The sequence below is a fragment of the Motacilla alba genome, chromosome Z (assembly GCF_015832195.1).
Source record: "Motacilla alba alba isolate MOTALB_02 chromosome Z, Motacilla_alba_V1.0_pri, whole genome shotgun sequence".
In the NCBI taxonomy this organism is placed as follows: Eukaryota; Metazoa; Chordata; class Aves; order Passeriformes; family Motacillidae; genus Motacilla; species Motacilla alba.
This window is the reverse complement of record NC_052046.1, coordinates 37,111,699-37,255,877: the sequence shown is the minus strand read 5'-3', so window position 1 is coordinate 37,255,877 and position 144,179 is coordinate 37,111,699. Positions and strand designations below refer to the sequence as shown.

Sequence of the window (144,179 nt, the reverse complement as noted above, 5' to 3'; positions counted from 1 at the left end):
TAAAGAAGCTACCATCCTCTGCAGGAGCTGGGAAGGGCTGCAGGGACCCCACTTGTTCCAAGGAGGAGCACTACTTGCATGTGATCACTGGAGCACTGTTGTCTCTGTTTTGCAAAAGGAAATGCAGGAGGAAGGGATGTCAATGCCACAGGGTGTGGTGGAGCAGTGGTCAGGGTGCTCAGACAGTTTGTTGGCCAGCATGCAGCGAGGAGGAATCTGCTGACCCTCATGCACCAGGAAAGCAGATGGTGGGATCCAGGCCAGGGCTTGGGTCTAGCTTTATTTTGTGCAGAACCTTGTGGCAGGCAGCTGGGGGCTAAGCCGGGGTGAAATGACTGGCTATGTAAATATGCGTGGTTGCAGAAAAGGCTGTATGAGGACAACTTCAAATGGAACTAAGTTCCAAACCTTTCTACTCCTTCGCCTGCTCCTACAAAGAGGCTGTTCTTTCTCTGCCTGGCCCATGTCAATGTTTTAACATGTAACAAATATCACTTAATGCTTGAAGAAACCTTTGAAGATGAAAAGTGTTTTCTGAAGTGCTTAAGTGCCATAATTAGTAAGGAAAGTACAGAATTGCTCTGTCAAGAAAAGGACAATTGTCAAAAAATTAATTGTATGAGGGGCTTTTGCATGAGCTGTACATTGATAGTATTGTGGTAAAATTCTTTGTCACAAGTGAAAGAGACCTCATATTATTGCACTGATTAAAACTCAGGAGGATTTCATGGCCAGGTGCTCAGTGCAAGATATAAAACTTTTGGCTAAAAGGTTTTATTCTCTAAAACTCTAAAGAGATAGAAAACAGCTAAAAATGCTGTTAAAACAAAACTTTAAAGAAAGACTCTCGGTAGAGTATACTCACATGTGGGCTATTACTCCTCTTTTCTAAATTAATCCTTGGAGAGCCACAGTGGCACAGTAAGAAACTTGTAGTTTCACATAATTTTGGTGTGAAGCCCAGCAAAACTTGGCAGACATAAAAATGGGTTTGTAGTATCTAAATGCAAGTGGTTTGGCATTTTTCCTTGGCTTTTTCAGAGTAGCCTAGTTTGATAGCAAAACTGTTTGATAAATACTTTGCTTTGCTCAAAATAACCAAGGAAAAAGGTGAAATTATCCCTGAATTTTAATTATACATTTTATTTCAAATTTTTTAAAAAGTGTATTCCATGCATCATTTCTCAGAGAGGGCAATGAGCTCTTCTGGAGGCAGCAGTGTCTTTTTGCTCTGTCTTTTTACAGAACCTCATGAAGTTTCTAAATATACAAATAAATTTCTTCAACTTGTAAGTAATAAATAAAAATGTGGAGCCTCTTAAGCAGAGAAAGATAGATCTTGGAAAAACTCATACATAAGTCAAACTAAAATTCTGAAAGTACCTGAAGGAGAGAGAAAACTTTTTACTTCAGCTGCAAACTGAAATTCAGACAGAACTGTTGAATCCACTGTAATATGAACTTCAATCTTTTTTCCTCCTTCTTTAGTTTGCACTATTTGTAAAACTTCTAATTTAGAAAGTAATGGCAAAGTACTGATATCTCTATTCCTTGTTTGTGTTCAGAGAGCTGCTTGTAGCATTATGTAAACAAAATACTTTTATTCTTTTCCAATTAGTAGATGAAAAGAGCTGGAAGAATGGATCAGATCTTTTTCTGACCTATTATCAACAGAATAGTTGAAAAACCGATGATCTCAGAATCCTTGTTTCTGGTGAAATGTAAAGGGCAAAGTTTGTTTCCAGTTCCAAGGTCTTTTTGTAGCCAGATATCATGAAATATTTTATTGGTACATGTAAATGGCCCAAACTAAGAGATGCTGAGATGAATCAAATGCATAAGAAATCATGTATTTAATTTCATTTTCAAAAGAGAAAGCTGCCTTAAATTAATGTGTTTATTTTCTTTACAATAGGAACCTGACTTACATTCTAGATTCAGCCTTCCTCTTTCCAAAATCAAGTGATATACAAACATGAATTATTGACACTTTCGCTTTTTTGGGATTTTACAGAGTAATATATACAAGACAATATTATTCTCCAATGTCTAAAAACATAGAAAGCTAAGCAATATCTGTCTTGTTTGTGCATGCGAGAATTTAAAAAGTAACAATTTGTTATATCATCCATTTAAAACCCATTCTCTTCAATTTGTAATCCAGCTTTCTCACCAGGAATTTGAAAGAAGAAGATGCCAATTCCATTTGTTCTATTGTGCTTAACTACATGCCCCCACATGCTTGTGAGACTGTGCAAACAACCTGAAACTTGATATGTGAGCTACACTTTCTTTTCACAGTTAGAAAAATTAAAAAGCACAAAAGTCATTCCTATTCCTACATCCTTTGATTGTACTTTCCAGAAGTGGTAATGGTATCAAGTTTGTCAGGAATACAGATTTTTTTTTTAAATGAGTTTCCAAATGAAACATTATGGTGACTTTTTTATGAGCATATATTCCTTCTGGGGCAATGCAGTCAAAAGAGTTTAAACCAACTCACAACAGAGGTAAAACTTTCAAACTCTTCAGGGCATCCTAGAGAACACTTGCAAAAGGTAAGAATATGACTTATTTATCGTTGAGCACTAGTGGTTTCCATTTGGAATCCTGTATTTGGATAAGATTAATCCAAAAAATGGTACCATGGCAGAAGCAAACTGAAAACACATTTTAGACAAATTCTTTTTAATTTCAATTTCTCTGGTTGTTCTTGAAGACAGTTGATTTCAGAATCCAAGTTGAATTTTACTTCTGTGAAACTGATTTGTACAAACTACGGTGGTTTTATGGGAATCAGACTCTTCCCATTCTTTGAGATGTCCAAACAGCAGTGGCAACCTGAAACTGTAATAAGTCAAAAAACACATCTATAAAGCTTTCCATTGAGCAAACAACATCATCTCAGTCTATGTTGTAACAAAGTATTTTGAAAACTTAAAAATACCTGACAGTCACTTTTGTTCAGTAGCGTTAAAACTAAAGGATACCAAGACGCCAGAATAAAGCCTGCACCTTATTTGCATTTGCCAGTGTAATACTTACATGATGCACCAATTACCTTTAAAGCATTCATAACTTTATTTAACTTTCATTCATGAGAACAGTGTAGCCCTTGGTGATTTCAGCAGAGGAGATAACAAAAATTTTCATAAAGCAGAAAAGACATAAAATATAATGAAGAAAAATAAAGCTACTGTAGCCAAGATAAAGAAACTACAGGAAATAAAAATCAGCTTTCAAAGCCTTCAACTGGCATAGCAATTGCAAATCAGATTAGAATTTGGTCAAAGGCAAAAAAAAAAATCCAAACCAAATTCCAAATTATGAACACAAATTATAATTGTTAAGGAAAGCTATGCTAAAGATTAGCAAAAGTTCTCAAACACCTAAGGTGGAAATTTTTTTGGGTGGCTTGTGGAACATCCTTCCCGCTGGAATTTCTTTTCCAAGGCCTTAGGGAAGACACATTCATATCTGTTCAACAATAGAGAGATGACTTACACAGTCATTTTGACATCAAAACATGCATTTCTGTGAATGCATACTCAAAGACCCAACAGAGTAACAGCAGTTAGACTCAGTGCAAGCCTCAGTGCAAGATCTTCCTGTCCCCTGCAGCCTAGCATGCTTCTTTTTGTTCCCCCTACAGCAGTTGAGAGGGTCAGTCCATCCCTCCTGTCTGCTGCACTTCTAGCTTTGAGGCTGTGGCAGCTCTCCTTGCTTGTCAAAGACAAGGTGATATCACCTTGCTGAGAGCCCATCTGAAAGCTGCAAAGTGGGAACTTGACCTGGCTCGACAATGTCAGCAGAAAAGACCAAGAGTCCATCTCAGCCAGAGTTCCCTGCTACATTGTGGAGCAGACACCCTCAGCTGCCCCTCTCATGTTTTGGAAAGAGACAGGTATCCAAGTGTGACTTTTATCAGCAAGTGCATGTGCTGGATGGGGCCAAGCCATGCTTTCTGAATCGCCATTCTTAACCTCAGCTGGCATCCCTTTGGATGAAACATTTCCTCATGCAAATCTCACAGGAAGATTTTATGTTACCTTGAGTAAATCTACCATCCCTCATAGAAAGCTGCAGGAAGGACATGTGGGCGGCTCCTGAGCTGCTGCAAGCTGGCCTTGTCTCCTGTGTTTGCACCACTGATGGTTTCCACCACATCTTCACTCATTCTGAACCAACATCTTTGGAAATGGTCATTCTTTGCACTATCATGATAAAGTAGTGCTCATAATTAGCAGTATAGGTGTTTTTTCCCAACATCCTTTTAGGAAATAGAAGTGGAAAAGCTTGAATTAGGCAAGGGGGCTGGGGGAGGTGTGCACACACACATTCATGCATAGAGAGACAGACACACAGTCCAGCTGCTTCATACAAAACAGGGAAAAAACACCAGCTTTTACTTAGGTTTGGAATTTGTTGTTTTGGCTTTCCTACTCCACTCACTTTCTTGCCAAGCTCAAATTAGATCAGAATAAAAAGAATTGCAGGACTTTTATGAAGGTAGTGTGAAAAACATGTTTCTGTTTCTCAGTTAGGAACCGGGAACATCACTGTATGCCCACTGATGATGGATGGTTCCTCTCATTATTGAGCAAGGACTTTATTTATATTTATGGCAACTCTGCTATGCAGTATTTCATTACTTTTGGGGGTTTTAATGTCAATTTGAATGAGATTTAGAACAAGATCTGTCATAATAAAATATTAATATTATTAATAAAATACAATTTTAAAAATGTGTATTTATCCCTACACATGTAATGAAACTTTTAAATTGTGTATTTAAATATATTTTCTTCTTTTTTATTTTTTTAAATAATTTGTGGGTTCTAACTACACAGTTAACAGCATACAATAAATGACACTTTTCAGCCATATTAATATAAAAATATGTATTTGAGAGTGAAATCTGTACCTGAAAACATTTCATTTAAAAGAAAAATAAGATTTTAGATAACTTTATTAAGAACTTGTAGTCAATGTTGGCTTGCTGTCAGAAAGCCATGGTATATGATCTTACAATAAAATACATGCTACTCTGTTTGGTCACAAAAAAGTGAATTAAGCCTGGAGTTTTCCCTCTGACTTCATAATATCCTCATTCTTGTTGGTTTATTGAGCTTGTATCTTCTATTTTCAGATTTTCACATGTCTCCATACATCTTTGCCCATAAATTTCACAACTCGCCTCTGCCATCTTGTGGGAAAATTTGTGTTGCTACTTCTTCACAAAAAGGTAAAGAAAACTCATTAAACACAATTTGTGTTCTGAAGACATTCCTAGCGGTTAGCAGGAATATATTACTTCATATCCAAGTTAAAAGTCACAAAAATCCTATATTTACCATGAAATAAAAAATTTACAATGAAATTAAAACCCAAAAGTACTAATTTCAATAATATCTATGTATTTGCCAACATCATTAAAACATTTTATTTTCTTTTTATTATGAAACTCAAAGGGTGTTACATTAAACATAATTTCTATACTCAAACAGCACATTATTGTACTCTATAAGTTGAAGAAAAGCTGTTTTGGCATTTATGAAATGCCTTGACATAAGAAAACAGAAAATGTGCTCTAAGACTTTAATTTTTTTTAAGGGGAAAATTTCTATAAAACACTTCAATTTTTAACAAACTGCATTTTATCATGTTTGTTGTTGTTGTTTTCAAAAAAGCACCAGCATATGCTGAAAATTGATAAAGGTATTAACACTAACAGAACAAACTTTACAGGTATCATTAGAAAATTTACAAGTTTTCGTTTCAATGTATGACATCTTAAAAAGCAGTAGAATTGCCGAAATATGTCATCATCTTACAAAAATTATCTTCCTTTTTGACTCCTCTTCCAACATTTGCATGATCACAAATATTTTCTGGACCATGCATCTAGGGGAAAGAGAACATCCTTATGGTTTTAACAAGGTCAGCCGTGGGACTATAAAAGGCTGTCTGCTCCCTCAATTGGTGGAAGAGTTATCACAGCAGTCTATGGCACAGCACCACTCTGTTTTGTGTGAACACGAGAGATGTCAGTGCAGGACTGAGCTCCCACAGCAGCTGCAAAAGAGGAGGCAGGTCTCTGCAGCAGGGGATAGGCAGACAGAGCAAGAAAAGTAACCTGTGCCTCCCCTCTGACAACAGCAAGGCTTGAACAGCTCTGCCATCTCCGGTGATTTCACTCTTTCTTTTCAGCTGTAGGCAGGTCTAGGAGTTGGGAGGGATATGGAGACACTTGAAAGGTTGCATGCTGCATTGTGAAGGGACCAGATTTTTTGTAGTTCCACCCAAGTTTTTAAACACATTTTTTCATTTAGGTAGACATCAAAATGCGCTTTCTGGTAGGTTGAATACTCTTGCAGCTGCCGCTCCAGGCTGATTAGGTACTGCAGAAATGTTGACAACAGTCTAAGGAGTTGCCATGTGAATTACTCCCCATTAAAGGACCAGACTCAACAATGTTGTCTGTCTGGTTGACTCACTTCAAATACCTTAAATCCAGGTGATCTGGTCTGAAAAATCTAGGTTTGCTGTTGACTGGCTTTGTCAAGATACCAGGACCTATTGCTTTAATCTTGCGTACAGCAGATTCTCCACTCATGCAACTTACTCATCCTCAATGTCGAACAAATACAGACATGTTTATACTTGATGCACAAACAGAGCAAAAGGAAATTGCCCTGTTACCCAGGTCACTGTCCTTTAGGCATAAAGCTCAGCTTTCAGCTGTCTTGAAAGCTTGTCCACTTTGCAGAGAGATGCCTCTCTCTTCTTTCACTCAGAAGCATATTTAAGTAAAAAAATAGCCAAATCCATATGACTTTGGTGCCTGATACCCTTTAGATGTGAACTGCACAGAGAGGAAGATTAGTCAATGTAAGATTTCTGTGTTTTCTGTCATGAAAACATAGGCAGCAGCACCCAGGAAAATGGTGGAAAGACTGTGATTTGAGGAAGGTCAGATGTAAGGAGGCAACTGGACTAAGCAACAGTAAATTTGGGATCCCTCCCATGCCTTTTGTCTTGAATTACATCCTATAGTATATAATTCCTTTGTTCATGAATGGAGATGGATAGGAACCAGTAGCTCTCAGTTGCAAAACATATAAATATAATTTATTTAATTATAAAACCCACCTTTTCTAGTTTTGCATTGAGATCAAGTAAAAACTTTTCTGTGTACACTTAACAGGAGGACAAGAAAAAGGAGGGAATTAATGTGAAATAAAAGTGCAATTTGGTCATCTCTCTTTTTGCACAAGTTTCATAAATTGCCCTTATAGTAATTTCCTTTCTTTCTGGACCACTGATTATGTATTGATACAATCTGGAAAGTCTTCAGGAATGTAGTTATATAGAGCAAGAAGGGGTTTTTTGTCACTTCCTGGGAAAAGAAAAAAAAAAAATTAAATCATCATTTATTTGGAAAATTGCCAAGCTCTTTTGACTTTGTCTCAAAAACAAACAATGAAAGAATAGATAGTGTCTTTGCTTTATTCCCTCCAAATTTTTCTCTGAACTTGAATGAAAATCATAAAAAAAGAGACAACATTGCCTTCTGCTTATCCAAGAGCCAAATGGAGCAGTTTATTTCGACAGGTGTCTGCAGGTTTATCATTCACTCACCAGCAGCTGTCATTGTTATGGCACAGCATGTTGGAAGAGACTTCCTAAAAGCCAAATGAGTCAAACAAACAGCATACAAGAGAGTCATCTTACAAAGAGCTACCCGAAGACAAAATTCAGGCAAATGATTTATTCATGGGTGTTCATGAAAGCACATTTCTCAGCTGCTGCTGAATGAGTGTTCACCAGTTTCTGACAGCTCCTTGTTGGGTTGGCTGTACGGTGTCAGAGCGGGTTACTGCTGCACCAGTAAACCACCATCACTGGTGTAGCAACATGGGTGCAGCAGTTTGCTGCACTCCTGCATGTACGTGTTCCTGGATGTGTCCCATAACTAACCCTGCAAGTCAAGATTTTGACATTGGGAAAAAAGTTGAAAGGAACTGTGTGAAAGATTAGACTTGCAAATCTCAAAGTACAAGGTGTCAGTCTAGTCATGTCAAAACATCTGCTTAGAGCAACTCACACAGTAACTGTAACATATTATAGAGAGGAATCATGAATATGCAATCAGAACAAAACAGTTTCAGAGCCTGATTGTCACCTCTGTCAATTCCAGCAGTCAATTTCTGTGATGTTGTCTCTTCATTTTGACAGTGATTATACTTTTGTGTGGTATATTCCAGATACTACACTTCAGCTGTTTACAAATAAAATGGTATCTTACACTTTCACTGTTAGAGTAGAACATTTAAAATAAGAAAAATACTCCTCCTAATAATACTTTCACCAAACCCATCATACATGAGATGCACTCAAGAAAATTATCCTTTGTCACAGCTGCATGATGTGACCAACTCTAACAAAATCAAGTCACGCGGGCAGTTTGCAGACAATATCTAAAACCAGTGTGAATAATTTCTCAGCTAAGAATGCTCATAACAGCACATTTTTCTCCAAGTAAGCAAGCAATTTTTAAAGAAATCATTGACAATTTAAGCTTTTAAAAGCAATTTATTTTAAATACAGCAAGTTATAAACACCTGTTACCTGGCCAAACAGTTTATAGAGCTCCTGTGTGCAATGCTCATATTTATAAAGAGTTGTTCATGATGCTATACACTGATTGTTCACTACTTCACAGTGATATAGAACAAGACAATATATTTTAAAGACAATTTAAGAAAACTGTAGAATCATCATAACAAAAGAGGTATGTAGAAATCTTTATTCAATGACTACTCACAGGACATTCTATTTTTAATAATAAATATGTCAGTATATCCTCATTATTCAGTTTGTTTGACATGGAGTTTAGCTCAGTTGTCAATAATTATTACACCATAAATATGCTCCCAAGTTCTAATTATAAAGGACTTTTAGAGATCACAATGTAGACTGTATCAGATAAATTAAAGTAAATACAGTGAAAGACTGGAAACTCCTTTTTTATTTTTTTTTGCATTTGTTGTCTCTGTGATATCAAATCAGGAATCTTTTACTGGTGATGACTTTAGACAGACTTCCACGTAGATACAGTATCAGATTTATTCCAGGTATTAAATTTTTAATCAGGGGGTGTAGATATTGTTCTAGTAATGATGTATTGGAGATGGTATGAGTAACTGTGCGATAAACACTGCCATGAGAAATGCACATAATTCTGGACCAGTTACATTTTTTTTTAGTGACCAAATATGACATCAGAACTCTGAGCAATTAGAGCTTTCATACAAGAATTCCGAATTTAACTATTTGATAATTAGGTGATAAAAAACATTTCAGAGCATTTGACCTTAGAATTTTTACATACTCTTCATCGTTACCCATCAGCACAGCTGAGCAACAGCTGTGAAAATAGGCAGGGAGGACAATATAACCTGACTGAAATGCAAATTTTTTGAACCTACTGAGAATCTACATGGCCAGTAAAAGAAATCTGTCCATTCAGTACCAACACTGAATGAATCACTTCTATATTTGTTATCCCTACCTGTTTTTTCCATGTGGTGCAATTTGAATCACACCCTTTAATTAATGACAGTCAGAACAAAGCACAAAACAGTACCTACTTCTAGACTTCTGAACACTAATAGTTCACTCAACTCCTCTACACCCATTATGAGTAAAATACTTGTACCTCAAGGAACCTTCCGAATTGCCAGAAAGTTTAATGCTGATGGTCTTTTTCAGGTTTAGTCTTAGCACTTTTCTGCACATGGTAAAGGCAAAAACCACAAAAGTTGTCATCAGCAGCAGTACGTTGCTATCAAAAGTACTTCCAAATATCTGTGACAAATAGAAGGGGTGAAAGAGCTTAAAGTTTTACCTCCCTCTTCTGAGTAAATTGAATAATTCAGAGATACTTTGCAAGCAAAATACAGCCAACTTAAAAGCACGGTTATTTAGTAGCTAGCTGTAGTTACAATACACCAAAGGCACACATGCTGTTACTTCTAGCTCCTCTAATTAAAAACAAAAAAGTGTAGAATTACAGAATCACATTGAAGAGAGTCAAAGTTCAGCAACAATAGTATGGTTGTCATGGATGGCACAGGTTTAACAGGAAATGTCAAGAGGAATTTGCTTACAAAGGCACTCTAATTTCTTGAATACTGGTTGTGAAGTACTTCATATTCTTTCAGTGGAAAATACCTCTTAAGTTACTTCAGATTTTGAAGTGTTTGTTTACCAAATGTCATTTCAGGTACCTTTGCATTTTATTTCAACAGACACAGTAGTGACAAATTGTTTCAGATAAATATTTTCTTACAGTATTTTTTCCTGTCTGAGGGCTTATTACCACCATCTCCTGGGTCAGCTTTTATAGCTGCTTTTTGCTCCACATGCAGACTCTGCATATAAGACAATGCATATAAGATATAAAGAATTTCTAGAGTAAACAAATTCTATAATGACTCAATACACATAAAAGACAGCTAAGATTCAACAGGCTAATAATGCCCATTTACTCACTACTCCCAGAAGACCCCTAAAGGCTACTTGGTGGGCTGGGCAGGCAGCAGACAGAGAAAAGAATTTGAACCACCAACCAACATCTTCACCAGTAATATCAAAAAAGAAAAGGGAAGGAAATAGCCTATACAACTGACAGACAACACATCTCATACCAATGGAAGGAAATGCATTTTTTAAGTGCACAATTACCTTGTGAAACTCATTGCCAAGAAATGTTCCTGAGCTCAAAAGCTTTGCAGCACTCAAAAGCATAAATCTCTTTATGCTGTAGGAGCACTCAGGATCATTGTGAATATGACAACAGAAGCAAACTGACATCCTTTTGTCCATAATTGAATCAGGTTTGATGAAAATGAACATTTTCTCTGAAGTTTAATGTTTGTTTTTACACTCTTCTGGTGCAGCTGACAATGCCCAGTGTTAAGGAAACTTCCCTGCCCAACCATCGGGGAGCCATTCTGGCAGTCACTCTTGCACCACTTGAGCTGGAACTGAGGCTCTTCCCAGTTACAGCCCCCACATTCCCACAGTCAGAACAGGTTTCCTTACTGGGCTGACCCCAGGTTTCCCATAGCAGTCTCAGGCATCCCAGCCATTAAAATAATTTCATCACAGCACAATAACAAACTAGCAGCTCAGGCTGGCGTCTCTGAGGAGGGACTCAGAACAAAGGAAGCCCTGGGCTTTTATCCCCTCACCGGTCTAAGCCTGGGAAGGTCTGGGATCGTCGGCTCCTGCCGTGTCCCAGTGTCCGGTCCCTGGCTGGGCCACAGGTCCCCGGGCCCTTGTGTGCCCAGGGTCAGCTCTTCAAGGCCTCTTTGCCTGGGCTCCCCCAGCCTGAGCTCAACCTGCAGCTCCCACTGCAGCTGCACCCCGACATACCTCAGTGACCGTGTTCCTCAACATCAGGTATGGAAACATGTTACTGAGCTGGATGGATCACCACCACTGCCATCTACACTCCATGTTCTGCAGCACATAAGATGTTTTGCACAGAAAACCTTGATCTAAGACAAGAGAAATGTATCTAGACCAAATCTGAACTGATTCCCAACATATATCCAAACAGCTTTTCTTGTGCAGTTTTAAATTTTTAATCTCAAAAAGGATTATAGCCTACTGATAATGACTAGATATTTGTTAAATGCTTTTCTAATGGACAAAATATATTAGGCTTTTTCTAAAATTATTAAATGCAGTAATCAGAATATGAATTATTGAATATTAACTGAGCATACAACATCCATTACTGCATGAAAAAACCAAGGTATTGTTACTTCTGTTATTTTGAAAAATAGTCCCACTTTTTTCCTCAATTTGCCTCAGACTTGTCTTAGGGATAATCATTCCTTAAGAAGATGCTTCACTGTGTTCGCATCAAATACCTACTCAAAAACACACTACACAAAACAAAGCATCTAGGGCCCATAATCATCTTGGGTAAATTTTTTAGGTCCAAGTAATTTTTTTCGCTCCAGAGAAGTTAGTGGAAACATGCCAGATGACATACAGCATCCTCTGAATTCCTCTCCCACCCCATGCCTTCTTGACATGTCTTCAGGCAAGGAAAGACCATTAGCTCACCTCGTTTAACCTCTATTGTAATAGAAAGTTACAGCAGGCTTACAGCACCTGCTCCAGCTCCCACCCCCTTCCATAAATGCTACAATCTCATAGGCCGAAGTAGTTAAAAAATCCAACTGAACAAAAAAATAGGGAAAGACGTAAATGGTGGGAGTGGTTATTATGAATATGCATTATCTGTAAGAAAAGGGCAGTTACTGGTAAAGAATACAAAGCAGAAGGTAAAAACTAGAGCAAGTTCAAGGCAAAATAAACCCAAAGAAGCAGAAGACAGAAGGAGAGATCTACTGCCAGCAGATAAAGGGTTTCACATTTTTGTAGCAGTATTAATAGAATGTGTAAAAGTGCCAGATGACTCATACCAAAGTATTTGTGCAGTCAAAGCAAAATGGTTCAAGCTGATCATCAACAAATACAAAGCATAAAGAAACACACCAAAGAGAGTTTCAGTGGGCTGAAATAGATGATAGATCAACAGGTGGTGCAGGCCCAAGTAGGCAAGTGAAGAGGTCAGCTTTAAGCATTTGTAAAGACTGATGCTTGAACCTGCTGTCAGCCAGGCTCAGTTCTTTCACACAGACTTGCAGGTAATCCTGTGGTCCTCACTGAGGTCATAAGCACTGCAGATGAGGGAAATAGCACAACAGTTCATCACCACTGGGAGCCAAATGGTCACAGAAAATGCTTCTTAGTGGGGCATAGTTTGAAAAAGCTAAACTTGATGGAAACTGAATTTTTCACAAAACAAAATGCACAGAAATTCCTGGAGTCGACAGAAGTATTTTCCCTAAGGTTTGAGAGAGGTGAAGGCAATCTGGAAAGCAGCAGGATGGAAGCTTCTGCCAGGACACAAGGGTCTGAGCTCTTTAGAGATAAGAGTAACAACATTAGCTCTGGTGAAACCAGAACAAACTCTTCTGGTTCAGCCTCAACTAGAGCTGCTTTAAAAGTGAGCGGCAGATGCATTTTAGGCCCTGGTATACATCTCCAGCAGTGAAATAAGAAATGATGTTGCAGTTGTTAATTCACGAAAATTTATCTTGTTTACCCTCCAACAAAATAATTGGTTGATTATAACAACAAAAAGGTTTTGCTATCCAGTCATACAGCAGAGGTGATCTTTTCCCCAGGACACTCTCAGAGGACTGATGCTGCCCATGTCCCAAACCAAATCATAGTACACTAAGATGAAGTTCACATCCCTCTGATCACAGGCTTTTAGCTGTTGCAAGCCTATCATATACCTCTAGCTTCCAAGGATTACACAGTTTTATTCTCACTCATACAGAGCAGGCTCATCACCAGGCAGATTGATCTAGATATTATGAACACACCAGCTCCTCAGCTGAAATCCATGGAACTCCACAAATGTATTGTTAGTTGAAAGGCTGTATTTTTTTATTTGCCTTCCTCACACAAAACAAACAGAGCAAAGTGTTCCCCACACCTAATACATACAGAGAAGGTCAAAGGCATGTGTATGCATGCATTGAAACAACATTACATGAATCTAAGGCACCAAATAATACCCAAGGCTGACAGAATTTGAAGTTATTGTCCTTTGTAATGGCAATACATTTGGAAAATAAAAATAATACTTGTTTACCAAAAAAAAAAAAAAAAAAAAAAAAAAAAAAAAAAAAAATAGAGGTCCTTCCACTGAAACCTTTTCACAATAGACCACTTTCTGTTAACTGTTTAAACTCTGAAAAACTTACATGGATGGAAAAAATTGATGGGGATCTATATGATATTGGTATCACAGCAATTTGTTCACACATTCAGTAAAGAAAGAAAAATAAGAGCAGACATTTTTAAAACAGAATAAGCCAGAATATAAAATTACCTGGTTAATTACAAAACAAATTCAAGTAATTAAATAACATTATAGGAACTGCAATTGGGAACAATGGCCCTGGAGATGTTTAATTTTCCATTAAATACAGACTTCTGGCTGAGACAATGGTGTCTGCATGCCAAAGCTGGGACAGTGACAGTTTGGTGCTGCTGGCATCTCCAATCAGTTGTTCCCTTCTACCACGTTTCAGAAAAGCCTGCACTACTTGACTTAGCTGAAGGGGAGTGAGCAGGCAAAGAAGTGTCATGCACAGACAAACATAAATGACAGCTCAGGGATATAAGCATAGCCTACACACCACATCATTACTTTTGAGTGACAGAATCACAGCATATATACTGAGTTGGAAAGGGCCCACAAGGATCACTGAGACCAGCTCCTAAGTGAATGGCCCATACAGGGATCAAATCCTCAGCATTATTAGCAACATGCTTAATCAGCTAAGCCCAACTTAGCCAAAGCAGCCATCTGAAAATCCTATTGGAGACAGCAGCTACCAAAGCAAAGTCTTGCAGGAGAGCACTTCAGCTAGTAAAAGAACATAGAGGAAAGATGCCAGCTTCATTAGTTCCTTTCTACACCAAAACCAGTGATATTTCCTAAGGTCTACATGTACAGATTTAGCAAACTCAATATCTGGGGGCTGGAGGACACATTGTATAAATCCATTACAAAATGTTTCAAAAATTTTCTGTTGGACAAATAAAAAACTCTTGTCTATCCAAGTGAATCACACAAAAGATAATATTAATGTTGATTTTCAAGTAAGGAAATGTAAAGAAGCATAAAACTCCTGCTAGTAATGGTCCTTCGTCATTGCTTGCCAGCAAAATATGTTCAAAATAATAGTACAGGAAAAAAAAGGTAGTAATTTTATAAAAACTAAACCCACAATTACTAACACACACTTTTGCTCCTAACTTTAAAAACCTTAAAAATCTCACTAGTCCTCATACTTTAGGGAAGTTTGTCAAAATTCTTTACATTTTGCAGAAACAATTCAGCAATTTTTCCAAACTCACATATGGATTTCAAGGGGAATTTAGAGAGGAAACCAATACTAATAAGAGACCATCAGTCAGAGTTGTTAAGAAGTGATTAGGGCCCTGGTTGTCTTATAGACCCCTGTGCAGCTGGAGTTGTCCATAAGAGTCTCCTTAAGTCATTGATTATTCTGATTAAGGAATTCCCCTTGCCATCTCTGAACTGAGGACAGATTTCACAGAATAGGTTTGCCAACTTTTCCTAAAATTTTGAGCCTCTAGAGTGAACATTTTCAATGTTTCCAGATTTCTTAATGTGCAGTCTAACACACTTCAAAAATGCCTGGCTTTCAGTAAGCTAATAATTCACTTTTCATAAGTTTACCACTGCCAGTTATGAAAGGATGTAAATAGACTTGTTAATTTCCTCTAGAAGTCTTGCTCTGCTCCACTGCTTATATAATGGGCATTTGGTACGTGGTATCTCCCTTTAAAACAAACAGAGAGATCCTCTATCTCTCAATGTAACACAGGCTATGAAGTAAAATTTGAAGCACCCAACAGCAGAAATGAAAGATTTCATAAACAATTAAGCTTCTTCTGTGGGTCACTAGCTGTGGTCTAAGCTTTCAAGAGCAATGCAGGGTTTAACTGAAAAACACAAGAGTGCTGGTAATGGCATTTTTTTGGTCTTGCCTTTATAAACTTGTATTGTTCAAACTGCCAAATTTTCCTTTCTCTCCTTTTCTCTGCCTCACAACACCAGCAGGAGAACATTTATGGTAGTACAGGGCTTCTTTTTCCACTCACCATGTGATGACATGAAATGTCCTTTGAAATTATTTTCTTGAAACTCTGGGGGATCAGTGCTGAAGTGTGCTAAATACCACAACTGCCTCCCACTCCCTACAAACCAACGTGGCAGATTCTCTTTGAGGAAACTATTCCTCCTTGCTAAGAGGCAGAACTGCAGACTTTGCTGCTTAAGGAGCTTTTGCACTCAATTCATGAAATACTTCATTACACTGGAAAGCTGATGATCAGCCTGCCAGGTCAAAAACACTATGACACATGGGCCAGTTCAGAGAAGATTAAAGAGCAGCTTTTCTTGTGATCAGCTCTTCCCTCTTACAAACAGAATGGAGAGTATTTAGGAATAAGAGTGCCTGTACTTTTAGATATTTAATTTTCATTTATGTACAAAACATTAGAGGTATAAGCTCTTAGCTATGGAGAGGCAATCTTAATCTATCAGGGATTTCTTGTATCTTTACAGTCAAAAAAGTAAGCTCTGGAATCACCAGAATCAACAAAAAAACTGGAACAAATTTACACAGCAGCTGCAGACTGGAGTGTGTATATGACCTTGAGTCTTTTTTTCATAACAATGCATAGAGAAAATGAGAAAAACACTTAATTTTATCTTCTTAAAAGATTGTCTGTTAATTTTCTTCTTCATAAAGTGAAACAAAAGTGATTCTCAGGGATGGCATTTTCTTTTCAATTATAAAAGTTATGCAAGAAGCATGTGAGGAACAAAGAAATGAAGCCCTCATCACTAGGTCTCTGAGAATGTCACAATGAAGCCATGATTAAAGTATTAAAATCATACAAATTGGGTTGTGGTAGACAAAAATAGATGCGAGGCAGCAAAATATAGAAAACCATTTTCCAAGAAAACTGAGACCAAATTGAAGTTTTAGAAATTGCACCAGTTTTATTTAAACAGTTGAAGGAACCTTAAAATAATCTGAGTTGACATTCATATAGGTTATCCCAGCACTCTTTTACCTGACTTTGGCTTATTCTGGTGTCCCTTTGCACCATTTATAATAAGAAAAATTTAATTAATATGCTTTGGGTTAATATAAATAATTATATATATTCTTGTGCAATAGCTGAGCTATCTTGTCTGTCAGGAGATACTCAGAGAGCTGCAGTTGTTCTGGACAATTCGAGGGAGGGTGAGTGTGAGGGGAGTGTATATAAATCAGCTGGGAGTACAGAAGGCAGAGGAAGATTTTTCTTAAGGGTATCCAGGGAACAGATAAATAGCGTAAATATAATCACAATGAATACCACTTAAATCTTTTAAAAATCCTACACTTGCTGGGAGGGTGGTCCAACAGTTGAGCAAGTTGCTCAGAGAGGTTCTGGAGACTTTATTCCTGAAGATATGCAAATCCTGACTGGTTAGGGTCCTGGGCAACCCACTCAAAGAGAGCCTGCTTTGATGGATCAGTTAGATGATCTCAGAGGTACCAGTCACAGAAATGTGGTAGCTCTGTAAATGAACAACCTTAGACAAAAACAACAGAGATTAGGAAAACAAAACAAAACAAAATAAATCACAGAAGGGAAATACGTATTCTAAGATTAATTTCATTTAAAGCAAAAAATGCTATTCTAAATTCCTATTCCTAATCTATATTCCTATTCTGACTTGTTTTATCTATATATGTGGTAGTGCTCATTGTAGGAAGCATATATGTGGTAGGAGAAAGACTACTTAAATGTGAGAAACCTAGTAGGGGAGAAAGAAACAGATTTCACAGAAGCTATTTAGTAAACGTGAAGCAACAGAAGCTCTCCTGAGCTCTGAACACTGCTTGATACAATGTAGGCCACAGAGCTCTGTGAACATTTGTGTCTTTCTATAAACAACGTCTTGCCTTGCAAGGGAAACCTTGCTGTTTATCTAAGGCTGTGTCATTTGAAAATCTAATATATAGAACTGTGAGGATGGTATCAATAGAATGTGGGTAAAAGACATGACATGGGATGCACTGTGTAGCAGTTCTATAAGCCTGTCTGACAAATGCTGTGGGAACTGTATAGAATTCAAGTGTCAAAAACAGTCCTTATGATATCCAAAGCCTGTAACTAATCACACAGGGAGCTAGTTAGATTTTCAATTTTGTAAAAAGGTTTTCTCTACTGATGTTAGGTAAACAGCTGGCCTGTTGAGGTCTAGTGCACCCTCTGGTCTTTGTCAGCTTGCAGATCACATTGCTTGCCCTGGTGTGAAGTTGAGGCAATAACAAAATAATTATACAGCATCATTTCCACTGATTTCAGAAATCTAAGAAACAGGCCTGAAGAGCCACTCCCTTTCTCCTGAACATTCAATTAAATGATTCAAATGTTTTTCAACCGAATACTTTAACATTAATTTCTTTAGAAACCCACCATCTAAAGATGGCATCTTCAGTTCTGAAGATGGGATGCCATTGCCTGTAGTTCATTATTTCCTAGGAACTTAGTTAAACACATATAAGTATTTAAATTAACAGACTTCCTTCTTTATCTGTTTCCTTGGATTGCTTTATTAATGAACTGTGTTTTTCTCTTGCTCTTCTAAGAAACTGACTGCACTATTGCTAGTGGAAATAATTTTACCATGTGTATTTATTTTACTAAACTGAATCTCAGTGTTTCTGCTGCCCATCATTTCCAAGCTGTTTCTCTTTGAGATAAATCATAAGGAAATGTCTTCTGGGTCTGTTCCTGGTGAAGGAAACAGAGTGATGTGTCTCAGTACTCCCTGACTTTGGCTAACTATCATGGTTCAGTAATCCTTCAGTTTCATCCTTCAATTCCACATCACCAAAAGGGGGGAACAATATGTCTTTTCTGCTGGCCTTGACTCTTGCCTGTGAGGAGGACAAGACCTCTGCAAAAAGCACCATCTCTCTTGGCAAGCACCACAATGTGGCCGGTAAGGTCTTGGACAAATTGACTGAGAGGTCATGCTGCAGCTGTTTGACGCAATATAGAGAGATGGCCAGTGTTCAACCAAGACAAAGAAGGTCCTTGGAAACCTTTGTCCTAAGTTTTGAATCTTACAGCAGTGCTGAACAGGGTGATTTGATCTGTACACTAACCTATGCATGCTGAACTGGTTCAGTGAGGAGATATTTTCACAAATTTTACCCAATGTCCACAGCATTGAAGCCCTGGGCATTTTAACGGTGCTGTGTGTGTATATTGGTTGCTTGGTCCAGTCCTTGTATTTGCTCTTTGCAAAAACACAAAATAACCGAGGGAATTCTAAATCTTTGTTTGTGATGCCATTATTTGGCTAGAAAATTTGTCTCTGTGTACATGAACAATGATCTTATTAATTAATTTGTGACAATTTTTTAAAATTGCATTGATTTTAAAAGATAACTACATTAAATGGTGTATCCAGTTCCTGTCTCTTCCTTACACAAAAAATAATTAATGATCTTTCTTCTTTAATATTGAAAAACACAAAAAATTTTGCTTGCTTTGGAGATGTTCTTCAATGTAATCATGTACAGAAGTCTAGTATAAACAACAGCAATTTTAATAAGAAATACTGTTATTTTATCATTTCTAGTAACTTCTTCAATATGCCAAACCCTAAAGGTAAAAGCTTTCCACACCCACACTGCATTGCAGTCTGGCTGGCACATGTGAAAGTCAAGCACTTCAGGAGAGGAGTTAGGTGACCGTGCACTCCAGGAACACTTCTCCAGTTATACCAGTTGAAGAATATTGGTAGGTCTTTTCTTTGTCCAGCCTGCAGGAATGAGCATTTGGATAACGTTTTGGCCCCATTAGAATCTAGTGATATTCTGATACTCTGTATTTTAGCCACCTTCTGACCTAGAAATCCTGTCCACATCTTTGAAAATTCAAATTTTCAGTGAAATGAAACAAAAGCTCTATTGCTTCAGGGACTTGTGTACTAACATGGAAAACTGAGTAATAACAAAAGGACAGAAGGAGGGGTGCTGAGTGCTAGTAGAGTACCACAGAGTGCTAGTAGCGTACCAGATAGGGCAGGGGGTGATTAGAAGTACTGTGGGAAGAAGAAACGACACAGTCATGAAGAAGTCAAATAAAAGTAATTAAAAGGGAACTAATGAGATTAGCCAAAACTCTAATGATACAGTCAGAAGGATGGGAAATCAGAGGGCATTCACCTCCTGTGAGAAAGAAACATGTGCATGTGCAGAAAGCCAAGACAGAGAATAACAAGGGCATGGAGGGGAAGTCCTCTGCGTACAGTAAGGTAAAGAATAGTACCTCTGAAAGCATTTGACTAGAACAAGAGGTAGAGCTATGATTCAAGATGAGGAGGAATCAAGGCTGAACAAGGTCATAGGTCTGAATGGCAAATGTCCCATGCTGCTAACAGTGATGACTTGAGATGGTGCATTCCCCCTTAACACCTTTTCAGGCTGCAGTGCTCTCTGAGAAAATGCTTGCTAGGCCTCATCCTTGAAAATGCCATCTGGGCTCAGGTCTTTCTGAGCTTATCAAAAAACAGTCTCCTCCCAGAAACTCCTCACGAGCTTCTGTTTTTCCCACGACCAGCCTTGGAAAATATTTATCTGGTCTGAATAGCATAACTTGCCTGTTCTCACACTTTCAAAGGAAGTGCCAACCTGTCTCCGTCTCTATCTGGGAGCCTTCTCAGCAAACCCCGGCTGGCCCCGGCCGGCACACAGCGCGGGGGGGCAACCCCCAAAGCAGACCAGCAGTGGGGGGACACACTCTTGCACCCGGGGGTGCTGGTGGCTGTTAGGCTATTTGCCTTTGCAGCAGAGAGACTTCTGGAGACAGCGGTAGAAGATAAAAGGCCGACTCTCAGCAGGAGGCCAAACCAAGGTTTATTCAGAGCCCCAGAGGGACCCTGGTTGCCTCAGGGGGGCCTCTAGCTCAGAGCCCTGAGGAAAATGCAGACGCTATATTTAAAGATGGGAGGAAACGGAAGGCATATACATTGCTTGACCAATAAAAATCCCCCAGGCATCAGGCCATGGGAATGGACATTTGAGATAATGTATGGGACAGTAGTTGAGGGGCTGACCTTTGGCCCCTAGCAAATCACCCGATGACTTTGTCCGGAAGTTCTGGATATAGGGGACGGGATACCAAGTGATTGACAGGGAAACTAGGGAGGGGGGTTTGGGGATGATCTCAGCAAAAGGAAATGCCTAGATAGGCAAAAGGGAAGGGGCACATTCTGGGATAAACGTTTGGGAACAATAAGGGAATATAAAATCATGCGATTACGAAGTATTACAAAATATAAATGCACAATACTACACCAACCCAAACTGTGGCCAGGATAAAACATTGTAATGACTAAAGTTCACTGTCATGCGACCCTACAAACAGAGGTCCAGAGTGGGACCCATTTGGAGATGCAAAAGCATGTGAAGTGAGTATATTTACTGACCTCTGAGGAGAATTTTTCCACAGGTACCTTATCTTGCACTATGTCTGCACATATACTCTTTGCACATATGTCTGGAAGTTAGGTTACGTGATAGTTATAATTTAGGATAAATGCTGTTAAGTGTTTTATTTCTCTGTTAGATTGTTAAGCTTAGGCTATAAATAAAGATATAATTTAGGTTAAAGTACTGTTAAGTTTAAGTGCTGTTAAGCTTTGAGATGCATTCTTTTTCATTCTTGTTTACACTGTCTTTACACACAGACACACACATACACTTCAGTAGTTTCAATTAATTTCTGTTTTAATAGCCTGGATTTTGTTTGGTTTTGCTGTTGCTTGCTTCCCTTCTTGTTGTGCCTCAGTTGTCCTTGTTAAGTAAAGTGAATCTTGCCAACTAATCTGTTGTGCTTTGTAGTTTAACATTACTGTAGTTTAAATCTGACTTTTGCTTATACTCTTGCTAGTGATTTATTGAGCGATCTCAAACACACTTGTTCAGGACAGATATGAAGGTGGTTTTAGAACAGAATGGTTTCAAAAATGTTTGGTTTTAACAAAATGCCAAATGAGTCAAAATTAGCAAGGGATAGCAGTAGAGTTGGTTGACAGATATGGTTGGATACATGGTAGCAGAATTTTTAAAGGGCCATTGATGCATCAGTGACTGTAAGAGGAGTGATAACTGACACCAAAATTACATTTCTGCCCACAGACTTCTCAAGGATGTAAAAAAAGAAGGAAAAGAAAAATATCAGATCTCTGTGGAAAATCAGACAGAACCGGAATACCTAATAAAAAATATTCCAATGGCAGGGCATTTTCATTTCTCGGAAGAGACTCCAGGTTTTCTTCCTCTTATGGGGTGAATATTTGGCAGGCTGCACTATCTGAACTTGCTTCAGAGTAGTAATTACCTATTAAGTAATTTGAGTAAATAAATGAAATATTCACATTCCTAGTTTGTTTTCAGGCAATAAGTTTCTTATCAATATTTACTTCCTCAGTATTCACAAACACTTGTGGTAATTTGCAGTTCCCCCAAGTAAACAAAAACTAATAGAAAATATTATTCTAACAATTTTTAACTACTGTCTAACTTATTCCCCTCTTTCAGAATTAATTTACTATACTGTAATTAAACTCCACTACTAAAATGTGCTTCAAAGCACTTCATATAAGGCTAAACAAAACAACATCCTAAACTTGTGCCATTTATTGTGACAATCTGTCGACTTGTTGTGACAGGCGTAACAGATTGGTAGCAAAAGATGAGCAGCAAAGGCTGGCTGACTGACTTTTGTTTTAATAGATGATACTCTTGCTTAGCCTCATTTTTAAGTGATCAGAAGTAGAAAGACCATTTTCAAAATAATTAAAAACTCCTTAAAGCTGAAATGTAAGTAGTGTTGCAGTCTTGGGGGAAGAGGCAAAACCATAGCTTCATCATCCACACAAGGCTGTAGAGGAGACATGAACTTACTTACTTGCATGAAGGAAATTTGGGATGCAGATTTCTTCCTGATTCAGTACAGGTTGATTGATAGTTTGAGTCAGGGCTGGGCTGAAGATGATGACACTGAGTCACTGTTTAAAATCAGTCTCCCAGCTTCTCCTCCTGAAGGCTGTCTGTCAGGGCTTGGCCAAGAAATCAGATCACTGTTCTCATTTCCTGTGCTGTGAGGTGTGGGTTTGGAGTCACAGAGCCATAGAATATCCTGAGTTAGAAGGGACACACCAGAATCATCAAGTCCAACTTCTGACCCTGCACAGGACACCCCAAGAGTCACAGCATGTGCTTGAAAACACAGTCCAACCACTCCCAGTGGAGGTGTAGATAGGCTGGAGGCAAAAAAACCAGTATTAGATATTGGCAAAGAAGAAGCACTTCAGGTATCACTGCACAGCTGAAGTGCTCAGACAGACATAGACCCTGCAAAAAATCACTGTTTTGCTCAAATGTATGGAAACCACAAACCTGGAAACTTCTTGCTGGGCAACAGAATTTGCTAGTAAGAAGTTTCTGGAAACAAAACTGACAAGCAGCCTCTGGCTGGCTCTGCTCATGTCTTCAGCACCATCAAAGGCCAAATCCACCAGAAATTAGTCCATAACCATAAAGACCTTAGTCAAAACTCAAAATACCTCTAAAAGGGTCTGGAAATGTGCAAACCAGTACAGTCAAAAGCAGACAGAGTGTATTTGAAAGACATCAACAATATCCCAGACAACCAATTTTCCAGAATTCACTAGCCACATAATTGACTGCACCAAAAATAACCGGAGACTGAAGCAAGGAGATCAAAACAGTGCTGGAGGTAAAATTCACAGATCTGTTTTTTGTTTTCCTGCAAAAAAAAGCAGCCAAATAGATTAAAGATTACTAGAGGTCATAACAAAAAAGCCATTATTATAATGTGAAAGTACACATTACCTCTTAAAATGCCATTGTCCAGTAAACACCGTATTTATACACTGTGACAATAATTTAATCAGATGACAGCCTGATGGAAATGGATCAATTAGTCATGCAGAGGCTGTACTGGAACCAGGAAATATGAGACGACTTAAGAAAAAGAGATAGAAATAAAAGCTGCATATAAAGATAGTTAAGAAATTATGTCTGTTTTCATCCAGTAGAAGGAAGTATGAGGACAGAGGAGACATTTTTATCTTGTGCTGTGCAAACATCACACAAGATACTTCAAGAGAAGAAAATTACTTCCAAAAATGCTGTGAAATTCTACAATTCAAGAAAATTTGCCTTTCAAGTATCCTATTCTAAGCTTAAATTTAAAATAAACACAACAGCAAGAAGTCATTCAATGCTATGAAAAGATGCAACCAAAGGGTTTCGGGTTTTGGTGGGGTTTTTTTTGTTGCTGTTTTTTCTGGACTCCAAAGCCAGGCAAAAGCCCAGCCCAGGCAGACTAAGAGAAAGGGAAAATAATTGTCTTACTAATGTACTTTCCACATTCAGTAGAGAACACCAAAAAATGTTGGGTGCTCTTCTGTAGATGAAGACATGTGTTGGTACTTTTAATGGTGCACAGGGTACCACTGGTCTTATACCCATGCTCCAGGAAGGCTGACAGCACCCTCAGTACTTCCACCTTGCACAAAGCCCTTCTTAGGTTCACAGCAACAGCTGACATTAAACTCTTGAGTTTTTCTCACTAACATGACAGGCAGTCTGGAGTCAAGTGTCCAGAAGAGGAAAATTAGAAATATAAGACATTTTTGAGATCTCTAAAATGTGCTAAAATGAAACAAATATTCCTAACATTTCTATAAGATGTTTTTATTTAGAAGGTGTGGCTTATCTAGAATTCCCTCTAACTCATGTCTTTGGAAAACTCTGACTTTAAAAGAAATTAATGACCTGAATGACCTTTAGAATGTTTTTCATTTCTATTCCCATGTATTAAGCCACTCACAAACTCTAGATCAACAAAAATGCCGTTCTACAAGATAGTTCACAAAGTTTGTAAAATAAAATAATTCACTAGTAAATCTGACAGACTTCATCAGAAAATCTGTAAGTCTTTTTCACTATGTCTGATATAACTTTGTATATGCAAATGCTCACTTACATGCCATTCACTGAAAATTCACAGAAGCAGTTGTTTCACAAAAAAATTAAGAGGTTCATCTCAAAAGTTACACTTCTGTTCAAATGTCCTGTTACCATTATGAAGTTTTCTGACTATGCTCTATATGCTACATTTTCCACAGGAGACTTACCCTGGAGCCATAAAAGCTGCAAGGCTGCCAAAGGGGTTTCCACTTCAGCAGGTCTTCAGAGGAAACCTAGATGTTGTTTATACCCATAGTAACGTATAGAATCAGAATCAGACAGAACACATTGCCAAATACCGCTACCCATTTTGTCCAAGCTTTCTTATTTTCATCTCTAGTAGGTATGATGCTGTGGGGTTCAACTTAAGGCATGAATGCTGGTAGTGTGTTTTCAGAAGACAGATGGCTGAAAAATTACTTACCCTATCCTTATTTGTCTCTCTTCTCCTGAAAAAAAAAGGTAATTTCTTCAGCTCTACAATATTTCCTGTGTGTACAGATGTATGAAAATAGCATACTTCTTGAGAAATTCTATTAATCAGAGATGCAATTTGGATTATAAATAAAGTTGTCTTTAGAAAAAAGACTGGAAATTAGTTTTTTTCAGTCCCCTACAACATCAGCTTTTGCAAAGCAAATGCCTGCAGATATTAACAAACTTTAATTTTGGGAGGTATCACTTTGGATTCTATTATGAAAAAGAAAATATAACCAGTTGGGTTATTATTACTCTGCTTATTCTCAACTTCACTTTGCATCTTCAGTTTCATAGAATGGTTTGTGCTTGAAGATCATCTACTTCCAATGCCCCTGTCACGGGCAGGGATGGCATTCACTAGATCAGGTTGTTCAGGGCCCCATCCAACCTGGCCTTAACCACTTGCAGGGATGTCATATCCACAGATTCTTTAGGCAACCTGTTACAGTGCCTCACTATCCTCAGAGTAAAGATTTTCTTCTTAATATCTAAATTAAACAGCCCTCTCTCAGTTAAAACCATTGCTCCTTGTCTTGTTACTATCTGCCCATATAAAAAGTCCCTCTCCCTCCTTTTATGCACATAAAGAATTTGACAGTTGCAGAACAATTAAGCTGTACTTCTGGTACATCTGTGTACTTCAATATAAATAAAAGGAAAACAAACTGCCTGAGTAGATGGAGCAAAAGTACATTCAGAAGTAAATGAGCCATAGCACGGACAAATTTAAGTTAAAGTAAGAAAGACCATGGAAAAACAGGGAAGATAAACTGTGCAGGAATGTTCACCATTGCAGAGATATTTATTTCCCTATCCTTTTTAAGCAACCTGAAAGCATGACAGGGCTGACACAAAGCTGTTCTTCTGACAGTTTTCTAGATTCTCCTGTTAGATTATTAAGTGGTACTGGCAATGTAATGCTTCAGGACCTGGAAGCAGAGCAGCACACGAGGCATGCAGCACAAAGCTAAGGTAACTGGAAGCTGAACCAGTTTGCACCCCCACCAAATACTGGCAAGTTCCAATAGCTGGTTGCTTGGCTGAGGAGCTGGGATTCTGGGCACAAGGACAAACCAGTGGGGCTGAGCTGATGCACGGCCCCCAAGTGATGGGAAGCTCCTGGCACCCCAACACCACAATCTCAGGCTAATGGCTGCACCACGCCAGAGCTGGACATCAGGATAGGCAGACAAGATTTGGGGAGAAGGCTGGATTGAAATGCCCTAAGGGCCCTGACGTTAACTTCACAAGATTCATACTCTGTCCGTATTGCCCCATCTGATCAAATATCTGAGATACCTGGACACAGAAATATGCTTCATCTTTGCAGTTTCACTTCAATGTGATGAACCTTACAATCTCATTTGAAGCACAGCAGGGGGGGTACTGAAGGAGGAGGCTCATGCAGAGCACCCTGGGTTATGATGTATTTCTGACAGGATGAACAGCAAACAATACCTCAGGCCTACATGAGTAAGCTCTGCATGCATGCACAGCAAAATAACTCTGGTAGGTTTATCCACTCTCATTGTTTCTCCTGAGATTTCAAGTTACCCCAGTGTGAGAGACTGGAGAAAATCAGTACTTGCTCAAAACAACCAAAGTGCGTGTGTGCGCGGCAGGTTGGCAAGCTCTGCAAAAAGTGGGATGATGAACTTCTCCATATCCCACCTCCCTGGAGCCTCTAGTCCAGCTCCAGAATGGTTATCAGCCACTGGCACACCAGAAGCCCCAGATGGAGGGGTGGGTTCCAGGAAGCCTAAGCAGATAAAAGCAGTTGCACAAACACCCTCCCCCTAACTTCTTCTTCTAGAAATCTGGGTAACTTAAAGTTGGATGGGTTAAAGTTTGCTAAGTCAATGCCTTGTGAAATGCTTTATGTCAACTGAATGTTTTAAAATTTGCCAGGTACCCTTATTTTCTAAAGTTTGCCTGTAAAACTTTGTTTAACCTCCTGAGAACATTCTGTTTCTCCCATGCGCCTGTCTCAGGGAATAAAAATCTTAACCTTAAAGAAGCATATCAACAGAGTCCAGGGCTTTACACCCCAGGTCTGGTAGATAAGACACCTTCTTCTCAAAAGGCACTTGGAAAACTGGCAAAATATCCAGGGAAAGTCAAATAGCCCCGGATAACGTTATGTGAGTTGCTAAATCCAACACAACTGCTGGCTGAAGTCTTGTCTAAACCTACAAGATTATGCCAGGGGAACTCTAGAAGAGGACTAATAAATCTCATTTCCTACCTTGAGCTGATTAATACAGTTCAGTCCATGTCCTACTTTTGGCTGGAATTTGAGATCTTTTTTAGAAGCAGGTACAGCACTGTGTTTCAGATTCAGTATGAGAATGATGCTGATAGCATACTGATGGTTTGGTTGTTGCTAAGTGTGCTTACTCTGAGCCAAGTTATGAGCATGAGCGGCTCATGCTCTGCCAGTGAGGAAGCGCACAAAAAGGTGGAGAGAAGCAAGGCCAAAACAGGGGACCTGAACTGGTCAAATGGATGTTCCACAAAACAGAATGTCACACCCAGTATATAAACTGGGGGAGTTACCCAGAAGAGGGCCTACCTGGGTTTGGCACTGGCCAGCAGGTGATGAGCAATTGTATCGTACATTACTTACTTTTCTTTGGTTCTCTCTCTCTCTCTCCTTTTTTATTACTATTACTAATACTACTGTTATATTTTACTCCAGTTAAATTCAACTGTACTGCAATATTTTACTCCAGTTCATTATTAAACTCTTAACCAAAAAGTTTCATTTATCTTTTTCCCCCCAGTTCTCCTCCCCATCCCACTGGGGTAAGGTGTTGTTGAGTAAGCAGCTGCATAGTAGTTAGTAGCCAGCTGGGGCTAAGCCACAATGCTTTCTCTACAACACAATAACCCTTACTAGCAGCTGATGCCACGTCACGCTGCTTACTCACACTATGCAGGTAGGTGCAGTAGGAGTGATGAGCTGGTTTACACAAAGCAGCACTGGAAAGTAATGGCTGCCTGTAGCACATTTGTTTTTCTCAGCTGTGCTCACTGCCCTAGACACCCTTCACATTTAATGACAATTTCCTAGTAATGAGTGTCATGAAAAACAACCAAATGAGGTTTTGCCACACTGTGAATGTCTTTGAAGTATTGAGAATGTTTCCAGACAGCTTGCTCTTTTCCAGTGTTTGCAGCAGATCCCATGCAGCATGCAGCTCCTCAAACCTCAAGAGCAGATTCCCAAGGGACTCCTGGGTGTTGCAATGTTTGCTCTCTCAAAATAGAGAAGCAACCCTGCAGTTCTTTTTTTCCTCATTGCACTGACATTTTTAACTGAACCATTTCCTGATCACTGTGGCCCAAGACCATGCCATCTCCCAACAGGCCTTCTCATTCCAAACCAACAAGTCTAGGACATCTTTCCTAGTTGCCTCTCTGAGTACTTATAATACAAAGTCCTCTCCCACAAGCTGTAGGAAATTTTCAAATCTACTCACTACAGCAGGAGGCATTTCCAGCTGGTCTCTAGAAAGTTGAAATCTGCCATAAGGACAAAGACTGCTGATCCACAGATTTCTCCTAACTGCCTGTTAAATTAACTTCTCAGCACTGGTGTCCTGGCTGGACAACTGATAGAAGACACCAACCACATCCGCTTTGTCTTCCACCACTTCACCCTCACCCAGAGACTCCCAACCACATCATCACCAACTGTAAGGGCTGTATCAAACCTCTCCCTTCCATTTAGTGCAACAGCTCCACCTTGTCGTGCCCTCTCCTCAGTAGCCTGTACCTTCCAGCCCAGCACTCTGGGTGTAGAAGTCCCACTTATGCCAATGATATCCCAGCTTTGTGAATGAACCAAGGCTTCAGTCAAAGGCACTTGCAGCAGCAATCCCTGAGCCATCTGCCAGGGATACCCCAGGCCCTGAGTCCCTGCCCCCCAGGAGAATTTGGAGAGGCTGTCAGAGCTAAACAGAACAAAGGGAACCACCACATTCATTCCCAGGAGATGCCAGAGAGCTCTTAGCAGCCAATAGCCAAAACGGACCACAGCAAGCCCACCACTCTAGTTCACACCACATGGCCTCCGAGCCTCCCAGTGCCCTAGCTCCTTCAGACATTTGTGCTCCTTGAAACCTAATCCCATGGTAGGGACCCACCTGACCCCTGCAGCCCAGAGACGCTCTCAGGGGCAACAGTGGAGGTGACTGTCACCACTCCTGATTCTCTCTCAGGCTCAGCCAACCTGTGCCGACTGGTTGGGCAGGAGCAGCCCTTCTCCACAGCCTGGGCACTTCCAGGTGATGAAGATCATGGTGTAAAAATGTGGGTTTTAGAATGGTGGGTGCTGCTGCCTATTTCTTGTCCCCAACAAACCTCTCTTGTTGAAAAAGCAAGTTAACATTCAGGCAACACATTCAAACCCCCACTCAACACTCACCACAACTGGCTCAGTGATAGAGGCAAGAAAGGCTCTTTTGCAAGGTTTTATTACAGCAGAGCATGGCTGGAGGGGACCCAGCGAGGAAAAGAGAACAACCATGTACAGCGGGCAGCTTAAGAAGGGCAAGGGGTGGGGAGTGGAGCGAAGGTCTGGGCAGAGGGGTTTGGTCTCCAGGGGAAGGGGAGTGGCCACCAGGGATACCAATCCAGTGAGGGGACAGGGAAAGTAGAAACCAGGGGAAGTTGCAACACAGAAGCCCATTGGAGAGTCTGTCTTTTTCCCCCCAGGAGAACCAGCTCTGCGGTAAGTAGTTACTGCCATTGTCAGGGCTGAGGATTTGGGAATTGACCGAGGTGGGAGAGTTCATGGGATGCTACCAATGGTGAGACAAACTGCCCCCTTCAGCCCCTGGATAACCACAGTGGAGCAGAGACCCACCTGCAGGCTGTGGAAAAGCCCCACTCTGGAGCAGGTAGAGATGTCCTGTTGGAAGCTACAGCCCATGGAGATCTCACACAGGAACAGGCTCCTGTCAGGAGATGAAGCCTGCACTTAGCAGGTTTCCTGGCAGCTGGAGCAATCTGTTTCTGAAGTACTGCAAACCTGTAGAAAGGGCTCATGTTAGAGCAGAGGAACAGTGTAAGGAGTAAGAAGCAGCAAGAATGTGATGGACTTAACATAATACCCATTCCTCATCCTCCTGCACAGCTGGGGAGGAGGAGGCAGAAGAGCACATATGAAAGAGTGAAATTGAGAAGGGAGTGGAAATTTGTTTCAGTTTTGCCATTGTTTCTTATCCCCCTACTCAAATTTTCATTGGCAATAGAAGATACTAATTGTAATCAACTCTATCTGGCTAGTGACAGTACTCTACCTTGTCCTTGCCTCAACCCAGCTTTCCCCTCTTACTTTCTCCCCCATCCTGCAGAGAAAGGAAAGTGACAGAGCAGCAGCTTGACTAGCTGGCAAGCAACCAGCCAAGGTCAAACCCATAAAACATAAAACTCATGGAGGTAATGCAGGAGAGACAGAGAAGGTATCCTCCTCATTCAGCCCTCAGAGCTACTGCTGTGCAGAGAGAGAAGGGCCAAACCTGGAAAACAAACCCTGCCAGAGCCTGTGTACTGAACATACCTGCAGCAGAACACCTAGGATGTGCTGAGCTGGGTGAATGTTGCTTATTTCAAGGAGGTCAGGAGGAAGAGTTTTATTGCCAAGGCTGGACAAGACAGACGTTTTTCAAGTATGCAGCTGCAGGATATAAAGATAAGACTTCTTCAAGACTGCACAGCTATAGAATGCAAGGCAGAATGCACAGGTTCCAATAAGGGAAATAAAAAGAAAAAAAATTTAAAAAAAAAAAAAAAAAAAAAGGTTTCCCAAGGGAATACTCCTATGTTAGAATGGGTAGGACAGAGCAGCCACCCAGCTTTTGGAAAAACCAATCCCAGGCAATCTGATCAAAGTTCCTGCTTTCAGTGAAGGCTTGTACTAGCTGATCTCCAAACAACCCTTCCAACCTGAAGTACTCCGGACTGCAAAATATCCAATGGTCTAGATACATGAGACACTCAAAATCAAAAGAAGACTCCATTTGCAAAAATGCACAGTACATATGCAAATATATTTAAACAAACAACAAAAAAAATCCTTATTGCTTTATTCAGATTTTGACATAGCTTACGTTAAAATTACTCAAAGTCATTTGAGAATTTCTGTAGAAATCACTAACTGCTTTTCAGCAGAGATCAGCTTAAACCAGAGGTTGAAATGATGCTGGAATTCAGACTGAATCACTTTTTATGAACTAAACAACATTTTCCTGGTTTAAGAAGAGCAATCCCCATAAAATGCATTTCCAGGCTTTTGTTTTAGGCTCCTTTTCTGTTGTTTGGTCTACACAAAACTGTGAAATACTCTGTGGATGGCTTTATGAAATTAAAACTTCCAAACAGTCCTCTAACAAACTTTTAGAATTACATACTAGCAATATTCTATCTTCTTTGACTTAAAAGTGCATACACATTCAAAAGTTTTATACATTTCCTAGACATCTTTTTAACAGACAGAAACCCTATCAGACATTTTAGTTCTCAAGGGGAAAAAGAAAGTAGTTAAATTCACAGTTTTAACAAGTGTTCCAAGGAAAGCCTACTACATTTTTTCTTCTGGGAAATCAAACCACGAGGATCTGTTGACAAGTCTCTTTGGCAGTCTCAGTATCAATGGCTCTCTCTCTGGACACTCTAGGAAGGAAGTCCTGGGGGAAGGCAGTTGACTGGAAGGCGCTGCTGGTGCTTCCTGAACATATCTGGTTACAGTTTCTGTGTGAGAGGTGCTACTGCTGGTACTCACTGTGGTAACACTCTGATCAGCTGCTGTTTCTTGAAGTTTGACATCAGCATTTCTAATGCCAACATCTAAGTTTTCCCTAGTGGTAGGGATATCATACTTTTTGTCTACTCCTCCAGTTTCCTCACATCCTGTCCTCCTCAGAAAAGAAGATGGAGACCCATTTTCCCTCTCATTTATTTGAGTTGTGCCTGTCCATGTAATACTGCTGTCCCATTCGTTACTTTCTGGTTCCTTGCTACTATCACTATCAATTGTAATCACCACTGGAGAAGAATGTACTGAATTGCTTGTGTGATGTTTCCGGTGTTTCTTCTTATGCTTTTTCTTTTTCTTTTTAAGATATCTTGTTGTGTCTGTTGCTTTTCCTTCATAGACTATCTCCACACTTGGACTCCTCATTTTCTTCTTCCTTTTCTTACGCTTTGTCTCACTGCTTGCACGATTGTCTGACAGACTATCTTCATTTTTGCAGCAGTCACCAATTTTGAGGAAGTTTTCTTGGACTCATTTTCTCTTTCTAGACTTGTACTTTCCATGAATGCATTCTCCAGGTGGCGAGTTTTGTACTTCCTTTTTCCACCAGGCTTTTCACTTTTCATTCTGTCAGCTCCTCCAGAAGGAGTCCTTGATCTGTTGCTTGACCGACTCCTTGACCTGCATCTTTCGTAACAGTAATAGTGTCTCTCATGGAGTCCCCTCTGGCTATGCAGATCTGTCCTCTCAATAAATGATCGTATCCTGTATTCTGGACTAGCAGATTGCCGTGAGTAAAGTGTGTTAGACCGGATCCTCCTTCTACTGGAGGATTCATAGCTGTCTCCAAACACCTTTCGACTACAGAAAGCAGAACCCCACTGGTGTCTACTTTGATAACTGTCTCTTACATAATAGCGATCGCTGTCTCTACTTCTTGATCTCCTTTTACTGTGGCCTTTACTGCGTGAACGTGATCGGCTCACTTCTCTGGATGGAGTGCTCTCACCACTTAGAGAGCCCCTCCGGCTTTTCAGAGAGGCTCTGCTGTCATGAGCCCTTGATCTTCTACTGCTTCTTTTGCTCCTATGTTTGCTACTATCTCTGCTTCTCGATCGTCTCCTTTTAGGTTGGCTTTTGCTACGGTGCTCCCTTCTAGACCGATGGCCATGACTGCCTCGACTGTCCCGTGAACAGGACTGTGGGCTTCTAGACTTTCCCTTTTTAGACAATCTGCGATTCCAAGGGGAGCACACTGTGTCACTCCCTGGAGAGGGGCTCCAACTCAAGTCCTGTGGAGGCATATCTTTTCTTTTACATTTGTTCTTCTCATCCTCTTTTGATTCCAGCTTCTCAACTGCAGGAGATAAACAGCTTCTACAACTTCCTACATCCTCCCTGTATGTTGGGGAATGTGGTGAGAAGCTCCTGCTTGGTTCACTGTCACTCCAGCTGTGACACTGTCGCTGTTTCTTGACATCTTCCTTTTTCTCTTCCTTGATAGACTCCTCAGAGTCAGAGGACAGCTCAACCACTTCTGGTGTCCTCTCAGCTAACGGCTTAACGTACCCAACAATGACACAATTGTCTGAGGAAGAGCCACTGTCATTTGAGTCAGCGTTAGCCTGTAACTCAGTCTGCAGCTTGGTTCTTCGGCTCCCTGAAGCAGAGTCCTCATCAGAACTTTCTGATGACTCCAGAGGAGAAGCTATGGTTGCGCGAACCTCTTCTGAAATGGAATAGGAAGGCCCTGGAGTTTCATCATCCCACGGGGCCTGACCAAGACCAGGTACAGACAAGCTATTATCCGGCCCTGGTGGGTACACCACATCTGGAGATATTGTAATAATTGATGAGTCTGAGTGGCTTCCTTCCTCATATGATGGTGCAGGACAGTCATAATTGGCATGTTGATCGTATGCTTCTAAGTTAAAAGGACAACGGGCAAAACTGATGAATTCGTGCAGGAAGTGTTCTGTCCGATTCAGCAAAAATGGCTTTAAATCATCAGCAAAGGCCTGACTTTCCAGATCGTATCTAGTTACGTTACTCATGATTATGTGCTGCACAATATTGATCAGAGACCCGTGGGCACCAAACAGGACTGTAAGCTCTCGCTTCAACCAAGGAACCAAGCGGTGAAGGCAAGCAGGGTTGCGGCGGAAGAATTCTGCCGAAATCTCTCGGTATCGGCCGCCATCCTGAATGCTGCGGATGCGCACGCCGGTGCGGTACAGAGCCCTGCGGAAGGTGATCATGTCCTCCTCCTGAATCTGCCGCAGAGATCTGCCCTCTGCGCTAGCCTTTCTCCTTGAGGCCAGCCTCCTGATCATCTGCTGAATCTCTCTATGTCTGTGTCGCGCTGGCTCGCTTGACAGCCCTTCAAACAACATCCCGTTATCCGGAGGAGACAGCGTCCTTCGGGAAGGGGAACTGCGCGTGCGGCGTTCCCTCGTTAAGGTAGTGCGATAACGAAACCTCCGGCCATCAGGGCTGGCAAAAGAGCTTGTTTCCAAAGGGCTGAGTATGTACTCCTTGAAGTCATCTTCAGCACGAATTGTATGGAAAATGGAAAAAAAGGGTTGCTTGCAGAGCGGGCATTCTGCTTTGTTCTTTGACCATTCTTGGACGCAGCGGAAGCAGAACCTATGCAAGCAGCGATCCAGATACGCAACGTTGTCAAATCTGTCCAGGCAGATGGGGCATTTGGAGTCGGGAGACGCATCTGTCGGCAGCTTACTGGTGCTGGCTTTTGGAGAAAAATTGCTATTTTCTGCAAACTCCTTATCTGACGTCATGTTCTAGAAAAGACAGAGACAGAAGATCATTGCTGTCACAGAGAAGCGAAAATCTTACACTCTAGATGCAGAAACCTATAACAATTGCTTTTACAGTTGCAAAACCCAGCAGTGGCTCCGAGAGAATGCTAAACAAAGAGGCAGCATGACCTAACTACTTTGTTTGACTTCTCTTCACAGTGAGATCTAGTTCTTCAGTGCTGCAAATTTTACAGAGTACCCAAATCATGCTGGCATAGATGAAAGTAACAGGCAGGCCTGCCTTCTTCTCCACTCTTAAATAACTCCTTTGATGTGGTCAGTAAATTTATGATTTCATGGTATCCTCCAAAATATAGCTTAAAAAATCTAGCATTTATATATGAAAAGTATGAGAACTCTTAGTTCTGTACTTTAAAACAAACCAGCCAAAAGAAGTAACTGGTCTTGAACTATGTTATCACCTTCCAAGTTCTGTTGGACCTGTTCTGTTCCTGCACAGTCTGACCCTCTTTGTTGGGCATTCATGCTGGACCATACACAGCTTGTCGGACAAGATAATCTCCTGGGATGTGTTTCTGCCGAAGTAAGTATTTTTTTTCAAGACTGAAATAGAAACAACCAGATGTCATGCTGAAGTACAAGTACACACTGTCTTTTATCTACTTAGATTGTTATGCTGTTTGCCTGAGATAGTAAATTTCCTTCACAGTGACTGGTCTGATCTTTGAATTTGTGTTGAAGACAATGTTGATAATACAGAGATATTTTTGTTATTGCTGAGCAGGGCTTACACAGAACTTTTTGTACTTCCACACTGGTGAGGAAGTTGGTGGGGCATAGGAGGCTGGGGGGAGACACAGCTGGGACAGGTGACCTAAACTGACCAAAGGAATTTCCAGACCATGTGACATCCTCAATATATAACATGAGAGAAAGAAGGAAGAAGGGTGAGACATTTGGAGTGATGATGCTTGTCTGCTCAAACCACCATCACACATGATAGGGCCCTGTGCTCCAGGAGAAGACTGAACATCTGCGTGCCCATTGGAAGCAGTGAATTAATTACTTGTTCTACTTCAGCTGTGTGCATGGCTTTTGGTGTCCTTATTTAACTGTCTTTATCTCAACTGATTAGTTTTTCAGCTTTCACCTTTTCCATTTCCTCCCTGATCTCAGGAAGTGTGTGAGTGGCTACCTGGTGCTTGGCAGCTGGCTGCGGTGAAATCATGAGAGATGTCAAATATGGTCAACAAAAAAATCAATCTATTTAAAAGTTATTTTAAGTTTTGGCGTTGCCCTAAGGCATTACAATTCACTGAAAATAAGTTACCACCCTATTTCAAAATCCACTAGCCCGTGTTTTGCAGCCTGTCTGCCAGCAGGCCTTTCCCGCCGGCAGGATACCGGGAGATGGGGCAGCAGCAGCGCTGGGGCGCCAGGGGCTCAGCCCGGTCTCAAAGAACTGCCCGCGCACCCGCGGGGGTGAGCAGGCCCCGGCCCCGGCCCTACTCCGCCTGCTGCGGCCCCGGCCCCGCTCCCCCGCGCGCCCCGCCACCCTCGCCTCGGGAGCCGCCAGCCAGCGCCCCGGAGGCGACGGCGCTGCGCCCGCCCCCAGGCGCGCACTCACCCCGGTCGGGCCCTCGCTTCCCGTGCGGGCCAGGGCCGCGGCCGCCTTCAGCCTGTGGCGCGTCCGGCAGCGCCCGGTGCCGGGAGGCTCCCGCCGCTCCTCCCCTGGCGGGCGGCGGCGGCGGGCACCCTCCGCCAGGCGCCGGGACGGGTCCGCCATCGGCGGCGGCGTTGCCACGGGAACAGCTGCCCGCGGGCACGGAGCTGAGCCGGGATCTGCCGGGAGCCAGGCCGGGGCCGTCGGCGTCACATCCGCGCCCCGCGCAGTGACGCCATTCCGGGGGCGGAGGCCGGGGAGGGGCCGGGGCGGGGATGGCGCCGGCGCGCGGTTGGGTTCCGGCCGGCTCCGCCGCCTGGTGAGTGCCCGCGGGGCGGGCGGGACTGCGGCAGGGCTGGCGGCACTGAGCGGCCCCAGGGAGCAGCTCGGGACGGCGGCGGCCCCTGGGGAGTAAAAGCGAGGGGAGTGGCGGCGATGGCGCCGCCAGCGCGGAACGTGCTTCGTTCCGCAGGTGGTGGCTGACGCGGTGGTGCGCAGCTGGGGTTCGTTCTCTAGGGGCGCGGGTGGCCCCCTGCGGCCGCTGGAGTGCCGCTTCCTGACCCAGGGGCTGCCCTAGGCAATGGCAGAGCCCGCCGGCGGCGCCAGCAAGAGCTTGGCACTGTCTCCGAGAGTGCTAGAGGAATCCATAGAAGGCTGGAAAAGCCGTGTGGTTGGTTGGGCAAGTAAAACATAAATAGCATGTAGCAAAGAGGAGATAGACAAAGCATAAGCCGTTACCAGGCAAGAGAAAAATAACTATCCTTATTGATTGTTACAAGCGCATACCTGCAGTAAATACAAGTGTACAAAGGACACAGACAATGCCAGCTGTACAGGCTGCCACAGGTGAGGCACAGCCTGCCACAGTACCTACATATATTACTACCAGGACTCGTGTAATACATGTTCCTTTTCTTACCCACAGTCACTATGGACTAAAGTTTGAAAAGCAGACATGAATTCACAGATGCCCAGAGTACAAGCACAGCCCTTCTGTTCATGTGATAACTCTGCCCCATATCCTGAGCCATTTTACTGATTCCCACACACCAGCTGGTTTTGCTTCTTGCTCAAGAGCAAATTCGTGCTCTGGCACTTCCCAACAGGTACTCCACTCCTAAAGATCTCCCCCGGTAGCCGCACGGGCCTATCCTCCATGACCTGCCTAGATCCAGAGCCTGCTCCTCACCTGGTACCCCACCTTGACATTTGCATAGGAGTTACATCCCCTAGTAATTTTCCCTGGTGTTCAGGGCAGATGCAACCTCTCTTGCGTCCACAGCAGGCAGCATCAGGCATGTGGGCTGTGACCTGCAGTCCTGCTTTCTGTGTGGGTGGATAGACTCACTCATTTTACTTGCCTCAGTTCCCCAGTAGGTGCACCTGGGGCACTCGTACCCATCCTGCCCCACTGACTGGAGCTGCACTGGCACCTGCACCCTTTGCTGGCATCAGGGCCAATACCCACTCCCATTGCTGGCATAACAGGAGGGATTTGTATCTCAAATAATTGTACTCTGTCAACTTGATAAATGCTGTGTGCATGTGTGAGCTATTAGGCAAGGTGGGACCCACTTGGACAATTCATCTCTGGGTCATGGAAATATAAAGGTATACTTGAAAGGCATTCCACGCTCTTCACAGGGGTTTATAATTTCTGAGCTGAAAAGAAGCAATTCTAGAAGTAAAATGGATCTGGTTTGAGGTGCTGGTACACAACTGTGAAGAGCAGAACTCATGTGGCTCCTCTGCCACTGCCCATACAGACTGGCAGCACCTCATCCCACATTCCTCTTGAAGCTGGGGAACAATCTTTTCTTGGTGAACCTGGCCCTCCTTCTTCTGCCATCAGGGCCTTTGCGGTCACTTGGACATCAGCAGGAATTTTCCCTGCCAGCAGCTGTGTGGGAATAAGAGTGTGGAGAGGTCTCATGTCTTCCTGAGCAGCAGTCAGAGCACTGGCAGTGCCTGTGCTGTTGACAGTGGGATCTGCAGTCCCTGATGAGGAGGGACAACCCCCAGCCCTCTTTCTGTGTGCCCTAGCACATTGGACAATGCTCCCTCAGGCACAGCAGCAACAGCTTCTGTGGCAAAGGAGGTCAGTGGAAGGTTTATATTGTTCAATTCCTGAGTTTGCTCAGCATCTCCCATCTTAGGTACATCACCCTGTAAATACATGAAAATTGTCATAGAGCTATAGCAGTGCTCCTCCAAAGGTTTCTGTGCTCTCTGCCTCTCTGCTGACTTTCTCTGAGCCAAAGCTGACTGGCTGGATCATTCTTCACTGTCCACACCAGAAGAGCTCAGCTTCAGTGTGCTCTTGTCCTCACTGTGGTGTTGAAGCCTTCACCAGCTTGCAGTTTTCCACTCCTTTCCCTGACTAGCTGGGAATCTCCAGCAGCATGACACCAAGAGCAGGAGATAGAAATAGTCTCTGACCACCAGCCTGCCCCAGGCTGGGCCCTCTTCAGTGTTATCTTCTCAACCTTTGTTTTAGGTCCTACCACTGGTGTGCACCTGCAGCTGCACATGGTCAGATACTGGTCAGTTCAGGGTTGTGGCCTGCTCTGCTGCAAACCCTCCAAGTGTCACTTTGCAGCCAGCTCAATGGAAATCTCTCTTTTTTGGCTTTGTTCCTTCCAGGCAGTGAGTCTGTGTGATCATGCAGAGATGCTTTACTTCAGAGCTGCCACGAGATGGCAAAATACTCCCTGGCATCCCCTCCAAGCTAGCTTGCCTGCACCGCAGGCTGGAGCCGTGCAGGACTATGGGGAAGCAGCAGCAACAGCAGCTGAATTTCTCTCCCTTTATCTTAGCCTGCTGCTTGGTGTGCATGCTCGGGGATGCCTCTCTAAAAATCAGAGGACCAAGACCTGTCCATTTTCTCTTGTTCCTGAAGTCCAAGGCAGAGACCATGACTGCTTACAAGAGAGATGAAACACTTAATAATGTCCCTGCTGATGACAAGGACGTTGCACAGTGACAACAAGCTAAGGCAGAAGGAGACCTTTCTCTTTTTATGACATGGCCTTAGCTAACTGAGAAACCTGTGTGATGTTTCTGTGTATATTAAAAGAACTGAGAGCCTCACTCAAGAGCTTTTAGTTTTCTAGCCTGTCTTGACTATTCTCTGTATCCTCTCTCCTGTACTGCTGTCACAGCTCAATGGTAGGGCAAATGTCAAGGATCCTAGAAACATCTTCAGTTCCACATCCTGATGCTGACCTGAAGTCATATCAGCACAATGGCAGAAGCAAGAAGCCACTTTTACCTCCCCCATGAGACAGAAGTGGGATTAAAGGCCCCACAGAGATTTAAAAAATACCTCCTTCTAGTCCAGTGGGAAAGTGCTGGTTTTGGCTGGGGTAGGGCTAATTTTTTTCAATCTATCAGAATGTGATTTGAATTTGTGATGAAAACAGGGCTGATAATATAGGGATTTTTTTTTCCTGCTGAACCAAGGCCTTTGCTGCTCCTCGCCCACGCCACCAGTGAGGACACTAAGGATGTATAAGGAATTAGGGGGGGACACAGCTGGGACAGCTGACCCCAAATGATCCAAGGGATATCCCAGTCTTCTACCTTATGGTGCCATGCTTAGCATATAAATCTGAGGGAAGAAGAAAGACGGGGAGGAAGTTCAGAGTCATGGCATTTGTCTTCCCAAGTCATCCTTACACAGGATAGACCCTGCTGTCCAGGAGATGGCTGAACACCTGGCTGCCTATGGGAAACAATAAATGAATTCCTTATTTTGCTTACCTTCTTTGTGTGACTTATACTTTCCCTATTAAACTATCTTTAACTCAACCCATGAGTTTTTTCACTTTTACTGTTCCAGTTCTCTTCCTCATCCCACCACAGAGGTGTGAGCAAGTAGTTATGGGATTTAGTTACTGGCTGGGGTTAAACCACAACAGTCCTTCTTTGGACCCAATGTGGAGCTCAAAACCTCCAATTATGATAGACTAGATTGGAACGTGATAGATGAAACTGTCAGCTGTTACGGCTGTTAAATTATTAATCAGCAGGCTCCAGTGCATGCACACAGGGGTCGCTTGCCTAATGCTGTATTGCAATCCAGTGCTTGTCAGTGGCTGTTTGCTGTAGTGCTGTGCTTCTTATCTCACTCTGCTGTGGCTGGGAACATTTTGATAACAGCCATGATGCGCCTGGGCTGGCAGCTGGCCAGGACATTGCAGCTTCTGCACTGGACAGGTTGGAATTCCATTATGAACTTGAGCCAATGGGACTGTGACCTGTGGATGAGTCCATAGTACAGGGGAAGAGTGTGAGAAGCCCCTTCCCGGAGTAAGGAGGAGATGCAGGACCAGGTGATGAACCAAACATTCCTCTGCAGCCCGTGGTGAAGCCATGGTCAGGCAGGCTGTCCCTCTGCATCCCATGGAGGTCTGTGGTGGACCCTGTAATTGCTATAGCAGGAACCCGTGTTTCTAGGGGCCAGACTAAAAGCAAGGTGAGGAGTTCATTACACTCTTAAACCCTTCAGTCTGGCACAAAATGCCTTTTAATTGTTGTAACCCATTTTTTGAGTTTTGCTTACAGGAATTACTGTAATAGGAGCCACATGAACCAATGGAGGAAAAGTCTTAAAATAAACAATGCAAATGCAGCAGTGACCTCACCTGAGCTGGCTCTAGGCCACAGGTACCACACCACATCACCTCTCCTCTCCTATCCTGTCCTGAGGGACCAGCAGAACAGACAGACCCCCAGCTCATGGGCCCTGAAATGAATTCAGCTGACATTCTATAGACATATGTTAACATTTGGTGGGCTTTTGGAGGGGGTGTCCATAGACTAAGGGAGTGATATCTGTGTATTATATCAAAGGATGGAGAGGGAATGGGGGCGTATCAATAAGATTCTGTTAAATCATGTAGGACTACAGCATGACATAAATTGTATGAAGTAAGGAGTAGAGAATGTACTGGGTTTGGCTGGGGTAGTTTTCTTCACAGTGGCTAGTGTGGAGCTGTGTTTTGGATTTGCACATAAAACAGTGATGATAATATAAAGCACTTTCTGTTACTGCTGAGCACAGTTTCCACAGAGCCAAGGCCTTTGTTGCTCCTTACCCACACCACCAGGGAGGAGGCTGGGGGTACAAAAGGAGTTGGGAGAAGACAGGACACTGTCAGGACAGCTGGCCTCAGTGGACTCAAGGGGTATCCCACACCCTGTGGTATCATGCTCAATATATAAAGCTGGGTGAGGAAGAAGGAATAAGAGGGGGGGGGTATTTGTCTTCTGAAGTTACTGTTATGTGTAAGGGAATCCTGCTTTCTTGGAGATGAACACCTGCCTGCCTCTGGGAAGCAGTGAAGGAATTCTTTGTTTTGTTTTGCTTGTATATGTGTCTTTTGCTTTACCTATTAAGCTGTTATTATATCAGCCCATAAAGTTTTTCACTTCTACTCTTCTGATTTTCTCCCTGATCCTGCTGGAGAGGGAGCAAGCAGCTGCATAGTACTTAAGTTGCCTGTTGGGTTTGAACCACACCTACGAAGTTTTAAAGCCAGTTATCTCATTTTTTAATACACAGATCTACCTCTCTCTGAAAAAGCTGTCTATGAAGCTGTTCACTGACAGTGTTATATATTCCACCTCTCCTTCTTTTTAAAACTCTCTGTTCAGCTTCTGGTTGTGTGCTTGCTCATAGAAGTCAAGAAGCACACAGAAACCCCTCAGCCTGCTTCTGGGATTTAATAAGAAGGGCTTAGTCTCAGTGTTCAGTATCCAGCATCTTCTCACCCAAGAAGATGCAGTTCAGAGCAGAAAGCTTGTGTTTCCTGTCACATTAAAAATGATGCAGCAAGTAACTATGTTTAGGCAGCATTAACCATTCAGATGACATCACCAGAGATGGCTAAAGGAATATATGCATAATGCTGATGAAATCTCCCTCAGATCTTCTTCTTCTTTTTAATCCTCTTTAATAAAACATAGCTTATATATCAGAGTAAGACTGGTTTATTAGCCTTGAAGTGGTTTGTTTGTTTAGGTTTCAGGGGGGTTGTTTGGAAAAATTGTGATCAACATGCTTTTGATTAGCATACCTAAGAGGACTTTCATTTAATGAAATGATTAGTTGATTCACCCAGGTATGCAGCCACACTAACAGCTGCTTTAATGGAGACAAAAGATTCTCCTTCAAATGCAATCTTATCTCATTAACATGAAGCAGTACCCATGGATATATGTTAGTTATAAGGTTGATAAGAATATGTAAGGACAACTAAACCTGGTGCCAGTAAAAGTTATGGAACAGATTTTCTTGAGTGTGCTCCCATGGCATGAACAGGACAAGCAGGAGATCAGGCCCACCTAGCATGGGTTTAGGAAAGGCAAGTCTTACTTGATCAGCCTAATTTCCTTCTATGACAAGGTGACCCACCTAGAGCACAAGGGAAAGGCTGTGGATGTTGTCTGCCTGGACTTCAGCAAAGCCTTTGACACCGTCTCCCACAGCATACTCCTGAAAAACCTGGCAGCCCGTGGCTTGGCATCTTCACCGGATTAAGAACTGGCTGGATGGCCAGGCCCAGAGAATGGTGCTGAACAGTGCTGCATCCAGCGGGTGGCTGCACCAGTTGTGCTTCCCAGAAATCTGTGTTGGGGCTGGTCCTGTTTAACATTTTTATTCATGATCTGGGTGAGGGGATCTAGTGCATCCTCAGTCTCCTTTGCAAATGACATCAAGTTCATCTGCTGGAGGGCAGGAAGGCTCTGCAGAGGGATCTGGACAGCCTGGATTGATTGGCCAGTTGTATGAGATTAAACAAGGCCAAGTGCCAGGTCCTGCACTTGGGTCACAACAACCCTGTGCAGAGCCGCAGGCTGGGGAGGGAGGGGCTGGAAATCAGCCCAGAGGTGAAGGACCTGGGAGTGCTGGTGGACAGCGGCTGTTCAGCCAGCCATGTGTCCATGGTAGCCAAGAAGGCCAATGGTGTCCTCCTGGCCTGTACCAGCAATAGTGTGGCCAGCAGGACCAGGGCAGTGACCATGCCCCTGTACTTGGTGAATCCATGCCTCAATTCCTGTGTTCAGTTCTGGGTCCCTCACTAAAAGAAATACACTGAGATGCTGAACTGTGTCCGGAGAAGGGCAACAGAGATAATAGAGGGTGTACAGAGTAAGTTCTATAGGAGAGACTGAGGGAGCAGAGATTTTTAGCCTGCAGAAAAGAAGGCTCAGGGGTGACCTTATTATTCTCTACAGCTACCTGAAAGTGGGGATCAGCCTGTTTTCCCAGGCTGCTATTGACAGGAGGAGAGGACATAGCCTCAGATTGTGCCAGGGGAGGTCCATGTTGGACATTAGGATGGATTTCTTCCCTGAAAGGATAGTCAGGCATTGTAACAAGCTGCCCAGGGAAGCAGTGGTGACACTATCCCTGGAAGTGTTCAAGAAATGATTGGATGTGGCAATTAGAGTAATGGTCTAAATGCCAGGATGTGGATGATGAAAGGTTGCATTTGATGATCTTGAAGGTCTTTTCCAGCCCTGATGATTCTATGATTACTGTTGTAGCTGAATTATTTAAGGAAGTCTATTGAAAATGAGCAAAAACAAGAAACAAAATCATTAGTCAGGCCACTCTAGGCTAAATACAGCTTTAAATCAATTTAATATATCATGATAATCAATTTCTCACAAGTTACACCACCCAGAAAGCTTGAATATAACTGCTTCAATCCTTCATTACATGCTGTTTGAAAAGGGAGGAATTGTGCAATTTCAAACTAGAGCCCTTCTGCCTCTTTAAAAATAATAACATATATTCACATATATAGTAAAAATATTTTATATATTTGTTATCTTCTTTATTATTTATGCACTACCATCTGTAACCTAAAGGCTATATAGATTCAGATTTTGGTAAACAAATGCAAGTTCATAGTGAATGGAAGCCATATGAAGTTTTAAAATCCCAAGGTGACCAGATGAAATATGCATATAAAACCTAAACACAGCACTTCAAACTATTTCAGAGAAGTAGCTCGCAGATCACCACACACCAAGAAGCAAAAGCTGCAGCTTCTGTGGGGAAAGAGTAAAAAAGATGTATTTGTGGTATGAGACAGAGAAGGATAAGGGAGAGAGAGAGACACACAGGATTCAACACTGAGCCCAAAGGACATGTCAGGGGGTGATATGTCAGGAGACCCTGTTCAATGACATTGCAAATGCTTTGTCATTAGAAATACTGAACAGACCTGGAATTGGTTTTTCTGTCTTGTGCTGTCAGGTATCTTGTAAGAGTTTGGACAGATGGGTTTCATTTCCCTATCTGGAAACACAGACTGTGAGTTTTCTTGATGCATTGCCACTTCAGATCTCCTCTACTGTTTGCTGCTGTCTTCCATCCCTCATCTCGTGCTGTGACCACTTCAAACGATTCTTTGTTTCCACAGAAAAGTCAGTATTACAGGACCTTGAGTTGCCGACAGAGGCTTGGCAAAGCTGTATTAGCACATGAACACAGGCAGCCAAGAAGCAAAAGTGCACAAAGCCTTGGTGGAGGCTAGACGGCAGTGTTGGCACATGCTCCAGGGAACAGGCAAGCTGCTGCTCGGGGTGCGCACAGCGGGCTCGAACTGTGGAAACTCCATTTATGGGAATCGGGTTTCCACCTCCCTTTTTTGTCACCTGAAGAAAAAAATGATTCAGTATCTCTGAAACTTCAGCCTCAAAAACAACAGCCACCAAAGGGGTGCTCAGGGCACAGGGCAGAGGAACAGCCAGAAAGACTCAAGTGAAGTTCCCAAAGCAGAAAGTACACACCATTTTCCTTAATACTAAAAGGTGTTTTCTCCCTTTAATTCAAATTTCTGCATGTCAGTAAAGGTCCAATTGAACAGTGACACACCACTAAATGAGCTTGTCTCTACGAGGAAGTTACCGTTTTTGAAATGGCTCTTTACATTCAAATGAAAGAGAGGTGGAGAGCTCTGCCACAAACACTGCAAGAATCAAATGGTTTAAAAGATAAAGACTTTCAAAGACCATATGTTGCCCCAAGCATCCCTTAATTGATTTTACTGTGGTTCAGTGAGTCTGGCTTGCTTTTAATGGTTCATTTGGCAAGTTGTTGCTGCAGCGATTTCTAATAATAATAACGTCATAATAATCTTTTAATTTGATACAGATGTGTGGCTATTCAAGATTGCTCTAAAGTAATTTCTGGACTTGGTGAGGTGGAAAAACATAGACAGTAAGTTCCTTTAGTTCCTTCCTCTGTGGCACACATCACACTTAAGAACAGAAAGACAACAGTCACTCTAAGGAAGAAGAAAAGGCATTTTCTTCCATTCATTTTGAAATAATTGCAGCAGCTAAGAGCCCATGGCCAGCAGATAAAGACAGCATTTACTTTGTTCACACACTGTGTGTTACTGATTACAGTCATTAAGACGATATATTTGTACTCAACAAACTATTTTTTGGCAGTGATTTTCATAGTTCTTCATTGCAAAAGAGATAAATGATATTTTGAGTCTATCCTTGCGCTGATGCAAGTAGCAAAGTAATCAAAATTACTAAAATTGTGAGCTATAATTAAGACCAGGTATTGGTTTTTATCGTGAACCAAAAGCTCAGTGCCAGCATTAGAGCACAAAAATAAAAAAATTAAACCCAAGAAAGTGAAATAATTTGCTGGTTATGCAGCTTGATAATCTTATCTTTTTTCATCAGCTGCAGTCATCCTGCTGTCACTCCAAATTGCTACAAAGGCACTCAACCGCAGCAAAACACACTCTGAGTTCTCTGTCGTAATTTTTCAGATGTAACTGTGGATGGACAATACATTTTGCAGCAGGTAAAAGTGCCTATTGCAAGAAGGAGAAATTTGTAGCACACTCTCTGTTTCAATTTCTTCCTCTTTTCCTTTCTTTAGAAGACTAAATCCAAAATCCATACAAATTACTCACCTAACTTGGGGCAAATAATCCCATCAAAGTAAATAAAAGCACACAATTTAGAAAAGTCATGTTCCGTGTAAACATCTGCAGAAGGCTTCAGATCCATGTCAGACATGAAGCTTCCCACGACTGTGACAGCTGTTCCCAGTGATTTCAAGGTGACTATTCACATACAAAAGCATGTGCTGGACTTCCACATTCAGGACGTAAAGCCAAATAATTCAGTTTTAGCTACACATAAGCACAAACACACAAATTAAAATTCTTGCAGAGTTGCTATTCATTAATTAGTATTTATGTATAACTATGTGGTACCTTCTAAATCATAACTTCACAGATGTGAAAGGGACCGATTTGATTTTTATTTAGGCCTCAACACGTGATATACATGAGGTGAAAAATTACTGTAAGGACTGTACCCGTGTTGGGAGCCCTGTCCCGGGCAGCCTTTGCCTGGCAGCCGATCAGGCCAGAGAAAGCTTCCACGACCGGGCTGCGAGTGACCCCCACTTGCTGGTGGAGCAGATGCCCGAATGCCTGGCAAAAAACGCCTGGCGAAAAAAAAAAAAAAACGCCTGGGAAATCGGGCTGTGGAAGGAGCCTTAGCACATCAACTGCGACACGACCAATGCCACTTTGCTTCTTGGAGGGATGAGGGGCTCGCCCGGAGGGTCAGCTTGGCCCTCCTCCCTCCCTCCCTCCCTCCCTCCCTCCCTGCGCTCCTGCCTCCCTGTCCGCACCTGGCCTGCCGGGCTCCGCCGCTTCCCGAGGCAGCCCGTGCCGCGACATCCCGGCGCTCTGGCGTTTCCCTGGCCGAGCGGGCGCCGCCGCACCCAGCCCGCAGCGGCGCCGCCACCGCGTGTCCCGCCCTGCCCGCGGCCCCAGCCCGCGGCCGTCGTTGGCCGGCGCCGCAGACACGCACGCGCTGCTGCCGCCGCTCAGAACCCGCGCCCGGCCGCTGCCGGAGCTGCGCACGCTCGGCCACCGCTCACAGCTGCCGGCTCCGTCTGCCGAGCTGGCGCTGAGCGGGCCTGCCGCGGCGGCCGCCTCTGCCTGCCTGCTGCTTCTCTCTCCCTCTCTCTTTTCCCCTCCCTGCTCTCTTTTCTGTCCCGCTTCGGTAGCAACACTTACCCTTCTTTATCAATAAGCAGTTCTCGGATATAATATTGCTGCGTTTGCGCTTTATTTTCGTCTGAGGAATCTATCCCTAAGAATCCTCCTCAACTCCCCTTTTACAACGGGATGGAACACATGGGTTGAGATAAAAACAGTTTCATAGGGAAAGTAAAAGTCAGACACAGAAGCTAAGCAAATCAAGGGATTCATTTATTTGTTTCCCATGGGCAGCCAGGTGTTCAGCCGTCTCCAAGACAGCAGGACCCCATCCTGTGTAAGGATGACTTGGGAAGACAAATGCCATGACTCTGAATTTCCTCCCTTTCCTTCTTCTTTCCCCAGACTTATATGCTTGGCACCATAAGGTAGAGGACTAGGATATCCCTTGGATCATTTGGGGTCAGGTGTCCCAGCTGTGTCCTGTCAATTTCTTGTGCCTTTCTCCCTCCCTCAGCCTCCTCACTGGTAGTGTGGATGAGGAGCAGCAAGGGCCTTCGCTCTGTGTGAGCCCTGCTCAGCAATAACAAAAATATTCCTGTGTTATCAACCCTGTTTTCATCACAAATCCAAAACCCAGGCCTATACTGCCACTGTGAAGAAAGTGGACACTACTCAAGCCAAAACCAGCACACAGACCATCTTCTTCTCCTCGTTCTTATATGCCTGCATACATGATGACCAAGTTTTGCACATAACCTGAAGCCTTTTTAGAGGGGTGCCTCACCTGATCTGAAGTGCTGTCTGACTGTGGTGTCTCTGTATGGATGTGTGTCTGGTTCAAGGTGGGCTGCAAAGCTTGTGCCTGGTGGCCTCCTCCCTACACATCACTCTTGCAGCACCGGCTGCACCCAGAGTCTTTCTCTGCCAAGGAGAAGGGCCATAAGGAGCTGATGCTGCATTACCCAGGGTCTAGCATCAGGCACAAAAGGTGGCTGGTATCCAAAGGAGTATCTGAGGGATTAGATTTGGATTATGGGATGCTCAGTCAGAGCTTGATTTGCTCTTTACCTTGTGCCAGATAGGGAATCCCTATGGAGGGCAGACACTGAAACCAGTGTTTCTATCTGGGCCTAGGGTGTGGGCATATTAAATTGCCATTTTCAGGATGAGCTCTTTACTCTGTGCAACAGCCACAGAGACCAATGGAGATGCAGCTACCCTTCTTCTCTTCCTCAGCTTTCCCACTCTCCTGTCTCAGTTTTCTTCATCACCTTGTCCCCTTCTCCTTCTTCCTTAGTGTCTGCATGACACTGATCCGTATGGCTTTAACAGAATATCATTAACCTGCAGCACTACAGAACGCTGGTGCTTTCTTAAAAATCTGCCACTTTCTATTTTAACAGTCTCTGAAGTACAGACACCTCAGACCAAGCTGAGGGGCTGACCTGCTGCTATGTGCTGATCTTGGCTGCAGTATCCCTGCACATGTTTTGTTCTGCTGGTACTTCAGGGGTGGCTTGGACTCTAGGTTGTGTCTCTTCAGACTGTGGGCCCATTATGAATTTGTACAATATCTCATCTAAAAGGGTAGAAGTAAACGTGCACTTTCAATTTTCAGTTATGGATATGCAAATGAGGATGCCTTTGAAACATGAAGAAGAGAATGGGGGTTTGCTCTGTTTCTACATTTCAAATTCTCTTCTTGCCCCACCCTCATCTATTTTTTCTCCTGCTTTCACAAGTGCTGCAAGAAATGAGCTAACTTGCCTTTAAAACACAACAAATATGATGTGGCACAGTACAAGTCTGCTTGTGCTCTCCTTCCTCCACACTGTAACTTCAGCTTGTTCACATGGCTTTTTAAGCAAGAATATGATAATAGTTTGTATCATATAAAAAATAAGGACTCTCCTTTTTTGTCTCGCTCAATCTAGGTTATATTTTCCTTATTTAGTGGCTGGATAAGCAAATATTCTCTGCATTTATTTCATGTGGTTTCTTTACTCCTCAATGATTATGTTATCTCTTTATGTAGTACTATGTCATGTAAATTTTGGTGGAGGGGGTATGGGTTTTTACATTGCAGGCTGATTGAAAACCTACTCAGCATTTAGCAGCCTGTTTTGCTGGCAGCCAGTTTAAACACGTGTCCATGGTAAAGGAAAGGACATGTGATAATGTTTGTAAACTGCCTTTTTGTGAATATCAAGACAAGTTATTTTACCTCAGAATTGAAAAGATTATCTTAAAACTGTGGAATCCAGATGGACACCTAACTTTCCAAACTCCAGGAATGCTAAAATTGAATAAATTAAATTTTAAAATCGAACCGTTAAACCTTCTCAAATCACCAAGTTTCATCTTAAAAGGCTGCTCAAATATCTAAAGCTCAAAGCATGCCTCTTTGTGACTGAAAACCTTTGGTTGTTTTGCAGCAGTTTTTAACTTTTACACTCTGAAACAGAGGAACATAAGGCATAGTACCAGGTTTTGACATTTTATATATTCTCTAGTGAAAGTTGCTTATGTAACTTAAATGTGCAGTTCATGCCTTGCAGCATCAAGCTGACTCTGAGAACTTGCCACAGTTACAGAGCATGCTGGCTCCCAAAAGCAGGCTGTTCCATATTGGCTGTTTAGATGGCTAAAGTACATTTAATTAAAAAAAATAAAATTAAATGGGCAAGTGGCTTCTTACCTGGGAATACTATGTGTTTGCAGAGAGCTGCAGTTTGAGTAGGACCTCATAATTTGTTGCAATTTATTTCTTTCATGACCTGACCATTTATAGGCAAGTACAAAAAGTGGTTGTTTTTTTGTTTTTTTTTCCTTTCTCCAGCTGCAACATAATGATGTGGCATACAATAAAAGCAGCATTTCCACTGCGTACAAGGAGCAGAGGAGGGAGCCCCAGAAGCCTTTCTGTGTGCAGGGCTCAGCTGTCATGGAAGCAAGACAGGATGTGAATTACCTTTGTTATTCTTTCCCTTTTGGTCTCTACTCGACCTGGCTCATCCTCTTTATAAGAAGCTGCTGTTACAGTAGGATGTCACTTCAGTCCCTGTTCACAAGTGCTGGCTGTTTTTTTCCAAGATGTAAGGACAGATAATTTGGGGTAACTGGCTAAGGCTTCTAGCAAAACCACTGTGTCCTTAGTATTTCTGTACAAATTTCCAGGTTGATTTTTCAGTGCAGGATTCTGTTATTGTCTTACACCAGTTCCTGCAGTCCTGGGTTGGAATGCTTTTTCTGATTGCATTCCACCAGGGAAAGGATGGGTTGTCTTCATAGTGTTCACACCTGCCATGCATCTCTTTTTTCAATGTTCCCTGTTTCAACACTCAGTGTTGTGTGCTCTGAATACATTGCAATGAAGGACCAGAAGCTGCCCAGGATCACAAAGCACTACCTTTGTAAGTTCTGAAATGCCTACCAAAGGGTGTTATAGGGATTCTTGTAAGTACTGTCCTGCTAGCATGCTTTTCTGAGGAGGATGGAGTCACTGCAGGTTTTATTGCTCTTCTTTTGAAGCATTAAGTTTAGTCATGGTGTGGACAGGCTGGAAGCTTAGACATTGTGACTTAAGAGGACAATATGCATGAAATCCTTGGAAGGTTATAAGTTCTGTATGTGTGTCCTGTTAGTGAGTGTGAAAGGTTTTCAATGCTGCCCTTGCCTATCTGTGAAAGCATGTGATATAATTTCTTCCCTTTATCAGGATTGTTGGTTTTGCTTTTTCCTGCACACCTTCTTGTTTTTGCAGATGGCTTGTGCTCCCAATGCAGTTTGCATCTGCTTTATACAACCTCTGCTTACAGTTCAAAACTGCCTGCAGTCTCGAGCAGAGACAAAAGCAAAGCACATCCTGGCCACAGAGCCATATTGCCACATGAACTATCTTTGAAATAACAACCTTGGTTTCTCACTTTGCCTAACAGCTTCTGTTTCAGGCCCTTTTGACCCAGTTTTCACATATCTCAAGAACTCACTGCTCTCTTTACTTTGTGTCTGCAGTATGGCTCACTCTGTTCAGAGATTTCCACTTGACCTTTCCAGTTTGACTTGCTTCTTTGCCATCAGCCAGCCAAAGGGCAGGCGCTGAATTTGTTTAAGGTGTCAGGTTGCTAATGTGGGAACTGTTTGGCCAGTGGATGTGCAGCTCTGCAGGAGCGTGAGGAATGACAAGAGGATGTACAGCTTGCTGGTAGAGGGCAGAGCATTCCAGAGCTTGAAGGCTTTGCACAGAAGAGCCTGTGCCAGGGAATATTAAATATTATTCCATGTTCAGAAATAAAAGTCTGCAGATCATACTGAACTTCATTCTATCTTCCCTTCCACTTGTTACCCAGAGAACTCCTCAACAGGAGGATTTCAATTTGCAATTTTGCAAATATTCAGTCCCTATGGTGACTTCATGGTGTACATATTTGGTCTTTTTGGTTATGGTGCTGGTTTGGACTGTATATTTGGACTCCTTTCATGTTCAGGAGACTATGTTTTTGCTTTGACAATAATAATTTTCTTTTAAAAAAATCTTGTTTCATTTATTTGCCTTAGAACTTGATTATTTTATAAAGTAAAATAGCTCACTAAATTGTGAGAACTGGGTGGCTTAAAGAAGTGGTTGTGGAAGCTAAACCTTTGCTTTCTGAGTTTCTGACTCAATTCCCATTCACATATCAGTGAGCAGTGCTGCTATCAGACAGCTGCCTGCAGGTCACATCAAGATGAGATAGTTGCTTAAGACCAGTCCTTGAGACTACATGGAAGTAAAATAAAGAAAAAAAAGAGAAAGACCATCTAATCTCTACTGCAAGTTGGGACCCTATGGGCACCCTTTGTCTAAGAGCCAAGAACAGGGACAAGGAGATACGCACAGAGCATCTGCTTGGAAAAACTCCTATTCTCAGTGAGTAAACTCAGCCCATACTTCACGGGTCAGGATGTGACTCATGCTCCAAGGTGCTTTGCAGCAGGGATGACCTCACTGGCCAAATGGTAATCCTAAAATGTGGGAGGCACTAGGTGCTTTCTGTTAGCTGAGAGATTGCAGAAAATAGCAATTTTTCTCCAAAAGCCAGCACCAGTAAGCTGCCGACAGATGCGTCTCCCGACTCCAAATGCCCCATCTGCCTGGACAGATTTGACAACGTTGCGTATCTGGATCGCTGCTTGCATAGGTTCTGCTTCCGCTGCGTCCAAGAATGGTCAAAGAACAAAGCAGAATGCCCGCTCTGCAAGCAACCCTTTTTTTCCATTTTCCATACAATTCGCGCTGAAGATGACTTCAAGGAGTACATACTCAGCCCTTTGGAAACAAGCTCTTTTGCCAGCCCTGATGGCCGGAGGTTTCGTTATCGCACTACCTTAACGAGGGAACGCCGCACGCGCAGTTCCCCTTCCCGAAGGACGCTGTCTCCTCCGGATAACGGGATGTTGTTTGAAGGGCTGTCAAGCGAGCCAGCGCGACACAGACATAGAGAGATTCAGCAGATGATCAGGAGGCTGGCCTCAAGGAGAAAGGCTAGCGCAGAGGGCAGATCTCTGCGGCAGATTCAGGAGGAGGACATGATCACCTTCCGCAGGGCTCTGTACCGCACCGGCGTGCGCATCCGCAGCATTCAGGATGGCGGCCGATACCGAGAGATTTCGGCAGAATTCTTCCGCCGCAACCCTGCTTGCCTTCACCGCTTGGTTCCTTGGTTGAAGCGAGAGCTTACAGTCCTGTTTGGTGCCCACGGGTCTCTGATCAATATTGTGCAGCACATAATCATGAGTAACGTAACTAGATACGATCTGGAAAGTCAGGCCTTTGCTGATGATTTAAAGCCATTTTTGCTGAATCGGACAGAACACTTCCTGCACGAATTCATCAGTTTTGCCCGTTGTCCTTTTAACTTAGAAGCATACGATCAACATGCCAATTATGACTGTCCTGCACCATCATATGAGGAAGGAAGCCACTCAGACTCATCAATTATTACAATATCTCCAGATGTGGTGTATCCACCAGGGCCGGATAATAGCTTGTCTGTACCTGGTCTTGGTCAGGCCCCGTGGGATGATGAAACTCCAGGGCCTTCCTATTCCATTTCAGAAGAGGTTCGCGCAACCATAGCTTCTCCTCTGGAGTCATCAGAAAGTTCTGATGAGGACTCTGCTTCAGGGAGCCGAAGAACCAAGCTGCAGACTGAGTTACAGGCTAACGCTGACTCAAATGACAGTGGCTCTTCCTCAGACAATTGTGTCATTGTTGGGTACGTTAAGCCGTTAGCTGAGAGGACACCAGAAGTGGTTGAGCTGTCCTCTGACTCTGAGGAGTCCATCAAGGAAGAGAAAAAGGAAGATGTCAAGAAACAGCGACAGTGTCACAGCTGGAGTGACAGTGAACCAAGCAGGAACTTCTCACCACATTCCCCAACATACAGGGAGGATGTAGGAAGTTGCAGAAGGTAGATACAGTGCCATTAAAAGACCATGTGAGCTTGTCTTTAGAGCTTAACTTTATAGCTTGCCTGTCATCAGAATACTGCCATTTTCATACCTTGATTTCAAGTTACTAAAAAGCTGCATATGCCTGCCAGGAGATAATAAGATTGCAATGACTGGGCTGGGCAACACAGGAAAAATATTCAGAAATGCCTGAATTCCAGGAAACAGAAACTCCTCTGTGAAAATGTCTTTTCAATCAATTGTAATTACAGCTGTCCACTGATAACCTCAGGGCTGGGATGAGACATTAGATTAATGCCATCAAGTGTGCTGGACTTCACAGCCAGACTGATTTAATGACTTGCCTCAAAAGGTGTTATAACGGATGTGAGTTAATCTCCTCACTGCATGACTGGATCTCATTGTTCCAAATCAAGTTCCCTAGTCTGGCAGACAGTGCAGCCTGGAACATCAACTTAGCAAGAAGGGCTAAGCCATTGGAAAGCATCTGTTCTACAGGCAGAGGTAGAAAATGCTGCTTAAATACTATTTTAATAATTCTTTTATTCATGAGAACAATAGGGGATACTGCCCTGTATTCAGGACAAACACAATCAAAGTTTTTTATAGTACTGATCTTCCCTGGAGAGCAGAAGACCCTACCTCATCCTATTTCCTCACTCCTATATCCTCATACATTTTATTTAGATACGTCCTTTACATGCCAGCTTTCCTTCATGAATGGTCAGTGGGAAATGCAGTTCACTCCCAGATAAGCATTCCTGACATTTCCTTTTTGTGTTACCTCTGTCCTGACACAGGAAAAGCCGACATAGAACTTTTTGTGTGCACTGGAGGATTTGGGAGTGGGGTGATCCTGAGTCAGTGTTGGGAAAGAGAGGTATGAGATGTGACTTAAAAGCTAACAATATACCTTTCTTTTCAACTTACAGTCCTCCTGTAGCATCAGGAGACCCTGATGAAAGGGGAAAAAAAAAATCAAGGGTGTTGATTTTTGCACTGTCAGTTGCGACTCTGTCCAGGAAATGGAACATATTTGATAATATGCACTTCTGTAGATACTTGAAGTGTGTTGGATTATGTTGGGCTTTGTTAATGGTAAAAATTACCTTCTTAATCTTTTGTTACCTTGTTCTCACTATAAGTAATTGGGAACTTTTTCACTGAAGCTCACTTGATAATTTTGAAGCATTTATACAGCTTTGTTTCAAGTTGCTATTTTCAATGCCAGTAGGAGGATATAAAGTATGTGACTGATGCATACTTAGGCACCAGAAACAAGTCAGGAAGGCCAGTTGTAAAGATAACTTCCTGGTTATACATCATATACCACATGGTTTTCTGGAAATCAAAAGGCATTATACATGAATGGTAAAAATGTCTCACTCCATGCACAGGTTAATTCCGTGTTGTTCTCTTCATTCTGTTTAATAAAAGCCATAGTTTAGCATTAGTTGGATTTTTTTGCACATTTTGGAAGCCATGGAAAGACGAAGAGGAGCAAACAGATGAAATGCTCAGGAGAGCCTCACTGGTTTTGAGCATGAATCATCCCTGTGGCATCTCTCTGCCCTATGTCCTTTATGAAAAATCCATTAATTCAGGTTATTTTTTGATAAAAGCTTTTGCTTCAGAAGACAAAACGTCTGTTCTGAGTCTATGCAAGGAGTCTGTGATCTTTACCTATCAGAAACAGCTTGTGTGTATGGCAAAAAGCTGGGCACTTTCAGGGAGAAAAAAATACAGATAATGTCCCAAATTCAGGCAGCGGTTAAATAAATTTTTCCACCCTAAACTGCTTATGCTGATGTCACTTGATGCATTTTGGAGTTAGTGTTGCTCTGGCGTAGCAAAACCCTTGCAGCTCTTACCCTTCAATGTTTGTACTCTCATGCAGACAAATAAGTGCCTTGCTGATTTGTGCCTGATTCACATTTTTAAGGCACTCAGAAGAAATTTGAGAACAGAGAATGTAGTAATAAATCATTGACGAGTCTGGTCCATGGATGAAAACCAAGACACCAATCTTCCAGCAAAAACTAGATGGCCTAGGATGAAAACCTAGTTGGCCAATTTAAGCTAGATATCTAGTTCTTGGATGGCTGTTAAGACACAATGTCTATCTAGGTTCTCATATGTTGGCCTAATCAGTTTCATACTAGAGTAAATCAAATTATCCATGCAGGCATGAGAAGAGAATGGAATCCTTAAAATAATTACATATTTGTAATATGGAATGTAAAACAGGTGCTATCTCCTGGCTTTTAGTTGTGTGTTAGTTCTTTATGCTGCTTGAAAGCCTCATTCAAGGCTTTTAATAGCATTAAAGCACCATTTTTACACTGTAGAGTAAGAGACTGTTGTTTCTGTCTTTCTTAACTTGCACTTCAAAACTTTTACTTTACTATTTTCAAAGGAACATTGTGTGAACTTAGCAAAAACCTGACTTTAGTTTGAGTTTTTCATTTTCAACTCGTGGCAAGTTGTGCTTGAACTTATAAATGTAGCAAAGGAAGAAATAGGCTTTTTTCTACTTTTTTTTCCAAAGGGATGACTTTGTGTCTGCTGTGCTAATTGTGCCATGAAAGAGAGTCAAACTTTAGTTGGGTGGGTATGGTCTCGTTTTCTAAAGGGCAAGTGGTTTTAGATGTCTCTACTTTGCATTTTGTCCCCTGGGAGGGATGAGGGTGTGTGCCTGATTTGACAGCTCCCTACATTCACATGCATGCTATCAATCTTCCTTTTTTTTTTTTTTCTCCTTTCATTCGGGCTTTTCGCACAACATAGCAGGGAAATAAGTATTTATTTTAGTGAAAAATATGACTGTGAAAATGTAAATTATCAGCAGGCTGTAGGCACAGCTTCCTGTCTTTTAAAAGTAATAGTAACTCAGTTCTACGTGGCAACTGATATTGCCCACTTAATTCAGCACAGAAGTTTTATACAGATTTCTAAAGCATCACTTACAGTTTCATTATCTAACTTAAATAGCAAAAAACAACATAGATGAGTTATGCTTGACCCTGAGGAAGCAATAAAAGAACACATGCTTATTAATAAGAATCCTACTAAGCTATTTTTACAATTGCTTCCGAAACTAGGAAGTATGTACTCTTCAAATGAGCTCTTTTCCCAGAAGCTGTTTAGAGCTGTGGCTGAAAAAGATAAATTGGCCAACAGCAGGCTGAAGCATGAGCGAAGTAGTTCTGAGATGTAGTTATGTTTCTTTCTACCTCATGGGTAAGAACCTCCTAATTAAGAAAAATTGATAGTGGTACTGACTTACTCATAGACTGTCTGTGGGTGAGTCTTGCACAGCAAACACAGCCAGTTTATTCTAGTCTACCAAGATCTGACTTAAAAAAGCATGATTTTCTGAGCTTTTAATATTTCAAGAAATTGCAAATTATCTTTGCTATCCGTTCAAATGTAAAGTTAGTGGTCTGAGATACAACCACTTTATAAAGCATATTAAATTACATATTTGTACACAGACTTTGTCGTAATACATTATATCTGGAATAGTAATGAAAATTGTTTCTGAGTTTGTAAGTCTGTCCTACTATTTATTGTAAAACATTTCTTTTTATCCAAAACCAAAATTCCCTATGCAAGTTTGGTTGGTTGTTGTTGTTTGGTTTTGCACTGGATTTTTTTTTGCCTGAAGCCAAAATTAATGGACCACTCACAAAGAAACAAGCTGTCAGGAAAAATACAAATCAATCATCTATGAGTGGCTGATGTCCCCATGTACTTGTACTGGACAGACTAAGGTGGATGGCAAAAATACCCCCTTCTGCTGACTTGCTTCATCTTGAGGAGGGCAGTTTGCCATTGCCTGCCCAGTGGAACTGTCTCCCTTCCTATCCTACCCTTCAGAGCAAGGTTGTTCGCTGTCCATCTTGCTCAGATTTTTAAATATCAGACTCATTGTCTTTTAATCTGGGACATTGCACTGTGACACCACAGGTTTTATTTTCTGTTAATCTCTACAGTTCTCCACTGTCATCCATTTGCAGCCCACACTTCCCATCACAGCTGTGACTGTGTTTCAGTACAGTTTCAGAAATCTTTAATAGAAATGATATGTGTTATGAGTAATTTAGTAATTCGTGCTGATTAAAACTGTATGTGTATGGAATATGTCCGAATCATAAAAATCTTAAGAAACACCATGGTCGGGGACAGAGAGAACTAACACGGGATGGCAGAATCGCAGCCGGCAGGAAGGGAATTAACATACGAACAGGATCTAGCCTGGCACAGGAGACAGCCATCATCGCTGGAATGACCAGGAGCCACCCAGCGATGATGGCCCATGAAGATGTCCAGTACAGATAATCAGAGCCATCGGGAACACACATCTGAACGCCCGATTCCGGTAACCGAGTGACATCCCACATCGCTTCCCAGACGAGGTTTTGTGCAGCACAGGATACAGAAAGAAACCAACATGAATATGGAGGACGCTGAAAGAAGACAATGAACTTAGCCTCAGGCTAGAAAAAGAGTATAAAAACGGACTCTGCCATGCAGCAGGTGCGAACTGTGGGGGCTTGATGCCATAGAGGTCAGGCCAGTGTTCACCAAGCTCCAGTCCTGGGCTCTACGCTGTCCCTCGATTGTTTGGCTATTGGGACTGTATAGTGGTTGCAAAACAAATGGGCTTGCCCGATTTTTACCTATAACAATATCGGTGATCCCGATATGATCTGATACAGGATTCCAGGGACCCCTCTCCCGGTCCGGGCAGCGCCCTGCTGATTTCAGCGGCCAGACAGGATTGGGAGAACCTAACAGAACCAATCAGACATACAAACCCAAAAGCCAAAGCCACAATCGAGAGGGGATAAAAACGGGTCCAGATCTCTCAGAAATCGGAGCAAGTCTCCAAAACAGTGGAAAATTTTTTTCACTCATAAAAATCGAGGTGCATGAAGAGTCCACACGGGATAAGGAACAGTAAGTATCATGTGGTTGAGTGGGGCATGATTGAGTGTGTGGGTGAGACCTGATATTATCACAAGGAGAGTGTGGACCCCGAGATGACAGTTCCACTGTTCCGCGAGCAAAGTGGTCGGTCAAGGGGGAAGGGGACGAAAAACTTGCATTTTCACACATGAAACCTGAACTCCCGAGAGTGGGGGGAAGCTCGATCATGGGCCAGGTTGGGGAGGGGCAAATAAGCAGTCCCGCACCAGGAGACTTGTGAACCTCTCGGATCCGGGGAAAAAGGAAAAAAGGAAAAAGGTAGGAACGAGAGCTCATTATCAGCTGAAAATCCACGGGTCGGTTTGCTGTGTGATTAGTAGACTGGTAATAAAATTATTTTTCAAAAAGGGGATTAGGATTCAGACAAGGTACAGGGTAGAATTTTTTTCAGGAATTCCATTTGAGACCAACAAAAGGTAAGTGCACTAAGGTAATTGAAAAATGGGACAGAAAAAGAGCAAAATCCAGGGCAAAGCAGAAAAAGAGGAGAAATATTGTTTGCCAGACATACCAAGAAAGAGTCCGTTGGTGTGGATGCTAGATCATTGGGAGGAATGCCCTGAGAGTTGGAGGAGGTCTCGAGAGAAAATAATTTACTATTGTGTTGAGAAATGGGCATACACAGAGGTTCAAAAATATTTATTCAGGACCTTTGAAAGAAGGACATGCTGAGCTCTAGATGAGTTCATATCTGAACAAAGTGGGCTAACAAGTGAGGAAATGGAACATGCCAGGTTATGAAAATACGCTAGTACCGAACTATTCCCGGTCAGGACCTACAGAAACACCACAAACCAGGGCAAAATGTGGGAACCTTTAGATAATCTCCCACCCCCATATCTCAATCCCCAAGGCCAGTCTCCTCTCCCCGCACCCACAGGTTCTGAACACCAACCTGCGCAACCACAGGCACCACCGATGGAAGCCATGCTCCCCCTGGAACAGGCTTCAGTGATGCAGTACACACAGAACCTTCCCCCACCCCCTCCTCCCCTGCAGCAGCCAGAAAGCACAAGGCAAACTATCCACACTGAAGGGGGCGGTTCCCCACCAGCTAGCAGGACAAGACGAAAGACCTGAAAGATAAATATTGAGGGTAGCAAGGATGAGGAAGGTCAACATAACCTCTTCCCACTCCGGGAAGGCCCAACCAGCCCTGAAATTATAGGATATGTAAACGTACCAATAAATTCGGGGGATGTGAGGGCTTTTAAAAAGGAAATGGGAAAGCTCATGGATGATCCCCTGGGGGTGAGGGAGAGTCTGGATGAGTTCCTGGGGAATAGTGTATACTCATATGACAATATCACGGCCATACTAAGGATATTGTTTAACGCGGAGGAACAGGACACGATAAGGCTAGCTGCAATACGGGACTGAGAAAGGAGAAACTCTCAAGGGGGGAGCAGGGAGGACAAGTGGCCCAACCAGAGACCATCATGGAGCGCACAGAATGAGGCAGATAGATGCCAGATGGTAGAATTAAGGAACATGGTAATAACAGGGTATCCGTAGGGTGGTGCCAAAAGGACAGAACATTGGCAAGGCACTAGGTGAATGCCAGGGGAAGGATGAAACACCCACCGAATGGCTGGAAAGGTTAAGAAAGAGTCTCCAGATGTATTCAGGAACAGATCCCAACTCCCCAGTGGGAGCAATTTTGTTAAAGACTCAGTTTGTAGCAAAGTTGTGGAGCAAAGTCTAGAAAAGATCAATAACTGGCAGGAGAAACCTTTGCAGGACTTACTCCAGGAGGCACTAAGGGATACATGACAAGGGATGACAAAAAGCAGAAGGTACAGGCAAAGGTTCTGGTGGCTGCGGTACGGGAAGCTCAAAAGCAAGAATGGGAGTCAGGGGCAGGGAAATCCACTCAGGCACAGAAACCCCAGGGGAAGCAGAACACAAATCAGAAAAAAACCCTCAAATAAGCAGAAAGATGGCCTTGAGTGCTCTTACTGCAAACAAAAAGGTCACTTTAAGATGGAATGTAAAAAGAGACAGAAGGATGAGAAGATCTTCCAAGAGGGTTAGAGGTGTCAGGGGCTTTTTAACATGGGGTCCAGAACATCTAACGAGCCCTTGACAAAATTAAAGACAGGACCCCAGAAATAGGAACTCACGTCCCTGGTTGATTCAGGAGCAGAACAAACTACTGTTCAAAAATTACCACTTGGATGTACCACGAGAGAGGATTCTGTGATGGTCATTGGGGCAAAAGGGGAACCCTTTAGGGTACTGTTCTGGTTTGAGAGGAAGTGAGTTTTTGGGAGGTGGTGGTCAAACCAATAGATGCTCAGATGTGAATATTGGCACCTGGTTTGGCCACTGAGGATATGGATATGCCTCTGAGAACACAGGGGTTAAAAGCAAAGAACTCCCAGGGGAACACTCTCCCTTGGTTCCGGTGGATGGAGAGGTCAGACCTCCCCTGCCCAGCTGCGGGCTGGGCGGGGGAGATGAAGCCACGAGGCCGGAGGGAGGTAGGCCAGAGCCTTGGGCAGGGAAGGCAGGTGAAGGCCCCTGGCCCCTGCAGGACAAGAGTGAGTTCCCTGCAGAAGTGAAAGGGTGGAAGAACTCTGTGAGGCATCGGGCAGCCCCCCTTTCCCAGGAGAGAGATAGAGAGAGAGAAATGCCAGTGCTACCTTGAAATTTGATAGCACTGGCCTGGCCAAGAAGGGGGGGCGGCAAGGAAAGTGCCCGGCAGGGCCAGCGTGGGAGTTCTGGACAAGTAGAGACTGTGGTTTTAACCCTTCTATGGGATGATGGAAACCTTGCAAATGCTGATCCTCCGGGAGCTGAATGAGAAGAGAGATAGGGATGAAATAGGAGGAAATGGGCAAGTGTGATGCAAGTTGTGCAAGTGAAAAATGACCGAGAGAAGTTGAGAAGAATTCTAGGTGGGAGGAGATGATGGAGTGGCTTTTGGCTGGACTTTTCTTGTATGGCCATGGACAGAACCATTTTTCCTGTAATACAGAGACTGCATTTTAGGGGAAGGCGGTGGCTTGGTGCCAAAGGAGTGATGTGAGCGGAGACGACGGGTGAGGAGGGTGATGGTGCTCTCAAGACCCCTCGGCCCCAGGGGGTGAAATATTGGGGGGGACTAGTGTCCCGAAAAGGTGAGAGACTGTCGTTTTTCTCCTGGAACTGGGCAAAGCATCCTTGAAAAGAGAACCCTAAAAGTAGCTCTGGTCCATGTGCAGTGGTGAGAGCACTAGACATGGAAGGAAGAAGTCACGAAGGTGTTGCTGAGTGACGGGGAAACACAACTGGACTCGGCTGTGTTTCCAGGGGAAGCCTGTGGCGCAAGAGGGACTCCTCTCTCCTTGATGAAATGAGAGGTGATTGTCGGAAGGGTGGAGATGGACTAAGAGCTGATTATTTGAAGGATGGTGGACTGGGTAAAGATCTAAGGTTTTGTTTTATGCTGTGGGAAATTGAGTGGGGGGAGGAGAAATGTTTTGAAAGGTTTCCATTTTGCTCAGTGTGTTCATTTTATTATAGTTCTAAGATTACAAAGTTTTTTTTCCCCTCCTTTGTTCACAAGTAGAGGCCTGCTTTGCTCTGTTTCTGATCGCATCTCACAGCAGATACCAGGGAGTATATGTTTTCATGGGGGCACTGGCATTGCGCCAGTGCCAAACCATGACAGGTACCAATTATAAAGGGGGTGGAAATAGAATTGGACAATAAAATTTGTTCCGAGAACATCCTATTGGTGGAGGAGGCAGATCATAACCTATTTGGGAGGGATTTAATGGTAACTCTGGGGATCAACCTAATTGCAAGGGATTATCAACTTATAGTGAGTTTATATAAACTGACTGCTGAGGATGAGGAAAAAGTAAACCCTAAGGTCTGGCATTTCAGCGGGGAGGTGGGGAAATTAAAAATGGAGCCGATCAGAATTGAGATCGAGAGGCCGGAGGACCCCATTAGGGTCAAAAAATATCCCATCCCAATGGAAAACAATGAACTTAGCCTCAGGCTAGAAAAAGAGTATAAAACCAGACTCTGCCATGCAGCAGGTGCGAACTGTGGGGGCTTGATGCGATAGAGGCCAGGCCAGTGTTCACCGAGCTCCAGTCCTGGGCTCTACGCTGTCCCTCGATTGTTTGGCTATCGGGACTGTATAGTGGTCGCAAAATAAATTCTATTTTTTTATTTTTTATTAAATGGGCTTGCCCAATTTTTACCTATAACAATATGTTAGCTGTGTTTTTAAAGGCTCTTTAAAACCCTGTCTGGCTTGGGAGATGCTGTGTCATCACAGGAGGACTGTGGTCAATGAGTTGCTCTCACCTTGCCTGTAAGCACAGACAACTTACTTACCAGTTAATCTCCTCAGCTTCTACTCAGGGAAACAGCTGTGACTGTATTTCCCTTCACTTGTTTTTGCAGCCGTTCTACATAAGACCGTAAACTCCATGGAGTGTTTGCTATCTTTTGCACTCCCAAAAAAATTTGGCTATCTGTGTTACATTTACAGAGGGCTCTTACAACAGTTCTGTCAGACCTCCTTGAAACCTGAGATCAAGCCTAAGGAAATGCAGTTATTTGAGGAGGGGTTTATTTCTGACACCTTTGTCAGGAGATTAAATCCCACCGTTCTTTTCTGACAAAAACCCCTTCTGGTTGCAGTAAATAAGGCTAAGGCCTGGTGTTTCATTGCCTTAAGCCAGGGATATTAGCTTAACTGACTACCTTTTGAATTGGCCTATTTTGAATAGGTAACTCCTAATAGATGCCATCTATCAGCCCAGGAATGGAAACAAAAGACTGAAATGTTAGCATCGCTTCGTTTAGTTCTCTTGAGGTGAAATATCCAAACAGTGTCTCCCTGTAGAGAAGACAGCCCAGCTTTACCAAGGCAGGAGTTGTTAATTTGAAGTCATGGGCTTTCTTCTTGTGTAAACTTCTAACAAGTGATGAGATAAAAATGAGCAAATACATTCAGCCGCAAATTTCAAGTAAAATGTAGTCCACAGGCCTTTGGAATGCAAATAATATAAAAATCCAGTTGGAAGCGGCATGGAGAGATCAGCTGAACTCTGCATACTGCCAAGACCTTGGCATCCCTCTTTGTGTACCATACAGTAAATTAGAATATGAGCCCTTCTTGGAGACATACGGTACTTGGGTAAGTATCATCCCTATAGTCTGACCCTGCAAACAGGTTGTACGAATGTCCCATCCCGTTGTAAAAGGGGAGTTGAGGAGGATTCTTAGGGATAGATTCCTCAGACGAAAATAAAGCGCAAACGCAGCAATATTATATCCGAGAACTGCTTATTGATAAAGAAGGGTAAGTGTTGCTACCGAAGCGGGACAGAAAAGAGAGCAGGGAGGGGAAAAGAGAGAGGGAGAGAGAAGCAGCAGGCAGGCACAGGCGGCCGCCGCGGCAGGCCCGCTCAGCGCCAGCTCGGCAGACGGAGCCGGCAGCTGTGAGCGGTGGCCGAGCGTGCGCAGCTCCGGCAGCGGCCGGGCGCGGGTTCTGAGCGGCGGCAGCAGCGCGTGCGTGTCTGCGGCGCCGGCCAACGACGGCCGCGGGCTGGGGCCGCGGGCAGGGCGGGACACGCGGTGGCGGCGCCGCTGCGGGCTGGGTGCGGCGGCGCCCGCTCGGCCAGGGAAACGCCAGAGCGCCGGGATGTCGCGGCACGGGCTGCCTCGGGAAGCGGCGGAGCCCGGCAGGCCAGGTGCGGACAGGGAGGCAGGAGCGCAGGGAGGGAGGGAGGGAGGGAGGAGGGCCAAGCTGACCCTCCGGGCGAGCCCCTCATCCCTCCAAGAAGCAAAGTGGCATTGGTCGTGTCGCAGTTGATGTGCTAAGGCTCCTTCCACAGCCCGATTTCCCAGGCGTTTTTTTTTTTTTTCGCCAGGCGTTTTTTGCCAGGCATTCGGGCATCTGCTCCACCAGCAAGTGGGGGTCACTCGCAGCCCGGTCGTGGAAGCTTTCTCTGGCCTGATCGGCTGCCAGGCAAAGGCTGCCCGGGACAGGGCTCCCAACACGGGTACAGTCCTTACAGTAATTTTTCTATATGTGTTGAGGCCTAAATAAAAATCAAATCGGTCCCTCTCACCATGTTTTTTTTCAGTCTTACCCTTCCCAGGCTCTTCCCCATCCCACTCTGTAGAATGTCAATATGCCCAATTACATACCTGAAATGAAACCCGTTTTCCTAATCCTTTAACTTGCTCTCTATACTCCATGCCGCATCTTGGAAGCTAATGGGCTTGGAGGAAGCAAAGTTTCAGGGACGACAGCCTTTCTCCAGAAAGAACATGTACTTGAATGTGTTCATCTGCAGATTGAGCTCAGATGAAATGTGAGCTGGCTGACTCTGGTAGCACATGCAGTAAAGGCAGGCACATGCCACCTCCCTGCTGCAGCCTTTACCCAGTGCTTCATGTCAGGGTCAGAAGCATGGCATGTCACATTCGGAAGAGGAGTCTGGTACGATGACAGCTACCCCTGACATCCATGCAGGAAGGAAGCTGTAAATTGGCACTGAGTGAAACCTTGATGGACACCAGAGACAGACTGACGTAGGACACCCATCACTGAACAACCTCCTTCCCAGAGCAACTCCACCTGCCAACACTAGCCTGACCCAGGAGCTGCCAGCTGAAATTCTACCCCTCAAGCAATGCAAGCTGAATTGAGCACCTTGTGGGCTGAAAGGTAAATGCATCCACAAGTGCAGATGAGACAGAAGTGTGGATTATCCCATCTCACATCAACTCTACAAAAAATTTGCCCCCTTTGTATCTTGCAGACCTGGATGCATATGCTGGGAGTTGACACAACTGGAAATCTTACATCATGTCCAAAAGGATCCCTGAAGGTCAAAGAGCAAAGCACATGGTAGAGAAACTGCCCCCTTCTGATCCTTGTTATATTCAGCTTTCTTTCCATGAGACCCTCTCTTGTTGTAGCCTTGCTGCTTTTAGCTGCTGCTCCAGTAGTGCAGAGGTCCCTCCAAGAAGATGGTATAGCCAGGGGTTACCTTTGGGCCTCACATTGCTTTTGAGCAGAACTATAGAAGCAAGAGGCCATTACTTTCAACCCTGGTATTGAAACATCCTCACTGCTACAGTGATTATGACAGGCAAGTTTTCTGAAGGCCTGGAAAGCCCTCTTTTCAGGAGGTCTGAGACTGATGTGACAGCTGGCTGCAGTCTGGCAGCAAGGGTCAGATATGAACAGCTGATTTTACAATCCACAGGACTCGCACCAGATCATTACAGCTAGGGACCAGTGGGCCTCAAAGCAACATGCTCTTGCTGCCAGGATCGGACTGAGACCTGGTCAAAAAAATAGATGCAAAAACATGTTCAAAAGAAAAAGCAGAACAGGCACCACTGCAGCTACTGGCTTTCTATCTCCACTTGCTGTCTGAGATTTTAAACTTTTCTTTTACTACAGATAAACATCAGCCAGCACAGGTGTCACAGGCCTGTTAGGCAATTGGGAAGTAACTAATTACCTCAGTGGGGATGCCCTCTCAGGTATTCAAAACAACATGTGCTGTGTGAGTACAGCGTGCCAGTGCACCTGGCACATTACCTGCTCTGAGACCCTCCCCAACTATAGTAGTTCAAGATCCAGGAGTGAATTGGTTAAATTGGCAGGACAAAGAAGGATGATCACAGGTCTAGGAAGAGCATGATAAAAAGTGTGTGTTACCAGTGTGCTTTTTCTTAGAGGACTGTGAGAATTGGAATCATTCAGGCACACCACATTAGAGTGGTGTGAGGGAATCAGCTCACGCACCACTGAGATGTATTTGTCATTGGGGGAAAGTACAGCAGCTGTCTAGTCATGTACAGTAGCAGTGTGTAACAGTTTTATGCTAAGAATGCCTGAATTAATTGGACCTTTGGGGGAATTGGGAAAGGCAAAGTGTAATTACTAGTTGGAATTTATCCAACTTGAAAAAATCCCAGGTTCTTCCTGGAAAAACATAATGTGACCTTCCATAGTAAAATCCATTGTTAGAAAGGACCCAGGATGCTGGGTTATTATGTCCTATTAAAAGTTATCCAGTGCTGTAAAGAAATTGGTCAAACTCACTTTTCATATATAAGATAGTTGTAAGGGGTTAATCTCATGCAGGCCGGACTGATCAATGAAAAATGCAAATCAATATATACCAATTGACTATCACAGTGACAGAGCTCCTCACACTGATTTATAATGCTCCATGCCTGGCTAAGGTGTGCTTACTAGTTTGTTTGCAGCATGAGAGTTATTTAAAATAAAATAAATAAGCATTAATTTTTTTTATTCCTCTGTCCATCCTGAAGGCAGCTGTAATGTTGTGCACAGAAGCCTATTGAGAAGTGATCTAGAGTTAATGTCAGACTGTGAGCTTCTGAGCAGCCACAATTCTCTATCATTCAGCAAATTTTGCACTAGATGTGATTGGTTTCCTATTTAAATTGAGTTAGTTAAAGAAATATTAAGGTATGGATGAAGTCAAGCCACTATTAGGCTAGTGAGTAATTTAACTAGTAAAAACAAGGCAAGTGAATCAAGCTGAACTGATCATGCCTTTGTGTTTAGACAAAGAGAAAAATGTCCAAACTCAGTCTTGAGACTTACTTTTCAGTAGCAGGTCTCTGCAGGGTCTCTGCAGACAACTCACCTGAAGCACATTGTACTTCAGTTCTGGAGCTGTCCATGCAAACCTATGTAAACCATGAGCTCTCTGAGCTGCATGCATTGTTTGAGAGCCCATCAGCCGCCTGGAACTTTCTGACAGGACTGGCTGGTGCTGAACCTTCTGCCAGAAGCCACTTGGGATCTGATGCAGCTTGTCTACAGCTGACCTACCAGCCCTGGGGTCTTATTGTCTTGTTCAGAAATGAATGCAATGGCAAAGAGCAACTTAGGGCACGCTCTCACTGGAGGAGGTTCTGCTGTTCAGGTAGCAAGAGAACATCTTCCAGAACATCTTCCAGGACACAGTGTCCCACATCTAAGGCGAGTGGGACATTTTTATTATTAGAAAGCTTATTTTTATATTTGCAAGCTTAGAAAGATATATATTAGAAAGATATATATTTGCAAGCTTCCACTGGATCTTTGTACACTTGCTTTGTGGAACTAAAACTCTGATACTATTCCTACTGGCTTTTTTGTCGCATGCTTTTGACAAACACAAACCTGGCAATTAAAATCTTTCTTTAACAAAAACAAAAACAAAAAAACCCCAACAACAACAAAAAAAGGCAACATTTGCAAAAAGGCTACTAAAATTTTTCTTGCTCATTCCCACATATGCACAGGACAAGCTTTTAGATATCATGTGCCTATGGATAGCTGGAAATCATAGAACTCTGATATCAACGCATTACAGTTTTGTGTGGTTAGTGAAAGTTGGGTGTTCCATTTGACACTTCATGTCTCAGATACACATTTAAGAATTTGATCCAGTTAATACACACTTAAGCTTTTATCCACTAACAATCTCCCTGGGACATATAGATTGACAAAGCTGATGACACTGTCCCAAAATTGGCTCTGAAGTGACAGTGGGCAGCTGTTACACAGCTCAATGCTGAAAGCTGATCTGGCTTCATCTGCAGGCAGCCATGGAATTGCCTGCCCTCCAAACATTTCAGCAGAAAGAAAGAGGCATCATAGCCAAAGGAAATGAGAAAGTGATAGGCATAAAAAGTGGAATCAGCTCAAGTGCCACAGACGGTGATGGAATAAGTCTAAACACAGGCACAACTTTGAGGCTTAGCACTGTCTTCCCAGGGCAAGCTTTCACACAAGGAAGCATTTTGGCTCACTCTAAAGAAGAAGTGAAGTGTTTAAAGACATTTCAGGAATACCAGAACAAATGCAGTGTTGGCAGTGGGGGAAATAGCTACCAGTAGCAAAACATTTGCTCTGTTAGCACAGTCATACTGCTGAATTTCGTTCCCTTCCTCTAAGTACATTTGAGACACGCTGGAGAAATAAAAATTTCAGGGGAAGACAGAGAAATTATCTCAGCATCCCTTCACCAAGTCTCCTAGGAACGAATAAAAAGTAGTGGAAGTTCAGCACTGGGTTTTGCAGCACCAATGGTAACAGGGACTAGAAATGCACAGCTGCAACCATGAAGGTAAACTTAGCCCAGCTCTGATCTAGTAGGAGCCATTTTCAAACTCAGGCTAAATGTATGAAGATGAGAGAAATTGCTGCAGCACACTCCTCTGACAGGACACCAGCTCCTGTCTCAGATGATTACCAGTTGTGAGAACAGACATCATCCAAAGAGGAAGCATAATACATGCCTTGTTCCCCCCACCCAAAAAGTAGGCAAAGGGATTTAGTTTCTTCTGGAGCTTTAATGTTACAATGGTCTTGTTCACTAATCAGAGAGAGTCATATCCTGGTCTTCTGAGGTTATTAGTAAAATTTCCATTAAATTTAACAGGCTAGGGACAGGGCCTTTGATCACAGGATGAATCTGTATAATACATGTTGCTGAGGAATGTTTTATCCTGTCTTTGTCCCTCTGACTGATAATATGTTTTGCAGGTAGCACCTGAATAGGAAATGTGGAAAACATCCTGACAGGGATACAAGGTCTGAATGAATGCTAAAACACTACTAGAAACTTAATTTGCTGGAAACAGCAGCCCTGCAAAAAGCCATGGGATAACATGGCAGCTGGTGGCTCCCCTTGGCAGAATAGGATGGGATTTAGGACAGAAGTTCACAAAAGGAAAACCAATGCCCTTCCGAGAGACATAGGATCATACTCTACAGTTTAAGCCCAAGGACTCCATGCCTCGTGGGCTGTTCCCAGTGTGTTTAACAGGAGACTCTGTTATCCCTGAGGATGGCCTTGCCCCTGAAGGGAGCCAGGAATATAGAAGAAACCAAATGCAATGCCTGGGACCCAGGGCAAGAGGGGTCAAAACTGCAGAATGAGGTACAATGTGCTGTTCAGTGTTACTGCTGGGGCTGAGCAAGCCCCTGCAAGGAAAAACATAGCATGGTGGGTTGTGGTCACTTGGTGTTCAGATGTAGCTCATCTACAAGACCTTGCCATGATTTCATGTTCCCATAAAGAATTTATGCTTTGGAAAATTAGCAGCAGATATCAGGTCAGCTTCAGAAGCCAGACAGACTCTCAGGTAATGCAACATGCCATCTGCTAATACACCACCTGCTAATACACCAAAGCACAAAGGACATGTAAGTTTACAACAGGGGGATCTTACGCACAGTGTCCTTAGAAACCACACAATATTCTTGGAAACAGATATTTATTAGTAAATAAAAGATTACAAAAAATACCCAGATAGTTTGAAAAGGAACCTGATGGTTTGAAAAAGAATGACAACTGCAGTTCATCCTGTTGCACCCAGCAGTTGACATGAGCACCCTGGTAGACAGAGTTGTTTTTTGGCAGCCTGAGCTCGGCCAGTGGAGTAGCATGCCAGGTAGAAGTCAACAGAATAGTGGCAATGACCTCAAGAAGGCACCATGAAATGCCCAAAGGGCCACCAGCAAAGGATGGAAGTAATAATTTCATCAGTGTGACACAGGCTGCTTATATAAAGCTACTCCTCAGAAGAAAAAGCTTTAGAACCCCCTGCTTAATAGGGCCCTTGGAGGCTTCTGGCAGGAAGAAATACAAGCTGATAGCAATGAACCTGTGCGAAATGAGTCAAGAGCACGTTTTGTCACATGGCTGTGGCAGAAGAATCTGCTGGGGGAAGTGCACAGTGTGCATTTCAGAGGCAGTTGCATTCAGTCCTTACTGCCTTCTGGCTGTCAGCACTCAGCCTCAACAAGAGCTGCTGGGTACTGCAGCTACCCTGTGTTCCACGGTGCCTTCAGTCTCTGGAAGTGTGTCACCAGCCTCCCAGCCTTGAGCCACGGGGGAAAGCAGCAACAGCCTGAAGGATTAGGAGGCAGAGGGCAGATAGCTACAACAAATGAAATCACACTTGATATTTGCTGTAGCTGCTTGCATCCAAAAAGGCTCAGACAGGGCTGGGGAGGAAATGTTTACACACAGCCAGCCTGCAACAAGGGATAAAAATCATAATGTGTGTGGCTTTGTGGAGCCTCTACAGCGTAGCTCTGTTGCCATGAGACAGGGGAAATGTTCCAAATTCTGGTCACCCAGAATTTCTGGGAGTGAGGGAGGGTGAGGCAAGTATTACAAACAATTAGGTGGTGAGAAATGCAAACTGATAACTCCACTAATACTTTTAGTTTTCACTTCCTATGTGTTATCCTAGACAATAATATAGGGATTTTAGTTTGGGATAGCATTTTAGAAAGAAAAGCATGGAAACACTCTTTTTCATCAACAAACGATGATCTGTGTGCTTCTGGGCAGGTGGCTCTGAATGACTACAGATGACTTGCAGGGGGGCAGCGCCATTCAAAGCAATTTGTCCAATGAAATTATGTATCCAAATCCAAAAGGCAATATCAACCAGACCTGGAAGCAAAATTAACCTCTGAGGCTTTAACGTAAGTTTCTGATGGCGTTTGAAAACAGGGAACTGGTTAGTATCCCCAAGGAAAAAGAAAACAAATTACATGTTGAAATATTCATTTCAAAGAGACCTTCCTAATTAATTCTAGTGACAACAAAAAACCTGATCTCAGTCTTGTGAAGAACTGTATCCTGCTAAAAATCACACAGAGTATTTAGTTGCTGCTGTGGCACCACCCTATTCCCCCGGCAAGCCCTTTCAGCTCATGTTCTTCTCTCTCTTTCCCCACCCAGAGATCCAGTCTTCTTCCCAAGTTGTGCAATCATATGCTATGTAAGCATATGACCTGCCATCTTATGCTGTCATCCACTTAATTTGGAGTCAAATGCTTCACCCTCACAATTGTAATTCGTGAACATGAGGCAGTGCAGAGACAGAAAGGGAAGGTAAAATCCTCCTACACGTTTTCCCATTAGGACAGATTGTGCGGAGAAAACCAAGTTGCTTCTGGGTTCATTTTCCACCCATGTCCCTAATTTGGTCCAGGTTACATCTGGCACTCCTGTAGGTTCCTAAAGACAAACTGTGTTGGTGCTGTTAGGTAGGGTCAAGCTTAACATTTGAAAGTTAAGGTAGAAAGGATGGACACTCCTTCCTGCCTTTTGAGGGCCCTTTCCTGATTTTGTTAGGCTTTGTGGGAGATCCTGTGAAAGCCTTGGAGTTGTACATGTATCAGCATTTTCCATAGTCATGGATGCAGGGATTGTTGGGCTAGCAGGAAGTTTGGTTCCTCAGTCCTCACTGAGGTGCTGAAGCAGACAGCACTGATAACGTGGTGCACTTAGCATCCTTGGTTCTCAGTCTGCAAGCACCACAAATGACTGTGATGGGCAAATCTCACACAGGAGCATCAATTGGCTCCTAAGAACCAGCGCTCACAAGGTCACCTTCAGTTTTCAAAACTTGTTGACTTAGGTTAAGGCAACATCTGGAAACAAATGACACGACACAAAATATCAGAAGGAAGCATATGTTTTGCCTTGATAAAATTAGTGCTCTCTTTGGCAAAATTTTATTGACTTTTGGTGGCTAGGAATTCAAAATGTCTGTTCAAGTTCCTGCTGTTTGCCACACATTAATCTAATGAGTTGCTGCGAACTAACCCATTAGAAAAGCCCTTGTTAAATTGTATCAAAGTAAATGGTTATCTAAAATAGACACCACAGGGAGGTTCTTAATTAGTTTGTTGTCAGCTGGGACTGGAAATGCTTGCAGCAGCATGGCTAATTAATTTCTCATCCTGCCACATGTCAGCTTCCTGTCAAAGCCCAAGGTATGATTCAAAACACACCAATGACTGGTTGCTCCTTTTCAGAGACCATGACAGCGCCAGAGGAGAGTTCCAGATTGGTCTGTGCTTACTTTCCATAGGGAGATGGGTTGTGGGGGTGTCCAAGCCAGGTGACGGTGCCTAGAATAAACTGTCTGTCTAGACAAGGACTCTCTGATGACCATATTCTATTGCTTCAGCTGGACATTGCTTCCTGGATGAAAAATGAAAGTTAGTCTTGGGAGGAGGGCATTTGGAATCAACTGGAAGCCCCAAGGATGTGCTTAGGCAAGGGTCTTTATCCTGTGCCAGGGTGACACTGTACAATTTATGCCCATCTGCTTGTGGTGCAGCAGTCAGGGAAGCGGGAAGCACGCTGGCATCTCCTTTAGTAGTGACCTCTCCTGCAGGCCTTGGGGCTAGACGTCTGACAGCTGTCCTGTTGTAACAGGGCTTCTGGGAATAAGCCAGCTAAAGAGACAGTGCCCACAGACTCCGGTAGCCCAAAATGCCATCAGAGTCTGAGGAACCACTTGCACTTTGCAGGAAGGAGCAAAAAGTTACCAAATTTCTATTACCATGTCTTTCCTACCACCATGCCAATGAAAAATATATTCTTTGGTGGAGTGATTTAAATAGTTTTACACATGCTTTGGACAGTATTTCACTGCAACCTGCAGAGCAAAAAAGGAACCTGCCATGTGGCCTTCTTTGTTGGCTGGAGATCCCTCGACAGAGGATATAGGGCACCTGATGCCTGATACTGGATGTAGAGATGGAGCCTCAACCAGGGAATGGCTGGTGATGGGCTCTGAAGGGCCAGCAATAGTAAACACATTGGGTAAATATTCTCTGGCACCCTCTAAACCTACCATGTCTGGGATATGGTAAGGAAGATCTCTGCTCAAATGGAGCTGCCCCAAATGGCCTGCATTGTCTCTGCTCCAGGAAGAGTGCAGGGGAAATGAGGGTGGGTAGAGGAACAGGTCTGGCTCTTCTGAGCCTTTTCTCAAGGCTTGGTTTGCACCGGCCCCTCAGTATCTGCAGGATGGCAGGAGACCTTCTTCATGTGCTCTGCTCCTCCTCTGCAACATTTGTAGCTCTTTTTACAGCATACTTCCCCGTCCTTCTCGTTTCTTCAGAGACACAGGTCTGTTCCACAGAAAGGGAGTGAAAAGCAGTGTATTTACACCCACGCTTGCAATCAGGAGCCATTTGATATCCCCTGATATCAGCATGCAAGGTTTTTACCAACTCTAAATGTTGCAAGAACTCCAGGTATACAGCAATAAAAACTTTATTACACCCCTACATCAAATGCCTTTGAAACACAAGAACACCCTACTGCATTGAAATGTGTGTAATGCTGGAAAAGTCCTCCCCCATCACTGCCCTTCACACCTTTGTGGTTACACACCTCCTCATGTAGTAAACCCCAGGATCTGGTCTATACATAAAGCATTCCCAGAGCTGTGCTCCCAGCACAATGAACACACAACCCTTCCTTTAAGTACTGCTCCCTGACACAGTACAGTACCATAACTGACTCATGCTTGTTGTCATCTCACCATCTGCGATGGCTTAGTTAGATAATGGATACTTTTGGGTGCAGCTTAAGGGAAAAGGGAACAAGTTCGTAGAAAGCAAATATTACCATCTGTGAAGCTGTCCCCATCAGCTGCCTAATTAGTCCGTAGGGCAAAAAGGTTAATCAAGTACACAGCCACTCTTATCAGTGATGTCTGTTCAAGTCAGTTCTTAATTTTTAGACCATGGGGGCATGCAAGGGCCATGGTGATGCACATGCATTTTTCTTTAGACAACAGAACATCTATTTTTTCCACTCCATCACAGAGGCTTCACCACTACTACCACTTCTATCCCATTCATTGCACTATCCATGGAAGAAAAACAGCAAGATATTCCTAAAAAACATTTCTGCATATTCTCCCCCATAACTCCTCATAGAGGGTACCTTTGGGTACAAACTCAAACACTGTTTCCTCGGAAGGCAGTCTTCAGTAGCATGTTCACCATGTTGGAAGGAAGCCTGGACAGATTTCTGTCACTCCCTGATCTTGGTCTCTGGTGTACCCAAAAAAAAGGAAATTTCACCGTCTATACGTGCTTTGGTCTGATCCCCAGCAGTGCTTATTGCTAGGTATCGATCACTGGGACAGCAGAGCTGGCAGATACCTATCTCACAGCTCACCTCTCTCCCCTGGTCTTTAGAGAGGCCCTGAAAGCTCTTCACAGTGGCCACCAGCAGCAGCTAGCTGGGCTGACTTGAGATGAGATGTCCCCAGATTTGAGTGTCTGTGGCCCCACAGCTGCTGGAGAGCATTGATTGAGAAACCTCCTCGCACATACTCGGCTTGCTGGGTGGCAGATGGTGAAGTAGCAAGTATTTCCCAAAGGCAGCAAGAAGAGGGGCTGCTAGGGAAATGCCTGGGAGTGAGGGGCTACCATGGGATCTCACCAAGCCACTCCTGGTGCCTGCAGCCATGTGATGGCTGATGATATGCTGTAGCAGAAGGTTCAGGGAAGCCATCACCATTTGACAGGTATTAGACAGGCTGCCTCCTGAAAAGAAAGCAGATTTCATGTTACTCAAGAACACAGCTGCCCTGTGACTTATGTGCACACTTAGTGCCCCACTGGATACTTTTCCCCAGAGAATTCCAGGTGTACCATGCAGATTTCACCCCTTCAAAGAGAGATTCTTGCATCCCCATCTCCTGTAAAAAACGCTTTACCTATCTCTCTCCAGTGCCCCTGCACACAGTGATGAGAGAGCACTCAGTGTCATGTCTGTGCATGCACACATGACCACACTTATCCATCATTTTCTCTGCCATAAAAGAATCACAGAATGGTACATGTCGGAAGAAACCTCTGATCAAGCAGAGTCATCTACAGCAGATTGCCCAGGACTGTGTCCAGATGACTTTTGAGTATTTCCAAGGATGGAGACTGCAGTACCCCTCTGGGCAACCCACCCTAGTGTTTGGTCATCCTTACAATGGAAAAGTGTATCCTGAAGTTCAAAAGGAACTTCCCATATTTCTGTTTGTGCCCACTGCCTCTGGTCCTGTCACCGGGCACCACTGGAAGGAGCTCCGCTGTGTCTTCTTTGTGACCTCCCTTCATGCACTCTTACACATTGATGACATCCTTCTGGGCCTTCTTCTCTTCAGGCTAAACAGGTCCAGCTCCCTCAGCCTTTCCTCATAGCAAAGATGCTCCAGTTCTTCAAGCATCCTAATGACCCTTCCACTGAAGGGTCCATTGAAGCGTGGATTCTCTGCAATATGTTCACGGCTCTACTGTATCGAGGAGTGCAGAACTGGACAAAGTACTTTAGGAGATATCCTCACCAGCTCTGCATGAAGGAGCAGGATCACCTCCCAGCTGGCTGTCAATACTCCTTCTAATGCAGCCTGGGACATCATTCTCTTCTTTGCCACAAAGGCACACTGCTGTCTTATGTTCATCTTGGTGTCCCCCAGGACTCCCAGGTCCTATTCTATCAAGCTGCTTTCCAGCTGGGCAATACCTAGCATATATATTTTTTTTCTCCCCAGGTGCAGGATTTGGCATTTCTCCTTGCTGAACTTCATTAGGCTCCTGTTAGCCCATTTCTCAAGGCCATTGATGTCCCTGTGATGGTAACATGACTCTCTGATATCAGCCGCTCCTCCTAGTTTTATGTTCTCTGAAAAATTCCTGATTGTGTTGCTCTGCCTCAACATCCAGATCATTAATGAAGATTGTTGAAGGACCCAGTATTGACCCCTGGGATACACTGCTAGTCACCAGCATTCAGGTAGATGTTGTGCCACCAATCATCAGCATTTGGGTCTGCCCATTCGAGCAGCTTTCAGCCCAGCTCACTGGGCCATACAACAACTAAGCCATACAACAACTGCCACTAACTCACTAAGCCATACAACAACTGCCTGTCTCGGAGGATCTTATGGGAGACAGTGTCAAAGGCCTTCCTGAAGTCCAAGTAGACAGTATCCACACTCCCCTCATCCAGCAGGCCAGTCGCTTCACTGTGAGCTATCAGGTTGATCAAGCATAACTTCCCCCTTTGTGAATCCATGCTGACTGCTTCTGATTATTTTCCTGTCATTCATACGCCTGGAAATATTTTCCTGGATTAGCTAGTACATCTTAGCTGGTGCAGATGTGATATGAAGTAATCATGGGTCAGGCAATCAGGACTGCTATGACAAAGATTTCATTTCTCCTTTCATATCCACAGCATAGGATGATTTTTTAAAAAGACATATTTGCATTGTATAAATGAGCTATAGACTTTGATGATATCCATCCCCATTTAAATTTGCTTCAAGTTTAATTGGCTTGGGAAGTTCCAGTCTTCCAGAGCCTGCAAGGAACATGCATAGCCTTTTGATCAGTTCCCTTAGTTTTATACTAAATTTTCCTAAACAGACAGGAAGGATGTCAGCAAGCTTCACAGAAAGAATTAGTCACTGCAAGTACCCTAATACATGGTCATGATTATGCTTAAAACTGCTTTAAAAGTGTTCCAGCATATCAAAAATTATTAGTTTCTTCTGCAGAGGTAGGTCAAGACAACCTATTTTCCCTTCCTCTTTCTCCACAGACAAGCAACTCAATTAGAGACCCCCTTTAAGAAGTGTTTGCTAAGTTCTCTGGGACAAAGCAAGCTACCCGTTATTCACCATTGTGCATAACACGCAGTACTTGTGGGTGACTCCCCTGAGTTTATTGCATCTTTTGTGAGCAATTTTCGATAGAAGAAATAAAGTATATTTAATCAGAAGTTTCCCAAAGGGAAAGAGCACATCAGGCAGAGCGATGCAGATAGATAAAGCTCCCAGTGAATTATATTGGCTAATTTATTGCCTGATGCCGTGACTCATACAGCAGCCTGTACCTCTTCCACAGCAATCCTGCTAAGTCCCCGAGGTCACCTCAAGACGGATGCATGACTCACTACCAGGGATTCTGAATCCCACTCCTGGTGTGATGGCTCAGTGACAAAACACAAGCCCTTCAGGCATCTGATATTTCTCTTTTGCCCCTTGTTTATTGATCAGATGCTCTCATCAGCAGAGTCCTTCCACATCCGGCCAATTGGCCAGCAAGCAGCAGTCAAGCACAAATGATTGTCTACAAAGAGCAAGACCCAGGGGCTTGAGTGAACAGTCAGAGCCCAAAAACCATCCCTTAGGTGAAATTCTTGTGCTTGAGGATGTGAAGACCCAGAGAACTTTTGAAAGCAGTCCAGAGGCATGGAAGAGGCATGAGACGTGGCTGCACAGACCCCGTAAGAACTAGAAATAAGGTAATCATGGAATGTGAATCTGGGTAAACAACAAACATTTTCAAATAGAGGGAAAAAAATCGTTCAGCAGAGGCATATGAGGATCACAGCACATAGTTGCACATTGCAAAAAAATTGTCAAGTATTTTCTTTTGTATATGGTGCCAAGAAAACACAATGTACAAAAAGGCCTGGAGATGGATATTGCGCATTCAGCATCCACTTTCAGCAAGAAGTACTTGCTGCAGACAGGAAGAACTTTTGTGAAGCAGCTCTTGAGCAGGTTTAAAGTGGCTGCCAGTGACCTCAGCAGAATGACTGACTGTCTCCTCAAGCTGATGGGGTGGCTCAAATATGTGCACAAGTGCATTAGTGTAAAAGCTTGAAACTTGAGTATCCCAATCCACACAGAACTTGCTAGCAAAACAAGTCCCATGTTCCATATCCAAATTACAGACAGGACTTACATGAACCCACACTTAAAAACAGTATCAAGTTTTAGCATTGCCACAGAGCTTGGAAGGTGAAAATTAGAATCTAATTTTACCTATGATGTTATTAAGGGCTTGTGGAGTTCTTGCATAGTATGAGATCTTGTAAGTAAGCCAGCTGTCAATTGTAATGTATTAATTCAAAACTCCATCTGCCAGATCTTTTAATTTTTAGGATATTAAAAATTATGGCACACACACTTTTCCATGGATTTTGCAGTACTGCCTGGTCAGAGAAAGTCTTTGCTCTTGCAAAAGCCATTGACTGAAGCAGATAATCATATCTGCAAAACAGCAGGTTCAAAGAAGGGATTGAGAAAGAAGTACTAGGAAAAATTACCTGTCATTCAACTAGTACCCTTTCCACCATATCCATCTCGGTCCATCATTTTCTGATCTCTATCTTCAAACCTACATAAAAAACCAAAAGCAATGTAATACATCTAAAGCTGCTGGTTACTAAGAAAGGTCAAAGAAAATGTACTCCTCTTCTGTCAAAGAAAATGTACTCCTCTGATGACGCGACTAGAAAACCAGAAACAATGGATGAGACAAGGCTGAGATACTCAGCAACTTTTTTCATTGTCAGTCTCTCTTCCCACACCTCTTGAGTGGATGGACAGCAAGGTGGGGACTGGATGAGAAAAGTGCTTCCTTTCTTAAGAGAGCGGGTTCCTGATCACCTGAGGAACTAGAACATGTATGTCTATGGGATCCACTGAGATGCATCCCAGGAAGTCCTGAGAGAATTAGCTAATGTAGTTGCCAAATCACTCTCCACCGTATTTGCAAAGCCATGGCAGTCAGGAGAAATCCCCAGTGACTGGAATTAGAGAATGAATAGAGTGACTACATCAGTGGACAAGGGAAGGACTATGAATGTCATTTATCTCCTGTAAAGCTTTTGACATAGTCCCTTACAGCATCCTGCTCTTTACATTGGAGAGAGATGGATCTGATGAGTGGACTTTAGATGGATAAGGAATTAGTTGGACTGTCACATTCGGAGGGTCAACAGCTCAGAGTCCCAACAAGCATCAGTGACAAGAGATGTCCCTCAGGGGTTGGTATTGGGATCAGTGTTATTTAATATCTCATTAATGACATAGACCAGGGTATTGCATGCACCCTCCGGAAAATTGCAGATGACACCAAGGTAAGTGGTGTGGTTGACACTTCTGTAGGATAGGATGTCATGCAGGGGAATGTGGACAAGATGGAGAAGTAGGCCCATGGGAATCTCATGAGGTTCAACAATTCTCTCAGCGTTTCATTGTAGGAAAGATGCTCCATTCATCTTTCCATGATGCTCCATACATCAATCATTTTGGTGGCCCTACTCCTTACTCACTCCATAACATCCATGTTCTTCCTGTGCAGGGACCCCAGAGCTGGATGCAGGGTTCCAGGTGGGCTCTCACTGGAGCAAAGCAGAGGAACAGAATTTCCTCCCTCCCCTGCTGCCCACGCTCCTTTGGCTGCAGCCCAGGACACGTTTGGCTTTCTGGGCTGTGAATGCTCATGACCAGGTCATGTCCAGCCTCTCACCCACCAGCACCCCCCAGTCCTGCTCACAGGGCTGCTCTCGATCTGTTCACAGCTTGTGTTGATATTGGGGGTTGCCCCAACCCAGGTGCAGCACCTTAAGCTTAGTCCAGTTAAACCTCATGAGATTCCTATGGGCTCACTTCTAAAACTTGTCCAAGTCCCTCTGGATGGCATCCTGGCCTTGAGTGATGTCAACCACTCAAACCACTCAAAGCAGGTTGGCTGCAAACCTGCCAATGGCTCTCTATTACTGAGGAAGACAATAAACAGTACTTGTCCTGATGCAGATCCCTAAGGGACACCTTAGGGATCTATCTATTACCAATCTTCATGTGAAGATTGAGCTGTTGACCATTACCCTCTGGGAATGACTGTTCAACTAATTCCTTAGCCACTGAACAGCCCACCCATCAAATCCTTCTCTAGACAATTTAGAGAGCTACTGGGTAGCTTTTAATAGGAAATGTCAGTCCAGGGAGGCTGAGAGATCAGTGGTTCCCACAGTTCTCTTTCCTACCTTTTTTAAAGGTGGGTCCAATATTTCTGCTCTTCTTAGTAACCTGGGTCTTCACCTGACTGCCCGGACTTTTTAAGTACCATGCAGATTGGCTTGGCAACTATGTAATCTAATTCCTTTGGGACTCAGAGAAGCATCTGTCACAGTTTAACTCCAGCCAGCAGCCAAGCCCAGCAGCCGCTCACTCACCGCCCACAACTGGAATTGGAGAGAGAATCAGAAGCATAAAGGGTAGAAAAGTCATAGGTCGAATTATAGACAGTTTAGTAGGGACACTAAAGTCCATTCACGCAAGCAAATCAAAACAAGGAATTATTTCACTGCTTCCCATGGGCATGCAGGTGTTCAGCCATCTCCAGGAGAGCAGGACCCCATCACACCGGACAGTGACCTAGGCAGACAAACATCATCACTCCAAATGTCCCACCTTTCCTCCTTCTTTGCCCCACTTTATGTCCTGAGCATGATGGTCTGGAAATCCCTTTGGTCAGTTTGGGTCACCTGTCCCAGCTGTGTCTCCTCTCGACCTCTCATGCACCCCCATCTTCCTCAGCAGTGTGCAAGAACAAAAAGCAGAAAAGGCCTTGCATCAGTGTAAGCCCTGCTGAGCAATAACAAAAACATCTCTGTATTATCAGCCCTGTGTTCAGCACAAGTACAGAATATAGCTCCATACCAGCCACTGTGAAGAAAATTAACTCTACCCCAGACAAAATCAGCACAGCATCTCTTCAGATCCCATAGACACATATGTTCAGGTTCTTCAGGTGATCACAACCCTGATCTATTACAGTAGAGAGCACTTTTTTCCTTCAATCCCCATCCTGCTGCCCATCCACTCAAGAGAGGGAAAGAGAGGTTGCCATTGAAAACTGAGGTAAAAATGTGGTTGAGTACCTAATTTTTGTGTACAGCACCGGAACAGAAACATACTTCACCTCAAAGGAGTAATTTTTCTTCTCTAGTTATGAACAGGATAGAAAATGCAACCATTTGCATTGTTGCTCAGTTGTGTTAAGTGGCACTTGCTGATCTCTTGATTTCTAGCTTGGGAAGACAATTTTAACAATTGTAGCATGCTTTCCTGGAACTGGGTGATTGTTTTCCCTTTTCTATCCTCTCCTGCTGGAAGCATGCAATCTTGTCTTGAAATCACTCACAAAGGGACAAATTGAAGACATTTAGTTCCACCTTTGTCCTGACATTTTCTGTGCTTTTCTGTCCACTAACAGCTTTCTGTTCCAAAGTAGATGTTCCCTCTTCCATCTCAGTAAGCCTGTCGCTTAAATTTGAAGGGCCATTTTTACTCCTGTTAGATATTCTGACATGTACTTCAACTGTTGCAGCAATTTTCCCCTCCACAAATGCCACTAATATTTACATTTCTGTGTCCTTTTTCTATCTCTGAAGGACTGTTGATGAGTACAGCTTAAGGTAATTGCTTTTCCTAGGCATTATAATTTGTTTTTTCAACAAAATAACAATATCCAATTTTTTGAAAAACTATCCAAATGCACTAGGGGAGTTGAAGGAAGGTCAGCTTTAGTTACCAACATACTCACAACTTCATAACTCATACTTTATAACATTTTAGTTATGTGGGACAGACTTGCTGAAGGTTAATCACTTCCTTTTATCCAGAATCTAGCTGATGGATAAAAAAAAAAAAAAAAGACATTATTCATTCCAACGTGAGGACATTAAAGCTGTGTCTCTGAATAACAGCAGATGGAAAGAAACAGCAAATTTTTGCTCTGGAAAATAGCAGCTGAGAACGCTACTGTCATTTCTCATACTACTAAATCCTGTACAGTGGCAAAAGTAGAAGTTAACTTGTGCTGGCTGGAGGGTTTTGAATTTTAAAACTTTCAGTCAAGAAAGGTATTTCTAACAGAGTCCAAAACATTCCTGTTTCAGCCCACTCTGCAACAGGTGAGAGGTTCAGTGTGAATTTTACTGGACAATTTTCAGTTTTCTGGAGGAAAAGTTGAAACAATTATCGTGGTCATTACAAACTTTTAATCTCAAACCCAGGCCATTGCCACTGACTTAAAAACTCTCCTCACTGCATACTTCTACTCCCATTTACTCATCCTTCAAATGAAACAGTAAATACTATAACTTGACACCCCATTTACAAAGTGTCCTGTAAGGCAGGAGTTGTTCCCATTTACAAAATTATATTCTTGGACTTGCTCTCTGTAAGGCAAGCTTGAAATCTACAACACAGAGGCACTCTGTTGATGTTGTACTGTAGGGAGGGTAAATAAAACCCATGCTTTTCATGACCTGAGAAACATCTGAGTGTTTTCTAAACTGGCTTTTCTGAGCTTTCCAAGTTTGTAGTATGAGGAAAATGAATCATGTTAATGGGAAAACTTAAAGAAACCTTGGTTTCAAAATTTTAGTTCAGTTCTTTTCTGCTGCCTTAACTTTCTTGGAAGCTTTCTGGTATCATGCCTTTTTGTCTCCCAGTATCTCTGCACCAGGTGAAAGCATTTAGTCTTTTGTATCACTAGCAACCTGCCTGAAGATGCTGCTGCCTTTCCACATCCCCACCTGTTTGAGATCCTTTTCTGTACTCATTCAGCTGGTGGTGCTTACTTCAAATTACCATCACCGAAGCGCATCAAATCACAGGGACAGAACGTCACCATCACAGTCGGCAGGCCATGGATACCAAGGGACCCCAACATCTATGTTCATTCTTGGGGAGGGAATAACATCAGGAGAGGCTTTATCCCTAAGGGCCACTTTCAGGATGAAATCCAGCTACCGCAGAGCATCTCCTGAAGCCTTGCTCTCCACAGGTGCCTAACTCAGGAGAAGACTCGGGGCAGGACTGCTGTCTGCCCAGGAGACAATTTATTTCACAAGCCCCGTCCACACCGAAGAAGACGCTTTAGGTGTGGGGGCCCGTGCGGAGGATGCACATGCCGGCTTCCCGAGGAAGGACGCCCGTCGGGGGTCTTCTCCCCATCGCCCAAGAGGGAAAGGCTGCCCGGGGTGGCGGCAGCAGCCGGCCAAGCAGCGGTGGCCATCAGGTAGGGGCAAGCCCGCCGAGACCCCGCGCCGGCCCCGCAGCATCCCGCGCCGGGCGGTGCGCGTACTCACGGCTGTGCGGGGCTCCGGTGGAGCCGGGTGAGGACGAGGAGGAGGAGGCGGAGACCGGGCAGGTGAAACCTCGCGGCAGCTGTCTCCCCGGCCGCTGCTGCTGGAAGCCGCCCGGTCTCTCTACCCCCGGCCTTCGGCAGGGCTTGAGCCCCCTGTGCCCGCCGCCAGCGTGGGAGGGCGCGGCGGGGCTACAGGCGGGGGAGCCGCTCCGACCGGCTCCGGGGAGCGAGGGAACGAGCGAGGGAGGGAGGGAGCGAGGGAGGAGGCAGGAGGCAGGACAGCTCCCGGCCCCGGCCCGCCCTCCGTCTGCGGCTCCACCGAGGGGAAGCCGAGCGGCGCCGGCTGTCGGGGTACTCCGTGCCTCACTGCCTGGGAAACTTCGGAAGCTTGCCGGGGAGCGTCTGTCCCCTGCCCCGAGGGGCGCTCCGGTGGAGGGAAGTGTCCCCGTGCGCACCAGCTGGATGGCGCGGACCCTGAGACCCGACGACATCAACCCCCGGACGGGGCTCGTGGTGGCTCTGGTCAGCGTCTTTCTGGTGTTCGGCTTCATGTTCACCGTGTCTGGCATCAAGGGAGAGACCCTGGGAGACATCCCGCTGCTGGCCATCGGGCCGGCCATCTGCCTGCCGGGCATCGCCGCCATTGCCCTCACCAGAAAGACCGACGGCTGCACCAAATGTCCCGAGAACATGCGCCCATGCTGTAAGGAAGTCAAGGACCGGGATGTCATGGAGCTGCTAAGGACCCCCTCGGACCTGGAGTCTGGCAAGGGAAGTTGTGACGAGCTGGCCAGGAAAGCTTACCGCAAGGACAGGAGAGGGCTGAGGGGAGAGGACACCGTGTTCATCTGCACCACCGGCACCGCCGCAGCTGCCACGGCAGAGTGTAAGAGCCCCACCAAAAAGGTGGAGCAGGAGGAGATGCTGAAATACCTGGAGAGCTGTTACCCAGAGATGCCAGAGAATGTGTTCGTGGGAGATGGCTCCACATACAGTGCCTTGGAGAAGAAGAGCTCTTCTCCCAGCAGGGACAGCACTCCTTGCCCTGACATTGAAGACAACATTTTTGTGGCTCCTAAAGATAGTATCATTGTCTGCTCTTACAAGGAAAACAGCCCTTATGACAGGTACTGTTGTTACATAAACCCCACCGGAGTCAATTCAGACCAGGAGACCATTGTGTGAAAGATGCATACTTTATGTATATGTATGTATACAAAAACTGCAACTTCAACTTCTTGATAGGGGATAATATAGCTGACTGCATGGGACAATCCTGATACTATTGCAATTTAAAGTGGTATGTGACTGATACTCAAACCTTTTGTGCCTGAAGTACGCTTTCTGTAAGTAAACAAGCATGTTTAAAGGTTAAAGAATTCAATTTTTCTTTTTTGAAAAAAAAGAAATTTAATTTTAATTTTATTTTCTCCCTTTCCCTCCCCTTTGTTTTCCTGCTGCCTGTTGTACCCAAGCCTGTAGGCACACTGGCAGGAGGGCGGCAGTGGCTGTCAGCTGAGATCAAGAGCTGAGTGAAACTCTGGAGTTGTCTATAGGAAAGAATGTGGTGCTCTATGGCTGAATAAGTTTCTGAAATACTTCATTTTGGGAGGGATTGAGAGATGTCAGCATGAACTCTAATAGCTGCCTGATGTCAGGGAGTGTAGAAATCATTTGTCTCCCTTTGTCCTTGCTGGATTTTATTTTTCTTTGTGTCAAGGAATAGATGTCCTGACCTCATGGGCTCTTCTGAAAGTCTCCTAGGAACCATACAGGCTCAGGAGAGTTTTCAAAGACTAACCCATCATCAATAGCATGAACATAGATGTGTTAGCTTAATTTTTCCACTGGTCTAGAGTTCACTGGAATATTTCTAATGCTTTTGGATTTTAGAGACATACTTGACAAGGAGAATGTAACATGAACACGGCACAGTTCTTGCAGAGACTAGGAGCAGATGTCAGTGAACTCAGGTCTTTAAAATATATTTCAGTACCTCAAAAATCACTTCAGGAATAGACTTCTGTGAGTTATGTTCTGAGTGGGATCTGACTCTTCTGAAAATGCCATTTTCTTGTGCCTTTTCTAAAATGCCAGATATTTCTGTAAGGGGGATGCATGGTGACAGTCCACTCAGGGGTCTCAAAGCCATGCCTTGCTGGGTGAAGGGAACAGAGGACCTGACTGACAGATGTTTTTTTTCACAGCTTATGAATACATAGCGAGAAAATGTGACATGGGTAATGAAGATTAACCATTCAAATTCAGAGCCTGCAGTATACATATTGAAATACAAAGCTGGCTATTCTGTCCAACACTAAGTTGCATGTTCCATGCTGTGCATAAACATCTTACCTGACCTCTGGGGTGTACTGAACAGAGATGTGGTGTAACACAATGTGCATGCTAAGCAGCTACTCCAAGTGTTCAGGTCTTAGGGTAACAGCTGCTAAAGCACAGAGTAATTTGCTAAGCTCTCATAAAGCCCCAGTTCCTATAAGCAAACTCCCAGAACACCAAAAAAGTTCCTGTGTGATGAAAGTCTTAATAGCTGCTCCTACTTAGATGGTTTTTGTCAGTCATAGGTTGGACCAGAGAAATGTATTGAGTTATCACAGTAGAAAATAAGAAAAACAGCCTTTCATTTGTAACAACCTGAGATGTTGTATAGAAAATTAAAAGGAATTTTGCACTCAAATGAAGCTTTCCATGCCCATGGAATTGTTTGGAAAGTGAATGTAAATTTTATACATATACTTATGTGTGTATTTGTTTGTTGAGAAACTTATGTCAAATTGTAACAGACAGTGAGTCTCTGAACATGTTTCTAGAAGAAGGAAACAATTTTCTGGCTTACTTGGTGTATTTCAGACCAAACGAGATGTTAACCCTTCAGCCAGGCTTTGGTGGGGCATCTGGATACTACTATGATAAATTCAAAAAACACTAGCTAGTCGAAGTCAGGCAAAAACTCTGAGTAGGTGGTTACAGGCAGCTGTGCTGCTCAGGCATGCAGCAACAGTACTGTGGTAATAAATGAACACCTGCACTCTGTGCAGCCCAGGTTTTATCCAATGAGCAAAGGAATTCCACAAAAACAGACCCTCTCGCTGACACGTTCAACTTCCACATAAAAGCCTTCAATTGTTGTCAGCAGCTTGCCGCCTGCTTAGGCTTAGTCACTGCAGGACCTGATTCTGCAATGTGAAGAGCAAGTCTTTAATGGCACCAGGAAGTCTTATTTCATGACCTGTGAAGCAAACAGCTAAAATACTGCTGATGAATGTGATGACAAACAGGGTCTTTTGCTTTCTGCTTCTAAGCAGAGCAGGTGAGGGTTCTCATTGTGTGCCCAGGGGTGCTCAGCATCCCTGCAGATCAGACCCACCATGAGAAAACAGGCTACTGGGTCCTGCCTGCTGCCTTTGACAGGGTTGTGAGTAATCCCTTGCCTTGCATAAGAGAGCAAGGCATCAGCGTGCTGGGAACCTAGATTTGTACAGTTCTGCAAATATATATAGCAAGAAGTCAAGTTTTTCCATTTTGTCTAGAATTACATGTTCTCTGTCAAAAGTTACATGGGCTTTTTCAAGACAAGACAGCAAACTCTAGTGACAAATGGAATAGTAAATATATAATTTGATATACAGTCATACAGATCTGAGTCATGTGCTTTATTCCATTTGTAGTGTAAAAAAGGAATGCTTGTATTCAAGCAATGTTTAAAGGGATTGAAAACTTCTCACAATATAAAAAGAGGTAAAAAAATGTGTTTAAAATTTGATATTTACAGGCAATGTCATCCCTCTATTCATTCAGCTAAGATTTCACAATAAAATACAACTTTAGGTAATATTTTTAGGCTAATATACCATAATCCTCTAGATTTGTTTATTGAAAGTGTGATAATTTGAAATCAGAGAAATAAATTAGTACTGTCTCTGAAATCTCTTTATTTTTCCTTTTTGTTTCCTCCTAGTTTAATAGAGGATGAAATGGAAATTGATAAATTTGGCCATTAAAAATATGAATTTTAAAATTTGAAAATGAAAGGGGTTTAGATTTTTTTGTTTGTTGGGGGGGTTAGGTATTAAGGTTTGGGTTTTGTTTGGTTTTGTTGTTTTAGGGGTTTCATGATTCTCTTGGTTTGAGGTAATTTTTATAATGAAGTGACCTTTTTATAGTTTTGCCAGTAGAAATCTAATGCATATTTGATCACAAACATCATGTCAGCATTTTCAAATTTTTTATGCAGACATCACACCCAGATCAGAGAACACCTGGGACTTTATTTTCATTCAGCTTATGTGGACACTAGAACTTGTGGTACCAGTGCTGATCTTAGAACAAGCAGGAATAATCACTTTGCTTTTCAGAGGCAGCTTCTAGTCTGAATTTGGTTTTGGGATACCACAGCTTGGGGTGTGATTCCAAGCTGTGACCAGAGATGAGAGCTTCTTTCTGTTCTTGCTACATTAAAAAACCTCTGGGTCAGAGTCCCACTTCTTTCCTTAATGCTCTCTTCCAAACAATGCATGAAGTTGTGGGGCGCTCAGTTTGGGGGATAAATATCTTGGGGGATAAATGTCTTGTGAACCACATGTTGCTTAGTCCTAAAGTGGCAGGGTGTGTAGAGCATTTAATGGAAAATAGTAGTTTGGACATTTAGAGAAGTTTCCTAAGATATATAAACTTTCTTTTTGGAATAGCATTTATCATAGTGCTACAGTGTAGTCTATCTTCTTTTAAGAGACAATATGATATGCAGATCAACAAAAAGCAATTTTGTGTTGCCTTGTTTAAACTTCTGTTGTCATAAGTAGCATTGTTACAGTCATGCAAGCTGATCACTGCAGAGTCTTTACAAGACAATTTGAAATTTCAATCAGTATGCACTTTGTCCTCCTGAGTGCAAAACAATAGCTGGTCATTTCAGCCTGGAACTGCATAAGCAAGAGGTGAATGTGCTCAGAGTATGTATCCCTCTGGACTATGTTGTATTCTTGATCTGCATTCTGTAGAAATGTCATACTCTTGCAGAGGCAATTCCTCCCCCTCTGATCCAAACTCTCTGCAGTCTTGGCTCCAGTAACTATTTATTATCTTGTAATTTAGTGGAGTAAAAGCTACTGTGACCCCCTCTCACTATATCTGCTGCTACATACCAGACTTCGCGCAGTGAGCTCCTGCGTTTGGCCAGGGTGGTAGAATTTGACACTACATCATCCATCCAATCTAAGCTGTTATGCTGAGACATTCAGTTATACTGTCAGTTCTTGCAGCACGAGCTTGGGATTTTGCCATAGGTCAGAAGTGGGTTACTGTCAGGCCACCAAGCACTGCCAATCTCATTTTCATGTGTGTGTGGGGACTAACCTATTTACTTGCAGAGCACAATCAGCACACAAGACCTTGACTCTCAGTATGATGCCGGTAAAGTCATGGCATAGGAAACCTTTGAGTCCTGAAAGGTTTCTGTCGATGCTTCTAATATAAATTGTATTAAAACTTGTAGAGGAGTTTCCTAATATATAGTCTAGAAGTGCTGTCTTGACATATGGCACGGGGCATCAGCTGCAAAGCAGCTCATGCTGAGCCTGTTTCCACTCTGCAGCCAGTCTGAACATACAGTCCCTACAGGGAGGGCTGTCAGCTGGTTTGTTACTTCTCTGGTGGTATGGGCTCTTTCATGTCTGTAAACCACAGAGAGAGTGGATTGAGAAGTCACTTTTCATGCACCCTGGCAAACTTTCATAGGTAAGCATTACTTTTAATTTAGCAGTCCTATAGGTGCTAGAATTCCAGATGCTATATTGTCTTTACCAGACATGGAGATTCAGCTTTCATTAGTTTTCAAATCTTTGTGTGTTTTGTGTTCAGAACAGTTGCATGGATTAGGCTTGTGTCAGATACACAGAAATGTTTATGCTTGATGGTTTTACTTACACCCTGGAAAAAAGCTGCACCCTGGATGGGTGTGTGTATATATGCTACACATTAGTCTGCAAGGGCAGGAAACAGAATGCACAATCATAACACCATAGTAATTTCAGATCTCCTCAGAGGTGTTTTTCCAACACCTTACACAGCTTTTTTTGCTGAAGTCTATTGCTGCAATTTAAAATTCTTTCAGTTGTTTAGGAGAAAAAACTTCTTCTAAGAACAACTCTGTTGTGGCTTTTTAAGAACACACAGTTCTTCCAACAGAGTTAAGATATTCCTTGTCTGTGTTTCAGTATGGCCCCTGTGAATTCCTGGAAATTGAAATCTGATTTTTTCCAGTGCTTTGCATAAAGCATTTCCCCAAACCACTGGTAAATGCTCTGAACCTTTAGTCAATTCTGAAAGATGCATTTCTAGCATTTTTTTTCAACCTAAAGGGTCCTTTTCAGTCCTCAGGGGGTGAAAAAAGGGTTAAACACTTTGAAAATTTGGCTCTCTACATGTTCTAGTGAGAGTAGAACAGAAGAGGTCTTCATAAAAGCAAAAGGGACCAAAAAGGCATCACACACAATATTTCATTACTTTGTCAGGTTTACTGTGTTGAATTCTGGTCACAAAAACAGTATGAGTATGTTTAGTGCACTGTTCTTGTGTGTATTGTATCTTTGGTAGCTTACCCAGATGGCTCCTCAAGAAGGAACAGAGAATATTTTCCTGCCTGAAGGCATGATACAAGAACTACAGGAAAAAAATTACCATGTAGTGGGGATCCGATTTGAGATTTCATCAAAACACTTATTTTCACACCACTGTGTTTTAGTATGAAATTCAGTAATATTCAGCAATTGTGCACAGTCATGAACATAAGAATGCTCCTATACTAGCTTCATATTTGGCACTCTTGGTAAGAGGTACTTATTTTGTTGCTGTTGAAATCCAAGGCAAATTTCGCAAAGGTGTAACACTAAACATTTGATGTGGAGCTTCTAGATCAGACTTAGTGCTGTATGAAAACTGTTGAATCCAGTCTTTGCAATTTAGTTCCAAAAGGGATTGCATATGTATTTAAGACATAGTGCAGTGTAAAGATGGTGTACAAATAAGAAGGTAGGGTGGGTTGTTTCCCTGTGTGAACCAGAGGACTGTGGTTACTATGCTGTGGGACATTAAATAATACCATGTAGACTTATGGATGTTCTTTGCAACGTTTCAGTCATTAGGGTTCCTACACAAAGAAATTCTAAACACCCACTCTATCACATTTCAAAGTCTGGTTGTTTTACATCTCTATATCTGAAAATGCATTTAAATTTAAAACCAAATTTACATTAGGAGGAAAGGCAATTTTCCCATATTTTATTTGGAGAGAACATTTTACTGCAAAATATTTTATCTTTGAATTCCAACTTAGAATGTATAAAATTGTGCAATGCAATGTTTTATACTGTAGTAGGGAAGAATTGGGAGAGGAATTAGGAGGACAAAGTGCTCATTATCTGAAAGGCAGATGGTACTCAGCTGGAGCATAAGCAGAACAATCTTGCACAGCCTTGTCTTTTTACAGGTTTGAAAGGACAGCCCCAGAAAGACACTCTTAAAAAAACCAAAGATTTCTACTTTTGAGGTCAATTCAGATGGAAAGGGCTATTAGTAATTTTTAGGGGTCTGAGTAGGTGGGAGAGATGTTCTACAAGCTGGGAAATCTCATTCTAATCAAGTATTTATCTTAAAGAGACACTGTATCTTTGACTGCACAGTCAGGCTCAACACTCATTTTATGCCCCTGTGTTGTTTGCAAAGGACATCTGATTTCACTTCCCTTTTATTTAAACAAAATAATTTATTTCATTTGACTAATTAGCTGTACAAGGAAGCAGATAAGTTTTCTGTTTGCAAAAAAAAAAAAAAAAAAAAAAAAAAAAAGAACCTTGGAATTGGGTTTCCCCCCCCTCCCAACAAGTTAAGTAAAATATGTTTGCTACCTAATCTAGGGGATAAAGAATAACTTCTGGTGGCAAAACACAGTCTTTTCCAATGCCCATGGTTTGAATAAAATCTAGGAAGTTTTACACTTGGAAATACATTAATGAATTTTTGGCTTTACTTGTTGTGATTTTTTAAAATATTGTCATTATTCAGTCTGTTCCTCAATATTCAAGTTGAAACAATATAGTGAAGGTTTATCAATCTAATAAAAGACTTTCGGAAGTCAGTTTTTGTGTTGTGTGATTTTTTTTAAATGTTCCTGCCTGCATTCTCACTGCCAGGTAGATGTAGCTGTAATAAGCAATAATCAGAATGCACAATCTTTCCAATAAAATCACCACATTGTGAATAGAGTCTTAGTATCCTCTGCATTATCTTGCATGACTAGAAAATGAATGGCCACTGTGAAGTGATCTATAAAGTACATATCACCTTCACTTCTTCAGCTCTATTATTGCAATTGCTTTCCCATTTTCTGACATGGATAAAATCATGAAGAAAAGGAAGAACACATCACATATTTCTAGTATATAGTGCCAATTTAGAAAAGAATGCATGCTAGATTAGCTGACTAGTTCCAAATCTGGGATGTGAATCTCTGTGGATTTAAAGCATCTCACAGATGAGCACTGTGATGGATATCATACTTCAGTTTTACAGGCTGGTAAATGCTTTCCTGCATCTGAAATATGGCCATTGTCATTGACTACGTCTGTCAAAATGCCTGAGATTAATCTTAAAGTACTTGTCAGTTGATTGAGGACACTTCTGTTTGTGTCTTTAATGTTCAGTACTGTACTTCTATCTTTCAAAGTCAGTCGTATCATCACAGACATCAAACAAACTGACATTGATAAGGACTATTGCTTGAAGTTGTAGGAAAGATATGACAGATTCAACAGTCTGTAGAAAATAATTCTCACTCTGGAGATGCTCTGTTGAAAGAGAGGATCAGGAAGTAACAATAAAACTGAGGTAGGGTGACCCAGGCACTCTTCAGGCTGTTGTCTTCAGCAGAACTTGAATACTACCCAAAGACTTGTCAGGGGTTAAAGTTGTCAAGCCAGCAAGCTTGCCATTGGTCATTCATCACTTATTTCCATTTAGAAGATTTTAAACTCATAAGACACTTTAAAAAAAATCTTTTATTTCTATAGACAACATTAAAATAAAGCAGAAGGAGTTAAAACTGAAATACTATGGACAAAGCATACGCTTTCACATCCACATTTGATAAGGATATGCACTTTTTTAATAAAAATGTAAACAAATGCAAACTCATTAAGATAATAATGTAAAATATTTAATACATCATATATCACTGTAATAGAACAGAGGGTTTCACAATTTCTAGATAGCATTTGGATAAAGGAAATGGTTGTAGTAGAATATATCTCTGGGCTACTGATAACTGAAAGGTTTATTCTGCTAAGATTACAAAACCAGTAATTGTACTATACCTTCTAATATGAAATTTTAAAAAAGAGAAAGGAATTTTTAAGCTTAGGAAAGATGTGAAACTAATTAAAATTTTTTATTTAAAAAAATTTGGCTGGACTTCATGTTGGGATCTCCTGTAGCAAAGTCAGCTATGTCTATGTCCCTCACTTCAATTCACAGACTTCTGAGACTTATTTTCACTCAGAAAGATATACATCTTTTCTGTATAGTTCAAAAAAACCTCCCATAATTTGGAAGTATTTAACTTTCTACCTTTGTTAGGCATTCCTGAAAAGTCTGTCATTACCTCTGCATTTACTTCTCACAGAAGCTGAAGAAAGACTGTAGTGTGACACTCCTATCACTACCACACAGGACATACTTGGAATTAAAAGTTGTAGCTAAGCTATGTAGCTATGGTAACTACATAGAAACATGAACAAGTAGTTAGCTGCTTGGTTAAACTCAACAAATTTAAACCAGAAATATTGCAACTACATGCATGTCTTTGTACTTGTACCTAGGATCAGAGACAGACTGGAGAGTAAGGGAGAAGAATAAGCAGGATTAAGTGGCGCGATGTCACTCAAAGTCCTTCCTTTTCATCTCCTCCAAATTAGCTTTATCCAGTGTAGTTGACAGTATGGTGGAAATGCTTTGACTCTTGATATCCCTTGTCTCTTAGTTTCACTTATTCTGTTAGATTGTTTGTTAACCAGTTGAACTGGAACAGACTAAACTCTTCAAAATAGATTAGCCCCGAAAGGTAAGTCTTTAAAGAAACCAACACCAGCAATGCTCACAGAATCATGCTCATCTAGAAATTACTCCACTTGTAGTGATGGTTCTCTCTTTACAGGAAATGCTGGCTCAGGAATGACCTTTCCTAAACTGTGTCCTAAATTACAGAGTGACTCAGAGGGCTGCCTGATTTCACTGACAGACAGCTATCCAGCAATAGTAAGTTCACCACCACTTTAGTCAAAGCAAAAACATCAGCTAATGTTAAGAGCTGTTTTTCAGAGAAATCCCAGAGCAGCCAAAGACAAGAGCAGTTGTAGTGAACTTTACCCTGTTTACCAACAGCATACAACGTCTTACATTTCTCTACCAAGATTTTCTGCAACAAGATGGCAGGTTTCACTAGGAATTGCCTGTTTGGAAACACACCAGACTTTCTTCTTAATTCTTCTTTCTATGCCCCAAACAATGGAGATTAAATGGAAACAGGAGTACAAATTCTTGTTTCAATTAGTATCAAGTATAATTTCTCTGCTCTTGTTTTCATCCTTCTCTTTTGATGGATCTTACTTCCTCACACAATACACACCTCATTTTTCCCTTTCACAGCACAAAACCAACCATGCACACAGGGTTTACGATGCCACTAAACAGCAACACTATACTGTCTCCTTTCCTGTGGGAGCACCTAACAGGCTGGAATGTCCAACCAGCTGATTTTGAGGTCATGGTGGCTGTTGGCTGAGCATTTCCTATCAAAACCACATCAAGAAGTAACACTGGGAGCTACTTTCTGCTCTGGTAGCTGGTGGGCCATTTCTGTGTATTATTCCTTAAGATGAGTTTTTGCTTTTTTTGTATCTTCAGTGCCACTGCTGGGAAAAACACCTGTAAATAAAGCCTGAGCTAATACATTCACAAGGCCAAAGCGGTGTATTATCTCTTTTCTAATTTTCTAATTCAGCAGGATGACCTAACAGACTGAAAGCAGAAGAGATACTGGAGTTAATGAGTAACTAGGAAGCAGGACTTCAGAGAGGAACACTGGGAAGGACACCTGGTATTGGACTATATGAAACTCTGTTGGCATCTTGAGGAGTCACAGAAGCGCTGGTCACTGCCTTCTGGGTGACAGAAGCTTTTTTACCTTCAAGCCAGTATGTGACCATGTCTCCTTTCCCCTAAGAAAGAATATTAGTCCCGAGGTTATAAACTATCTGTCATTTATAAAATCATTTTCTTACTACAACTCAAAACAAGTCCCAAAAAGAGAAATATGTGCCTGTCAGCCACTTTACATAGAGGAAAAATGAGGCATAAAACCTTTGCTTAAAAGATAATAGCAGTAGTATCAATTAAAAAATTTTTTTGAAGTCCCATCCAAAACTGGGTCCACAAGTATGTTAATTCTCTTGTGGAACTCACATGATGATTTGTGATGTCTCTGAAGAATCTTTTTTTTTGATTTCAAGCAGTCGTGACAGTGAATGTGCCATGCAGGACTTCCAAGCTTGACTAAGGCCTACGTCTCTGACTTACCAGGTTTGTCCGGGCTTAAAATCTGAACATGCTCTCTTCAGGTACAGGAATTAGTTTAACCAAAGCACTGTGAGATATAGAGGACCAGAAAATATAAGGGACTGCATGGGTTAAAATTCAAGGACTCCAGAGTACTTTCACACTCTCCTGTCTGAAAAGCTGAGTATAAATGTTGCATACACACCTTGACTTGTAAATTCCCACGGCATAATAACACATACTCTCCAATCTGCTCCAACAGCTGGTATGCACTTGAACTACACTGTATTTTAAGAGCTGGAAAGAAAGATAAGTATCATATTAGCAAACAATTTATACATCTAAGTTAGAACCATCTCCCAAAGTAAGTAAAGAAATTCAAGACTCATTAACGAACTCTCCCTTGTTTGTTTTTTTTTTTCAAGTCTTTCCTTCCATTCCTTGTTATTTGTTATTCAAAAGGTTTGCACACAAGCTCCAGTATCCTGGCCTGTTTGTAAGAGCATCTCAGGAATAAATATGGGGCTGTCAACAAACAATACTCTTCACATTCTGTATCTAATAATATTTTTGTACTCTTCACAGTTGTCTGTCTGTGCTACTGATGAGCATCCTCTTCATCTGGTGAAGAAAACCATACACAGTTTGACCTCCTGCTCAATAAAGAGCCAGAGCTTTCTAAGCACATTTAGTTTTCAGCAAAGTCTAAACACTAAAGAAACAGCCACTGTTGCTCCGACTCCAAACCTGTAATTTAAGATAGTTGGAAGAGATGATATTAACATAAGAGCACAATTTTTCTAACATTGTGATTTTTCCTTAGTTGAAATTTTATCTTCATGTAAACCATGTAAACTTGTCTTGTCACTTGTCTTGCCTTTTGCAAATGATGGAGGAAGGACTAAGAAGGACAGATAAAAGAAATTCTACTTTTTCTGGAAAGCAAAATTTGGCTGAAATTTAAAAAAAAAATTTTAAAAGGTTTTTTTTTCACCTGTAACATTCTGTGACACAGAGCCAATCATAATTCTTTTTTGTTTAAAAAACATCCTAGGTGATAGTAGGACTAGCTGAGATTGTCTAACTGATTTCTTTTATATTAGAAAATTACAATTCTATAATGTCCACTTTTATTTGTTTAAATGTTTTTTAGAGTCTCAGAACACTTTCTGTAGATCAGGAAATCTATGTTTCAGATAGATACATATCTCAGAACTATTATTTGAAGATACATTATATTTCAACTTCTCATGTTGCTTGAGGACAAGACACTAGCACTCAAATTCCAGGTGAAAGCATTTTTAGTGCACATTGCTAGTAATTAAACTATTTTAAAGCAATCATCTTAGGGTTAAAACTTGGTAATGTAATTTGAGGTCCTCAGACGTATGTAGCCAGAAAAAGAAGGAGAGAAAAGAAATGCTTGAAAGAAAAATGCTCTGTCTTTATTTCTAAGTCTATAGTGCTGATACACCATCTGAGAAAGAGACTGGCATACAGAACAAAAGATAACCTATGAACAATGGAAGCAGATTTTGAAGGTATTAGTTTTAAAGGAGTTCAGATAAGATGACACAAGGAACATGAAAGGAGTTATCTGGGAGACTGACAAAAAGAAAATGAAGTTCTATGTGTTCCATCCAGGTTAGCATTTGCTTTGGAAAAATAAAAATTGTGAGAAGCAATGAATGCTAGTGATTCTCAAATCCTTTCAAAACTTTCAAATCCACCATTTAGGACCATTCCCAGCCTTTCTGCCTTGTCATTAGTGTATCATGATAGATGTTGAAAGTATCAGTTTTTACCATGAAATTAAACTTGAAGAATCTTGTGTGTGCCTAGTTCATTTACAATGCATTACAATGTGAGCCATAAAACTACTCAGCTTCGTTTCATGAATGTAAGGAAACAAGCCATGAAGGTTCTGTGACATTGAATCACTAAAATATTTCAGAATCTGAGTTTCAAATGTTCATATTGGCTAAAGACAAAGTTTTCTAAGTAAACTTGTAGCTCTGTTATCTCTTAGGAAGAAGCAGTGAGAATACCGCCACAAAATTTCTGATTAAACTCTTTTCTTTAGGGCACATACATAATCTTCTATACTGGTAGAACACAGACACAGCTCCCATGATATCCTACTGTTTCTTGTGTTCTCCGTTAGAAAAAGTTATCAGCAGCAAAAGAGGAGTAATGAAAATATTCTTACCATAAATCCAGCTGGGTGCCAGGAACAAACAGAAACAGTGAACATAACCACTTGCCACTCATTTTGTTTTATTCCAACCTTTTTTTACTGTAGAGAACTTCAAAGCCACAAAAATCCCTTCCCAAGCCTTGAGAAATAAGGGGATTTGATCGCAAAAACAGTTGTAGAGAATATCACTCAAATATTTTGTCCCTAGGCAGACTGGACCCAGAAATCAAGAACCTCTTTACAAGATTCAGAATCATTTGAATAGGTCAGGACTCAAAACTCAGCCTAACATTTTTTAAGAACTAATTCAGGGATGATTAAAACCCCATCTGAAGTTTGTTCCTTATTACCTTCACTGGTAGATTCCATCCTGGAAGCTGTGTTCACAGTATCTCCAAATAAGCAGTACCGTGGCATTTTAGTTCCAACAACTCCAGCTACAACTGCCCCTGTTAAGAAATGGAAAGCAAGACATTTTGTGTTCATAAATCACATAATCAGTCATACAGCCTTGTGGTTGCTTCCTGCACTGTCTTAAATCTAATTTGTTAGCCAGATAAAGACTAAGTGTCAGTATTGTCTTTACATGGGTTACAAATCTGTCTTACAAGTGATTTAAAACATAGAAGATATGATTTCTTGGTAAGACAATGTACATCGATTAGTTGGCAGATGCTGGGCTGCATAGAACATGTCCAACTCCGGCTGCCTATCAAGAAGGAATTGCAATCATATTCAGTTTTAATCAGGGAGCTAGGAGTCTGAAAGTGAAGGCTAGATCAGATTGTCAAGAAACAGCTGTTTTGAGAAGAGAACAGCTGATAAAGACAAGTAACAGACACAGAATGGCAGTTCTAACTCACATCAGCAAAGGCACGGGGGCTATGGAATGTTTCCAATGTTATATTCAAAACTGAGATACCAAAATCCCAATACCAATGCATCCAATAAATTATTCTGTTAGGATGACCTCTATGTTGTGTTCCACTGCATATCAAAAAATTAACTTTATTTTTAATGGAGAGGAAATGGCCACTACAGATGCATTTGTAAGGCCAGAGGAAGACTCTTTTGCAGCTTTCTCAACATACCTGAATGTATTCCTGCTCTTATCTTTAGTAGGGTATTAGGTTTGTGTGGGATCTTAAAAGTCCTGCAGACATCCAGAAGGTCTAAAGCCATGCTTGCGATCTCACCAGCATGAAGGATCCCATTCTCCTTGGGTACTCCCGACACCACCATATCTTAACACAACAATGCAACTGTGTTAACCTTTGGCATTACACATAGATTTACTACAGTATGCTGATTGCAATGAAAAAAAAATAAAAAAAGGAAGAAGCCTTATTCCTTCATACCCCAAGGCACAGTTGTGCCTGCTGAGCAAAGAAAACCAGAAATGAATCCTAGGGCAATGGCTCGTGTGTGGAATTACCTTAGATATGAAAAATGTTGTATTTCCATCTTTTTTCTACATGAGATTTATTGCCTCCAATCCTTTTTTTCTTCATCCTTCCCTCCACTGAGAAGGGTTAAAGTGGGACACACAGTGCAAATGTGGCTGTTCAGTGCATGTTCTGTCATTGGGCAGATATTATAGAAAAAAGGCAATGACTCCAACTAGGCATTCTTGTATGCTTCCTGCACTATGCTTTAAAAACTGATGATGGGATCTTGGGGTCCTAGAGTGCTGAGCTGGACAACCATGACTGTGAGAATGATAAACTCCCACTAAACCCTGAACTTATGTGGGATTTGCTGCTCTAGTTTGAGCCCCGTAAATCTATGGCACATGATGGGATTCATCCCATAGTACTCAAAGAACTGGTGAAGTCATTCTAGCAGAGCTAGGGCTCGGCAAGAAGTCATCTCCTAATTGTTTTATTTGGTCTTCCCAGTCGTAAGAAGCTTTCCAAATCTCCTTCAGCTATTCTTCCTTGTCCTTGGAGAGTCTCTATGTTGATGCCCCAGGTGCCAGACCCCATCATCGTCTGCAGCTCAAGGAACTTACAGGCATCTCCTATTGTCTCCACCTTATAGACATCATAGTTATCTATGATTTCATCAAAAGTGGTATAAAGCTTGTTCAAGAGAAGTCATTGTAAGAGTTCTGAAAATGCTTTTTGAATGGTCATAGAAATCTGGAGAGGTCCCAGTCTACAGGAAGCTGGCAAAGCTTTCAAGAATGGCAGAGGAATTTCTTCTGCCAATTCTTTCAAGAATTGCAACAATGGCAAGAGGGATGACCCTGCAAATTACAGGCCTGTCACTTTCACTTCAGTGCCCAGCAAAATTTTGGAGAAAATATTTCTGGGAGTTAATGAAAAATACCTGAAGGACAACACAGTCATTGGTCACAGCTAGAATGGCTTCATGAGCAAAAAGCCCTGATTGTCACATTTGATTTTCTTTTATGACAGGATAACCCACCCAGGTGATCAAGGGAATGATCAGTTATCTTGATGTTATCTTTTTGGATTTCAGTAAAGCTTTTTATACAGCTTCTCCCAGGATCCTTCTGGACAAACTGTCTGGCACGCAGCTGGATAAACACATTATGTGATCGGTGAGCAACTTGTTCAGGGGTCAGACACAAAGGGGGTGCCTGAACGGGGTGATGCCAGACTGGTGACCTGTCACTGGGGGCTTCCACAGGGCTCCATGCTCAGCCCTGTGCTCTTCAACAGCTTCATAAATGGCTTGGATACAGGACTGGAAGTGTTACTGAGTCTGCTGATGCTACTAAATTGCCTCACAAGCAGAAAGGCCCTGCTAAGAGACCTTGAGAAATCAGAGGACTGGGCAATCTCCAACTTCATGTTTAAGAAGGAAAAGTATTAGATTCTGCTCCTGGGTTGGGGCAACCCTGGACGTACAGACTGGAAAGCAGAAATGAGTGCAGGAAAGGGACCTGGGATCCTGGTTGAAGTTGAACATGAGTCAGCAGTGCCCTGGCAGCCAGGAGGGCCAAGAGTGTCCTGGGGGGCATCAGGCACAGCATCGCCATCAGGGCAAGGGAGGGGATTGTCCTGCTCTGCTCTGCACTGGGGAAGCCTTGCCTCGAGTGCTGGGGGAAGTTTTGGATGCCACAATCTAAGAAATATGCATATATTGAGCTGCTAGAGACTGTCCAAAGGAGGGCCACAAGGAAGGTGAAGGACCTTGAGGGGAAGCCACGAGAGGAGTAGCTGAGGTCACTTGGTCTGTTCAGCATAGAGAAGAGACTGAGGGCAGACCTCACTGTAGTTTCAACTTCCTTGTGAAAGGAAGAGGAGGGGCAGGCACTGATCTCTTCTCAGTGGTGACAGTGACAGAACCTGAGGGAATGCCCTGAAGTTGTGTCAGGGTTGTGTTTAGGTTGGATATCAGGAAAAGACTCTTCACCCAGAGGGTGGCTGGGCACTGGAAGAGGTTCCCCAGCAAACTGGTCAGAGCACCAAGCCTGACACAGCTCAAGAAGCATTTGGACAACGTTCTCAGGCACATGGTATGACTCTTGAGGATGGTCCTGTGCAGGGCCAGGAGTTGGACCCTATGATCTTTGTGGATCCCTTCCAACCAGGATATTCTATGATTCTTTGATCCTGTTACTGTGTAGGGCAAGAAACTTTTAGGAATCTATGGGGTGCATTTGATCAGGAATTTTATGCTCAAGAATTGTGTTGAACTGTGTTCAACAGTTTCACAGAGAAAAAAGAATGGGCTTTTTTGTTCCCCATCTCTTATAGGAATTCTGTCTGTCTCATCCAAAAGCCCTGTTAGATTTTCCTTTACAGAACTCAATTTTAATCATAGTCTATCCCCAGCAGATTGCCATGGTAGCAAATTTAAAGCCATTTTCCTACAAAAGAAAAGATGCATAAAAGAAGAGGCAGTCAAGCCCCTACAAGGTATTAGGAGAAAGAAGATTGTTACAGTCTTACCAAAAAAGACAGATAATAAAGCTTAGGGTATGGCATGTATGATCTCATGTAGAAGATAATTTTTTTTAGTTGTGTTCCCGTGATACAGAAGTTGCCAACTGGGATTAACCTGCTGTCAAAACTTAAATTCAGACCTCACTAGTAATAGGAAACAAATAAAGAGCAGCGGGACTTTACTCCATTAATTTGTCCCATTCACAACACTTTTTAATGACACAAATGATTAAATGTATGCAGGAAAATGTTCCTACAGTTTGCTAGGGCTCAGCAAGAACTCATCTCCTAATTGTTTTATTTGGTCTTCCCAGTCGTAAGAAGCTTTCCAAATCTCCTTCAGCTGTTCTTCCTTGTCCTTGGAGTGTCTCTATGTTGATGCCCCAGGTGCCAGACCCCATCATCGTCCGCAGCTCAAGGAACTTACAGGCATCTCCTATTGTCTCCACCTTATAGACATCATAGTTATCTATGATTTCATCAAAAGTGGTATAAAGCTTGTTCAAGAGATCTACCACTTGGTATGGCGTGCTGCTGCTGGACAGCTCAGTGAAGCCAACGATGTCACTGTTAAAACACAACAGAAAGAGCCATAATCATCCACTCTCCTAATCATTGCTGATTAGTAATCTTAAACACACAGTAAAAATTTCTCAATGCAATTACATCAACATTCTCTTTTCAATAATTCTTTTGCTAAGATTCTTATTGGATAGTTTTGTCTTCATTTATTTAAATTTCCAAAAGACTCTTTCCATTTAAAAGGACACACTGACCTAAGTCTTTTTGCTTAGCAATGCAATAAAGCATTTTTACAGGTAGACTTTAATCTGTAATAGACTGAGCAGCCTTCCATTTTGGGTTGTGTATAAATTAAAAAAAAAAGGGAACTTGATATTTGTTCTTTTATGAAAAGTGAAGGCATGCCATTTGTATGTTGCTTCCTGCATGTATAAAATATTAAAACTGTTAATCCATGTGGACTTTAAGGATTGACAAATTTTCTTTACACAGGCTAAGTGGTGGATTCTTTACTTAGACCTATTTTATGAAACATATATTCATGTATGTGTAACACATGTAAAGTGATGTGCTGCTGTTTGTTACAGCTCCAGAGTAATGTCATTTTTTACTTAAGTAATTGAAAGACACTATTTTGTAGAACCGCCTATTACAATAGGTGGCAGTTTAAATATAAATTCTGTACTCAGTTAGGAGCTTCACCTCCACTAGAAGCCTAGGAGTTTCTTCTGTAGGAGACAGTTTTAGTCCTACCTTTCATTTTTACTTACCTGAAGAAGATGGTGGCACTTGAGTAACTTTGAGCTTGTGCCTGTTTTCCCTGCCTGAGATCATCTGCTACTTGTTTTGGCAACATACCTGGTGTGGAAAGTAGAGCACTGTAATATTTTTACATGGATAATAGAACATATTAAACATAACATGCTGGTTTAAATGCACAGAAAATGTTCATAAATGCAAAATGTTATGAAGATGAAAACACACTTTGGCATCAAAATCTGCTCTGCTGTAGTGTGAGAATTCACAATAAATCTCACTGATAACACATCCAGATTCTTCACATGGCCCATAACTTTTAGGCCAAACAAACCAGTATCTATACATTTTAAGAAAGAGTAAGGTTAGATTCTAATGGTGTGATCTGGGATTTTACTAATTCTCTCTTTGTGAACTCTTTGCTAGTGCTTTTTACCTATGTTAGGTTTGTTTACTATCTCTTCCCAGTTTTGTTCTTTTCTAACTGTATTTGTTCCCCCTATCTTGGACTTTCACATCCCTTTGTTTTTTGTTTTCTTATATACTATTCCCATCTCTTTATGCCTTTTTTTCTTACAGAATCCCGGAACATACCCTGCCATCAAAAGCAACCACCTACCATTCCACAACATTTATAACTATGCAAAAGGCCTGCCACACTGATGCAAAGTCAGAGCACTATGGATTTTGGGCCATAGCTCTCAGATGAGTGTACTGATTTCTAGGGGGGAAATATAGAAAGTAGCTAAAGATTTTTCCACCTTTGCAAGAAAAAAGTATATTCATTCTTTGCTAGCTAAATGTTACCAATTAAATAATCACCTATCAAAGGGTTCTTGTTTGTAGTTAGAAAGCTGAAATAAAATTATTATTGAGAAGGATATCCAGTATTTTTTCTTTATAACTTACTATACAACAGACGATCAGTTTTCTGTTTTTCATGCATTAAATCCTGGGTTCTTTCAGAAACCAGTATTTCCAGGTGTTTGTTATATTTCTCCATCTAAATAACAGAGAATTTTGTAAAATTTTTCAGAAATTCATCCTTTTACTGAAACAGATGCCTAGCTGGATAGGATTTAAGTATTTGAATGATTCTGCTTTGAAAACATTCAGAGATAAAAAAGGGCACAGGCCTAAGACACCTAACACTTTTTTACAAAATACAAAGATCAGGTTTTCCTCAAGTAAATTTATGAATATGGACTTGAGGTTGTTGTTTACACACAAGACAGCAGAAGGCAATTTCAGGCTTTTCAAATTTCATGCAAACTTGAGGGGCCAAATCCAATGCAGACAGCAACCTACAGACAAAATCTTAACAAAACAAAAGGTATCTCAAACTTTTATCAAAAGCTCACAATGCTTTCAAAATTTATCTTGCTATGTTAGTCTGTGCTTTCCTTTTTCCATCCCTCCTCTGTGTGAGGCAATAGTCTAGAGGCAGGGATCTTCTTTCTCTGCTGATGGGCTTGAGATACTCTGCTCAAAATGATTTATAAACATGCTATTTGTAGCATGCAAGGATTCTATATCCATGGTACTGTAAGAGCACTGGGCCACAGGAAAAGGGGAATATAGTTTGCAAACAACATTTGACAGACAAAAAAAATGTTCAGCCCCAGAGAAGTTGAGAAAGTTAAAAAACTGAATGAGAAGGAAAGCTGGGTTCCAAGCAGAGCTGCAGCTACAGTCACCCCAACAGAACTGAACAAATAACTGTGGATTTTTTTTCCAAACAAGGGGTATAAGATTAAAAAAAAAAAAAAAAAACAAAAACCAAACCCTGAAGGATAGAGGTGAAAGTCATTGAAAGTGAGCAGATTGGATTGGATTAAAAAGCTAAATTTACCAGAGTCATCATCATGTCAACAGGGCTAACAGGATTCATCTTGTACAACATTTTCTTGACTTGTTCAAATGTAGGCCTTTGGGATGGATTATTTTTTCTGCACCTTTCAATTAACTGCAGAAGGGAAAGAGGGTGAGAAAAGCAAACAGCCTTTTATTATTCCAACCACAAGCAGTATTTTAAGTTAATACTTCTGTTTTCTTGGTGCCAGCTGCCTTTGTGAAGCTCTATCTGCAGATAGTGAAGTGTCATAGCTATATTGAAGCCTCTGGAGTTCTACAGGCTTTTGCTGAATGAAGGATATTAGTTCCTGAAAATGCTGCTGTGGAAAATCCTGAGTAAGATATACACGTTCCTTCTGCTGAACACTGCTTAAGCTCTTGTGCTTTAACAGAGTGTTAGGCTGTTGGAGTCACATACTGTTTTCAGAGGACTTGTCTGTACATAAATTTCACAGAAGATTAAGAGCTGAAGTACTCCTTAAGAATGTTAACTTCTGATTAAAAAACAGGGCTGCTAAGGAAAAGTTTTTTTACATTTATGTTGCAACAAACCAGCAAAGGTGAAATACATTACATTTAAACTGATATGAGGATGACTCCATCTTGTTCTGATTTAATTAAACTAGGAGGGGGTGTACTTCATTGAGGCTACTGAAGAGAAAGTCTTGTTGCATAAGAAACAAACCAAACTCATAATTTCCCTGAGACAGACTTCATTATGTGAAAGCCCTCTGTCAGTAAGCTAGCTATTACTAACATAAAATATGTATGGAATTCAGCACTTTATAATAAAATGAAATTGCACAAAAATCAATGATTGAATATTAAAAACATAATCTATTACACTGGAAACTGGAGAGGACAGCTGAATTTTTCATTGTCACAATGACAAGTTTTTTATTAAGGATATTAGATATTATCATTTTGCATTGTTTGAGGTGTACTTCTTGATTTCTTGGTTATTTATATTTATCAAAGGTAATATTGCCATAAAACTTCTATGACATGTTGTAAATTCACTTCAATTCAATGATTTTTGTACACAATATTGTACTTTACTCACAATTTGTACTTTACTTTACAATATTGTATTTTACTCACCTCTACATAATCTGCAGGACATGGGCAAGAATTCTCAGCCTTTCCTGAAATTAATTCTGCCAAGTGTGGGCACCAAGAATATTCAGCAGAATACACATCATCTTTCTATAGAAAAGAGGATTAAACAATGTTGAAACAAGTGTTATGGTTCTCATGCCAGACACTGAAAATATATTACTATTATCATCATCACTTTTATACCATCTTCCCTATCACTTCTAAGTCAGCTTTTTTTTTTTTTTTTTTTTTTTTTTTTTTTTTTTTTTTTTTTTTTTTTTTTTTTTTTACATAAGAGCACAAGGGAAAAGAAAGGACAAAAAAATATATAACCCAGTCTAAAATGGGTCACCTTTTCTAAAAGCTTTTTCCTGGCTGACAGGCTTTAATCTTAGTGTTTATATGACATAAATAACTTTTGAAACAAATGAATACCTGGCAAGATATTGGGAAACTTTTAGGAAACCACAAGGACTATATTAGTCTATTATCACAAACTGTGAGAACTGGAAAAATAGTAGTTTCAAGTCTTTATTGTTACAACTCTTGTTAAGCAAATTATTTCAGAGAGAACATGGTTACATATCCCGGCCATCTGTTTCCAATTTCAAGGCACATTCTTTTTGTGTTTGCCATTTAGCAGTGATCAAAAGACACAGGCAAAACAGATATTTTACTTATGGAGAGCAGCTAATTTTCTTTTCTAGGTTATTCTTTTTACTGCAAGATTCCACTTAAAGGGCCTGTAAAAGACAGGAAAAGGAAGAAGCTGGAGAAAAACAAAGATATTAATATATACATTCTTCCTGCATCCACCTAACCATTAAGCCTCACAAAACTAATCAAAAGGCAGTTTTGGAGCTACATTATTTTTATCATATATTCCTCTTTAAAGCTCTGAAATGGAAAACTTGTAGATCTATGAGGAAACCCTGATTGCATGTTCCTTGGGAACTGAAGTGGCATCCATAAAATCATGAGGAAAATACATGCTAATAAAGTAACTCAAAGGTGCAGTAACTCAAAGTTTGGTTTGTCTTCAGCAGAAACAGAATCAAAGTTGTCATTCAAATTCTACAGATAGTTCATCTTTACTTACTGCCAGAGGGTCACTTCTTGTGGCAATTTCTAGTAAAATGGTGGCATAACTGCACAATAAAAATGAAGAAAAATCTTAATACAATAACAGTTAATTGAGTCAGTGATTTCTTCTTTTCATGATTTCTTAATCTTCCCCATTCTATGACTGAAATCCCAGTATCTCAAAAGGAAGGATGGCAATGGTGTTGCTACTTGTTACTGCTTTGTGTTTTCAGGGATTTGTTACTGAATGTTTCATGGCATTTGCCTCTCATGGTTATAGGCCCCAGAGATGTTTAAGTTTGATGGACAGCAAAGCAATTCTCTCTGAAAGTATTAATGGAATCCAGAGGTGATATGTCCTGGTTTATGTACATGATTAAACACAAGGATCTGATTTTTGCTCCAGTCAAGGGTCAGGAGCAGGTTCATCAGAATCACCAGTGGGGGGAGTGGCTTTTTTTCAGCCACCAAAAAGATTGCTGTTCTAGAAAATTTTCATAAAGTCTGTGATGACATAGTGTGTCCAGAGGAGATATTTTATAGTAAGCATTTCTGCTTATTCTTTCTGAATTATATTCTGGTGGTCATTGTCTTCCTCAGTTGAACTAAGGTCTAATACATTCATCAAGGATGAAGAAAGGAAAAAGGCAGTAAAAGTACAGAATTTAGTCTTTTTTCTGAACTCATTGGAGATCTTCCAGGACAGTGATCTCTTAGAAGCAAGCACCGCCTTTAGCCAACAGGCTGGATAAATCTGTCTCTTTGTGTAGTAAAACTGTGTAATAATTTACTCCTGCATGCCTCTCAGCTTGGTAACATTTAGTTTTTCAGACAATATTGGTTTTCAATCTGTTGTGTCACTAACGGTTGCACTGTTCTGTAAGACATTCTGTTGGTAACAGGATATGTTTATCTATCTTTCAGCCCACCTGTGGACCACCACTGGAAAATATAGTAATGCGAATAAAACATGATGAATAATTTAGAAATTAATCTGATGATATTTTTATATTAATTTTGTGGTGATTTGGTAGGAGAAAGCAAAATCAATCCTGGTAAGACAGCAAAGCTAAAACAGATTTTCAAGAATAATGATTAGATGATAGTAAGTCTGATAAAGCAGCATTGATTTAATTAATCTTCAGCCACACTGCCCATTGTGGATAGTGAAATTCATATGATGATTACAAATCAAGAAGAACCAATCTGGGAGAACTGTGACTGGAAGCAGCCTCTTCAGCTCAAAACAGGAGCTACGCTCATGCTTCTGTTCTGATTTCCATTTTAGCTTTCCCATCTGACCAACACTTTCTAGAGAACTTCAAAAGCAAGTGATTCATTTGTAAGAGCACACTAAATTACAGTCCCTCTCCTGCAGTTTCTACTCATTTTTTATTTGGGCTGCACCTTCAGGAACATTAATGAAATATTTGCACAGATAAAAACTGAGAATTTCAAGACTGGACCAATGCTGCCTGGCCAGTGAGGCCAAATACTTGTATCAGAAAGGCTTACCTCCTGCTCATATCATCAAAAATAAAATTTGTTAAAATGCAAATTCTAAAGAACAGCCCAGATAAGAAGACAACCCTTTCAATCTTACAGGGTACTTCTCTATCTTCCCTGTCTGCATGTTGCTCTTCTCCCTTTTTTGGTGTGATCTCTCATTGCTTTTACTTTTTTTTTTTAATCAAGAAATTAATAACTGCAGTGACACAAAAGAAGATGTAGATTTTTCAGACATGTGGGTGGGACAGCAAGATAAATCCAGGAAACATTCACTGAATCTGTCAAAAGTTAATTGCAGACATATAGGATATGAGCAAATTAGATATTAGGACTATTTAAAGGGGAACTCTTGGCAAGAAATGCCTTCAGGAGGTGAAGTTGCCTGCGAAGACAAATAATGATATCTATCCAGAACAGGATCAAAGTGAGAACAACAAGCCAAGGAAACATTTTCTGGGATACATTTTGGCTGCAGGGCAATGGTAAACTGGAATGTATAAGACAATCCTAAAATTATTGTTTAGTTGGAGCACAGTTCTTTCAAAGACTGCTTCATATTGAAAAGTACAGACCAATACAGGACAAATGACAGTAACCAGAAATACCAACACAATCCCAAACTACCTTAGTTGAGCTACTTTGGAAAAAATTCTAAGGACATATTGAAGCCCAAAGGCAGAAGTACTACTGAGACTTCAAGTTCTTGCTCAGTAAATCTGATAGAATAGATTAAAAGTAATGATGTTCAAGCACATTGTATATGCAGACATTTGTTTACAATTGTGTTCCCACTTATCTGAAAAGTTATTGGATAGAAGCAGTCCACCATTGGGATGGAAAGCCATGAGAAAGCAATCTTCTATAAAGGCTTTCAAAAGGAAAGGAATGGAGCTACTTGCTAGTGCATCCATTTTTCCCCCTTCTCTTTATTTTTCCACTGTAAACCAAATATTGTCATCATGTATTTGCCCCCAAATAATTGTACTGACATTCAATAATAGAATTACAGGATGCATATGTGCATTATGACATTCCAGAACATCGATGCTATTAACTTCTAAAGTATTGCCATGGTTGAAAATAATTCCAATTTTCAAAAAACAACAACAACAACAACAACAAAAAAAAGGATAATCAGATAATAGCAGATCTTTATGCCTTTTTATCTTCCAGTCAAGTGACTCCTTATAAATCATTGGGCCAAGTCTGCTTTTAAATAATGTCAGTGAATTCAGTATTTGATTATCTACCCTGAAAGAGAAGATACTCTGATATCTATGCTGTTCTATATCCCAGGACCAATTCCTTTTAAAAATACAATCAAACATATACCTGAAGTGACAACAGAGCTACACCAAGCCTAATTGTCATTAAAGCATACTCATGATTACTAAAAGTGAGATCAGGAAAACTTGGCTACCTGTAGACATCGGACATCGAATTGGGTTCAAAATTTGAAAGAGTACGCATTTCAGGAGCTGTGTAAATCTGTATCAAATGCTGCTGGGATGAATTTGATCCATCAGGAAAATCTTCTTTTCTGTATGACTTCAAGCCATAATCTAAAGTAGAAGAAAACAGGAAGCAAACTATTCAGTGGATACTTCCCTGAAACAAGTGCAGTAGTAGACAGTAACACAGCTAGTCTAAATAAATTAATTTTCCCTATTCTAAATTCACATCTTAGTCTAGAAATAGTGGGGTTTGTATGGTCTTGCCCCCCTAAACTATTGCAAATATAGCATCTGGAAAACCAAATATTTGGGCAAGACTGAATGACAGCAGGGAAACTGAACTACATGACCCATTGCAAAAATAAAAATTATTTTAGGATTTTATCAAATTATTTTCAGAGAATATTCTCACCTCAGTGCAAGAGTTAGCATGTAAATACAGGTTTCTGTTCTACTCACTACCTTGATCCTTATCTCTGGTGGCAGGTTGCTCAAGTAATTACTAGTTAGACAGACTAACAACAGAAAATCAGATGGTGGGCGTTACTTGAACACCACTAGCATCAGAACAAAGGCAGCATAGATGTGAAACATCTTTCCATCTATACTTCTAGCCTAATATAGAAGGAATTCTTAGCATATGACTCAGAATCAGGAAGAATGAGAAAAAAAACCCTGACTTTTGTTTTCTTTCTTACGTAAACAGCGCTCTTCTGACTGTATGTGAAGGCTGGATGCAGACATCTGGTTTTATCTGGAGTGACCTCTAATTAAGATGTTCCTAGGGATTGAATCTTTATGTGGAGGTCATTTTTAAAATAGCTCCCACATTTGTTATTTATGAGATTTGTTTGACATCATTGCATCCAGATTAACCATGAAGATTTGAAAACCCTACAGTTTGACACAGAACAGAATCAAAACAGATGTTGCTGAATGATTTCACAGAGATCCTATTCAATTGAAAGGAGCTGTGCTAAGGTGATGCAGTGGATGTAATCCAACTACATCTAATTTTTATGTTTTTCTCCAGAACAGGCTCCAAGCAGAGTAGGCAGATCTGAAGACAGAAGGATACAGAAGGAGCTGGAGAAGCAAGCCTGGCCACGTGTAGGAGCCTTAGTCATAGGCTATTCCACTGAAAAACAAATCTGCTGCTGCTGCTTTCAGGATGGCTATGGGTTAAAGAGCATGATGACTGCTCTGGGCAAAAAGTAGAAGAGATGATCACTGCCTTAATTCCCTTTGGCAGCTGCAAACTAAACTAGACTCTCCAGTGGTTTTCCTGTTCCCACAGGCTGTCTTCCTGCACCAAGAATAAAGCTGACCTGCAGCTCCATCACTGGGAGAATACAATTCAATGCCATGAACAAGACTTAAAAGCTCTGAGTTGAGTCTGCTTTTCTCCATTAAACTACCTTGTACTTACCAATCAGTCAGCGTTACTACATCTCCTTACACCATTGTCCATGCCTCAGGTTTCTCTCTCTACCAAAAGAGAGAATGAGGCAGAGTTTCTGCTCAGATGTTGAAAGGCTGAATCATTTGTGGGATCTGAAGTGTGTATCTGTGACACACACTAAATGATTTGACTTGATAATGTAACATGAAACTTGCTTCAGCACAAGGTGCTCCTGGTGAAGTCTGGTACAGTCAGCAATTCCACATGAAATGTCAACATGAAAGCACTTGGGAATAGTGTTGCATGTGAAATCTATAATTAGGGGGATAGCTGGACAGTTTTGAAATTTTTTTCTAGCCTTCTCTTTACCTGCAATTTTACAAACCCACCGGTCATCTATCACACAGTTATTAGACTTCAACCGTCCATGATATATTTTGTGGTGGTGGAGATAGGCCATTCCTTGAGCAATATCAGCAGCAAAAGAAAACCTGAAAGTCAAAAATCAGTGAGCTAGTATTTCCAGTTTCACTCAAAAATGGCTCCAAAGCCTACGGAAGTTTACAGAAACTGTAGTTTTCAACTTGTGTCCCCATGGTCATTTTTCCAAAACAGTTAAGGTGACTGTTTAAAAACCCATATCTCCCTGAGCTCACAGGCCAAGAGAGTAAAGTTTCTTCTAGAAATTTTCAGTACATTTTTATCCTAGGGAGTGCTTTCACATGTTTACAAGTGAAACAATTTTATGATCTTCTTTGCTTTATTTGGAAGCCTTCCTTCCTGAAAACCATTTTCCTTTGCTGAAGGCAAGCATACAGCAGAAGCAGAAAGGACACGTCAAGAAAATCGATCTCAAAAAACAATGTCACTGCCTTTGTGAAAGTTTCATTGACAATGTGAGCTCATTTCCTGTATTCCTAAGAATAATAAACTACTTGCAGGTATGCTAATCATTTCACCAATATGTCTTCAAAGACAGAGATGTAGTGGGTTTTAATTAAATAGGGATACCTAAGATATTTGGGAACAAAGTAAAGTTACATCGGAAGAAAAGGGTTTTAAAACAGTTTTGCAGTAGAGCTAGAGAAAGTTGACAAGTCACTGGCTTAGCATTGCAAGGACTAAACATATAATTTCTCAAAACACCCCAAAAAAAGGATGGACTGGATATTCAAATTTCCTTCCTTCCTTCCTTCCTTCCTTCCTTCCTTCCTTCCTTCCTTCCTTCCTTCCTTCCTTCCTTCCTTCCTTCCTTCCTTCCGACCCTTCCTTCCTTCCTTCCTTCCTTCCTTCCTTCCTTCCTTCCTTCCTTCCTTCCTTCCTTCCTTCCTTCCTTCCTTCCTTCCTTCCTTCCTTCCTTCCTTCCTTCCTTCCTTCCTTCCGACCCTTCCTTCCTTCCTTCCGACCCTTCCTTCCTTCCGACCCTTCCTTCCTTCCTTCCAACCCTTCCTTCCGACCCTTCCTTCCTTCCTTCCTTCCTTCCTTCCGACCCTTCCTTCCTTCCTTCCTTCCTTCCTTCCTTCCTTCCGACCCTTCCTTCCGACCCTTCCGACCCTTCCTTCCGACCCTTCCTTCCTTCCGACCCTTCCTTCCGACCCTTCCTTCCTTCCGACCCTTCCTTCCTTCCGACCCTTCCTTCCGACCCTTCCTTCCTTCCGACCCTTCCTTCCTTCCTTCCTTCCTTCCTTCCTTCCGACCCTTCCTTCCTTCCGACCCTTCCTTCCTTCCGACCCTTCCTTCCTTCCTTCCGACCCTTCCTTCCTTCCTTCCGACCCTTCCTTCCTTCCTTCCTTCCGACCCTTCCTTCCTTCCGACCCTTCCTTCCTTCCTTCCGACCCTTCCTTCCGACACTTCCGACCCTTCCTTCCTTCCTTCCTTCCTTCCGACCCTTCCTTCCTTCCTTCCGACCCTTCCTTCCTTCCTTCCTTCCGACCCTTCCTTCCTTCCGACCCTTCCTTCCTTCCGACCCTTCCTTCCTTCCTTCCTTCCTTCCGACCCTTCCTTCCTTCCTTCCTTCCTTCCGACCCTTCCTTCCTTCCTTCCTTCCTTCCTTCCTTCCTTCCTTCCTTCCTTCCTTCCTTCCTTCCTTCCTTCCTTCCTTCCTTCCTTCCTTCCTTCCTTCCTTCCTTCCTTCCTTCCTTCCTTCCTTCCTTCCTTCCTTCCTTCCTTCCTTCCTTCCTTCCTTCCGACCCTTCCTTCCTTCCTTCCTTCCTTCCTTCCTTCCGACCCTTCCTTCCGACCCTTCCTTCCTTCCGACCCTTCCTTCCGACCCTTCCTTCCGACCCGTCCTTCCTTCCTTCCTTCCTTCCTTCCTTCCTTCCTTCCTTCCTCCTTCCACCCTTCCTTCCTTCCTTCCGACCCTTCCTTCCTTCCTTCCTTCCGCCACTTCTGCCACTTCCGCCACTTCCGCCACTTCCTTCCGCCACTTCCTTCCGCCACTTCCTTCCGTCCACCACTTCCTTCCTTCCGCCACTTCCTTCCTTCCGCCACTTCCTTCCGCCACTTCCTTCCTTCCGCCACTTCCTTCCTTCCTTCCACCACTTCCTTCCTTCCTTCCGCTCCTTCCTTCCGCCACTTCCTTCCGCCACTTCCTTCTGCCACTTTCCTCCTTCTGCCACTTCTGCCACTTCCTTCCTTCTGCCACTTCCGCCACTTCCTTCCTTCCACCACTTCCTTCCTTCCTTCCGCTCCTTCCTTCCTTCCGCCACTTCCTTCCGCCACTTCCTTCCGCCACTTCCCTCCTTCTGCCACTTCTGCCACTTCCTTCCTTCTGCCACTTCCGCCACTTCCTTCCTTCCGCCACTTCTTTCCTTCCTTCTGCCACTTCCTTCCGCCACTTCTTTTCTCCCTTCTGCCACTTCCTCCCTCCCTCCCTCCCTCCCATCCTTCCTTCCTCTCCCTCTATCACAGTACAGGCTTGTCTAGACAAGAACTTTATCTGAAATTAACATCTTGTCCCAAAGATCATATAGTACAGTCGACTCCATTTAGCTTTTCAAAAATTGGATTTTTTCACCTGAAACCCCAGTTCAAAGGAATATCTTCATTGAGGAGCACATCGCTCAGGCTGCCTTTGGGGCAGTACTCTGTGACAATGGCAACATTTGGAACTTCTATACAACCTCCAATGAATTTGCAGAGATTGGGATGGTCAAGTTCCCTGTGAAAATCAACAAAAATCACACCACAACAGTAATTTTCACAGATGTCCATCCTGGTTTTGTAACGCAACTGGAAAACCAAGTGCATTGTCTCACAATGTAGAGAAAAAGTAAAACAGACATAAGGAATTTTAATCTTTGCTCTTTTTCAAGCAAAGTTTGAAAGAAAGAGGAATATGAATTTACAGTCACATTTGGAAAGATTTTAAGCCCTTAAAAATCAGTGTACAAATGGAACAACATACAGTTCTTAGATTTCACTTCTTACCTCACTTGCTTTACTTCTTTACGTATGGTTTTAGACAGTGTGAATGCCTTCTTCATTATTTTCTTTATGGCCACTGTTCTACCATCACTGAAACAGAATGAAATGCTGTTTACAGTTTTAGGGCAACTTCAGAAGCCAGCAATACTACAAAAATGGACTGCATTTATTTTGTATCAGAGAATAGCTCCCCATGTCTAGAGATGAGGCGGAGAATTTAATCATGTCCACATGTGGTTGTAACTCTGAATCTAAGACAAGAGACAGGACCTTGCTTCTTTTGATAAAGGAAGCATTAGTTATTATATTCAATCAATCTTGATGTGTGGACACCATTTGGAATGTGAGTGTTAAAGTCAGTTGGGGCAGTTTGATGAAGGAGTAGCAGCAAAGGAAATGTCAGAGCTAGAGAAATACATACAGCCACCTCCCATCTATCTATTACTTCTGTCTACTGTTCTGCAGATCCTTCACTGACATTTAACAAAGTTTTGTTCTCCTGGGGTTCAGCATTCTCAGCAAAGAAGCCGCTGAGTTTGGTCAAGAACAAAATAATTTTCCTTTTCAGAGTAAAGGAATTTAGTGGACATACCTGCAGGAGTTTTAGTGATGACAACCATATAAATACAGAGTATGGGGTGTTTAGTGTAGCAGTTTCACCAATGAGACTGAATGCCCCATTCAGTTATTTTTCATCCTTGATACATGCTTTTGACATTGAGTCATCTGAGGAAGGGGATGATGATGGTGATGAAAATGTCACCACTCAGAAAGAAGCAAAAAAGATCTATGCTGAACACAGTATTTCATCAATGAAGTGGCTGTGATTTTCCACAATCTATGCTGAAGGCACTTTCTGCCCCAGCCAATGATCCCAGGTAAGCTTCTTTATCCTGCAAAGCACAGATCCTCTGTGTATTTAAATGATAAGTACCGTCCAGCTTTGCACATGTTCAATTGCTTTTTGGATGGCAGGACATATCTGTAACATTTGTCCTTATAGTTACAAGATATGCAGCTTTGTAATTTGATTGAGGGTGAAATGCTCTGAATCTTGAGTTGTGTCAGCTGGTTAAGGACAAGATTTCTAATGTTCTACTTTAGAGGATGCCCTTCTTTAGAGAAAAGAACCTAGTTTGCTCTGCCTGCATTTTAGAAAAAAGGGATTTATAAAAGTCTTCATTTCAGATACATTTGAACAGCAAGGCCCATTCATTAACAGATGCAGGACATCTTATGTACCAACAACCTTTTAACAAGACCCTAAGAGAAAAGGAGAAATGACAACCAAACCAGAAGCCTGGCATGTTAAAATAGTCCACGTCCAATATGCAGTACAGAAGTCAGATGATGATTTTAATTTACCCAATTTGGCGTGACAAGATAAATTCATGCTTTTTCACTGCCTATCAATTGAAAGCTGCAAGAACCAGAAATCAAGGTGAAACTAATACAGGAGATGCTGCAGTAAATGAGTATCTATGAGTATTGACTTACTATCTCCCAGTCTGGGTGAAGTATTTCCTCCTGGACATGCTGGCAGCTGCTATGCAGGAGCTCAAAGCAGTAACACAACTGACACTGGAGTCACTGAGTGCTGGGGGAGCACTCATCATGCTTCCTGTTGCTGGCCGTATAATGCAATCTAAATGGGATGTGGGATGAGAAAAGGCACATGAAGGTTCCTATTTATGCATAGGTGGAGACTCCAGAGACAAAAAAATATAGAGAATTTTCAAAATCTTTGCATCTCATCTGCTCTTGTTAATATTTAAGAGGGAAAGACATTGCTTGGAATGGGACTGCTGCATAAAAAGTAAAAAATGTTTCAAAGAGGATTCATTGCCAGAGATACTTCTCACTAATCCTCAGGATTTTATTCAACTTTCATTTTTCTGCTCTTGAGATGATTAGCCGTTGCTGCTACATAGAAGCTGAGGACAGAACCCAGGGAAGGAGAGTAAACCCTGTGCCATACTTTAACAAGTCTATTTGGAGCTCCTAGAAGACTGTAAAGTACAGGAATGTGGGAAGTGATTCTGACACCAGAAAGAAATCAGAGAAGAGCAACAATACAGTAAGAGGACAAAAATTCCAGTGATTTTCAATGCACATTTTTTTATGTCTGTTGACCAGCTCACAGTGAAAAAATGGACTTCAAAACAAATTTAATGAGCTACATGTCATGCCATAATCTCCAATCAAAATCCAGATTTAGCCAATTAGCCTCAGAATTGCTGAGACCTCTCAACTCTCCCTGGTAGAAATATCTTGCTGAGGAAGTTCAACATCTCGCCTTGAATCAGGACTGCCATGTTCCCACACCATAGTATTATCCATATGCAGTTCAAAATTGCATTGACATTTGAAGCTTTCTACAGCATTCCACCCAGAAATGCACTACAGATCCCTGAGATAGTTTTGAGAATAAGACTGCATATATATCTATATGTCTATATACAGTGCAGTACACCAAAAAAATAAGTTACTTTTAAAAAATAAGGTTGTTTTTTTATACTGTGTGCTACATACCTTGGGTACAGCACTGCTGTGTTTTCATTTAGATATCTGTGCATTTCAGGCTACTGTGAGTAGCTCTGAACAACTCTATCCAGACAAGACATACTGTCTGTGATCTTATAATGTTATCAGTCCTCATTAAGTTGTTAATAATCTTAGAGCAATACTCTGAAACATCATTGCTGCTTTGCAGGCTTTTTTCCAAGAAACTTACATCTTTCATCTTGGAGTTTTTCAATTTTAATCTGTTATTTTTTGATCATGCTTCTAATTTCCCTCAGTCTTTTTCTATTCTTTTCCCTCACATGTGATGCTTATGGCATTTTCTAATTTACTTTCAGCTGAAAATTTTGCTCATGTTACTTTCTGCTGTAGTGAAAAACACTTTTTTCCATTTCTGTTTTCAAAAATATGGATTGAAATTAATTTTGGATCCTGTAATAAAATTAATTTCATAGCCAGGATATCTTATCAAAAGTATACAGAAATTAATGTTTAAGTCTAAGGCTGAAAGTATCTCTACTACATATTATCACAAGAACATCTTGACACTAGCAACCCAATAGAACACAGATAAAGCAGACATCTGCTGACCAATTTCTCCCAGAGACAGAAAATGAGAGTGTGTACAATCAGCACAGCAGACTTCTATAGATTTACCCTTTTTGAGGATCTAGGTATTGTTTTCCTTCTGAATGCTAAACAAAGAAACAGCAAAGTAAATAATCTATATGTATCTTAAGTACAGCATAATAAATCATATAATAACACCTGAAATTATTCTTAACCAGTTTAATTAGAACACATTAAATAATATTTTATACCAGAAGATGAAACAGGGAAAAAACCCTCCAAACCTCTGGCCAAAATTAATTACTTTTTGTAGCAAGTCTGCCACAGACAGCATACACTGAGAGAAATTAAGATAGTACTATATCCCTCAATATATTTGTGCAATTCCAGGACAACTTTTTGAGATAAATTATACAGAAAGGTATATCCACTGAAGCAACTGTAATTTGTTTCATCCAGCTCCAGAGCGTATCTTTTTATTATGGGGTCGGCTTGTCTTTTTTGATTCAACATAATCAACAGAAATAAAAAGAAGGAAACTATTTAAAATAACTTTGTCACCTAAATGTTTGATAAACAAAAATATGAGTGAGCAGCTCACAGAGATTACAGGGATGAAATATTGGATATGCCTTTCAAAAGCGGCTTCACTTTTTGCAAGATCGTTAAAATACGAACAATATAACTGAGATTATTTCTCAAAATTAATAAGTAAACTGATCACAGTATCAAAATTACAAGTTTCTGACCTTGTTTGATGCAGGTGAAGTCTATAATCCAGCTTTCGTCCCAAAGCATTTTTTGTTTCTGATATTGAAACCACTACAAGAGTTAAAAAAAAATCATTCCTAATGCAGCCTTCCTCTCTTTGAAGAAATTGACTCAGAGATTATTTTTATAAAATATGAAAATTTAAAAGTATACAAACTAAATGTGAAGTGTAAACATTCAGCATATGTCTTAAAGTAACATTAGAACCAAAAATATTAATAACAGGTTTGTATTAAAAACTGTACAGGCTATATTCCAGAACTAATTACATGTAATATTTTGCATTGTCTACAAACTCCCTATTATTGTCAACATTTATGCATTTACATGTCAGCCTGGACATCAGATGAGGGGTTTACATCATCTCATCTCATGGAAGTGCCCTATGTTATGTAGGTACATGACAAAACACACTTCATCCCAATCCTGAGATAAGGAGCAATGTACTTATATCTTGGACAGAATTAGCCCATGACCAACTAATTAGGCCATATTATGTCAAATACTCTATCATAAAGAATATTAGGTAGGGATTCTGTAGCTACTTTGCAAAGACGGCATTGAGCTAAAAGCTGATTTTCAGTAGACCTGACATACAAAGCTAACATTTACAAAGTGTAAATACATGCTTTCAAAAGAGCAAGAGATCAAATTATGCCATTGTTATGACTGCAGTCAATGCCAAAATGTCAAATCAAAGCAGCATTTTATCATCATTATACCATTTTCTATAGTGCAAAATTTAATATTAGGACTGATGCAGTCATTGAAACAGGTAATAAAAGCCAAGATAATGAACAAGAAACAGGTTGTGGAGATTGTGTTGATATACTGGTTGAAATTGTGACAAATATAGAGCTCACTGAATCAAAATTAAGTCATCCTATTTATTTCAAAATGCTTCTGAGGAAAGAAACCTACATTTCATCTTGCAAAGGTGTGACTGTACAAAGACATATTAGCAAGAAGTGAATACTGGGCTTGCTTCCTTTGACACTGATATCAAAGCAATCCTTTCTGCTACTCAAAGCATTAAAGAAAACATTAGTTTCCCAGATGGTTCCTTTACATTATATCAATTCCTGAATTAGATAAAATAATATTTTCTATCTAATTACAGTACACCCCATAAAACTTAAGAACCCCATGATGCTGCTATTGAAGAAGTTAAGAGGAATATGTCTACAGAAATGAAAGAAGGAAAAAGACCAAATGACTCCAAATATACAGAAAAAACAGCAGAAATAATAGATTTTGCTACAAGAACTTTAAATAAACATATGCAAGGCCAAGAATTTCTGTTGCTCTTTCTAAAAAGCCAATCATCTAAAACTGTCTGAACTTCTCATCTGTCCAGTTGCATATTTCTATCAGATCACCTGATTTTATGGGAAATTTGCTATAAACCCATTGTCACAACTTCCCAGTGGATTATGAATGCTCAAATAGCTTTCAACAGTGCTTCTTTTCCTAACTCAAAACGTCACAGTGACAAAAAACCAAACATGATTCAGGCCTCCTTGAGAACCTCAATTTGTGGGCCATTCAGCTTTCTCCTTCTCATTCCCCATCTGTGCAGCTGCCTACCTCAGATGTTCACTGCAACTGCAGTATAAGATGGACAGAGAAGGACCTGAGGAAGCAGAAGCCTATAGTTTTACAGGATATATAGGCCAAAGGCTAAATAAATTACCTGTTATGAACATAGTCAATACAATGACTCTACAGCTGCCATATTCACCTGATAAACCTCGGTTATGAAACTCAAAAATGCATTTTTTTCAAGATGCAGACACATAAAGAATGTAGGTAGTCTTTCCCAGAAGCACTTAAGTAATAAGCATCTTAAGTAATAAGCCATAATATCATTCTCTCTTTATACAGACATTTTCATTCCAAGACTCCCAAAACTACTTCTCCAATTTCGATACACTCCTTTCTCCTCATTCCCTTTTTGTTTTTCCTTCATGAGTCTGCTATAATAACTGACAACTATTATGCAAAATTAATCACTTTAAAAGGAACCAAGCTGGTTGTTACACTAAGAAAAGAAATCTTTTAAAAAAATCAAGCAACCAAAACAGAAAAAAAAAATCCTCTCCCCATGATTCTTCTGAGAATATCTCAATTTGAATGTTTTGCTTTTAAAGTTCTATTTGGACTCTGAGATTTAATGGCTTCTTGTGGAGCTAGTCCCTTAATGAATTTACCTAATTTGTTTTTGAAATCTTTTCTAATTCTGGCTTCTACACGGTTTTGAAGCTGTTAATTTCATAATAGAGTTCTACTGTGAGTGAAAAGTACTCTTAGTTTGTTGGCATCCCCTACTCCCCATGTTGTGGAAAATTTTTCTTCCTTTACCATAATCTACCCATCTCCCCATTACATTCCACCTCAGTCTTCTCTCTTACCAGATAAAAATTCCTAGTACAATGTGACTTCCCTCATAAGAAAGCTTTAAAAGTAATTTCCCTTCTTTCTGCTTTTTCCATAGCACACAGATGCTGGAGGTAGAAAAAAATCTCTCCCTCTACTTACAGAGAGCTCCACTCTGTCTTATAAATTCATCGAAGAGAAAGGAAATAAAAGAGTAAAGAACAGGTACTTACCATGACTGTCAAAATGAAGCCAGCACAGACTAAACATATTGGTAAGGCAATTGCTATCCTAACATCAACAGAAAGAGGGCATTCCCCACAGTCTGCTGGACAGATAGAGCAGCGTTCTTCGTCCTCACAAAAGCCATCTCCACAGACTAATTAGAAAACAAAACATTTTAAGGCAGTTTCATCCATCCACAAGATTGTATTCAGATTTAACCAAGTGGTTCTTGACCTGGAAAACTCAGAGTCCCAGAAAGAAGAAATTTTGAAGAATTCAGAAATACCATCCCAGCAACCTAAAGAACAATATGAATTTCTGAAGTAATACACGTTCTCTTTCATCAAGTTAAATGTTAATTACATCTGAGCCTTTGAAATGTTTTGTGTATAAATCACTTCATTACTATTGTGTTTCTCATTATCCACAGTTTTTTTTTCTGAAACTCAGAGTTCTTCAAGGCCAGCATTTTCTTTTGCCTTCTTTGCATTTTATCTGGCACTTGTGATTCCAGGAAGTCAGGGACCCTTCCTCAGCAGCAGCAAAAGACACTGGGGACTGTAGAAAAAAATCTTGCAACCCACACTTCAAGTATTTCCTTTACTTTTCTCTAAGGTCTTATATAAATTATCAGCAATATTAGATGTAATTTAAAACAAATGTCTTAAATAACAAAAGTCCTTCTCCCATGTCTTGAACGGTCTTTCAATTTTACCTCTGTGATTAAACTAATATCATGCTATACTTCAGACCTGAGAGGTGAGCTGAAGGTATTATTCTGTCATTATGTAATTTTTTTAAATTAAAAAAAAAAAACTAAAAAAAAATCCACCGCTCAGTAATAATTCTGTTTCAGCCTCACTAATTCCAGTATAATACCAAGATAATAACAGAAGTCACTTTCTGTCTCAGGGGTAGAGCTGCATTTTTTAAAATTTCTTCTCTTATATATTGTTAAGTTTCCTGGAAAATTCAGCTGCAGTTGTTTTGAAATGAGTAGAAAATTCTATAGATAAATACTTCTATTCACACTGGAGTTGCTTTGTGTTTTTTCTTTTTTTCCATAACATTGAGAAATATATTCTCACATTTCCAGAAGAGTAGCTAACAAGAGTATTGTGATGACACTTTTGTTTTAGCCAATAACTTTCTTCAGGTTGTGTGTTTAATTTATTAAACAATTCTGCTTTTAATATTTGACATCACTAAGAGAATTGCTACAGTCATTTCTGCTTCCCTCCATACAGGTATACGAAAGAGAATGGAAGACTCATGCCCTTGGGAGCAATTTTTAATGTGAACAAGGGAACCAATATGGATTTCTACCTTTCCAATATGTCTAAGACTAGTCTGCTCCCCTTCAGGAGAAAAGTGTCTGGATTCTCAGAACACTAGCTGGAGGAATAGTCTCACATTCTCATGAACTGCAGACAAGCCTTGTAGAACCTGAAGCCATTGGTCATGGTATTTGACTACTTATTTTACAAGAGTGGCTTTCTACTGTTCTAGATTAATACAACTGTTAGAAGCTCAAACACTTTTTCCGACTTCATGTTATGTGAAGAAGAATTTCAGGGAGACATTTGTGTATTTTTAAAGAAAGCCTGGGGTAGGAATCACTTTTGCTCTTGGTAACTATGCATGAATGATAATAGCATTGAGATTTGCAGTCAATAAAAAGTTAGCTCACATTTTCATTTTATATCATACCTACTGCAGGAAGGACTGTGGTTTTTGCTTCCAGAGCAGCTTGGATTCTCCCAACTCTGATGTGTGCGATGAGAGAAGTCACACCCACGTGAACTAAAACAACCTGTGAAACAAGTGAACAAACCAGCAAGCATCAAAACTTCACTTGAAGGATTTTATAGTCTGCAAAACTTCACAGTAGGCTTTTATAACAAGAACTGACTGACTGTGGTATCCTTCAAAAGAATTTGTGCATTTCTTTCAAAATCAGGAGAGACAGCTCTTGTGAGAAACACTGGTTTGATTCCCTTCCTGGTGTGTCTTCTTCTCACCAGGCAGGGTGTCAGTCCTGTGCATTCTGCCACGTATGCTTTCCTGCTATTTCTTTCAGGTAGAATCTCCCTTATGGTTATATGAATCTGCATCACAGTCCAGTCAGCAGTGAGATGTATTCTTAGTGTGGACCCCTCAAATGGACGGATTATGCTATTCATTTTCCTGCCATCCCCAGTCCTTCCAATAACTACCTAAGGTGTAAAGGTACCTTACTTGACTTCCAGGTCAAGTCAGTTGGCAATTGATAGCCAGCTCAGCGATATGCACGGCATATGTAATAACACAAACATATAAATGAAATGGGGAACATGTTCATGAACTGTATTAAATTACTAGCAGGTAAGCTCCAAAAAGAGCAAATTATGTAAAATCCTAAATTCAATAAATATACTTTACCTTGGCAGTCCAGTTCCTTTGGCTCATTTTGCCAGCAGTAGACAAAGTGTGAGTAAATATCTGACCATCATCTGGGATCCATGGACCACATATTCCTCCTTTAGCCTTTCGCAGACATATTGGTTATGTCAGTATGCCATAACACAATGAAAGTCCTAGCTCCTCGTCTCTTACTTTCTAAAAATTACTTATGTTCTCTAACATCAAATAAAGTTCTATTTTATAACCGAAACTATCAAAATGCCAAAACACAAGCAACACTGTTCTGTGACAAAATAACAGAGAAGCCATTGTTCCTATATTCAGTTAAGATCTCACATATATTGTATATTTCTCAAAATATGAGGCTCAATTGTGTACTCATAGAATGAGTGTACTTATGAAGCTGGTTCACATTTTTGGATTTCCTGTGCTAGAACCAGAACTAGAATTGTATTCTATTTTTAGTATTTTACCCAAGAGGCTTTACTGAAGTGTCACTTTTGATACAGCAGTTTTTTTTCCTTTTTTCTTTAATGAGGAAGGCAGACACTGCTTCAGGGCCTGTTTGCAGAGCATTTCTCAATAAAGCTATTAAGATGTAAACCTCTTACAATTGCAAACATGGAGGATTAATTTTGGCTGTCCAAAGATCTTGTAGTTTTTTGGTTAACTTGAAAGGATTAAGCCCGTCTCCTAATTCCAGACAATGCTTCAGGCATTTCTTTTGAAGGACTGTAAGTAATAGACCAACTCAAAAGAAATGGAGCACATTAACCAAAATAAATTGTTTTAGAACACACAACACTGAAAAAATAAAGCAATGAAAACCCAAACTCCTCTCAAACAATGGAAAAAACTTACTTTGAAATGTATGTTCAATCTTATGCAGTGATAGTCAACTCTGTAACAGTCAAATAGCACAGAGTTCCTTTAAGCAAAAACTCTAACATTTAGAGTACTATGAAGAAACCAAATGATGCATGTTGGCGAACATGCTTTTGCCATTTCCACACCATAATTTCAAGCAGAAATAATTGTGAAAATAGAAATAATAGAGAGGTTACCAAAGCAGTGGGATGTTGAAGTTTTTTACTATGGTTCTAGACAAAAATTTTGGTGTGATGGTTTCAGCAGGGATTCCTCTTTTAAACCAAAGTCCTGGTGCCAGCTAAGGCTTTCAGGGCATCATTAATAAAACAAGTAGTCAAGAACAGACTGCCAAGAAGCAAACTAGAGCTGTTGTGGAGTCATTAGATCTTCACACGGAAGGGTATTTGAAATAGCTGCAAGATGTGTAGGCTAGGCTTCCTATTACACCACCTTTGATCATGAAGAATGTGTCTCATTTCCAGAAGGGTGATTAACTAGAAAAACTGGGCAGCTGCATGAAAGTTTTTATGCAGGGTAAGCCTTACCTCACAGATTTAAAAAAAAAAAAAAACCAAACAAAAAAACCAAAAACAAAACAAAAAAGGTCTTACAAACTGTATTTTTAGATCAGAACTTTAAGTAGTTATTCAAAGAGGAACAGGCCAAGAAGACAGGCTAAGAATGGACTTTACCTTCACTGCATAAACAAATGTTGTTATCTTGTATTTAGATTTTTTTTTTTGCTCTGATAGGATGAAGAAAAATCATTCCATCTCAGGACACAGGTAAATAGGCTTCAGTTTTACAAGTCACAGCCGGTAATACTCACTCCCCCCAACTCCAGTAATCCAAGCACGTTATTCACACTCACTCTATAAAATGGAGAGACTGGAATATATCCAACTGAAAATATGCCCTGCTTGTTTTAGAATGCAATCATCTGTCTTTTTTTCTCTGTTGGCTGCACAGTAGTCCAAGTCAGGCAAACTCAGACAGATGAAACTGGTCCCATTAATGGGAGATTCTGAATACTGCGCTGCAGCCTCAGCATCCAGTGCAAAAAAAAATCTAAAGCTGACAGACATTGCCACAGTGGTTTCAGTGAACCATAATTTGTGAATATATAGCGAGCTACATAAATTTGGTTTAATTGTAATCACAGAAATACTTCACAAATTTGAACTTGCTTATTACAATGATGTCTCAGCCAGCAGCAAGAACAGAGCACATGATGCTGCACCATCCCACTAACCATGAAGGCCAAAGGACAGGAATGAATGTTGGCATGGTAGACACAGCAGTTGTCCCCATTTGCATCTTTCCATCTGGCAGGACAGTCATGCTCCTCACAGAATTCCTTTGCAGCAGTAGCATTGCTAACCAAGCAGGAGAGAGAGAAAAAAACTTTTATATCCTTTCCTCATTCACAAAAATTGCAACAAACACATGAAAGCTTGCTCTTTATCCTGCACAGAGAAATTATCAGCAAAAACATATGCAGTGAAATAAACACTGTTGAACCATCGTCTTTGTCTTCTAGTAGCTGAAATGCTCCTGAAGCACTAGAGATTGTTGTCAACTGGACCTCTGCCAACTGCCATGCACTAGGGACTTCTAACAGATAATGTGCTGCAAGCAGGGACCTAGCTCCACTACTCTTTCCAACTGACTTCATGACCAGGTGGGATTACTTTGCACTTCTTCATCTGGCACAGACAAAGACACTATTATTCTACTTCCACTCTCAGATATATGTGTCTCTGGCTACTTCCAGTCTCAAAGTTTCCAAAAACCTTCATCTAAGCATGAAATTCATACAGACCATTTAGCTCCAATCTTCATTCCACAATCTAAATTGCTAAGGAAAGTAAGTATGATGGACTTATACATCAGATACAATTTCCCAAACCACAAATTTAGAGTAGACTTTCTGAACAGAATGTGCTGCAGAACAACTTTTGAAAACTTATTCCTGAAAGATGAATGTATTCACCTCGAAATGCGTGATGTAAAACTGTTTGCTCAGTTACACTTTCAGTGGTTTTCACCCTAATAAATGTGGCTGTAAGATAAAATTGTTTTCTACAAACATAATTTACTCAGATGCAGCCAGAATCAATTGCAGTTTAGCTGAAATGTTATGCACTTGTGTTGGACTGTTATAAAACAATTTCAGGATTTATTTTTTGGCTTGGTCTTAATGAAAGGATTAGTCAATGATGAGGAGATCTAAAAGAGTAGGATTTGTTTATGATGTGAAGACTGTGTTTATTATGACAAATAAACAATATGACAAATAATTAGGTTAATATAGATTGTACTCATGGCCAGATTTACGAGGGCATAGACGTATTTGAAATGTGAGATAAGCAAATATGTCAACCTCCAAAACACCTAAACAGATAAAATATTAAAAATTATTAGCCTTTGAGTTCATACTGGAAGTTAGAAAAAATAATTAATTTGGTGTCTAATTCCATCATGTACTTTTCTTTAGGGCTCCTTTTCAAGATTTATCCAGTATTGTGTATTCAATTACTTCATCATGGCTTTATCCAATTACATTGATGCCCATACACTGACTTGCCAACCTCAGGTATATTTGGGTCAGCCACTGTAACCTTTAGTGTCAGCCAGATAAACAAATTTTAAGTAGTTTTTAAACATAGTAAGTAGTTTTTAAACATAGTACATAGCTGACCAAAATAAAAAAAAAATCAACTTTTTGTAGTTGCAAATAGATTCTGGATCATCTTTCAACATGAAATAAAATAAGTCTGGGTAACAGCTCTTATAAATTGAACTTTGCAATGTGAACACTCAGGTAGAGAAAAATGTTCTGTAAACATCTCTTACAGAGCAGCACGGGAAATGGGGTCCCACCCTCTGTCTCAGGTGTTCCTATATAGGAATGGAGAATTGCTACTTACAGACAAAAGCATGAAATCAGAGTGTATTGCCCCTAGGTTTATAGATCCAGATGTGTAGATCTGGAGATGCACCCCTACATACTCTCTAACTGCTGATGTCCACAGTCACTAACACAGTGTGTGAGCTGACATATAAGTTTTTGGAGTGATTTTAATTCCACAGAAATCAAGCACGGTTGACCATTGAATTAAATGGATTCAGGGCTGGACTAGCTCTTCTTTATATCCACGTTGTGCACTTGAATCATACTTATGAGTGAAATGAGTATAAGATACAGAGAGCCTGTGACTCATGATTAAACTTCAGCTATAAATTCTATGTGTAGAGAAGGCAAGAAGTGATGTCCAGAGTTGCACTGTGACAGTAGTGACATGCCCTGTCTTCTGACCTAGCAGGCAAACATGCCATGATGGCTAGTCTGAGAGAAAAGGAAAAAATAGCAGGGCTAACAGAGCTATGGGAGATCTCAAAAGATGGAAGGAATTAATGACCAACTCCAGAGTGTCTGTTCCAATTATATCACTGAATATGTACACACAAAAACCTCATTTACTCATGATCATGATAGCATTTTTATAAGAAGTAATACCTGTGGGAAAGGATTCCATTTTGCACAGCATATTGATAAAAACTGTCTGAAGCAAAGACAGCATAGGTCACGTTGAAGGATTCTCCACTCACAGCCTTTTCTGGAGGCCTTTGCACCCATGTCATTTCCAGTCCTAGAAACAGTGCAATTATGGGTCAGAGTATCTGCTATACTTTTTTACTTACCAGATACATAGAAATGTAAAACTTTCTCTGTAATGATTTTCATCAATTCATACGATCACAGAGTGGTTTGGGTTGGAAGGCACCTTAAAGATCATCCAGGCCCTGTTCCCTTGCCATGGGCTGGGACACTTTCCAGTAGACGAGGTTGCTCAAAGCCCCATCAAACCTGGCCTTGAACATTTTCAGAGATGGGGCATCCTCAGCTTCTCTGGGCAGCACTGTTCCAGTGCTTCACAATGCTCTGAGTAACCCTCTCAGTATTCTCCAATTACTTTTTATGAGCCAAAAGGTCAAGTATTTTAATGGCTGTATTCGTAAGTAGAAATGCACATTAATTGAAGAATTCTGAAACTCAGATCAAGCAGTTGGAGAAATGCAACAAAAAATCTGCTCATCTTGTGCAAAGTAACTTTGCTTTCAATATACAGCATTGCTGTTTGTTCTGGTATATTTGCTTTCCTCTTTTGATCAGGCAATATTGTTCTTAATTCTCGGCTGCTTTTACTGAGACACACGTTATTATGGAAGAGAACAGACAACTCTACCACACACAGAATGTGTTCAAAACTCCTAAACTCATGAAACATAAAGTATATATACTCATACATTTAAGACTGGATTATCATGTGGTGGAACCATTTGACATCTAGAACAGAGGACAGTGGAAGGAGTGCTATCAGATATCTGTTATTTTCCATTTTCACAGTCTTAACTGGGAAAGATGATTTACCCCCATCATGTTTCTTGTCCTCTGGGCCTGAGAATGAAGTAAGATAAAACCTGAGAGAAGCCTTAAATCCATAAACACCATCAAAATCTTTCCAGTGCACTCACTTACCTGTTTGTCGGTTGTTGGATGAAGGTTTTAATTTGCACCACATCAAATTACTTACATAATGAAACTGTGTAACTCAGTTTGTCAGGAAGTATTAAATTCCTTCTGCAGAGGACTGGTAAACCTGCCTTACCAGACTCTCATTTTTCTGTTTTTCTTGTTTGGTTATGACCTCTTTTGTTGCTCATACTTGTTTTAACAAGTACGTTCTTCGCTTGCACTGTACTGAAACGACTATTTTCCCCCTAATTTACTATCAGATTTAACTAGGCAATTTGTAAAATAACCTCAATTTCCCTTGGTAATCTCCCTTGAAAAGTAAAAATTCATTTTAATTGCTAACATTATGTGAAAAACTATAATACAAAGATTTAAAAAAAATGCTAGTGTGATTTCTACTAAAAGGTAAGAGAGCTGAGCTTCAAAGAATATATGAGAATGAAGACAAAAGGTCAGCACAAATTTCAGTTAAATTATTTTCTACTTCCTTATAAAAGTCTCACAAAGGTAAACCAAACTTCTTTCTACGACAGTTACTCCCACATATAAAAGCTTTGAAAATCTTTTGTTAATTCCTCAGCAATGAGGCTACAGCATATGCGTTTTGCTTTGCTTCTAGCAATGCCCAGAAAATGGCAAAGAAAACCTACAAAGAAAGGGAGGATAGAGCTTGAAATTCATTCTAAAACTGATTGTAATGGGTAATATTAATTAACCAACCTACTCACGTTAGTTTCCCTTGTACTTAGTAAAAATAGCTTTAAACAAGGCATCTGTAGTGATAAATAGCTGTTTCAGTGTTAAACCAACAGCAAAGTCATACGTGGATAAAAGTCTTAGTTGAAATTACCTAGAAAGTCTCTGAACTTCATTGTTCCAAAAGAATTAATTGAAGAATGTTTAACTGTAACATTGAGCTAAGAGTGTGACACAGCAGTATATTTCCTGGAGTGTTTTATCAGAACCACCTTCTGATGTGCTCTTATTTTTTTTTTCTAAAAACCCTGTTGAATGCTTATTTCTGGTGCTACCTTTTACAACATAAACAAAACATTCCTTTACATCAGTTATTTATTTGTTACAGAGTCACAAGATCACAGAAGAGTTGAATTTGGAAAGCACCCACAGAAATCATTCGGTCCAAGCCTGCGTTGCTCAAGGCAGGGTCATCTCAAGGATGTTTCTCTAGCATTTGTCTAGTCATATTTTAAAAATCTCCAAGAATGGAGAAGCCACAACCTTTCTGAGAAACCTGCTCTGCTTTATAACCCCTAGAGTATAAGAAACTTTTTCTTATACTTAAATTGGGTTTTACACATATCAGTTGCTCCTTAAATACTTTTTCATCTCAATAAATTACCAACACAAAAATTATTCTTTTTTGTTGTTGTTGTTACTATCTCATCATGTAAATTAATTTTGGAAACTGGCAGGAGTAAGTGGTTAAAGGTCTCAGGGTTTTTTCAGGTACCCAGGGAAGAGTTTTGTGCAAGGTGGAAAAGCATGATGTAGAATCACTGATTTTTTTTTTACTGTCTTACTGATTAAGCACAGTACACTTTTGAAATGACACTGCAAATTTTCAGCAAGTAGATTTGCTACAATGTTATGCTGCCTCCATGCTTTGTTTGGATTAAGTTCCATTTGGTTTTTTAATGAAAAAGAAAATGCTTTCAGGATACAACTGTTATTACTTTTCTGTTGGAACAAAGGTATACTGAACAAATAATTACTCTGAAGTATCTTTAGTTGGTTTCTTTCACTTATTTCTCTAGGAAGAGAGGTTGTCACTGATTTAGATGCATTTCATCATGGATAACATCCAACATGAGTAAGCTATTATTATGAATACTTCAATTTTGGGGTTTCAGCCATTCCCCAAGTAAGATACCAAGTCTTCTTTATGACTCACTCACCTCCGCAGTCCAGCATGTTATACTCATCTGGCTTTTCCAGGGGCCAACAGTCATAGTCTTTGTTATCTAAATCATGCCACCCCTCCACTAATACGACCTGCCAGAAAAAAGAAAAAAAAAAAAGAGAAAAAAAAGACAGGATGAGATGAGGGAAAGGATGGATTCCATCTCCTAAGTTTATAATCCTTCTATAGAAATCAAACAAAATGCAGAAACATAGGCTGGCATATTTTGACCTCTCTAACTTCCGGAGGGAAAAAGAAAAAAAAAATTCCATACAAACACAACCAGCACGCTATTTTGGTTTGTCCAGAAACTGGCATGAAACAGTTAGGGGACTTAACTAACCTTTCTCTCCCAAAATGGTTTTTTACAAAGAGCAGATGGTTCTAGGACCATATGCAGAGAGACAGTTTATATAACCAAGTTTTTTTGTTTGCTTTTAGAATGGCACTCTCCCACTCCAAACGGCTCCATTTCTTTTAATTTTTCATACTTACAATCTTTGAAGGAGTATTTTTTGTTATACTTTTAGTAACACAATACAAATCTTAGCCATATAAATGTTCATATACACAATGACGCATAAAATAAGAATTGCATAAGCCTATTTTAGTTAGAATACAGCATCATAATAGCACAGAGATTTAATTGTAGCAGTAGTAAAAGATACATTATAAATGTATATATAATACATTATAACAGATTATATTAGTCATGTGTTAAAAAATACACTTTAGGGTATATACTAACAGATCAGAATACTCTATGATAATGTACTCTGGGCTTATTCTATTTCTAGTAAAAGATAATAGTTTCTACTCATGCAATCTGCTATTGTTTTTCTATATATAATTAAAGCATAATAATCTACTGTATTGTGCAACTGCTTACTACAACACAACGTGAATAGAATAAGACAGAATGGTAGAACTTATTTTTCCAATAATTTTTCCAATATCTGCCATTACTCTTGATTTCTACTTTACTAAAATAAAAATCAACAACTAGTATAAATAGCTGTTTCACTGTAACAAGCCATATAGAGTGCTTTCTGAAAGCACAGATCAGAGGAATAAGTTCTGGTAAGCAGATCTAGATAGACCTACCAAAAAAATGAGGAGGCTTCGGAGCTCTACAGCTGGTGATTTGACAGCTCCCATGCTCCCTAATGTGCACCCGGCTCACCAAGTGTCAGGGCTGCTTCTGATGCTGCTGTTGTTTCTGAATTAGATCCCCTTGCCTAAGAAGGGGGTTGCTAGGCAAGCTGATCCTGGCAACTTCAGTTGCTGCAGCTGTTCTGCCTCTTCCTTCCCTCTTCTTCCACTTCACAGTGCAGGGTGGAAACACCCCTCTACACTTCTGAAACCCTTCGAAAAGTCCCCACTTGTTTTAGGGGCAGCCCCACCCTCCTGAAATCTGTGCCCCTTACTGCTTAAAACTAGAAAACCAATTGGGGGGATTTCCTTGCAGTGCTTTGTCAAATGTGAGCAGCATCCAACCCTCAGGCAGATGAATTGATGCTGTGGACATAATAATAGCTGAGCCCAAAGAAGAAGCATATAAACACCAAGGCAAGCAAAGGCTACCAGTATAAGATGAACGGTAAGGCTGACCAGCTGACCAGCTTCCTGAGCTTCCTCCCAACCTGAATTGTATGAGGCCCTGTGACTCCAATTTCTCAGTCCCCGAAGGTGTAACACAACTTCTGTCCAAGTGTCCTGCTACATACACAGGTGAAACAGACTTCTGTGTAGCTATGCTGGTACAATAAAGACATAAATGCATCCATGAATATCTCTGGTCGCTGAAGCCCCACCAATACAAATCTTCACTTGTGATTCAGCTCTCCAGAATGTTTCTCTAGGTTGCCTCTTGAATTCTGTCTCTCAGCCCAATCTGATATTAAGAATCTTAGTCAAACTGCTTGAACTTCACTATTTCTTGCATCAAAATGGCAGAAAAGAAACTGCAATGTGTGCCCCAATATTTTTGAAAGAGCTGTAGATGAATTAAAAAAAAATCTGTTTGGCTTCACTCATTAATGACTATTTGTATAAACTATATGTCTTAGGTTGAAACATTATGTTTGTTATGAGATGCTAAACCTCATATGTGTTTTGTCTTCCTGTGCTATGATATGTTTTACTATGAGGAAGTCTTTTAGAGATTTTTTTTTTTTTTGGTAGATTAGTCTACTTAAAACAGCCCACTTATATTAAGATCTTGGAGAGGTTTTATTAGCCCTGTGTTTTAGGATGTCGTTGCTTGATAAAGAATTTGCTGGCAGGGAAGCTAAGGATTATAACTTGTTAGATACTACAGAAGCCAAAAGATTGCCAGACTGATCCTATTGTCTTTAATTGGACTGACAAATATTCAGATGACATTGATATCATGATTCTCAAGGACTGTGAATATCATATATTACATTTACAGCTACTTGTCTATCAGCTCATTCAGAATTCCTGGAGAATGGTCACAAGTACTTGGGAATCTTGGATTAAAGATGGACAGACAGCAATGACTGGCATTGTCTGACTCAACAATCTATCCGAGCTACTTTATCTGATTTAACAATGTATCCCAGCTACCTGAGATGCACATTACCGTCTCTGCATTGAAGCAGAGAAGCACCAAAAATTTTTAAAAGAAAACCAGTGCAATATAAATATATAAAACTTTGTAAAAAGGATTGATAGCTCAGTGAGCAATATATTCTTTGGCTCTATCCACAAGTCTCTGGATATAAAAGAAATCAGAGATACATTTTAATAAAGTGAAGTACTCATTTTAATAATAATTGCTTTACATTTGTCCCTTTTACTGTTTGTAACTTATATGCAGTTACATAATTTGCACTAATATATTAACATTCCATCATACCACAGATGAGTTTATTATCACAGCCAGACCCATTCTAGCATAGATGAAGTGAAATCTATGTACTGCTGCTTGACTTGCTTAGTGCAATAAAACTGAGTTCTTTGGCTTCTTCTCTTCAAAGGATCTCTTAATCTGAAAAAAAAAAAACACCAAAAAAACAAAAAACCAAAAAAACCCCGCAGGTAATCTCTACTGATTTAAATTAAATTATAAAATCACTTGATGTTTACAGATGTATTTCTATTATGTTGACTGTACTCAAACAGTCCCTTAAGCGACATTATTTCCATTTCAGTAATTAACACAACAATAACTTCTACTATGAAAGAAACAGAGGCAAAATAAGGATATTTCAAAAATTTATGACCAACAAAACTTTAGATATTGTTAAAAATATGCATTCTTGTTAATGTTTCAATAACCATATAACTTACATACAAATTTTTCATATTTGTAGCAAATAATAACAAGAGATACAAAACAGCTGAACAAAAGTTGCCACCTATGTTCTTACAAGTGTTTTAGGACAGCAATTTCCAGCAGTTAGCCAAAACCAAAATTAGTGTGATGAAAGACTCAGATGTCCTTGAAAATATTTATTTATTCTGACATTTAAATTTTCCAGATGGTTCTTGTCTTGGAAGCAAGACAAGAATACTGAGTTACAAAAACAAAACAAAAAGCCCAAACAAACAACAACAACAACAAAAACAACAAACAACAAACAAATCCCCCAAAAGCCAAAACAAAAGAACCACCAAAACTCAACAAACAAACAAAAAACTTCTTCTAAAACTGCAAACAAACAAACATACCAAAAAAGGAAAACAAACAACCAAAAACCCCCCAAAAAACCTCAAAAGCCACTACCTCGGCCTATTTGACATTTAAAAATTATGGCATTCCAAAGACAGCATTTGATGAGGACTGTGCTGTGATTTGTGAAATCAGTAGCTAAAGCTTTAGTTCTTAGCATATAAAACTCCACTTATGCAGAGTATGTTCATCATGTCCATGGGTTGGCACCCTGCTCAATGCTACACCGCTCCAGGTTCCTAGCATCTACATTGATGTAAGATTATCCATGCTATTCTCATCTTACAATGAAAGCTTCAAAATAATTAAACGACACGGAGTCCGAGTGCCTTTCCTACTGGGACCAGCACAGCTTCCCCTGCCCGCGGCGTTTGCTGAGTATAGCCAGAGCACTCTGACGCTGCTCTCTAGTGGTTTCCTTGCAGCACAGCGGCAGGCAGGGTTCCCATCGCGTCCGGTCTGGTTCAGTAACAGCTTCCACCGGATGCACCCACGACGCCCAGTCTGGTTTAAGGAAAGCCTCCTCTTGATGCACCCACACTGCACAGTCTGGTTTAAGGAAAGCCTCCTCTTGATGCACAAACTGCACAGTAGCGCAGCACAGAACCTGTTCAATTTCAGGTTCTCACGAGGGAGCTCAGAGGCAGTAGATGTTGGCTGCCTACCCATTCCCAAGAGCAGAGGGATGCACTGCGCAGCCACAAGAAATTTCCAGAGCTCTGACACACAGTCACAGTACCACAGTACAACAAGTGATCACACCTTCGCTGGGTCATCCTAATAATTTGTTTACGCATTTTCAGCCTGTAGAGAAAGGGTTTTGCTGACTTGTATAATGCAGCCCCACAGACAAAGGGTGTTGACTTTTGCCTTGTAAATCCACATTGAAGCAAACAATTACATGTGCCAAAAGAGGCCTTTCAGCATGGGCTTCTTGTTCTCTTCTCACGGTGCTGGTCTTCCAAGTTTTCTGCAGCTCATGAAATGAACTGGATAACTGGATCAAAAGCCTGATCTGGTTACAACTGCTATGATGATGATGATGATGATGATGATGATGATGATGATGGTGATGATGGTGATGATTGTTATTATTATGCATTACCTTAAAAAAGATTTGGTGTTTTTTTCCTCACACACTTTGTCTTTTTCTCATCATTCTTGCTGCAAACACTTATTCAAGTAACACACATGTGAGCTCATATGGTTCAGTGAAATTTACACCTCATCTGAGCCTGGATTAGCAGATTTAAAAAATAACACCTGATTTTTTCCAGAATTACAGATAATTTAATTAAAAGACTAAACACTGTAATAAATTGCACAGTAGATTAGTAGCTTCAAAGGCACTGAGTGCCCTCAATCTGCTGGGACATCTTAACAGGTAATAAATTGTGGGTTTAAGGAAATGCTGGAGAGCAGTAAGCAAGATCCTGTGCCTTGCACACACACCATCACTTACTTTTGTAGTACCTCTTAATTTCTTTAATACATTTTTCCAAATATTGAAAACTTGAGATAATTTCAAAGAAAGAGGCCTCAAGCTAAAAAAAAAGGTAATCATATGTTAAAGAAAGAAGTGATGACATATTGGTTTTCAAGGATCTGATAGGTTAATGTTAGGTGAATCTTTGGTGACAGTTTACTTACAGCAGAAGTAGCAGTTACATACATACACAACGGAACAGAGCAGGGAGGCCGGATGCAAGCAAAACAAATAAAAAGGTAACTACAGCCAGTGAAAATTACAGCAAAGAAACTGCTTATTCTGATGACCACCCACAATGTTGTACATACCTCAGAAACTCAGAGAAACCTCAAAAGAGCAATTGGTATTAACTGGTGAAGATGGCAGGTAATTTTCCCTGTGCTCTCAGGTTACTGGGAATACTGAACAAATGAATGCTTTTATAGATGCATTCCTCAGGTTCACTCTAATTCATGACGCATCACACAAAGGCTTGTTCTGCTCCTCTACTTTGGATTTGATCTGTGTCACTAAACAAACCTAAATACTAAGTTTATTTCAAAAATGTTAGAAAATACATCAAAACTTGAAATGAAAAGTATCTTGTATACTTCCTACAGTTTGTATGAAGACTGTCACCTAGCATGTCACAGACTTGAAGAAGAAACATTTTTCTTTAAGATTAAGACTGTTCTCTCTTTAGACAATTGACCAGTACATATTCTGGAAAAAACCCTAACATTCTAGAATTTTCATGATGTAAAACCAATCTATTTTTCTTCTTCTAAAGAGAAGACAGAACAATGATAATCTGCAAGGAAAATACAGGTAAAAAAATTAACAGGTAACAGTGATTATCTCATTAACTGAAAATATTGGTGATGTTAGTTATTTGATGTAATATGTAAGTGAAAGCCTCTAAAGAGACGCATGAGAAAAAAGGGACACTCAGTTCTCAGAAAAGCCACCAAGAATTTTATTTTCAAAGTAATCCAGGTTAAACTTTAGAAAATCCTAGCCTATGTACATAACCTAATATAGATTTCTGCAGAAGGGATTTTCCTGAACAAATCTGTGTTTGTTATTGTAGCATACTGTAGCATGTCAATGCTGTAGTTGTTCAAACGGCATTCATCAAGTCTGAGAATGTGAGAATGAATTTCAATTTGTCAGGATGACTGCCTGGGAGGCTTAAGAAAAGTGGGTCCCAGTTCAGCACAGAATAATTTGAATTTTTCAGCTGAGCAGAACATTACTGATGTTCTCAAACTCCTACTATCTTTGAGCCCTCCCACACAGCCAGAAACATTGCAGATGTCTGCAGTGCTTAAGAACAGAAATCCTGGCTGCTCTTAAGATCTACTGGAGGACGTGGGTAATAGTGACATACAGCAGCTGAGGGACAATTCTGTTCTTGCCTTCTGTATCATGGTCCTAAGATACACTGGTTATTCCACTGGTGGTAGTGGCATTCAACTGAAATCTGCCTTTTCCTTGAATGAGTTTTCCTGTCCTCATTATTTCTCACTGAATTAGTCATTCCTTTTTCCTGAAGTCTTCAATGATTTTCTGAAGCTCATATTTTTATGTACAATTAGCATTACTCATCTATGGACATTGCACACAGCCCTTCTCTCCTCCAGAAAGATGCTCTCATAAGCCACAATTGCTTCCACATTTCCAGGATGTCCTACAATCAGGAACTCCTAAGAGACACTGAGAGATCCCCGAGACAGGGTGTCTCTTAACTGAAGAAACATTTAGCCTTATTGATCATCATTTTTGGACCAACCCAAAAAAAGAAAAAGAGATCCAGACTATTTTCTTTCCTCAAGTCATGATAATTTCTGCATGTGCCATGCTTTAGAGATGTTTGCCTAACCTGTTTTTAATAACCATTGGAAATGGAGCCTCTATCTCTTCCTCTGTGGTGTAATCCGAGGCTTCAATATACTTCCTTGATAGAAGGGCAGAAGGGCTTCACTATAGCCCCACCAGCTTCTATCTTGCTATAATTTCAGTTCAACACAAAGAACAGTCAGATCATTCTGTATCCTTTTGACAGGCTCAAAATCTCCACCGCTCTGGTTTCTGCCCATTACTATGTATCAAGACACCTTACACAAATGTGTTCTCGCATTTCTTCACAGGAAGAAAGGATCATCCTATTTTCTGTAACCCAATACAGGAATAAAGGCAGAAAAAAAAAAAAAAAAAAAAAGAGAAACAGGTATTTCAACTGTAGAATTAACACTTTGTTCTTGGAGTATTGTATGCAAACAAGTGATTGCAAATGCAGCCTGGGATCACTACCATGCAAGCATTCTCATTCTGTATTAAAATAAATGTCAGTTACAGAGAAACTTAAAAATCAGTCTTTTTTTAACATCAAAGCCTTTCTGCTGATGGAGATTTTGTCTCAATGAGCTTTTTTAATCTGTGCCTCAAATGGAGTAAAATTCATTTGGTATAATGCCACTTTGTAGAATGTTTTGTGACTGACTAGTTGAAAGAAATAGTCTAGTGGGAGAAGAAGAAGATTTTTGTATGCTACTGAATCTGAAAAGATTTTTCCACCATTCAGGATTCTCTGATTCTTTGGGTACATTTCTTTTGCTGCTGAAGTCAGTTATGTCTTTCTTCTGTCAGAAAAACACTGGGCAGTCAAGAACTTCTTTGCCCAGAGATCAATCTACCATTTGCACTATAGCTTTGACACAAGAAATAGTGGCTCAGATGGTCACTGAAAGGAAAAGACAGAAAATAAAACTGGTTTGATTTGAAACCCAAATACCTGATGTGACATGCCTGTTGGGAATAAAATAAGGTATCCTTTGTATCCACATGCAACTACCATCTGATTTAGGGTTCAGACTCACTTTAACTGAAATCCCTGGCACATGTCTTTGCTTTTCCCAAAGATGTGCTAGTTCCAGAATGGAAAACTTCAGAACCTACTGCAAGAAGAAATGTGAGCATATGAAGTCATATTTATAAAAAGGATTTTTATTTCCCACTAGCGCAATTTTATATTGTCTAGGTGTACTGCTAATTGCTTGTTCTCCTGTTTTTGATATCCCTCTCCCTTCAGAGAGTACACTCCAAAGTGGAATCCTTAATGATTTCTAGTGTAGTCTGGTTGGCAAGAAGCATGATGTGTAAGACGATTCTACCATAAAGTATTTCAGTGCTCTGCAGTGAAATACTAGTTAGGAGTTGAGCTGTATCTTCTTATCTTACACATTTCTTCCAGACCCCTCACTTGCTTTAAAATTTAGTTCTTATAAAATAATTCCCTGTTTTTTAAAATTCCAAAAGGAGATTCTCAAAGACATAAACAGCAACCAGAGGCCTGATGTCCACTGAATCTCCACACACAGCTTGCTGATACTTAGTTCTCAAAAAATATCTAATTTTTATGTATTATGTGTAAAGTGAGTAATAAAAAGGAAACACAATCCTGACATGGGTTATAAGCAGCTATGCTTATAACTGAGCATGCCCCTGAGCATGCCCCTCTCTCCTGGAAGCTACCTGCCTGCTCTCATGGCCAACACGGACAGCGCAGCTCTCCAGCCACAAAGCTACGTGCAGAAGTGTTGCCTGAGAAGCCCTTGCAGGGACCCATCACCTTTCTCCATGATCTGCTTTTAGGCTGGGCTCTCACACTTATTTACTGCCAGAGCTATATTGCACCTATGCCCACACCTGGCTAGAAACCCTGTTGATCTGAATCCACATAGATTTGACCTCCTGGCTTGACCTTGGATTTATCTCATCACCATGTTATCTGTTATTATCACTCATTCATCTGTTAACCTGCATTTTTGGCTGAAGACTATCTACAGACCTGTCAGGATTGCCCTCCTCTGGCACTGCAGACCTGGCTCTTTTTGGGGTGATGACACTCTGTTTGCCTTGCTGCTTGGATATCCCTGCCTTGTGGAGCACTCTGTCCTTACTCAATGACAAGGATACCTCACCTATAATGCTGGAGGAAAAAAAAATCTTGTAAGTGTTAAAAATAAATAAATAAAAATAATGTTCAGGAGTGAGTTTGCAATAAAAATTTTGCAACTCTAGCCAGAAAGAAAAATGTAAATTCTTTGCTCAAAACCTCACAGAAATATCCCCCTTGCAGTATCTTTTGCCAAACTATATCTAATTGCAAATACAGATTTTTGTATTAAAGGACTTACTCTTTACAAACAAGATAATATCTTCATTTCTTTCTGTTTCAGTAGAAATTTATCAAGACAGGACAGAATTCTATACATCATTAACTTCAAATACAGACCTTATCACTATCTTTGGATTATCACTGGTTTCAGTAGTATTCTAAAATGATCAGTATTATAACTGATTTAGTTTCATATTCAGTTTCACATCACACCCCCACTTCAAAGTACATCCTTGAGACCGGCTGTGGTTTTAGATATTTTTACAAAATATATATTGGCACTTTAATGTTTCACCACTGATAAGTTTTCGTTAATGCTTGACCATGACCAAGTGTTGTATTGGATCATAATATGACTCTTTCACTAGTCATTAAAATGATGAGGCATATCTTCTTCTCATGCCCCAGGTGCTTATTCCATTAAGAGGAGATGACCTTTAACTTACATATATTTTGTTCTCAGTAATTCAGTGGGAAGGAAAAACCCACCTTATTAGTCTTTATATCCCATGGAAGCTGCATAAACTGCTCCATACTTCACAGAAAAGTTTAGAGATTCAAGTAACATGTTTGGAAGAACAACACACAAAACTCTTAGCTGGCCAAGTGTGAAGTAGGATAAATCTCCTACCACTGTCAAAGAGGGGGTTAAAGAACCAGGCTACCTGCAGACAGGATAGGTGAGCTAGACATGCAGTATAGGGAAAACCAGGAAAGAAACTGCTCTTCTCTCAGCTCCTGAAGTTTTGCTTCCCAGGGATCACGAGACTTGCTCATTTTTGTATATAAACACATGGTCTGTAAGGGACTAATTTCTGTGCAAATGCAACTGATGCTAATGTACTCTGCATTTAAGGGGAGAAAGGGTGCATGAGAACCTGAACTTCCAGGGTACTCCAGTACTTCTGTGCTGGTGAGAAAAGGATACCATTTTAAATAGTGACCTGTGAGAAACTCATTAGGAAGACTGTCATAGGATATCTTAGGGTCTTCTTTTCCCTTTTCATTTAAGCACAAGGATGCTTTTCATCTCTGGGTTGGCTATTTCTGATACTAGCTAGGGCATGTTTCCAGGCAATCGCCGCACTTCAAGAAGGGCTAATGAAAAGACTATTTTTATCACATGACTATTAGCAAGTCTGTCCATTTCTCCTGCCTCCCTCAGGGTCAAATTCTCCCCTGAAAGTGCTCTGATTATGTAAGAGATTTAAATTGGAATTCCATTAGGAAGCTGTGGCTAGCATAAAGCCAAAGAGAAAATTACTTGTGTGGCTTTGGGTAAACAGAAGAAGATCATTCTCTTAAATAAATCAGTGTTATTTTTGTTTCCTCTGAGCTATCAGAGCTTTAATAAATAGCCAACATGTAACTTTCATTCTCAAACCAACTTACATCTCCTGCTGCTTCAACACCCTCTCCCTGCCAAATCTGAAACAGGAAGATTCTATGAAATAGCTACATCTCTGTGTATTATGACTGGGATCATAGTGACTAGGATCAAAACCTGGTATTTCTAGTCCCATAAAGAGTAATTTCTTATCTCTTAATGAAGTCTGAGATTACCTTCAGTTCCAACCATGAAACAAACATGATGTATCAGGAGCAGCACCATTTTACTTCATTACTCTATGTCCACAGCATGTAGTCACTAGGCCAGACTTTAGCCTTCTCAAGAAGCAACACTTCTCAATCTAATCCTGTCTGTTTGAGAGGCACTTTTGTTTAAAGAAGCAGTCGCGATGTAGAAGAAAATAATATAATACACCCACACCACATATGGATCATTGTAATGTATGTTTTGTAACTGTGTGCAGAAACGTGAGTTAGCCAGCTTTGATAAGTATGCCCAGCAAAAGTTTTGAGGTATAAATGTTACAGCCTGGGAAGAAGAAAGAGAAAATTTATTTTAGAGTAGTCTACACAGCAGTTCCACAGGTTATATGCATTGTAGAAGAATTTAAATAGCAGAAATGTTGTGGTTAAAGGAGTAAAGAGTATCCAAGGCAGCAAGTGAAGTAAGGAGTAGCAGCAGGATCACAGAGCAGAGCTATTAGAAGAAAGTTTACCTGGCATCTCACAGTGAGAAAGTCCTTGTACCTCTGTGTTGAACAAACATGTTCCACTGGGTTTTTGGGCTGAAAATGACCTTGATCCGATGCAGACACACTCCAAGTACTCTGCTCTACTGTATCCTTTTTTCTGATTGGTAATCTGGATTGAGAAATGAAACTAGCTGAGAGAAAACAGATTTGCTGAATGCTGCTGGCATAACAGAGAGTGCAAAATGGTCTTGCAATTTCTTAAGTACTGGGAGCGGCAATGAGAATTTATGCAGGAGGGCACTTGGTAGGCAAGCAAAGAAGAAGGTAGAGGGGCAGAGTTCATTGCCCCCCCCCCCCCCCCCCAATAAATGGTATCAATCATTAGTTTGGTCTGCTTTAGTTGAGAAGGACAAAAGGACCTTAAAGGAAGAATGACTCTTCATTGCTAGGAATGAATGGGGGAGTTGTACTCATAATTATGAAATATATATTTATACACACACATATCTACTCTTCATTAGATGTATGAAATGAAAAATGACATGAGCCAAGCATATCTTGACTTACCTTGTAATGCCATTAAGCACATCATCTCTGTCTTACATGAGAACGGTCACCAATATTTGTTACTGCTGCCTTCTGTAGTGAATGCAGCCTCCCATTTTCTTTAGGGTGTGCTGAAAGAATTGTCTTGTCCGAGAACTTCAAGAAATAGTGAAAAAGACACATGTTGATACAACAGAAGTCTCAGCTATCACACAAACTGACAGAATTCAAGCAAGCTGAATTATATATGTTTTAAGCAATGCAAAAGAGCAATACAAGTTTCTACCTGATACATAGACAAAAATCAAAATTGTGAACAAAGATGACAATAATCATGCATGACTAATCATAGTGGGAAACTCTGGTAATGTAACATTTTTACAGACATAATTTTATCACTCTTCTGTAATGATTTTTGAAAGTCCAAAAACTTTGATTTAGCCAGGCTAGGTTTTACCATTCTTAACATAGTCTGTTTTGTGTGTTCATTGTGTTCATTTGTGTTTTCATTGGCCAAGAAGTTGCCCTTCTATTAATACTTCTAGTTAATTCAATAATACATTTATTTAACTTCTTTAGTCCTAGTATGGCAGGAATTACAAACATAATCCTGTATATGTAACATTCATTTACTGTTTCTGCAGAAGCCCCATTCTGCCTTGGTGCAAATCATGTCCCACTTGTTAAAGGTAACAATACTCATGGTTAGAGCTACACTAAAGAAACATCACCAAGAAGGTGAATTCCGTAAAAACAATGTTTTCACTCTGGTTTCATCACAGTATTGAAAGAAAACTGATATCAAGAATAAATTGTGAGGGAAAGAAATTGTATTAGAATAGATTTATAGGATTCAAACAAATCAGAATGATTAAACATCTGTTTGCTTTGGGCCCTTCTATTGGGCCCATCGGGCTCAAAAGCCTTAAGCTAGTGCTGGCTTCAGAACTGTTATCTGAATTTCTCCTTCCCTAGACTACATCAGGCATTCAGCACAAAAAAAAATATTTCAAGCATCTACCTTCAGAATTGTTTCCTACTACATGAGCTAATCAGTTTTGTCAGGATTGTCCCAGATGCATCACTATACCACTACAAATACTTAATGACTTTCTAAATTCTGTTTTTATTAATAGTTGGACTTCATTACTCTGCTAAATTATGGGGGAAATATAGCCTATCACAATTGCCAGGATCAACTAAATTTTCTTCTCAGCATTTTTTCACTCTCTTTCACAATGTGATTAAAAGTACTTCTAAAATTCACTTGTCAGTATTTTTCTAACCCAAAAGCCTTTTCTTTAAAAAAAGGTAAATTTTTAAAACACCTCAATTTTTGGCTCAGGTCTCATGAATGTCACTCATATATTCTTCTTAAAGGGTTAGTTGGAAAAAGAGCAAGAAAAAGAGAGATTTAACCTGCTTAATAGATTGTCAGCAGCACCTACTCTAGGTGCTATTTTCTACAGAAATTAAGAAAATGAGTTCTAGGAGATGGAGAGTAGTGGAAGGGATATAT

At 41.2% G+C, this 144,179-nt stretch overlaps 4 protein-coding genes and 2 long non-coding RNA genes across 7 annotated transcripts; 2 read left to right on the top strand and 4 right to left on the bottom strand.

Annotated features, from left to right (window-relative positions):
- Positions 1 to 31,307: 31,307 nt before the first annotated feature.
- On the bottom strand, positions 31,308 to 36,670 carry TOPORS (TOP1 binding arginine/serine rich protein, E3 ubiquitin ligase). Its single transcript, XM_038124546.1, is given in 3 exon segments — positions 31,308 to 32,519; positions 32,522 to 34,814; positions 36,421 to 36,670. Coding segments are annotated over 3 exon segments (3,132 nt in total). The 5' UTR covers positions 36,580 to 36,670; the 3' UTR covers positions 31,308 to 31,839.
- A 7,539-nt stretch (positions 36,671 to 44,209) lies between these two features.
- Positions 44,210 to 47,369, bottom strand: LOC119695713. The gene is made up of 3 exons (XR_005255345.1): positions 47,144 to 47,369; positions 46,413 to 46,634; positions 44,210 to 45,129 (listed from the first exon to the last, which is right to left on the bottom strand). It is a non-coding gene; the product is annotated as an uncharacterized LOC119695713 (long non-coding RNA).
- A 4,917-nt stretch (positions 47,370 to 52,286) lies between these two features.
- LOC119696053 (E3 ubiquitin-protein ligase Topors-like) lies at positions 52,287 to 53,918 on the top strand. Its single transcript, XM_038125568.1, has 2 exons — positions 52,287 to 52,368; positions 52,504 to 53,918. Exons 1-2 carry the CDS (start codon positions 52,287 to 52,289, stop codon positions 53,913 to 53,915), a joined length of 1,494 nt encoding a protein of 497 aa, XP_037981496.1. The 3' UTR covers positions 53,916 to 53,918.
- A 19,494-nt stretch (positions 53,919 to 73,412) lies between these two features.
- On the bottom strand, positions 73,413 to 81,257 carry LOC119696119. Its single transcript, XR_005255493.1, has 4 exons — positions 80,997 to 81,257; positions 80,570 to 80,767; positions 78,845 to 78,915; positions 73,413 to 75,276 (listed from the first exon to the last, which is right to left on the bottom strand). It is a non-coding gene; the product is annotated as an uncharacterized LOC119696119 (long non-coding RNA).
- Positions 81,258 to 83,168: 1,911 nt separating this feature from the next.
- TMEM215 (transmembrane protein 215) lies at positions 83,169 to 91,957 on the top strand. The gene has a single exon (XM_038125708.1). The coding sequence runs from the start codon at positions 83,497 to 83,499 to the stop codon at positions 84,865 to 84,867; it is 1,371 nt and encodes a 456-aa protein (XP_037981636.1). The 5' UTR covers positions 83,169 to 83,496; the 3' UTR covers positions 84,868 to 91,957.
- A 781-nt stretch (positions 91,958 to 92,738) lies between these two features.
- On the bottom strand, positions 92,739 to 132,007 carry LOC119696155 (atrial natriuretic peptide receptor 2-like). Of its 2 annotated transcripts, XM_038125817.1 has the most exons (23): positions 131,832 to 132,007; positions 130,723 to 130,819; positions 127,787 to 127,919; positions 125,519 to 125,642; positions 123,415 to 123,519; positions 122,704 to 122,806; positions 121,002 to 121,147; positions 118,371 to 118,443; positions 116,026 to 116,173; positions 114,532 to 114,618; positions 114,119 to 114,262; positions 111,472 to 111,593; positions 109,667 to 109,808; positions 106,754 to 106,802; positions 105,658 to 105,762; positions 104,555 to 104,668; positions 103,612 to 103,705; positions 102,717 to 102,804; positions 101,852 to 101,991; positions 98,599 to 98,751; positions 97,858 to 97,956; positions 95,516 to 95,607; positions 92,739 to 94,973 (listed from the first exon to the last, which is right to left on the bottom strand). In XM_038125817.1, exons 1-23 carry the CDS (start codon positions 131,883 to 131,885, stop codon positions 94,824 to 94,826), a joined length of 2,562 nt encoding a protein of 853 aa, XP_037981745.1. In that variant the 5' UTR covers positions 131,886 to 132,007; the 3' UTR covers positions 92,739 to 94,823. The 2 variants fall into 2 exon arrangements, with proteins under 2 accessions (XP_037981745.1, XP_037981746.1); XM_038125818.1 differs by lacking the exon at positions 114,119 to 114,262.
- Between the last annotated feature and the right edge of the window lie 12,172 nt (positions 132,008 to 144,179).

Excerpts from the sequence above, each read along its gene's own strand:
- LOC119696155 (XM_038125817.1), bottom strand. The coding sequence starts at position 131,885 with ATGGGAGCTGTCAAATCACCAGCTGTAGAGCTCCGAAGCCTCCTCATT. Across the intron at positions 114,263-114,531 it reads AAAGAAGTAAAGCAAGTGAG|GGAACTTGACCATCCCAATC; the intron begins GTAAGAAGTGAA and ends TGATTTTCACAG. Across the intron at positions 97,957-98,598 it reads AAGAGCAGGAATACATTCAG|GGGCAGTTGTAGCTGGAGTT; the intron begins GTATGTTGAGAA and ends ATTTCTTAACAG.
- LOC119696053 (XM_038125568.1), top strand. The coding sequence starts at position 52,287 with ATGGGCACCCTTTGTCTAAGAGCCAAGAACAGGGACAAGGAGATACGC. Across the intron at positions 52,369-52,503 it reads TGGAAAAACTCCTATTCTCA|AGATTGCAGAAAATAGCAAT; the intron begins GTGAGTAAACTC and ends CTGTTAGCTGAG.
- TMEM215 (XM_038125708.1), top strand. The coding sequence starts at position 83,497 with ATGCACATGCCGGCTTCCCGAGGAAGGACGCCCGTCGGGGGTCTTCTC.